The sequence below is a fragment of the Oryza brachyantha genome, chromosome 10 (genome assembly GCF_000231095.2).
Source record: "Oryza brachyantha chromosome 10, ObraRS2, whole genome shotgun sequence".
Classification (NCBI taxonomy): Eukaryota; Viridiplantae; Streptophyta; class Magnoliopsida; order Poales; family Poaceae; genus Oryza; species Oryza brachyantha.
In genome coordinates, this window is record NC_023172.2 from 15,248,192 (window position 1) to 15,386,137 (window position 137,946).

General features: G+C 42.4%; 18 protein-coding genes, 2 long non-coding RNA genes and 1 pseudogene across 28 annotated transcripts; 9 read left to right on the top strand and 12 right to left on the bottom strand.

Moving 5' to 3' along the window:
* Positions 1-912: 912 nt before the first annotated feature.
* LOC102717188 (GATA transcription factor 2-like) lies at positions 913-2,829 on the bottom strand. The gene is made up of 2 exons (XM_015841590.2): positions 2,127-2,829; positions 913-1,963 (listed from the first exon to the last, which is right to left on the bottom strand). The coding sequence occupies exons 1-2, from the start codon at positions 2,502-2,504 to the stop codon at positions 1,235-1,237; spliced, it is 1,107 nt and encodes a 368-aa protein (XP_015697076.2). The 5' UTR covers positions 2,505-2,829; the 3' UTR covers positions 913-1,234.
* A 13,242-nt stretch (positions 2,830-16,071) lies between these two features.
* On the top strand, positions 16,072-17,096 carry LOC102717468 (cyclin-dependent kinases regulatory subunit 1-like). Of its 2 annotated transcripts, none has more exons than XM_015841591.2 (4): positions 16,072-16,178; positions 16,288-16,377; positions 16,464-16,524; positions 16,604-17,095. In XM_015841591.2, the coding sequence occupies exons 2-4, from the start codon at positions 16,325-16,327 to the stop codon at positions 16,748-16,750; spliced, it is 261 nt and encodes an 86-aa protein (XP_015697077.2). In that variant the 5' UTR covers positions 16,072-16,178; positions 16,288-16,324; the 3' UTR covers positions 16,751-17,095. The 2 variants fall into 2 exon arrangements, with proteins under 2 accessions (XP_015697077.2, XP_040384340.1); XM_040528406.1 differs by having other exon boundaries at positions 16,079-16,178; positions 16,266-16,377; positions 16,604-17,096.
* Positions 17,097-17,909: 813 nt separating this feature from the next.
* On the top strand, positions 17,910-19,208 carry LOC107305113. The gene is made up of 2 exons (XR_001551205.2): positions 17,910-18,082; positions 18,573-19,208. It is a non-coding gene; the product is annotated as an uncharacterized LOC107305113 (long non-coding RNA).
* Positions 19,209-23,882: 4,674 nt separating this feature from the next.
* Positions 23,883-27,336, top strand: LOC102707806 (spermidine synthase 1). Its single transcript, XM_006661988.3, has 9 exons — positions 23,883-24,032; positions 24,439-24,515; positions 24,604-24,726; positions 25,162-25,266; positions 25,746-25,818; positions 26,217-26,288; positions 26,366-26,561; positions 26,635-26,764; positions 26,841-27,336. Exons 1-9 carry the CDS (start codon positions 23,891-23,893, stop codon positions 26,904-26,906), a joined length of 984 nt encoding a protein of 327 aa, XP_006662051.2. The 5' UTR covers positions 23,883-23,890; the 3' UTR covers positions 26,907-27,336.
* A 3,272-nt stretch (positions 27,337-30,608) lies between these two features.
* On the bottom strand, positions 30,609-32,035 carry LOC102717743 (metalloendoproteinase 1-MMP-like). The gene is given in 2 exon segments (XM_006662531.3): positions 30,609-32,003; positions 32,006-32,035. Coding segments are annotated over 2 exon segments (1,134 nt in total). The 3' UTR covers positions 30,609-30,899.
* A 5,887-nt stretch (positions 32,036-37,922) lies between these two features.
* Positions 37,923-39,050, bottom strand: LOC102718027 (metalloendoproteinase 4-MMP-like). Its single transcript, XM_006662532.3, has one exon. The coding sequence runs from the start codon at positions 39,030-39,032 to the stop codon at positions 38,265-38,267; it is 768 nt and encodes a 255-aa protein (XP_006662595.1). The 5' UTR covers positions 39,033-39,050; the 3' UTR covers positions 37,923-38,264.
* Positions 39,051-39,281: 231 nt separating this feature from the next.
* On the bottom strand, positions 39,282-40,821 carry LOC102708183 (2-oxoglutarate-dependent dioxygenase 11-like). Its single transcript, XM_015841719.2, has 4 exons — positions 40,559-40,821; positions 40,127-40,374; positions 39,617-39,941; positions 39,282-39,551 (listed from the first exon to the last, which is right to left on the bottom strand). The coding sequence occupies exons 1-4, from the start codon at positions 40,790-40,792 to the stop codon at positions 39,306-39,308; spliced, it is 1,053 nt and encodes a 350-aa protein (XP_015697205.1). The 5' UTR covers positions 40,793-40,821; the 3' UTR covers positions 39,282-39,305.
* A 2,687-nt stretch (positions 40,822-43,508) lies between these two features.
* LOC102718306 lies at positions 43,509-44,953 on the bottom strand (annotated as a pseudogene).
* A 1,082-nt stretch (positions 44,954-46,035) lies between these two features.
* On the top strand, positions 46,036-49,097 carry LOC102718589 (pentatricopeptide repeat-containing protein At3g02330, mitochondrial). Its single transcript, XM_015841765.2, has one exon. It carries the CDS (start codon positions 46,036-46,038, stop codon positions 48,718-48,720), a length of 2,685 nt encoding a protein of 894 aa, XP_015697251.2. The 3' UTR covers positions 48,721-49,097.
* Positions 49,098-49,117: 20 nt separating this feature from the next.
* LOC107305199 lies at positions 49,118-53,644 on the top strand. Of its 3 annotated transcripts, XR_005812607.1 has the most exons (7): positions 49,118-49,437; positions 49,857-49,973; positions 50,613-50,771; positions 50,848-51,736; positions 51,943-52,160; positions 52,398-52,568; positions 53,242-53,643. It is a non-coding gene; the product is annotated as an uncharacterized LOC107305199 (long non-coding RNA). The 3 variants fall into 3 exon arrangements; XR_005812606.1 differs by having other exon boundaries at positions 50,613-51,736; positions 53,242-53,644; XR_001551333.2 differs by lacking the exons at positions 50,613-50,771; positions 50,848-51,736 and having other exon boundaries at positions 53,242-53,640.
* Positions 53,645-54,194: 550 nt separating this feature from the next.
* LOC102708745 (2-oxoglutarate-dependent dioxygenase 11-like) lies at positions 54,195-57,213 on the bottom strand. The gene is made up of 4 exons (XM_015841711.2): positions 56,845-57,213; positions 56,364-56,611; positions 55,959-56,283; positions 54,195-54,702 (listed from the first exon to the last, which is right to left on the bottom strand). Exons 1-4 carry the CDS (start codon positions 57,097-57,099, stop codon positions 54,457-54,459), a joined length of 1,074 nt encoding a protein of 357 aa, XP_015697197.1. The 5' UTR covers positions 57,100-57,213; the 3' UTR covers positions 54,195-54,456.
* Positions 57,214-61,131: 3,918 nt separating this feature from the next.
* On the bottom strand, positions 61,132-64,506 carry LOC102709029 (2-oxoglutarate-dependent dioxygenase 11-like). Of its 2 annotated transcripts, none has more exons than XM_006661991.3 (5): positions 64,450-64,506; positions 63,905-64,226; positions 63,567-63,814; positions 61,842-62,172; positions 61,132-61,592 (listed from the first exon to the last, which is right to left on the bottom strand). In XM_006661991.3, the coding sequence occupies exons 2-5, from the start codon at positions 64,163-64,165 to the stop codon at positions 61,347-61,349; spliced, it is 1,086 nt and encodes a 361-aa protein (XP_006662054.1). In that variant the 5' UTR covers positions 64,166-64,226; positions 64,450-64,506; the 3' UTR covers positions 61,132-61,346. The 2 variants fall into 2 exon arrangements, with proteins under 2 accessions (XP_006662054.1, XP_015697256.1); XM_015841770.2 differs by having other exon boundaries at positions 63,567-63,820.
* Positions 64,507-68,010: 3,504 nt separating this feature from the next.
* On the bottom strand, positions 68,011-80,289 carry LOC102709312. Of its 4 annotated transcripts, XM_040528122.1 has the most exons (18): positions 79,975-80,289; positions 76,996-79,136; positions 76,694-76,873; positions 75,968-76,392; positions 75,648-75,864; positions 75,489-75,576; positions 75,358-75,410; positions 75,167-75,277; positions 74,799-75,093; positions 73,519-74,657; positions 72,983-73,089; positions 72,794-72,896; positions 72,271-72,451; positions 71,468-71,535; positions 70,942-71,054; positions 69,985-70,839; positions 68,476-68,566; positions 68,011-68,399 (listed from the first exon to the last, which is right to left on the bottom strand). In XM_040528122.1, the coding sequence occupies exons 2-18, from the start codon at positions 79,124-79,126 to the stop codon at positions 68,383-68,385; spliced, it is 6,174 nt and encodes a 2,057-aa protein (XP_040384056.1). In that variant the 5' UTR covers positions 79,127-79,136; positions 79,975-80,289; the 3' UTR covers positions 68,011-68,382. The 4 variants fall into 4 exon arrangements, with proteins under 4 accessions (XP_040384056.1, XP_015697330.1, XP_006662055.1 ...); XM_015841844.2 differs by having other exon boundaries at positions 73,519-75,093; positions 75,489-75,564; XM_006661992.3 differs by having other exon boundaries at positions 70,942-71,051; positions 73,519-75,093.
* A 4,303-nt stretch (positions 80,290-84,592) lies between these two features.
* On the bottom strand, positions 84,593-89,734 carry LOC102718872. 2 transcript variants are annotated; one of them, XM_040528321.1, is made up of 10 exons: positions 88,435-89,734; positions 88,107-88,326; positions 87,894-88,010; positions 87,157-87,534; positions 86,547-86,860; positions 86,351-86,450; positions 86,082-86,141; positions 85,888-85,974; positions 85,396-85,536; positions 84,593-85,312 (listed from the first exon to the last, which is right to left on the bottom strand). In XM_040528321.1, exons 1-10 carry the CDS (start codon positions 88,623-88,625, stop codon positions 84,971-84,973), a joined length of 1,950 nt encoding a protein of 649 aa, XP_040384255.1. In that variant the 5' UTR covers positions 88,626-89,734; the 3' UTR covers positions 84,593-84,970. The 2 variants fall into 2 exon arrangements, with proteins under 2 accessions (XP_040384255.1, XP_040384256.1); XM_040528322.1 differs by having other exon boundaries at positions 87,166-87,534; positions 88,435-89,732.
* A 1,429-nt stretch (positions 89,735-91,163) lies between these two features.
* Positions 91,164-92,839, top strand: LOC102709773. The gene is made up of 2 exons (XM_006661994.3): positions 91,164-91,330; positions 92,148-92,839. The coding sequence occupies exons 1-2, from the start codon at positions 91,220-91,222 to the stop codon at positions 92,598-92,600; spliced, it is 564 nt and encodes a 187-aa protein (XP_006662057.1). The 5' UTR covers positions 91,164-91,219; the 3' UTR covers positions 92,601-92,839.
* Positions 92,840-100,869: 8,030 nt separating this feature from the next.
* Positions 100,870-102,862, top strand: LOC102710055 (VAN3-binding protein-like). Its single transcript, XM_006661995.3, has 6 exons — positions 100,870-101,226; positions 101,380-101,764; positions 101,862-102,005; positions 102,124-102,173; positions 102,255-102,312; positions 102,414-102,862. The coding sequence occupies exons 1-6, from the start codon at positions 100,948-100,950 to the stop codon at positions 102,641-102,643; spliced, it is 1,146 nt and encodes a 381-aa protein (XP_006662058.1). The 5' UTR covers positions 100,870-100,947; the 3' UTR covers positions 102,644-102,862.
* Positions 102,863-106,045: 3,183 nt separating this feature from the next.
* LOC102719149 (probable glycerol-3-phosphate acyltransferase 2) lies at positions 106,046-107,650 on the top strand. The gene has a single exon (XM_015841593.1). It carries the CDS (start codon positions 106,046-106,048, stop codon positions 107,564-107,566), a length of 1,521 nt encoding a protein of 506 aa, XP_015697079.1. The 3' UTR covers positions 107,567-107,650.
* An 837-nt stretch (positions 107,651-108,487) lies between these two features.
* On the bottom strand, positions 108,488-112,079 carry LOC102710334 (cell number regulator 6-like). Its single transcript, XM_006661996.2, has 4 exons — positions 111,880-112,079; positions 111,652-111,766; positions 109,513-109,778; positions 108,488-108,992 (listed from the first exon to the last, which is right to left on the bottom strand). Exons 1-4 carry the CDS (start codon positions 111,997-111,999, stop codon positions 108,792-108,794), a joined length of 702 nt encoding a protein of 233 aa, XP_006662059.1. The 5' UTR covers positions 112,000-112,079; the 3' UTR covers positions 108,488-108,791.
* A 364-nt stretch (positions 112,080-112,443) lies between these two features.
* On the bottom strand, positions 112,444-116,335 carry LOC102719428 (transcription factor GHD7-like). The gene is made up of 2 exons (XM_006662535.3): positions 115,577-116,335; positions 112,444-113,231 (listed from the first exon to the last, which is right to left on the bottom strand). Exons 1-2 carry the CDS (start codon positions 116,141-116,143, stop codon positions 112,875-112,877), a joined length of 924 nt encoding a protein of 307 aa, XP_006662598.3. The 5' UTR covers positions 116,144-116,335; the 3' UTR covers positions 112,444-112,874.
* A 6,299-nt stretch (positions 116,336-122,634) lies between these two features.
* Positions 122,635-125,687, bottom strand: LOC102719708 (autophagy-related protein 3). The gene is made up of 10 exons (XM_006662536.2): positions 125,389-125,687; positions 125,208-125,278; positions 124,777-124,893; positions 124,508-124,677; positions 124,325-124,410; positions 123,858-123,909; positions 123,702-123,767; positions 123,260-123,390; positions 123,044-123,154; positions 122,635-122,855 (listed from the first exon to the last, which is right to left on the bottom strand). Exons 1-9 carry the CDS (start codon positions 125,547-125,549, stop codon positions 123,058-123,060), a joined length of 951 nt encoding a protein of 316 aa, XP_006662599.1. The 5' UTR covers positions 125,550-125,687; the 3' UTR covers positions 122,635-122,855; positions 123,044-123,057.
* A 506-nt stretch (positions 125,688-126,193) lies between these two features.
* On the top strand, positions 126,194-130,469 carry LOC102710623. Its single transcript, XM_006661997.2, has 4 exons — positions 126,194-127,765; positions 128,786-128,929; positions 129,056-129,172; positions 129,471-130,469. The coding sequence occupies exons 1-4, from the start codon at positions 126,338-126,340 to the stop codon at positions 130,065-130,067; spliced, it is 2,286 nt and encodes a 761-aa protein (XP_006662060.2). The 5' UTR covers positions 126,194-126,337; the 3' UTR covers positions 130,068-130,469.
* Positions 130,470-137,946: the final 7,477 nt, after the last annotated feature.

Sequence of the window (137,946 nt, forward strand, 5' to 3'; positions counted from 1 at the left end):
CTCCATGGCCAACACCCAGCTCTCGCTCCTTTTACCTTTTTCTAACTTTCTCATAAGCAGCAGCTCACTTTATTTTACATTGTAAAATTTTCTTTAGGTCTTGCTTATGTTTATTTATTAATATATACACACACATTAACATCCAGATGAATATATACATGACCAAAGTTGCGCTCTTTTGTCCAATAAAAAATGAATGATTATATGATTTTCTTATACTTGTATAATACTATAAATGATATAATTAACTATTATAAATTTTAAAAAATGCTATGTAAATTTAAGATAATAAACTTATATATAGAAACTTTTTAAAAAATACTGCCTAAACTTCAAAAAACAAAAAAATAATTAATCTAACTTAAATGAACGAAAACTAAAAAATCTTATACATGAATCGGAAGGAGCAGTAGGAGCAGCTTCTAGCCCCACCAAGGCAGAAAGAAAGAGAGAATAAGTGAGGAGAGAAGGACACGGCATGCATGCAGGAGGAAGGAAGGGGAAGGGGAGCACCGTCACGTGACCGGACCATTGCCCACTCTTTCCCCTGCCAAAAAGGCCATGATAGAGCCAAGTCACGTGCTGCCCCACCCACCACCACCACCATTCCCGCTTACCTCGCGTCTTTCTTTTTCACCCATTAAAATCCTTGACCTACCGCTAATATTTTTTTCTCCCTCATAATTTTCTCTTTAAGCCGCAACGAAATGGCTCAAGTACTGCTGGTTGGTACTACTACGAATAGCAAAGATCGAGAGAGAATTCATCCACCAGAAAAAAATAACGAAAAATCATGCAAAGAGATCGAGAACGAACGAACGAACGGGAGACGCAGGCGATCGTACTACGTACGTGCGACAACTAATCGCCCAGGCTAATCACAATCGTCCTTTGTTTGATTTTAAGCATGCATTGCCTTGCCTGCCTTTGTGTGTGGACGTACGGCTAATCACAATCATAGTTATACCAACAGAATTGATTGATCTCTCATGGAGGAAGAAGAACTTGCAAGGGAGGTAGTAGCAGCAGTAGGTACCAACAAATTAATTGACAAAAAGCATTGAAAATATCTGGAATAAGGAGAAAAAAAGGGAGAGGAAAATAAACAAGAGGGAGACGGGAGAATTTCGCAAAAGGATCTAAGCCCGCGAGTGCGCGTGCGTGTGTACGTGCATGCATCCATCCATGCATGCGATGTGCTGCTCCAGTCGATCGTCCGCCGCGCGCGGTTTGATCAGCACACGCCGTAGTCGCGGAACATGAGCTCCGGCCTCCCGGCCGCGGCGGCGGATCCTGCGGCGGCAGCTGCGGCGGCGGCAGCGGCGTCGCGGTGGCTGCCGCGGATGATGAGGAGCTCCTTCTGGCGACGCAGCTCCATGACCTTGCGGTGGGAGTTGGAGTGCTGGGTCAGCACGAAGGTCGGGCTAGCCGCCGGCCTGTACTCCGGCATCAGCCGACCGGACTTGAACCTCACGCCGCACGCGTTGCAGAGCGTCTTGGGGCCCAGTGGCCCCGTCCGCCACTGCGGCGTCTTCTCCGACGCGCAGTGTGTGCACCGCCGCACGCCGGCCTCCATGCCCACCTCCGCCCCCGCGGGGCCGGGGCTCTTCTTGCCGCGGCTGCCGCTGGAGCCGTTCGGCCGAGCCGGCTTGTTAGAGGACGGGAAGTCGGACGACGAGCAGGACGATGACGGCGACGACTGGGACGCCGGGCGTGGGACGAGGGAGTGCCACGCGGCGGCGGCCGCGGCCGTCGCGCGCGACCTCTTGCTACGCGCGCCGCGGCCAGGCGCCGCCGTGAGACAGCTGTCTTGACCAGCCGAGCTGCCGCCACCGTTGTTGGCCGCGGAAGCAGCCGCCGCCGCCGCCATTGCCGCATGCGCGGACGACTGGTAATTCGGCAAGTCGGAGTAGGAGTCGTCGACGAACTTGGATAGCCACTCCAGCTCGGCAGCTTCCTCCGTCTGAACCCCATGCACACACATCCATCGCCATTGTTCAGCTCAAACCATTTGATCTCACCAAGCATCAAAATTAACCACTCAAAACTATACATATGCAAAATTCACAATGCATATCTGCATGGATGCATATGCAAGTGGCGATCTCGAATTATCTGGTGCTTACGGGTATGTAGAAGTCGTCGGCGAAGGAGAGCATCGAAGTCTGGTGATCGGACGACGTGGCGCCCGACGGCTCGCCCATAGCGCCGATGTGGTGGTGGTGGTGCCCGTTGTCACCCGCCGCGGCGGAGGCTGCAGGGAAGAAGTCGTGGGCGCCGGGAGTGTTGGAGAGGTCGAGAAGCTCGTCGACGCGCATGGCGTCGCCCGTCGACGGCGGCATCCCGTAGTAATGGTGGTGGTGCGAGGCCCCATACCCGCCGCCACCGCCGCCGCCGTGGTGCCCCATCATCGGCGCGGCGGTCGTGATCCCGGACGCGTTGTGGTACGTGCTCATCCCCATGCCGAGGTCGACGCCCATGGCCATTTCCCACTCCGACGCCATCCCGAGCCGGCCACTTGCCCCGTACGAACCACGCACACACGTTCTTAAAACTGAATTGGCAAACACACCAGCAGCCCGCCCGGGCGGTGGAAACTCTCTTGAAACGGGGGCAGTGCAACTACTTACGTACTGCCCGTTTGATCGCCGATGCTGCGCGCGGTACGAGCTAACTAGCTATCTATCTATCTGCCTTTGCTAGCTAGGTGAGTGAGAGTGTGAGATTGAAGCTGGTAGTAGTGAGAGTGTGATGAAAGGAGGGAGGGAGGACGAGATGGACGCTTGGAGGAAGGAGGAGGAGAAATAGTGCTGGGCTTTGAAGAGCTCCAGTCGCTCACCAGTAACAGGAAGGGTTGCTGTGAAGTAATTAATATAGAGTGGGGGGAGGAGAGAGAAAGAGGGGAGTGGCAGTGTGTGTGTGTGTGTGAGAGAGAGAGATCAGTAGCAGTAGCAGTGGAGTGGTACGAGCAGAGTACTGCTACATGTGTGTGCACAAAAACAATGTTTGACAAAAGCTGTCCAATTAAGGGGTGGCGGAGCGATTAATTAGCAGGGAGGGGTGGGGGTGGTGGTGGTAATGCTAATGTGGTAGTAGTATAGAATTAGCGTCGTCCGTCGCAGCTGCAGAGAGAAGGAAGAGGAAGGAAGCTGCTGCAACCCACCCAGCACAGAAGCAGGCCCCCAACGTGCCCCATGCACTGCATCCATCCTCCCCACCCATATTCAGATGGATGCTCCACCAGTTGCACCTCTCTCCTCCCTCCCTCTCTCTCTCATCCATTACTTCCAGCAAAGCACTCTGCTCTGCTGCTTAATCTTTTCACCACGCATAAGTCGGGAGCATCTAAAAATTACTTAAAACCATATCGCTAGAACTACTACTACTAGTATTGTTTTCGTCCAGCAAAAGAAACAAAAGAGCGAGGGATCAGCTGCTGCTACTTGTAAAGAAATCCCCCCCCCCCCCCCGTTACTTTAACCGCAATGCATGCACACGAGCACGTGACTCCATGAGCTGTAGCCTGCGTGAGTGTCCATGGAAAAACGGACGCCGAAGCATCCTGGCCCCCCGGCCGAAATGAATGCTACACCTAGCTACAGCGTCTCGTCGCCAAGGAGGAAGAGGCCGGGTCCTGCCACGGCGGGCCGGCCCCTCGCCGGAGAAATTTGTTAACCACCCAAGTTTAATTTTGTCCCAAAACATTTCCCATCCATGATACATCCATCCATCGTTCACCGTCCGAAATGCGTGATGGTATGAGTGGCTGGCTGGCCAATTCTCCGGTGAGGAGGGCACCGGTTGAGATAGACGTACTCACTCACTCCTGCCTCATCGGTTCGCAGCGAAACGTACGTGTATGTACGTGAACGTCGTGCGTGTGGACTTGTGACACTTGTGGGTTTTGGCAGTGGGCAGTGTGGCCTGGGGGCTGGCTGGCTGGCCCTGGAGAGGGGGAATCTTTCTTTATATAGGCCACAGGCCAATTACTACGTCCCCAGCGGCTGCCTGCCTTGCCTTGCCTGTGGTTATATTCGTGCGGTGACGACTCCGCACATGCCGTGATGGGATCGATTGGTAACTAACGTAGAAGGCCTTCTAGCGCCACCACCACGTGTCTGCACGCTTATCTTTTCGGTTCTATTTATATTTATAAGCTAAATTTTTAGTTTTTCAATCTTAATTTTAGAGTTGATTTTAAGGGTTTTACACCTATATTTATTTAACAGCTTTTGTTTTTAGATCGCTAAGAGTATGTATATAAATGTTTTATTTATAAATTATTTTTATGTTTGTAAATATGTTGTTTAATTTAATTTTTTTCTATGAACAAGCTAAACAATCGCCCATTTGGTTTCCTCAAGTACATTGGTAAGCCGTACCACGTATCTATATATCTGTTCATCCTATAGTGGTATGACTGCCTTATGTCCGAGAGTGGAAGATTTTGAAAACAGTTCGATGAAGAGTACTCTGAATTCGGTTTTGCTGGTCAGTATTTTGATTTTGATGCATATAAATATAAGTGATTTTTATAGTTTGACTCGAGTAAAATTTCAGAGTGTTTGGAAGCTAGACATTATATATCAAAGTCAGCTACTAGAAACTCTCCAAACAGAGTTGAACTTGCTATGATCGTAAATGACGCATGCATGTTTTTTTGAGAACAATGACGCATGCATGTTGATCGAGGTTACACAGCACACTGCCGTAGGAGGGGCACACGTTGTAAGTGTGTACGCACGTACATGTTAGGTGTACGTACTACGTACGTACGGTAAAAGGCCTACTGGCACGTGGTGAATGCAGTAATGCATGGGAGGTTCCTACCGGAAGAAGTTAACCGAGAGGTAGCAGCAGCAGCAAGATGGAGTTGAAATGACCACCCGACATTGGACATGTTGACACATGGTGCGCCTGACACACGGAATATTGATACGTGAGCTAATGATGCGAAGCTGTCGTTTAACGCGCTGGCCCCTCTCGTGGAGTAGGGAGTGGTAGTAACCTTTAGGTGACACCAGTAACTAGTCAGCTTTTTTTTTATAACCTAACAGTAGTAATTATTAACTTTAGACACTTGTTTTAAAGTTCAACGTACCAGTTGTGCTTCCCCTCTATTGGATAGCTCCATTTTGGTCTGCCTGCCAAACCATTGGCTGGTCCTATCTATGGCGTCCTTCATTTCACGGATGACGACGATCACACTTTGCATCCCCTAACAAACATGTCAGAGACTGCTGTGTGTGCACTATCATTTGGTGAGAAGTGGTAGTGGTACCCTCCATCTCAAAATGATCCTTAACTTTTTAAATTACCGTGTTACTCATGGAACGAGAAAATAATCGACACCGATAACTTAATTATGTAGAATGCAATTGTGTTTCTATAAATTAATTAAAATTCTACCCGTAGACCCTGTTAAATATAAAAACAATTGGGATATATGTTTGTGGGAGTCAAAATCTTAGAGCTGATCACGAGTGCGTGCGTGGGTTACATACATATTCGCCCAAGAGAAAAGAAATGGTGTGCCACTACGAACGATCACACCGTAATCACATGCTTAAAGCGCTAAGGCACATTACGATTCTGTGTTAATAGATACATTATACAGCTAACTAGCGAGCAAGCGAGCTTGGAGTGAGCTGTCTCAGCTTGACCACAGCTTGCTCAATTGACACTCTAAACGGGTCTGGTCAAAACTCCAAAAGGATACCTATAGCCAGACAGCTAGCTATAGCTAGGATCCTATATGCACCCGGTACCCTTTCTAGCAGTTCTACTAGTTTTCCATGTGGAATGCGAGTATACCTAGGGTAGCTACCCACATTATACTATCAAGATGAGTCCGCATGGCCCACCTTTCAGTGACTAGCCTGCTCCTGTGAAGGAACACACATGACACATGGGTTGATAGAAGCACCGGCGATAGTCCCAAACGGTATATTTTTAAATAGAAAATAATCTATAAATAAAATTTTTATAACACATTCTAATGATTTAAAATATAAATGTTAAAAAATAAATATAGGTAAAAAAATCTGAAAATTAACTCTAAATTTAATATTAAAAATCAAAATTTGGTATATAAGTATTAGGAGCAGCGGAGAGATGGGACGAGTAACTACACAGGAGTGGAAAATGAGAGATGAGCCGATGAGTTCGCAGATAAGGGGGAGATTGCCAGATTGGTGCACAGTGTTACATGGGCAGTTGCTTTCGTGGCCTTGATCTGATCATCAGGATTCGGAGAAGTGGCGCTGTGCTGACCCGGGTTAGGGTACGTGATAAAGTTACTGCAGACCGAGCACAGCTATTTCTATACCGGAAGGCAGTCACTTTCACTTGTGAAGATGGCACTGCAACTCTGCTGCTGGGTGCTGTGGTGGTATGGTACCACTAGCACTTGACGCGCGCAGTAATCAATGATGAGGTGAGGTGAGGTGAGGTGAGGTGAGAATGTGGCGGTGGCCATTGGTGATGGGATTGGTTGGCGTGCGCTGCGGATGGGTGGCGCGTGGGGCCGGGACGGACGCCGGTTGCGGTGGTAGTTACCGCAGGTAAAGGGCGCGCGCGAGCGGGTTGACGTCAAGGCAACGTGGAGTGTCGGCGCTCATGCATGAGGGACCCCCTGCCACGCTCCCCTCCCCTCCCCTCCCCTCCCCTCCCCTGCGTTTACTTTTCTGCATTTCATCCTCTCAAATCCTTTTTTCTTTACTCTCTCTCTTCTTCACCGTTCCCCAATGGCCAATGGCCAATGCTTCTCTCTCTCTCCCCAATCCATTCACAACGACAAGGTATGCGGATTGCAGAGACAGCGTGAGGAGACGGGGAGAGAGACGCTCTCGACCATGCACGTTATCCACACAAGGCATGGTGGTGCATGGAGCGCCCATGCAGTGGAGGTACGTACAGTGGCGTTACTGCAGTAGCAGTATCAGGCCTATCCTATTTATTTATTTTTGGAGTTTCTATCCTATATCTAAATATAACTATTTTAATATTATTTTGATACCACTTATCACATAAATTATCCCATAATCAATAAATTTTTTGCTATTTTATATGAAATGGCCTGTAGCCTAGTGGTTACAAGTGTTTTAGTAACACTTTAGGTCCTGGATTTACCTTTTTATAGAAGTGAATATTTCAAGATTCTAACGGTTTTGCGCTTTCATTGATAGACTTTTTAACGACTCTGTGCTTTCAGTGGTAAGTGACGTACCTATCGACAGCGAGACGTCTGTGCTCGCCATTGTTGTAATGTGTTCTAAAAAAATTCTACTTTATGATCTCAACTAACATCCTACGCAGTTTATCTCATATTTACTAAGATATATATTATTATTTCTTTTTTAGTTAAATAACATACAAATGCATATATTTTAGGACAGATGGTATATATGCTATTTTTGCAAGACATCACCAGTGTCATTGTCTGTGTATGCTATTTTCTGTCTCGCGAAGCCGGCCGGCCACCGTACGTACTGCATGCGCGCTGACATCACGCGAGTGGCTTCGCCGCGCGGTGAAAACGTCGTGCATGCATGTTGTCCTCTTTGCCTACCATCCATCTCTCTGTCCATCGCTAGCTAGGGCATTCTACGGGAAATTAAGCCGTGCCGGCGCCACCGCGCAACCATGCGCCCTGCATGCTGCATCCCAGCCTCCGGTCCGAGACGTGGACGCCTCTTTGGCCATTCCTTACCCTTCCTCCGTACTCTCTCGCTCTTGTTGCTACCTAAATTGTTCCTAATAATCTCTTTTTAAGATGTGCCTGTACGATTTCATTTCCAAACTTGTTCCCTCAATCACAGGAAGAATATATTTACAGGTTTTAGGAAGGGGAAGGCATATATCTTGTGATTCGAAAAAATGGAAATAATTATATTAAAGTTTAAAAAGTAAATGATATTTTAGGCTCTATGGTTTTCTATTGATATGTGTGAAGTCGGTTAAAAATATTTTTTTTTGATGGAGAGAGTATATATCTGAGCTATGACTTTTTTTACCATCACCAAAAAAGTATATCAAGATACCATATTTTTTAGTGTGAAAATCTAGTATTTTAAGGTACAAGGTATCTTAAGATACTAAAATTTTACACTAATATTTTTGATACCATAAGTTACTTCAATAGTGGTAAAAAGCATCTGAGCTATCTCCACAGGATTTTTTAAAAAGAAATCCCTTTCTTTCATTTTCTCTGAATGAGCGACAACTTGGATGAGCCAGAATTGATAATGGAGTTTGACGTCGTAGTTAGTGGCTATAAAACGGGGCTTTGGGGCCGGATAAGGGCATGCCTGCACATTGCACTGTAGCAAAACATCACGATCTAACATACATTGTTCGACTGGCTCAAACAGTTAATTACTGACATGTTAAAGTAAATTATATACTTGGGTGATCAAGGATCTGTCATGACCTACTTGAGCAGTTGAGCTTGCCGAGGGTCCTTTTCCAAGTTGCTTTGTGACAAGAGAAGCAACTATTGTGGCACTCCAATTAATAACACATGTATAAGGGTGACATGTCGGATATGCCTTTTCCTTCAACTAATCTGCATGTATATATAACCAAAGGACCACTGCCCTTAATGATAAAATTTTATTTTGTCTATACACACCTTCATCAATATCGACGATTTTCCAAAATATGTTTTATTAATTTCTAAGTTATTTTCTCATTAGTCATGATTAGAACCATCCTCTTCCAAAAGCCAATGAGAATCCCAATGATGTATATATGGGCCCAAAAACATGAGACATTTGCATAATAAACGGTGGATATGGTCATATAGCTTAATTGATGATGGATGGGATGGTTGCCATTTTGTGACCACATGAAGGACCACAGGGTTGGAGGTGGAGCAGCCTGCTGTTGTCTTGTCATGGACACGGAAATGTACGATATCGTTTGCTAGCTGTACACCTCCCCTTCACTTGTGTACGACCAGAGGACCACAATTTTGAGTCCTTTTTCCCCCCGCTGCCAATTAACAACCCTCATCTACTGCAATCGAAGGAGAGAGCGACCAACAGCAGGCACACCTATAATAGCATAAGTTAAGTTGGGTTTGAGATAGATGATAGGTTATATATGGATTTTTATCAGCGTAGTTTACAAGCTGCTAAATAGTGTACTTCATGCCAAACATTTCTATATCTATGTTTCTCATCTAATTTTTTTAAAGCAATATTTTTACCACTTACTAAGTAATTCAGTTAATTATACCCTCAAATAACAATAAAAAAATCCAAATATTCGAAATCTTCTTCTCTTTCAAATGGTTAACATTGGAAGTTTATGTGATCAGTTGTCTTAGCTTCTTGACAACGGACTAGTTGCGGCGCACGTCTTTGCTCATACAAGTAATATATATGGTATGCTAATGGTGGTTACTAGATTGAATGGTTACAGTGGAGCCAAACAAAGCTGTAATAAAAATGGTAAAAGTATTCAAACATTATATCGACAGAAATGGGAGTGTGTTATTCCTCAGGAACATGCACTTCTCATATTGTATGTGCAGAGCTAAGTCGTTAGTTTGTGTTGTGGCAATAAAGGTTTGGATATGAAGTTTCACTTCATCGATCCTTGCTAGTACGTACTTGCAGACATGCAGGCAAAACACTTGGAGTGAAGCTGGATGTCGCTACCGCTGGATCCTGGGTTACTGTAAAAACAGAACCAGCAATATGCATGCCATGCAGCTCGATCGTATCGGACGTCACACCATCACGCATATATACCAGTAGTAACTGAATGTCTGGCAGCAGCAAAGCGGCAGTACATGGCACGGTATCCGAGAACCAGATAATGCACAGGCCGGCCGGCCAGCCACAGCCACTTGTCATTCAGTTGTTCTGCAGCTAGGAGAAGTCGCGTTCGATTATCATACACACCCACCGCAACCCGTTCCCGTTCGCCGCCCGTCCGTCATGTGTGAGGTCGCTGCGTGAGATGAGACAGGCAGCACCGCAGCAGCAGCGGCCAACGTAGAAGGGAGGGAGGAAGCGGTATGGAGAAGTGGTGGTGTGTGGCAACGGCATCGAATCACGTGAGGGCGACGAGGATCCCGAGGCGCGCGGGGGGGGGGGGGGGGGGTCCCCGGGGACGGAATCCCCGCGGCACGTGCCCACTCGTGCTTACGCAGTTGCGCCTGCCCCCCGCGCACCTCCATACACGTGACTCCGCCTCCGCCTCCGCCCGCTCGTCGCCGTAGCAGCAGCAGGTAGGAGTACGTGCAGCGCTAGTGCCCCGCGATTAACTAACTAATCGCGCGCATCAGCAGAGCCCACGAGGGCCGGCCATTAGTTAACTGAATCCCCCGCCGGCGCGCGGCCCGGTCTGCTCCCAAACACGACGCGCGCCAGCCTAGCTAGCCGTGGTGCGTGCGTAGCGTATCGTCCGTCGTTAGATCGCGGGCGGGGGTGTCGGTTGGAAACTTCGCAGGCGCAGCAGCGCAACGCAAACGCACCGCTCCGGAGGCTCCGTTTGATTAGGCAGGCAGGCAGGGGGAGGGAGGCCGGGATGGCGACCGGAGCGGAGTGGCGGGCGGAGCGGGGGGGCTTTCTCCTCTCTGACACAGCCCTGCTGGGCATCACGTGGCGGTTGCTTTCGCAGGGCCCCTGCCGTACCTCTGCCACGTGTCGGTTGGCGGCCGGGCACCAGCGCCAGCCAACCATATACTACTCCAGTGCACTACCCCCGCCCTGCCGACGTGAGCGCGAGCTACCCATCATTTGCCCTCTCGCCTCAAGTCCCTGTCTACTCCAGCGCCCACCACCGTACCATCTGCTCCTGCTACGAGCGCTAGCTAAACGCACCGGCTATCCTCGTTTCTGCTAATCAACTATCTATGCCTAACAAATTTTTTTGGCATCACTAGTACCTTATTTTCTTTTCTTATCGTCAGATATAGGTGTTAATGTAAAAACCTTCTATATAAAAATTCATTATCTAGTTTCTACCAAGCAATTTTTAAATTTTGTGCTAGTAGTTAATTCAGTCGTTCCAATCCTCCTAGAACTCTCGTAGATTCAGATTATCTGTAAAAATCTAAAATTATTTGAGATGAACGCCATTTAATTACCTTGCGATCACCTACATGTTTCATTTGCAGTAGTAGTGCATCTGCATACGTATAGATCACCGTCGAAAGCAAAAGGCATTAGCGAGTAGTTACAGTACTGCATAAGCAACCGTGTCAATATCGAGTGGATCAGCATCAATGGCCTGCCGACCAGACAATCTAGCTTTCGTTCACACATTCACATACATGTCGATACATATTACCATCACTTGGCTTCCAAATCCATGCATGCATGGCCATGCGAGAGACGTCGTTTTTACCAGAGAATGCACGAGAGATATCTGTGTGTTTTTGCCTGCATGTATCGCAGCCCTCAATGATTTCGGGGATGGATGGGAAAGCAGTTGTCTTCCAAAGGTGTGGGCCTGGCAATATTACTCCCCGATATATATTACAGCTAGCGTCCGTAGGGCTATCTAGCTACTTGTTCCCTTCCTTCCTCGCCGGCCCACGTCGTCACATGGCCGGCCAGCAACGTAACCCCAGGCGCGGCGAGGCGAGGCGAGACGACGAGCTCAAGCTGGTCCTCGTTTCTGCCTCGTTTCGCCATGGCTGGCTGGCTACCCTCTCTCTCTGTGCAAGCCTGCTTTGCAGCATTGCTTGCCTCCACTGAACACTGTGACAGTGTCTGCTACTCTCTGCTGTACTGGCCTAGCTCCCCTAGCTTGCGTGTGCATATACTGGAGTACTACTACTCCTACGAGAACACATGCATGAAATATGAACAGACGAGTTAAGGCTTGTTTAGTTCCCAAAAAGTTTCTCCAAAACATCATATCGAATCTTTGGACATCTAAATTAAGCATTAAACATAGATGAACCAAAAAAACTAATTACACAGTTATGGGAGAAATCACGAGACAAATTTTTTGAGACTAATTAGTCCATGATTAGCCATAATTGCTACAGTAACAAATATGTGCTAATGACGACATAATTAGGCTCAAAAGATTCGTCTCGCGGTTTCCAGCCGAGCTGTGAAATTCGTTATTTTATTCGTATCCGAAAACCCATTCCTATATCCGGTCAAACGTCCAATGTGACATCACTACCAAAAAATTTTGCCATATAAAAACCGCCTAAATTTCCCGGCCGGCCGGGCCAATGCTAACTTGACATGCTAATTTAACCGTACAGTACTTGGTGGTACATGTGCATGACGCAGCGCTGTGCTACGGCTTAGCTTTGGTCCACCCGTTGGGGATTTTTTGTCTCGCAGTTAGAACAAGCTAGCTAGCTAACCGGCGGCCGGTGTATAAATTTGTCTAGGCAGTAGCAGTAATTTTTCCAGCCGGCAGACTGACCAATTTACACTGGAGTATGCAATTAACTTGATGGGGTAAAAAATGTCTTTGGCTAAAGAAGACGGAGTGAAACTAGCTATGTGTAGCATCAAATATATGTTTAGCATACGTGTGCATGTAGATGTAGGTATCGTACTATCTAGTAGGAGTGCACTGCAAGATGCTTAATTTATTTCTTATCAACATATATACTGCAACCTGCAATATGTAGCGCTGGTTTTCATATATACAACAAGAAGCAGTTCGCCTTTAAACACGGGAATGCATGCATGCAGTAGCTTTCATGGTGGTTGCCGAGTATTGAATTGTAACGTTGTTTCCTCTAGGCCGGCTCGATTGATCACTTGTATGTGCAGTGTTGTGTCCTTCGACCAGCATATGACTATACAGGGATGAAGCCGTTGCGTTGTTAAGTTAGGTCCATGCCGTAGGCCGGAAGAATTAATTTTTCCCCACAGCCAACCCCCCCCCCCCCCCCCCCCCCCCCAAAACCAAAATCTAATACTATCTCTAACTATGAGTCTAAGTCTATGATAAGCTTTTCGATATGCTGGTGATGAGGGTTTGGTTTATCTAGGAAAAAAATTAAACCATATATTTGTAAATAAGAAAATAAATTGGGACTAAAACTATATAAATGTTCTTAACTATCTAAAAGCTAAGGCTGTAAAATGAAATATGATAAAAACCATAAAATCTACTCTAAATTTAGGAATTAAAAAATAAAATTTTGCATATGAGTAGAAACGAAGAGATGAGACTAGTTAGCTTGGTAGTATATAATGCATGTGAAAACAAGGTTTTTCGGGGAGGAAAAAACTAGTAGGTACGTGTAAAATAGAAGATATTTAGGTTAGCATGCATATTAACTTCACCCTAGTACTAATTAGCAAGCTGCACTACATGTTCTGGCCTTGATTAGTCACCCTACTTTCCGAGAACAAGATGCTAAGGTGCTATTATGCTATGCCGGCAGTACGTACACGTACCAGCTTTGCTTTGCAAGAAAAAGCTGCCAAAATGTGCTTTCAGTTGGGTGAACCTTTAAGACGGGTAGAGGGTTTATCGTGTAGGTAAAGGGATTTAATTGATGTGCAAGTACTACTTCAATACTACTGATCGATCGATCACCTTGCATTGGCGTCCCTCACACACTGCGTTGGCACATGCATGCTTGCCCTTGCAGAATTGCTTCTAGCATGGATCATGCATGCATGACTTTTCCCTGCATGTCTTCCCAGCCAGAAACCTATGGCATCCGCAGTGTTTTTTGCTGATACATATAAGATATGACCTACTCCAATGCAAGGCCGTCCAGCACTCGAGCTAGTCAATTAACAGTTATCCCCTACCATTATATTTGTGCCATCGACATAGTAGATTATAGTAGAGCATATGCATATATAAATGATCTGACCATACATATACATGTAGGCTAATTAAGGCTGGGATCACGAGAAAGACACACGCTTCTATTTTTTAAATTTATAACAATTAATAACTAATTTACCTTTCACGGACAAGATATCTTATTTTATGTGATTATGTTATTGTTATTCACCTAAAATGTTTTACAATTGCACTCGCCTAAAAGGTTAATTCCCCCCCGGGGAAAAAGATGTCAGACATATATAACTGCTTAGCTGCTTCTTAACAATGTTAATCACGTACTGTGTAATTTTATTGGTTTTATAACTTTCGTACATATTATATGAGCACATTAATTTGTCTTTACTGTCAGGTTGGTATTAGTATATTCATCCATATAAACGGCACTACATTTGATGGAAATGCTCACACAGTTGGGTAGGTTGACCTACATGCTCCCGCTTCACTCTTTCTGCTGTACGTGCCCCATTTTTCCGCGGACTGTGCCGCTACATGTCCGGACGTCAATGCAAATGCGTGCTTGAATGAATACGTTGATACTGCGCTGGGTGTTCGTCGACTGCAAACCAAGCATGCCGTCTGTCTCGTTGACAGGAAAGCAGTTAGGGATGATTAGAAATCAAGCCAAAACAGAAATATTTAATGCCCACGATTGCACGGCTCTGTACGCCCAACCCATCCCAACCGTATATACATGATTAGTACGTTGCCTGCATGCCACTTTATTGTCAGCTAAGCTATAATAGTTCTGCTAGAGCAGGTACAATAGCAGGATATAAGTCAACTATAAGAATATTTTAAAAAGATGAGAGGGGAGAGAAGAGAAGTGTGCTATTAATTTATAGCCAGCTGTACACGGACTCCAAAACAAAATATTTGTATGACATATGGGACCATGTATCGATATTTTATAGCTAACTATTGTATGCATTGACTATAAGATTGGCTATAGATGAATTGGAGCCAGTAGTTGGCTATACTATTGAACTTGCTCTAATTGTTCGATGTCTGCATCCATGAATATCTGGCTTTCAGTGTCTCCTCCATTTCAGTGCATGGCCCAATCCATGTCTCCATTAAGCTTCATCTCAACTCAATTGCTAAGCTCCTCAGTTTCATTCAAAATGATCAGCAGGCTTGAATAGTAAAGTATGATCAGCTAGTGAATGTGTTTACAGGCTGGTGGTTAAGGTGAAGCTTAATTACACTAAAGCTGTACTAGTACGAGCAGCAAAAGGGAAATTAAAGGGATTGAGAGTGGATTAAGGGTGAAGAAACAGCCACCCGGAGAGACTCTGGTTGGGGTTTTGCAACTTGCAAGCTGTTCACTACACCGTCCATTGCATCACCTGTTCATGCTCGCGAGGCGTTGACTCGAGAGCCCCCTGCGCTGCAACATCGAGGAGAGGAGAAGCGATGGTTGAAGTGCAGGCTACGTCAGTTTCCATGGTGAGCTAGCTCTAGCTGCGTGAATGCCGATGCAAATGTGAAGGTATATTCATATTAACTCGCTGTTGATTGGTTCGCGATCCTCCACAGTTGCAGTAATCCAGCAACAGTTAATTAATCGGGCGTATGTGTGTAGATATGCTAAGAATAGCTTCGTACCTAGGCGGCTACAGTAATCGTGCTGTTTAATTACTATATCTTGTTTGGTTAATTACAGTGATCGAAGCTGGGTTTAACAACCTGTCACACCACAGGATATAATGACAGTACTTTCGCTCAGTCATTGACTTGCAAGGTAAATAATCTAAACCATACCGTTTCAACGGCAGGTACGTACAAGGCACAAGCAGACCTACTGATTCTTAATCGATTTATGAACGAAATGATGTACGATATGCGATACATAGCTGCTGCTAAATACAGGGTTGAGGAGAAAAACTCATTACTGCAGTTTTGCTGACGAGAAAAATCGCGAGTTTATGTCGATCGAACATGCCCAAAATGATCTCAAAATGTTGAGCAAGCTAGAGTAGTGGAGGGATAAAATGATGTTGCCCATTTTGACACCTCAGTTCACGTTCGATTTGGTTTTCTTCTCTCCATTGTTTTTGCCTAGATCACATCATCACCACACTAAGAAAAGGCCTATTAAGGTGGAGGAAGGATAATGGGCCTTGAGTTCAATCGCTGCCTCCAATTTCAGTGGACTGTGTTGGGCCTCACCATTGCTACTACAAAACTAAAAGTCCAGTAGTAGTTGTAACAAGAACGGCCCAGTTGTAATTTCCAGCCCAACAGGCCATATCCCAACTAGTCGATCTCCCCCATTTTTTCAGCACTCCTTGTCTCCTGCGGCTGCGGCTGCGCGGCTGCGGCTGGGCGATCGATCTCCATCACCGCGACCCGCTGCTGCTTCCGCCGCGTCCTCTCCGGCGGTGAGCACCCGCGGGAAACCGGGAATCCACTTCTTTTTCTCTTTGTCTTGACCTTGTGGTCTCATTTAGACATGGATTTTTATGTAGATTTTGGGGGATTTTGTTGCAGAGAAGTTGGTTGATCAAGAAGTGGAGTGGTGGTGGACATGGGGCAGATCCAGTACTCCGACAAGTACTTCGACGACACCTACGAGTACAGGTAGATGAGAATCCCGTCTTCTTTAGTTCAATCATCTCGTGCTCTCTCTGCTGAGAAACCCTGAGTTCTGGCCCGGTGCGGCGCAGGCACGTTGTCCTTCCACCCGACGTCGCCAAGCTCCTCCCCAAGAACCGCCTCCTCTCCGAGGTAACCTCCAACCACCTCCAAACGCAAATCGCGTTTGTTTGTTTGCTCGATCATCGTCTGGTGCGGGCGTTGTTTGCAGAACGAGTGGCGTGCGATCGGCGTGCAGCAGAGCCGCGGGTGGGTGCACTACGCGATCCACCGGCCGGAGCCACACATCATGCTGTTCCGCCGCCCCCTCACGCAGGAGCAGCGGCAGGAGGCTGCCGCTGCGGCGGCAACCAAGTGACCGCCCCAGGCAGCCATGGCGGCGGCCGGGAGTCGAGGCAATTGCTAACTTCTACTCTCGTCTGTTGGCTGGAGTTGGTGTCCACCTTGTGTTCGTGGAAATGCTCGGGCAGGAACTGGCATTGCTAATAGTAGCTTACTGTCTGATTGTGATGCTGTTGTGTTACTGCTGTTAAACTGTTAGCTTGTGACAATCTGATTTTGTTTATGCTTAAGTTTGGCTTTGTATGCTTCTAGTGTCGATTCTTCTTTTTATAATCTTTGGTGCAAGGTATAACGGGTTGTTATTTTGTTAATAACCGGAGCCGGAGGGAATAAGGGCCCGTTTGTTAGACTTCGATCTATCTTCAAACTTTAACTCCAGTGAAAGCTGTTTTTTGAGAGCCGGAGAGTAGATCAAAACTGTTTGACTAGCTTAGTCTGCTTCAGAACTCCTAAAAAAGAGAATACGAAGTAGATTGACAATAATAGCCTTGCGGATTATGTGTAGTCATGATTAAACCATGATTTAATTATGTTTCTTTTCATGTAATTAAATACTGATTATTTTTCATTTGAACTTCAACAATACTACTATATGGTTATAAAATACTATATGATAGTTAACACACAATATAAATATTTACTAATAATATACAGTAGTATGAGTAGCAGATTCAAGTAATTACAATAAAATAATAAAGGGTAGTGGGTCTTTTGGCATGGAGTGGAGCTGTGGAGCGCAAAAAACCCAGCTTCACCCCTGTAGTTCATTTTTCAGCAGCAGCTCCGTCAACTCCGTTCTAAAAAAATTAAAATATGTACCGTTTGGCATAACTCCGACTCCAGTTAAGTTAGAATTGGAAGATACCCTAAATAAGGTCCGTTCAGCGGGAGCTGGAAACTTCTCTCCTAACATCCAGTAGGAAACGAACAGATTAGCGCATGATTAATTAAATAAAAACAAAAAATAGGTTGATATGTTTTCTGAAAGGAACTTTTTCATAGGAGTTTTTTCTAGAAAACATACGTTCTAGTAATTTAAGAAGCACGTAAAAACAGAAAAACCGGAAAAAGGGTGTGTGCGCGTTTGCTGCAGTGGGTCAGGAAGAGATTCTCGGGCCTTTGGCCCATTTAACTGATAAACATTAAAACCCTAAACACCTGCACAGAGTCACAGACTCGTCACCACAGTACCACACTCCATACCCCCGTCCGGTGACGCCGCCGCCACCGCCGTGCCGGCGCGCTCTCGCCTTCCCCATCGCCGTCGCCCCGGCATCGGCGCGCGGCCGCCGTCGCCGCCGCCCAGGCCCGAGCCGCGCCGCTAAACTCTTCGTCGGACAGCTCGAAGGTTTTCTCCTTTGTAACTACTACTCTTCCGTATGGACCTCTATCTGTTTGTTTGTTTATACGGTCGAGGTCCTCGAACTCTTGTGGTATCGTTCTGAGCCTGTGCTCGGTGGCTAATTAGCCAGTCACACACTGCAGCCGCCATGGCAGCAACCCTAATCCTGTGTGAATGGTCAGTAAGCTCACCTACATTGATCCGTTTTGTTGCGTCCATTGAAGGAATGGCTCTTCTGCGTGCTTCTTTCATTGATGCGTTAACGCACACTGCTATATGAGATTCGTTTGTTAGATTGCAATCAACTGTTTTACACACACTAGTAGAATTTCTATATTGTTTATATTCATGTTCTGTTTCAAAGGATATGATACTGGCACGAACAAGTGCGGTGACTTGTTAGCCAGTTGCATATCAAAGTTGTGCAGCTGGTAGTAGGCTAGTAGGTTGTCACCAAGATTTATTTTTCACGATTTGCATCTCTTGCAATGGACAGAATGTTTGAAGGAGTTGCTGTGGATGGTTCCACATCTTTGGTTGCTACTGCCGATGAGCCTATTGAGTGCAATAGCTCGGACGACGCCAATGCCGATGAGCAAGATGGCCCGTTGACCCCTCTCAACCCTGGCAACAAGAGGGCCAGCAGCACGAGCACCGCAGCTTCAAGGCCTAGCAAAAGGTCGAAGAGTAGTCCAGCAGTCAGGGCAATGAACAACATAATGGGGGAGTACAACAAAATTGCAAGGAACAAACTGTGCGTGCTGCAGAGGCTGTGGCAGGAAAGGGAAGAGCCCATCCAGCAAAAACGTAAGGCTCTTGAGGCGAAGGTTAAACTGGTGAACAGGCTGGCAAGGGAGTGTGGTGTAACTCCACGGGAACCCCCACGTTGTTCCCGGGTGTTGTGGAGATCGTCAAGAAAGAAAGTGTGATGGACTTGTTCATTGACACCGAGCCTGAAGGAAGGATGATCATCATCAAGAAATATGCCGAGGACAGCAACTAGACCTCATCTATTTTCGGTTTCTGTAGTAATGTTGTCGTTTGCTTGTAGTGTATGGTGTATGTCTGTGTGTTTGAACTATGTGTCTCATGTGTGGTTTATTAATAACATAATCATAGTAAGTTTGATGAACCTCACGTTCGTGCTGATTTGTAATATTTGGTGCATGGGTGAGAGTCACTTGCATTTCTTCTGTGATGAATGACTCATTTAATTTGCTGTTTGTTTCGACAGGACGTTCCTTCATCAGTGGAAGCTAGCAATCGACCTGATCCTTGGGATGATTTCGAAGAGTTCATCTCAGATCCTTGGGATGATGATTTCGAAGAGTTAATCTCAGATTTTATGGATGATGATGAAGACGGTTTCGTGTATTATATGTACCAATATGCCATCCACATTGACAAGCATTTGACTAAGTATAGGTAACCTGCATTGACTGGTTTGGAATGGGTTCATGGCAAGCTGGGGGATAGGAAAAAAAATGCTACAACATGTTTAGAATGAGTCCAAGTATGTTTCATCACCTGCATGATCTTTTGGTACAATCCTATGGCCTTACATCTAGTACAGAGTCTATCTCGATTGAGGCACTTGGGATGTTTCTTTGAATGGTTGGCGCCCCACAGTCTGTTAGGCAAGCGGAGGACAGATTTGAGCGGTCAATGGGGACTGTTAACACCTTGTTTAACAAAGTCTTGAGCGGTCAAGCTCACTGTTGATATCATAAAGCCTATGGACCAACAATTGTGGTGTGTATGCAACTAGCAGCAGCAGCTAGTGGTTGCTCCTGGCTGTGTATGCAAGCAACGGGGCAACATGCAAGCCCCCTGTTCGAGGTGTCGGCAGCAGCTGCAAATACATGGTTTCATGGCTATTCCTGTTGTTCACATTGTGCATTTGTTATGGTCAGTTGTGTCATATTGTTGGAGTCTTCCAAAATATTTTGCCAAATCTTTTTGCCTGTTTAGTTCACAAAACTCAAAAAGGTGCCAAACCCAAATTTTTTTTGCCTCACCTCAAAAAATTTTGGATACTAAACACGTCCTAACTAATCGCGCCAGCAGCGGCGCCCATGAGGGCCGGCCATTATAGTTTTAAATTTTTTTTTCCAAAAAACATCCCATCAAATTTTTGCACATCTAAAAAAACATTAAACATAGATAAAAAATTAATTACATAGTTAGGGGAAAAATCGCTAGACGAATCTTTTAAGTTTTTTATGTCTAATTAGTGCATGATTAGCTATAAGTGAATATTAACCCACATGTATTAATGACGGATTAATTATGCTCAAAAGATTTATCTTACGGTTTTATTTTTTTATTTAGATCTGAAAAGTTTTTTTGATATTTGGTCAAACATACCATGAAACACTAAAAAATTTTCTTTTCTTCAACCGAATGGGGCTGAATCCCTCGCGTGTGCCCAATCTGCTCCAAACACGACGCGTGCTAGCCTAGCCCTGGTTCGTGGCTTAGCGTGTCATCGTTCGATCGCAGGCGGGGTGTCGGTTGGAAACTTCGCACGCGCCGCAGCGCAAACCGCGAAACGCAACGCTCCGACTCCGTTTGATTAGACCTTGTTTAGTTTCAAAATTTTTTTCTAAAAATATCACATCGAATTTTTAGACACCTAAACAAAGCATTAAATATAGATGAACCAAAAAACTAATTACACAGTTATGTAAAAAATCTTGAGATGAATCTTTTAAGTCTAATTAGTCCATGATTAGCCATAAGTGCTACAGTAACCAACATGTGCTAATGACGGATTAATTAGGCTCTATCCGTGTCCGAAAAAAACTCTTCCAACATCTGATCAAACATTGAGGGGTTGTTTAGTTGGTAAAAATTTTTGCTAAAGGGGTCATATCGAACGTTTGACCGGATGTCGGAAGAAGTTCTCGGACACGAATGAAAAAACGAATTTCACGGCTAGCCTAAAAACCGCGAGACGAATTTTTTGAGCCTAATTAATCCGTCATTAGCACATGTTGGTTACTGTAGCACTTATGGCTAATCATGTACTAATTAGGCTCAAAAGATTCGTCTTAAGATTTCTTTCGTAATTATGCAATTAGTTTTTTAATTCATCTATGTTTAATGCTTTATTTAAGTGTCCAAAGATTCGATGTGATGTTTTTAGAAAATTTTTTAGAAAAATTAAACAAGGCCTTAACATGACATTTCTCTTAAAAATTTTCTCAATCTAAACACCACCTTAGAATGGGGGCGGGACTAGCCAACCATACTACTCCTGCCCTGCCGACGTGAGCGCGAGCTACCCATCATTTGCCCTCTCGCCTCAAGTCCCTGTCTACTCCAGCGCCCACCACCGTACCATCTGCTCCTGCTACGAGCGCTTGCTAATTAAACACACCGGCTATCCCACGCCGTCGCAGCTCCGAATCCTCCTCCCTTGCTCGACACTGCTGCTGCTAGGGCTGGATAACGAGTTAGCTCGGCTTTTTATCGTAACGAGTTAAAAACCTAGCTCGACTCAACTTGTTATAAAGCTCGAGCTGACTCGTTAGACTCGTGAGCATGCATAAAAAGTTAACCTAAATAATTTTTTAATAGGTTATATAAGCAAATTTTCATTTCAAACATGTAAATCATATGAAATTGTATTTAAATATTAAAGTTTGAATCAACAAATCACATGGTGAAACTATGAAGTACTGAACACATGTATTTCAGAGTGAAATCAATAAACGCCGATAAATCTTGTGTCTTTGGTCTAGTTCGTTAGGCTCACGAGCATACTTGAGCTGGCTCGTTATCTCTAACTAGCTACAATGCTAGCTCGGCTCGTTAGAAAAATGAAACGAACCGAGCCAAGTTTATCACGATTCAAGCGAGCTAACGAGCCACGAGATTTATATTACCTCTAGCTGCCGCCATAGATCCCCTCGACACCGACAACACACACCGCTTCAAAAGTGCTCTGGTCCCGCCCGCTGCCCGCGCTCCGCGCCACCTGCCCGCCTCGATGGCCGCACGCCGTCGCCGTCGCCGCCGCCACCTTTCCCGCAGTTCCGTCGCAATCCGCGTCCCGCCCGCCGCAAGCCCACGCAGGTCGCTGGCCACGCTCTGCCCTCCAGCTTGCCAACGTGCGCGCCCCAACCCGAGAAAGTGGAAAAAGAGAGAGGGCTGTAGAAAAGAAATGATAAAAAAAAAGAGAAAAAAAAGGAAAACCCTGATTATGTGGGACCCACCGTATATCACGTCAGTAAAAATCACGTAAAAATTGAGTGAATACCACTGAGAGATTTTTTATACGCAATTTATGTAAATTTAGGGTATATATATTTTGTTTGGGTTAAGGGACGTTGGATGTTAGATAAGTCGAGGGACTCGGTGATATTCCACATATGAAATAGTGGGCCAGCGACGCTAAAGTTCTCGGGCCTTCGGCCCATTTAACTGATAAACATTAAATAAAACCCTAAACACCCGCAGAGAGTCCCAGACTCGTCACCAAAACCCCCGTCCCGTGACGCCGCCGCCGCCGCCACCGCCACCGCCACCCCGGCGCGCGTCCGTCGTCGCCGCCGCTGCCGAGCGCGACCGCCGTCGCACACGTCGCCGCCCCGGCGCGCGCTCGCCTTCGCCGTCGCCGTCGCCGTAGCCCCCTCCTCGGCGCGCGGCCGCCGTCACGCCGCCCAGGCGCGAGCGGCGCCGCCAAACTCTTCGTCGGACAGCTCGAAGGTTTTCTCCTTGGTAACTACTACTCCGTATAGAACTCTATCTATGTTTGATTGTGATTGTTTATATGGTCGATGTCCTGGAACCCTCGACCTCGAACTCTTGTGGTATCGTTCTGAGCCTGTGCTCGGTGGCTAATTAGCCAGTCACACACTGCAGCCGCCATGGCAGCAACACTAACCCTGTGTGAATGGTCAGTAAGCTCACCTACATTGATCCGTTTTGTTGCGTCGATTGAAGGAATAGCTCTTCTGCGTGCTTCTTTCATTGATGCATCAACGCACACTAGCAGAATTTCTATATTGTTATATTCATGTTCTGTTTCAAAGGATATGATACTGGCACGAACAAGTGTGGTGACTTGTTAGCCAATTGCATATCAAAGCTGTGCAACTGGTAGTAGGTTGTCACCAAGATTTAGTTTTCGCGATTTGCATCTTGTGCATTGGGCTGATGGAGTAACCGGCAAAATCAGTCCTTCAAGCTGTCCTCGCGAACACTGCTTGCTGCTGCACTGCAATGCACTTCATGTAGAACTATTCTTGTCCATCTCTCTCTTTCTTTAATTTTCCTCTGCATCAGCCCCCCACCACATCTGATGTTGTGCATTCGTTGCGGTATTACACTATTTTCTCTCTTTCTTTAATTTTCATGTGACACGCAGCTATTACAGTTTACAAGTCCATTCTGAGTCAGGAAGGAGACCCATTCAGTTCTAGTTGTATATTCAATAGCTCAATCTGGTAGAGTGGTATCTCTATTTATAAAACTTGTCCGATCCCGTTGCAATGCACATACATTTTGCTAGTACGTATAATCTTATTTTCTCTATATAAAAAAATGATTTTCAAAGATGAGATGAATTTAGTCTAGTGTTCATTGGATTTATCTTGAAAATTAAAATCTTATTAGGAGGAAAGTATATATGCTGCATAGAAGGGATAAGGAGTAAAAAGCATCCTTCCCTCTTCTTTGTCTAATAAGCCCGATACCGTGTTTAGCTGTCTCGCCGCTGGCGTTTATGTCCGTTTGTTGTTTTTATTTTTGGTGTTGTGCTGACATGGTGATGGTCTATGTGGCTGTTTTGTGTGGGTAGGTTTTCGGATGGAGGACAATGTGGCGGCTGCAAAGAGAGCGCGGGAGAGCGGTGACACCGCAGCGGCAGCTATGGCAGGTGCCCATGAGCAGGCGGGGATCTCCGCTGTCATCCCTGGATGGTTCTCTGAGATCAGCCCCATGTGGCCTGGTTCGTTCCGCTCTTGTACCCCCCTGCTACAGTCACACTGACAGCCTCTGCTTTGTTTTGTAAATTCGCTCGATGTTGACTATAATGTTTCACTTTTAATAGTCTTTAAGTAATTTTCCAGTACTAATGCATCCAGTAGATAACCGAATCTCTGATTGGGCTTCTTGTGCTATGGGACAGAGCACATCATTAGCGATCTGATAAAATTCTATACCGTTCTTTCTTCTTCTAGCCTGGTTGTGGTTGGGTATTACACTATTACTTTTATTTTCATCCACCTGTGTGGATACCGCCCTACAATTACTAACTTTTAGCTGTGCAACTTGCAAAAGTTTTTTCTTGCCACAACACATGCTGTTTTCTACGTTTTAGCTATTTTTTGTTGATGGTTTTGAGCCAATGGTAGGTGAGGCACACTCGTTGAAGGTCGAAGAGGTGCTCTTTCAAGGAAAGTCGGGCTACCAAAATGTCATGGTGTTCAAGGTACAGACCTTTTGTTGCATCAGTGTCACTTTTTATTTGTCTCTACTCAAACTGGAGTATTTACCTGCATTGTTATTTTGCTTTGTAGTCGTCCACGTATGGCAAGGTGCTTGTCCTGGATGGAGTGATCCAGGTCACCGAGAGGGATGAGTGTGCTTACCAAGAGATGATTACTCACCTTCCCCTTTGCTCTATCAAAGATCCCAAGAAGGTAATGGCACACCATTTGCCAATGTTTATCAGTTTATTAGCTCTAGCATCTAAATTTGCAGGTTTTATGTTCTAAGTTGTAACCTTGATGGTATAATGAGATGAAGTCTTATCATTATCTATGGTTAGGACATGCATAAATTGAATTTTTTAGACACAATATCATTATCTATATGGTTAGGAGATGCATAAATTGATTTTTTTTGGCACAATATCATCTAGTTCTTGTAATGAAATATTTGCTTGGATTTTTTGGACAATTTTAGATAAAATACTTATGACATTTAACTACTCGGACAAGCTTAAATCCTTCATCCATAAGGACACACTCATAATTTCAAGTTTATCATGAATTGATTGAGGCATTCATGCTTGTAAACTGATGTTTGTATTGAGTTTTAATTAATAATATATGTCTAATCTTGTTGGTCTACAGGTGTTAGTTATTGGCGGTGGAGATGGAGGTGTTTTGCGTGAAGTTTCACGACATTCCTCAGTGGAGCAAATTGACATATGTGAAATCGATAAGATGGTGGTCGATGTAAGAATTTCTGTTTCCTCGCTTTCATTGTTTGCATGCATGTATGAATTGACTGTTGATTGATATTCATATCTTGGTGATAAGAATTTGTTGATTTCAAACAAATTCGTGTTAATAAAGTTTAGATATCTGATCCCATATCCATTACGTTTGATCACTCTCATGAATATCCTTTTCCATGCATCCTTTTCTCTCTGAGTTTATATAATTGGAAGAAATTACTTGGCAATTTGCCTGGTACTAGTCAATGTGCAATTTTTCACTCATGTTGTTATAACATGTGAATTGTGTTAGATTGGATCTAGGAACTTGGAATTAAATATTTTTTGTATTAAGTATATTGAATATTTTCGAATGTTAAATATCAGAAAATGTTTCTCACAGTATCATACATTTGCATGAGCACAAAAAAGACCTATCTTTTTTTTTCATTTGTTTTGTCTCGCTGTGGTAGCCTGTTAATCTATTCAATTATGCAGGTCTCCAAACAATTTTTTCCTCATCTGGCTGTTGGATTTGAAGACCCTCGTGTCTCATTACACATTGGAGATGGTAGCAACTTTAGAACCTGTTATACCATGTCAATTTTGATGTAACCACTCCCTCCGTTTCATGTTATAAGTTATTCTGGGTTTGTCCTAAGTCAAACTTTGAGTTTAACCCAAGTTTATAGGAAACGATGGCAACATCTACAACACCAAATTTGTTGATTGAGAAAAATTATATCCACAATTGAATATAGTATATTTGTTTTATGTTGAAAATGCTGCTATATTTCTCTATAAATTTGATCAACCTTGAAAAATTTTGACTCAGGAGAAACCCCAAAATAAAGGACTTATAATTGAAATGGAGGGAGCATGATTCAATGATTGTTTTTCGTCTAGTAGATGAATTGTTTTTGCAACATATTTGTGCTTTGATTAAAATTTTCTTGATAATTAATGTAGGTGTGGCCTTTTTGAAAAATGCTCAAGAGGGAACTTATGATGCAGTTATTGTGGATTCTTCTGATCCAATAGGTGACTGTTAATCATGTTTGAGTTTTTATGTCTTGTCTTAATTGATCTATATTATCAAAAATTTCCTGCTTATCCAGGCCCGGCTCAAGAGCTTTTCGAGAAGCCTTTCTTCCAGTCAGTTGCCAGAGCTTTGCGTCCTGGTGGTGTTGTATGTACCCAGGCAGAGAGCATATGGCTACATATGCATATCATTGAAGATATTGTAGCCAATTGTCGCCAAGTTTTTAAAGGCTCGGTGAATTATGCTTGGACAACAGTACCAACATACCCTAGGTGCCAACTGATTCTGCAGATTTGACTGAATTGATTTTTCCTTACTTTCTGAGCTAATATGCTTTCAATGCAGTGGTGTTATTGGGTTTATGCTTTGCTCCACCGAGGGCCCTACTGTTGATTTCCAGCATCCTATTTTTAACATTGAGGATGATGAGTACTCGACAAAATCAAAAGGACCACTAAAGTTCTACAATTCTGAGGTGTGTATTGATCTGACTTGGAACTGGCCTTGCATGACATTGTATTACTGTTGTCTGACCGTATATTGTTCTTCAGATCCATTCTGCATCCTTTTGTTTGCCATCCTTTGCGAAGAGAGTCATTGAATCCAAGGCCAACTAGTACATTGACCACTGGGCCCAAGGCCAAGTGGACTGGAATCCCTCGGACACAACAAAGAATTGGTTGTAGCGGAGTGAGTGATGACCCCCTTATTTAACCCTTTAAATAAGCTGGGGAGATGCAAACGGTTATTATCAAAGTGCTCTTGAATTTTTTTTTTCTCGGTATGAGAATGTTTTGTATTTGGAAGCTGATTTCCGGCATCTCCCTTATAATTTACCATAATGAAAATTGCTGAAGTTTAAATCTGAGTGATTTCGTCAATACCAAACGGGATTTTTTTTTCAAGAGAATGGCGTTAGTAAATCTTATGTCTTTTGTTCTAAAGACCAAACATTTGTTGCATCCGTCGCCCCAGGCAGTAAGACACTTCATAAATTGTGTAATATTCTAGTCATCTGAATTTTTTAGTTCCTTCAATGTACATTAAAAAAAGCCGCTGCTTTGGTTTCAGGATGTTTAAGCAACATTTTTGATGAAGTACTTCCATTACGCCAGAGCAAGCATCCAAAAATGTAGGGGGCGGAATAGCTGATGCAAGCATACACAGAACTGGTTTTCTCAGGGATTAGTCCGATTTTTCGCCGCTCTAAATAACACAAAAATATGTTTAATCCTCGTCAGCTTCTAACTATCACAGGAATACGATTTATCATTCTCGGCTACGATACCAGACATTCTTCACCCCTTAATTTTTTTAAAAAAAGAACAGATGATTTACCCCCCGAGTCCAAAAAAATGGATTTAATTCCATGAAAAGTTGATTTAGTATTGTGTGAAGATTTATTACACGTCGCAATGGGTTCCACTTGTTACCTCATTTTCATGGACCGAGCAAGGGATGAGCGTCCTCTAATCTAAGTATCTAACGACCAAACAAGCAATGACCCTTGTTACTAGAAATATGAAGTGTGCTAGTATTAGCCAATTCATTAAATTTAAAACCCCTGTTACTATAAATATGAAGCGTGTTGGCTTGCACTTACTATTAACCAATTCATCAATTTTAAATTCGTAAACGAAGGTAATAGGAGCCAAAGTCAATTCCTTAAAACACCCCTCCCCGAGGGGACATTATCGGTCACTTTCTTTTTGGGATTATGCATTTTTGCCGCTGATTTCTTTCTATATTCTGAGGATGCAACTATAATAATAATTATATACAATTTTGTAATTTTATAATGATAATTTTGACACGATATTTTCAGACGAGCTATGAAATTTACCTTGTCAATCCTGTCCAAAAATACCTTCCAATATTCGATCTGACATGACACCATATCCAAAATTTTTTGAAAACTAAGTGCATGTTTGGTTTCCCTCAGCTTTTTTAAGTCTGTCACATCGAATGTTTGAACACTAATTAAAGGTATTAAATATAGATTATTAATAAAACTCATCTCACACTCTAAACTATTTCACGAGACGAATCTATTGAGTCTAATTAGTCCATGATTAGCGAATGTGATGCTACAGTAAACATTTGCTAATCGTGGATTAATTAGACTTAAAAAATTTGTCTAATGAAATAGCCTTTATTTATGTATTTAGTTTTATTATCAATCTATATTTAATACTATAATTAATATCCAAACATCTAATATGATAAAAATAAAAAAAATCACTAGATCCAAATAGCCCCTAAACAGACCCTGAGACTAGGGTTGGCAATATCCTGATGGAGTGACGGGTCACGGGGACCTACCCCTACGGGTCAGGGCCGGGGACGAGAGCGGGGAGAAAACCACTCGCAGTCGCAGCCTCGCAGGTACCCCGGGCCCGTCACTGGCACTGAAATTCTTGGGCCTTTGGCCCATTTAACTGTAAACATTAAAACCCTAGACACCTACACAGACTCCGGCCACCAAGTCACAAAACTCCCGTCCCGTGACGCCGCCGCCACCGCCGCCCCGCGCGCCCGCCGTCGCCCACGCCACCGCCCCACCGGGCGATCTCCTTCGCCTTCGCCGCCCAGGCCCGAGCCGCCGGTCTCGACGGCGCTTCCCGCCGATCTCCTCTGCTCCAACCTCCTCCTCTCCCAGATCCAGCCACCACCGGCGCTCTCTTCCGGCGTTGTCGACATCTTCGCTAAACTATTCGTCGGACAGCTCTAAGGTTTTCTCCTTTCTAACTACTACTCCGTATAGAACTCTGGTCGAGGTCCTCGAACTCTTGTGGTATCGTGCTGAGCTTGTGCTCGGTGGCTAATTAGCCAGTCACACACTGCAGCCGCCATGGCAGCAACACTAACCCTGTGTGAATGGTCAGTAAGCTCACCTACATTGATCCGTTTTGTTGCGTCGATTGAAGGAATGACTCTTCTGCGTGCTTCTTTCATTGATGCATCAACGCACACTGCTATATGAGATTCGTTTGTTAGATCGCAATCAACTGTTTTACAAACACCAGTAGAATATCTATGTTGTTATATTCATGTTCTGTTTCAAAGGATATGATACTGGCACGAACGAGTGCGGTGATTTGTTAGCCAGTTGCATATCAAAGCTGTGCAGCTGGTAGTAGGTTGTCACCAAGATTTAGTTTTCGCGATTTGCATCTTGTGCAATGGGCTGATGGAGCAACCGGCAAAATCAGTCCTTCAAGCTGTCCTCGCGAACACTGCCTGCTGCTGCATTGCAAAACACTCCATGTATAACTATTCTTGTCCATCTCTCTTTCTTTAGTTTTCCTCTTCCTCACCCCCACCACATCTGATGTTGTGCGTTAGTTGCGGTGGCAGCGGTTTTCAGGTAACACGCAGCTATTACATTTTACAAGTCCATTCTGAGTCAGGAAGAAGACGACCATTCAGTTATAGTTGTATATTCAGTAGCTGACCTTCTGTTGCTGAGTGGCACATAGTAGTTCCCTTCATTTTGTTCCTGGTTTCCTACTATCTTACTTATCTTTGCGACAATCTGGTAGATGGGTATCTGAACTTTGTACTCAGCTAATTGCTTGTTATATATGTAATTTTACTCCTAAGAGGGAACATCCTTCTTTTTTCTTTTTTTCAACCTAAAACTATTAAGTGCTTACGGTACAACAGCCGTGTTGTCTTCTTCATGCTCATTGACTGTTAGCACCATACCATGTTTCTCCAATCCTCTAATGGTTAATGGAAATGCTCTTGTCTATATAACGTTAGCTACTGAAGCTTGATATCGAAAACAATTATATTTGTTCTGACAAGAAAAGAAGCACGATTGATTGATGATCTAATTCTTCCTGTGGTATTGGTGGTATATAACATGATGAATGAACTATATAATTTTTTCATAGGGCTCACTTGTCAAGTTTGTTTCACCTGCAGGTTCCCTTGACGATGTCTGGTGGTGCCCAACCTGAAGGTTCTAGCCAATCTGCTCCCTCGGTAAAACCTGCCTTGTCATCTTGCCGGCGGAATAAATCTGAGAACACATCATTCGTCTCAGACTTGAGAGATCACATCCAGGAGTTCATTCATGCCTCCCCGGACGAGCACAGGACCTGTTTTACAAAGACCATTCAGAGAATGTTTGGCATGTCAAAGGTCGTCGCAGAGAGACAGAGATCCGCTGAGGCTCAGGAACCTGAAGCTGAAAGCGTTTTACCTTTTCAGACCAGTGTCCAGGTAGACCCAGAGTAAGATTGATTGGTAAGTAGACCCAGAGTAAGATTGATTGGTAATAACCATCCATCCTCTATGTACAAAGGGCTACCTGCCAATGAACATTAATAATCCTAGGATAGAAAAGGCATAATTACACTTGATACAGGTAGATTATGTACAGCAGCTGGGCCATATTATGTATCAATTTGGTTGCAAAAACAATCTCAATGAGAAGAGAAGCAGTTCTTTGAATTATCTGTACCCAATGGTGCTATCGGACTAGAAGAATCACAATAGAAGAGACATTTCCTCTTCTATGGAATCACGCTACACAACGCCTTTTTTTTTCCTTCTTTCTTATCCAATCGTTAATCTTTTTCGCTATAAAAACATGTGTCTATCTACAATTGCGTCACAAGTATGACCAAGACTATACAAAGCAGCCTTGCCGATGATGATCCGGCGAGCCAGCGGCTGCTCCCCGCCGCCGGCGGCGACGACGAGCTGGTGCTGCCCTGCTCGGAGAGCGAGCTGAGGCTGAACCGTGGGTTGGAGCCGTACAACGCCTGAACGCCTTCGACGTCGTCGACGGTGAGGTGCACCTTCTTCTCCCGCGGCTTGATGCTCGGGTACATGACCGCGCGCGGCGACGCCGAGTGGCCGAGCCCCAGGACATGGCCGATCTCGTGCGTCGCCACGGACTCCAGGTCGACGGCGGAGGCCGTGGCGTCGACGTCGAAGTCCACCGCCCACCGCTCCGACGCGTCGAGGTGGAGGCGGCCGTTCTTTGGGGAGAAGGCGTGGCCGAGGATGCCGAGCGGTCCGTCGAACGGCACCCCGTCGCCGTGGTTGCCGGCGTAGAAGCCCACCTTGATGTCGGCCGACTCGTAGTCGTCCGTCTCGACGAAGCCCATGGGGATGGCCAGCGCCCACCGCGCGAACGCGCGCTGGAACACGGCCCGCACGGTGGCCGGCGGCAGGTAGTCGACGGTGGCCGTCGGGGAGACGGCGTACGTCAGCACGATCGGGTCCGACCGCGTCCACCGGGGCTCGCCCTTGAAGAACGTGAACCGGCTCACCACGCCGCTGCCGCCGCCGCCCTGTCCCGATCCCGGCGAGAGCGCGACGGGCTCCACGTCGCCGTCCCCGACGCCGCAGCGCGGCGACATGATCTGGTCGAGCGTGGCGGCGTCGAGCTGGCCGGTGACCGGCAGGCTGAGCCTCGTCTGGTACTTCCTCACGGCGACCTCGAGATGCTCATCGAAGGCGTCCGTTGTGTCACGGCCGGCCTTGCCCATGTACCCGAACCTCTCCATGTACCGCTTCAGCTCGGCGATCCCCGTCACATGGCTGCCCCGCCGCGCGTCGAGCAGCTGCTTGAACGAGTGCCACGCCACGCCGCCGTGCCCGTGCCCGTGCCCCGGCGCCGGCGCCGGCGCCGGCGCGGCCTGGTGCGCGCCGCCCACCACCTCCATGGCGGCGGCGATCAGGCACCACGCAGCAGCCCAGGCGCGCGCGCGCGGCGACATAGGAACATGAGAGCGCGACGCGACGCGACACGAGGGCGGCCGGTGGGGCCGTTATTCTCGTTATCGTGGCGGGAGGCCGCAGGCAGCGCGCGCGGCCTGAGAACTTTATGCGCACACCGCACGAGGGCTCGCGACAGAAAAAGCTGCGGATAGAGAGGGTGGCCGGCTCTGGTTGGCCACCGGCTGACCTCGTCGTCGTCTTCCTCTGTCCCTCCCCCCTGCCAGAGCCGTTCTTCCTCACGTAATCCACGGCCTCAACGACGACCAACTGTCGCTGCTCATCGTGACGCCATAATACCTAACCTCCACTTCCTAATCCTACTCACTAACTATCTCCAATTTGGGGATAAATCATCACTCACACTACAGCTCCAGCTCCTAATCTCAATTGGCTCATCGCAAAACAGCAAAACAAACAAGACTCCTGTTCTGGGTTTGCTTGACCAGAAGTTTGCAGGAATCGCAGGGAGAGTATCAGGTTCAACGCGTGTTCTGTTCAGACCCAAAGGGGGAGGAGAGGGGGTCAATTTGTCGGATTGATCACGGTGCAAAAGAAAGCTAGGATGGATTATGGATGGCATTGTCAAATGGAGCTTTCCAAGCCAAACCGGAAAGCGACGGGACCCGTTTCTGTGCCTGGACTTGGGAGGCTTACGTTTGTGGACAGACCAAGAAAGAGAAGCTGCAGTAGCCTAGCTAGAAAGGTACCTTTGCGTTGTGCCATCGAGTTGAACCTCAACCCAGCACATGCTTTTTATTTTTATTTTCTTCTTCTAGCTACTACAGTTGAATAGAGATGAAAACAGTATAAAAATTCCGAATCATATAGATATTATTTTTGCAAAAATGATATAAAAATATTATCTTTTCTGAATATTTATGTTTGTAAGATATATTTTTTATATATTTATGTTCGTTATTGAGGCTATAACTAAATAGTTATATTTATAACTATAAAAACATTTAAACCTTTTTCTAAAAGAAGAATATAAGATAGTAATGTTTTCGACTGTTTTAATCCATATTGTTAAACATCATCGTCATCATCATCCTATGGACTAATAGATTACTGAAGAGACGGCAAAAACTGAATTAGATCAATCAAACTCCGGATTGCAGAGTTGCGTGGGCTCTGTAGTATATAACCCAGTTGAGGTTGACACGGAAGATGGCAAGTATAGTATATAGTATGATATAAACATCCCAGGGAAGAAACAACGGAACAAGAATAGTATATCTTGCTTTGTGATAGGGTGTTGCACCCATCCAACCAATATGGCTAACAGGGATCGTGTGATGTCGCAACACTAGCTAGTGCAGTGCCGGTGACGTCGTCATCATCCGATGGATGGATGGATGCCGATCGATTTTGTTCGCATCGAGTGCGAGGTGGTGGGTGCTCGGCGACGGACGCAATATCTTTCATCCATATCACGCGGGCGGCCATCCGACCGCGACCCGCCCACGCTAGAAAGAGAGCCGCCCCCGCCCCCCAACCCGTACCAACGGTTTCATGTCTTTTGATTGGTTGCTTGCATAGCGAACGATTGTTTGACTTTTTATATTTATAAAATATATTTATAAATAAAATTGTTATATAAAAAATCTTAGTGATATAAAAGCCAAGGCTCCAATGGTAAAAACACCCAAATCAACTCAAACTCTAAATTTAATGTTAACAATTCAAATTTGCTTATAAGTACCAACATAAATGAAATAAATGAAATGATGGAGATGCTAGTTCAGGTCTAATTGGTGTAGCTTCAACTCTTGCCTCCCATGTTCTATATTATAAGATATTTTAGATAAGTTTACATTTAATCAAATTTATGAACAGATACTAACTTTATACTTCCTCCAGTTTGACGTCGTTGACTTTTTTTATACACGGCTGACCGTTCGTCTTATTCAAAAAATTTACATAATTATTAATTATTTTTATATCATTTCGTGTATTGTTAAATATATTTTTATGCATATATAGCTTTACATATTTGATAATTTTTTTAATAAGACGAACAGTCAAACACGTATAAAAAAGTCAACGACGTCAAATATTTAGACGGAGGTAGTAACTATTTTGTCCTATATAGTTGGGTTAAACTTAAAGTATTGAGGATGTTTAACTTGAGAAAAACTCAAATTAACTTATAAAACAACGGGAATAAACATTTTATCAATGGAGTTAAAATGTTTAATTGAAGTCTGGCTCAAAAAAGATGAATATAAAAGCTAGAGACCTGTCAAGTACTCAAGTACTATGTCCTTAATTTTCTTCTCTTTGAATAATAATCTTCTAATTGTACTTGAGATTTCGGTCATGCGATCACACACAACCCGTTGATTGCAAGCACACGCTACGTGCAGCACGGTCAGATAGCTTGCAGGGGTTTGCAAGAACAAACGCAATTTGCAGTCTCTCTCTAAGAGGAAGATGATGGAGGAGATCGACTTGTGCTTTGTTTATTCTGTCAACGAGATGACGCAGCGGTAATCTCGTGCATGCATGATTCGTTAACCTCTGACACGGGGGGGTGGGGGGGGGGGGGGGGTGGGGAGTCGGAGAGAGCAGGTGGTGGTATTGTTGATGAGTACAGCTTGGTTTAAGAACAAGATGCCACCGGTCCACCGAGCTGTGGAAGTGGAACCCATGGCGCTGCGATTGCACTTTCTGCTGCAGCCTTCCCGTTTGGTTGCTGCCGTGGAAGGAAGGAAGTACACCAACGTGTTGCTGTGCTTCCTGCCCTGATGGAATGGATGGCTCGGTGCAGATTTCGCAAGACAAAGACCCTGCTTAGTTCTAAAAAAAATTCACCGTGTCATATTGAATCTTCAACACATAAATATACTAGATAAATCTAATTAGTTCAGGATTAACCATAACTGCTACATTTACCCACATATACTAATGATAGATTAATTAGACTTAAAAATTTTATCTCGTGGTTAGTTTTTTAATTAGCCACCGAAATAGTCTTCTGATATCCTGCTAATCGTCCGATGTGACATGCAAACAAAAATTTCCGCGAAATAAACACGCAAAGAAAAAAGCCCGTGGAAATTTCTGGAGAAGGATGAGTTTCTTTTCGCTGCATGTGCTGTCACGGTCGCGGAGGAAAGGAAAGGAGTCGTGGCCATCCAGCCCAGAGAGTGCCAGCTCTCCGTCCGATGTATGTAAAGTCCACTGCATCCCTCACACAATTATGCGGTGAATTCCATTCATGTTCCTTAACCCCCAAAAAAATGATATACACCGTTCCTCAGCTATTACTACTAGCGCAACTCAAATCCCTTAACAAAAGTATATGTAGGCTAGGCTAGACCACGTCTCCAAAAAGCGTTGCTGCGACGGTCTTCTTTTGGTTCTTGTTCGAGGCTTTCCTGCATCATCTTCACGTACGTAGGATCTGAGGAGGCTGAGATATGGGTTGACCCCGTACGTGCAGCTCCTGGAAGGATGCCGACGACGTCGTCGACGGTGAGCCGCACCTCCCTGTGCCCTTGGCCGAGGTAGTAGAACATCACCGACGGCAGCGACGAACGCACAACAGACCAAAGGGGGGAATCGGTCGTCGATGGCTCGACGCGGCTCGCCAGAGAACCCCGCAGCGGTTGCTGGTCCGGCCGGTGGGTGCTGGTGTACCGCCGCCAGTGGCCCCCGTCGCGCATTGATCGCCGGCGATGGCACCATTGAGTTCCGTAGGGTTTCAGCTACCCCACTCCATGGACCAATGGACCATATAAGGATCGTGGTCTCGTGGGTTGGGCCGCATGTTTAGGCCTGGGAGAAGCCCAGGAAGCACTGGATATTTCGAACTTTTGCCCTTTTTAGAATGAGGGGAGTTGTAGAGAAAAGATTTTCTCTATTTTATGAAAGCCTTTCTCAATTTTAAAACTAATTAATATCTAATACATTCTATTTTTATATCTAGATATTTAGGCCCTGTTTGGTTTAGATGACTAATCCATTAGTCCCTCCACTTTAGTCTCCTTTAGTCCCTAAAAGCCCAAACAGAAGAGACTAAAATTGTATTAGTCTATTAGTCCCTTCCATAGATACTTATTGGGACTAAAACTTTCTTTTACACCTGCTACTTAACAAAAATTTCTATATATAATGTATTTGACTAATTTTTAGTCCTAGGACTAAAGAACCAAATACCACCTTAGTCACATTCGAAATAAATCTCTCATGTGATTATGAGTTGATGTGCTGGTCTAACTAGTGGGACAGAAGAACACCGACACATCCATTTGATTGGTCCCGTTAGAGAGTGTAGTGACCAAAATATTCATATATGAACATAAGAATGGAGTGTCTAAAGATCAGTCAACTGGTTTGCTAAACAAAAATTTAGTCGATCAATGCCAGCCGCTCAATTGATTCAGGTGACTGTTACATAGTAAAATAAAGAATTTTTCCTGCGGGTTTTTGCTAATATTATTTCTAGACATTTCAAATGCAAATTACGCTCGTACCTCCTTTATAGCTTAACGTTTTTATATTTTCTTTGCAGTCCTGGGAGAGGTAACTAGAAATAATCGAATGAATTAAACGAACAGGAGATGCCTCTCAAATGCTGTAAAAAGATCCCAATGACGAATTATTTCGACTTTTTAATCATGAAAAATAGACAAGAGAAAAAAAATTAAAGTGCATGTGTCAGAGTTAGGGCGTCCTGACAACTTTTTAGAAAAAAATACCATCTCATCTTTTCACCTATGCTTATATTTATAAGCCAAATTTAAGTTTTGAACCTTAAATTTAGAGTTGATTTTGAGGTTTTTTCATCGTAATTTATTTTCTAGCCTAGCCTTTGCATTTAGATCGTTAGAACATGCATACAAAATTATTTATAAATTATTCTTTATTTTAAATTTACAGTTTGACTTGGCTTTTTCTCGAAAAATACAATATATGACCCACTATGATTAAAATGCTTGTACGTTATGACGTCGATGTATCAATATTTTCTTTATCAACCACTGAACCTAGAGTTGTTTTTATGGGCTAATTCTTGTAACATGATGTTAGTCTCTTAGAGTAGTTTGATTGCCTAATTTTATTTATACGGAATCTGGCGGTGTTACGAGCAGTCGAGGATAAAGCCATGTACCACTTGGGATGTTTTTTCTCGATGAAAAACGAAATATTATATGATTTTTAGCTATTCAAATAATATAAACGATAAAATAACTAATATAGTAATATAAATTAAAAAAATACTCTACAAAGATAAAATGATGAACTTTTTAACAAGAAAAAATACATTGTTTAGTATCTTAGAAAAAACATGCACGTAAAAGTTAAATGATCGTATGGTTAAAAGGACACAGCCTTGATGATGCTACTTTATAGTGATTCATGTAGGGAAGATGTCGCAGCAGCATGACGCTGGCGATGAAGATCACTCTGCGGAGGTGTCAACGAAATTACCCAATTATCGTAGATATTCTTACTTTTATATGATTATATTGGCTTTTAGATTTGCTATATTTAAATTTTGTATAAATTATAAAATTATAAGACATGCTTATGATTTCTTTATAAATATATAATTTTTTAAGACATGCTCAATACGCATGACATGAGGATATGCTCACGCCATGGTACCAAGACTAAGACTAAAACGAGAAAACTCTTACACCATCGAGAGATATATTTTTTTTATATGTCATTTATATAGTTATAAAAATTTAATTTTTTATAAGATAGAATAATACTAAATATATTACTACATGAACACATAAGATCAAATTTAACATGTATAAATTACAACAAAAAATAAATACATCTCTGAATATATGTTACTATTTCTGTTACAACTTATCAAGGTCGAATTTATATATGCGTATTTTTTTAAGTGATAATCCATCTCCCTAGAACGGCGCAAGTAGGAGGTAGGCTAGACCAAGCCCCCAAAATCGAGTGGCGGGTGTTACAACTTATCAAGGTCGAATTTATATATACGTATTTTTTTAAGTGATAATCCATCTCCCTAGAACGGCGCAAGTAGGAGGTAGGCTAGACCAAGCCCCCAAAATCGAGTGGCGGGTGTTACAACTTATCAAGGTCGAATTTATATATACGTATTTTTTTAAGTGATAATCCATCTCCCTAGAACGGCGCAAGTAGGAGGTAGGCTAGACCAAGCCCCCAAAATCGAGTGGCGGGTGTTACAACTTATCAAGGTCGAATTTATATATACGTATTTTTTTAAGTGATAATCCATCTCCCTAGAACGGCGCAAGTAGGAGGTAGGCTAGACCAAGCCCCCAAAATCGAGTGGCGGGGGGCTCATGGTGCGGCTTGAAGTAGCTTGTGAAGCTGAAGTTTGGGTTGACCCCATACAACTCCTGGATGCCTTGGACGTCGTCGCCACTGAGCTGCACCTTCCTCTCCCTCAGGCTGATGTACGGGTACATGACCGAGCTCACCGACGTCGCGTGGTCGAGGCCGAGGATGTGGCCGATCTCGTGCGTCGCCACCGACTCCAGGTCGACGGCGTCCGGCGAGCTGTCCGCGCTCAGGTCCACCGCCCAGTGGTTCTGCGCGTTGAAGTGCAGGCGGCCGTCCTCCGGCTCGAAGGCGTGGGCGAACACTGTCTGCGGCCCGGTGAACGCGTCCTCGTCGTCGTGGTCGCCGGCGTAGAAGCCCACCGTGATGTCCGCCGCGCCGTAGCGCTCCGTCTCGGCGAAGCTCACCGGGATGGCCTCCGCCCACCGCGCGAACGCGCTCCGCAGCACGGCCCGCACGGCGTCCCGCGGGAGGTACCCGACGGTGGCGGTCTTGGACAGCGCGTACGTCAGCACCATTGGCCGTCGGAGCCTCACCCACCGTGGCTTGCCCGGAAAGAACGAGTACCGGCTGACGACCGCGCCGCCGTGCAGCATCGTCGTCGTCGGCGCCGGCCGCGCGGCCGCCACGCTGACGCATGAGAGGACGCAAGCTATCGCCAGCAGCAGGAGGCACGTCGTCGCGCCTCCGCGACGATACGGGAACATGGCGCGCGCGCCGCTGGACACTTTGTCGTCCACGCACGTTCACGAGATCAAGCCACGAGCTGAACACCAATTTATTACGATTAACGATTGATTTTACGACATAGTTACTCAGCTCCAATGCTGGTTTATAAAGGCCTTAATTTTCGGTCACAACTCGTACTACGTAGCATAGAACTAGTCGGACACGTTCTGACTTCTGACCAACCGATCCGAACCGGAAAACAGTAGTATCCGTGCGTGCGTGCGTTCGTGCGTTTTTGAGTTCTTGGCCGACTAAATCCTCAGGCCCTCGACGTTAGCCCTCCCGTCAAGCTTGGCCGAGAAGAAGCGCTTCATGAAATCCTCGTAGACCATCGACCTGTACACCGGCCTGCCGCCGTCCTTCGTCACGAGCTCCGGCAGAGGCCCGACCGTCGCGTTCCGGCACGCCTGGTGGAACACCGCCGCCGAGATGCGCTCCTTCTCCGGGTGCACCACGGCCCTGTGCTCGATGCTCCTGTACCTTCCATTGCTTGCAATCTGCCACGATGAACAGCAATTCAACGTCTGACAGGGCAAGAAAATATATACTCATACCTAATTACCTCAAGTGTGTCGCCGACGTTGACGACGAATGCGCCGTCGGGGGCGTCGACGGCGAGCCACCTGCCATCCTTCCTGATCTGCAGTCCCTGCACGCCGTTCACCTGGAGTAGCAGCGTCAACCCGGCCGCGTCGCAGTGCGGCGACAGGCCGAACACCTTGCCGGCTTGCCGGCACGGCGGGTAGTAGTTCACCCTCAAGGTCTGGGGCTGGCCTCTGAATATCTCCATGAGAGACTCCGGATCAACGCCCATGTCCATGGCCAGAAACTCCATCAGGCAGCGCGCCACTCTCGCTGTCTCCGACGAGTACATCTCCATGGAATTCCTGCCAACTTTTGTGTTGTCATGGATGCAGCAAAAGGTAGCATTGGAACAAGAGTAGACATCAAAGTTCAGGCTGAGCCACTACACTTTCGGAAATCGGAACAAACACTGATTTTGCTAACATTTTGGCTGAAATTTGTCAAAACTATTTGTGTCCCATAGTCACAATCAAGTGAAAAGATTAACCTGAATGATGGAGGATGAGCAGGCCAGAACCTCATGTCCCTGGACTCGACTGGGCGAAGCCGGAGGTGGAGCAGGTCTCCCCAGTCCAGCTTCTGCTTCTCCGAGACGACGAAGTGCTGGCCATAGCCTTCGTAGTCGTCTGGTGATTTGGCGTATGCCTCCTTGGCTTCCATTGGTAAACTGAAGAACTCAGTTAGGTCTCTCCTCACGTCACTGATCACATCGTCTGGCACCCCATGGTTGATGAGCTGCAGTTTAATTTGTGGAATCAACCCCACAGTTTGTGATTATTATCCTACTTAAATCAGTGTCATGCACCGTGTAATTTCCAAGAACATTATTTGATTCTCACATATAAGTTGTATCAATCTTGTGAACGAACAGCCAAAATTAAGAGATTGACTGTATATTTATCTGTGATTCTTGACGAACCTGGAAGAAGCCCCATTGCTGACATGCAGAACCCAGCTTGGCACACTCCTCCTTCGATGACTCTGGGTGGAGCAGCTTGGCAAGATCGATCACCGGAATTGCAGCGCTGACGCCATGGCCGACGATGACCTCGTCGGCACCGGCCTCCGGCCTGACATACCTGTCAGGAACCTGCTGGTCAGGTCTGTTGCAAGTCTGCGCGAGTTCCTGCACATTTGGCACGAGTAGAGACATAATTGCTGAACAGTTGAAGATAGTTTGTATTGAGCCTCACGAAGCCCGTAATAAAGGGCTACATGGCCTTCATTTTAAGAAATCCCAAAAAGATAAGATGTAAACTAATCTATCTTGTCATAACTTCTATCCAATCATATTGACATATTCTAACAATAATCCGTTTGGTTTAATTAATTTGGTTCTTAATGAAGCGTACAGCGTCACGGTTGAGGATGTCGCCAGCACGACGATAAATCTAGCCAAGGAGAGAGAAAGAAATTTTTGACTTCACCTTTACGTTTTTCCTATGATTACAAGCCAAAAGTTAAATTTTTAGCTTCAAATTTAAAGTATATTTTATGTTTTTAATCATAGTTTATTTTCAGGTTTGACTTTTAGATCGCTAAGAACATATATATCAAAGTTTATTCATAAATATTTTATTTGGCTTTCTTAATGAAAAGGACAAACAATCACCCCTTTAATCCTTGTTGGTTTTTTTTTCTTATTTTGACTCTTGTCTTTTTGCTTATGCTTATGAGACAAAATTTAAATTTTTAACCAAGTTGATTTGGGATTTTTTTATCTTAGTTTACTTTTTTTGCTTTTGCTTTTAGATCATATAAAATGTATATAAAAATTTATTTACAATTTTTTTTGAATATATCATTTTGCTTTTTGTTTCATGTGGCTAAACATTTCCACTCTTTTCCTTGATAGTATTGGCAGAGCTCTTGCTGTTTATACCTCGAAAAATAACGAATTTGGTTTCCTCAGTTTCTCTTCCTTGTTCATCACACTGTTGACTGTGGTTACCTTGATGACTCCTGCTATACATCGATGGAGTAACAGGTCACATTATTGGTCGGTGGCCATTGCTCATCATAGAACTTCCTTTCGCAAAGTTAATGCAGGCGAATGGGTGATTGCTGCCATTTCCATCCATCCTCTGTCCAAAGTCGCAGCAGACACACATAACGAAAAGACCTTGACAGTTCCTTGAAAGAGTACAGGATGACTTGGAGACAATTTTTCTTTTTTTCACTGGATACACACCCTAAGGTGACATTTTCATCAATAATATTGAGAGGACAATGGGTACCCGGATGATGTCTTGGAGATAGTGTTTCAACTAGTGCGAGATAGGGAACACGCCTTAGCTATGTAATGTTGAGTAGATGGCCAAGGGGCCTTTGTCGCCGGGTCTTTGTAAACACACCTCTTCTCCTACCCTTTAACGAATGGCAGAGCTACTGCCGATTGCCTCAAATGACAATGGGCCAATGGGTACTTGGTAAGCATGAACCCCCTGCACTAGTCCTGAATGATGCCAAACCTGCGGTTATTTGCACCACAGAAATACTAAAGCATGATCCAAACACGATTTTACAGTGATATCGCTGAAAAGGGGATTGTATTGTGCCAGGAATTTATCTTTACATGCCTGAAAGAAATCCACTCTACTTGATGTGAGATCAATGATTGGAATTTAAGCTGCTGACACTACCTTCAACCCTGATGTACCCCTCAGGTATCTGTTCATCTGATTTGATTGCTGAAACATCAATAGATGGATAAGTGAGAGACCCATGATTCAGGAGATCAGATGCGTATATATGCTAGGTCAAAGTCCCACAAATTGAGTTCAAAACTGCATATAATCAAATATAGTTACATGAATCACGTGTTAATTGTTAAACAATTGCCAATGTTATCCATCGAACTGGTTAGAGACATGTCCATATCACAAATATTCAGTTCTCATGCTTGCTTGCTGCCTCCGGTTTTTCATATATGATGGATGCTATTGACTTGTGCAAATATACAATATATAGGTATGCTTAAAATACATTTACTAATGAATCAATTCAATAAATGATAATTACGTAAGTTTTGAGATAAGATAATGATCAAACAAACAACGTGATGATTTATAAACCGGAGGGAGTATTCAGCTGGGGCCGGCAAAGGTACGCCTGTACCACAGATTTAACAGTGCCACGTCACGTTGGCTATTTGCTTAATCTTATATATACTTGATACTTCATGCTTATTTTCTTTATAGATACACGGTAAGTTAGCAACTTCTGTTACCTGGCTTTAAGAAAGCACATATCAAGCTATGACAAGCCCATGCTGCCATCGAGTCCGGTAGGGTTTCACTCGTGCTGCCAATTCCATGGACCATGGACCGTGGGTTGGCCCGCCTGCTTTAGGCCCATGAAAAGCCCAGAGGAAGCAATGGATATTTTGCATTTTTCGCGCTCCTGCATTTTTTTTCCTTTTGCAATTTTTTGCGGATATTTCAAAAGTAATTTTAAAATGTAAACCACTTTTACCTTTTTTTTCCATTACGGTCCTTGGATAAGTAACCAGACATAACCAAACGAATTTAATGAGTAAACGACATAATATGCCTCCCAAATGGTGTAGAACATTCTCTCGTGTTCTTAATAGATGATTTAACTTTTAAGCATATATTTTTTCTCGGAATCATTCATATTTTTAATAAATATATGTAATTATTATTTATTTTATTATTGTGACTTGATTTGTTACTTATATTTTTTAAGGCATAACTTATTTTTTTTATATTCATACAATTTTTTTAAACAAACAAGTGACAAAACGTGTACAAAAAAAATAATACATTATTTATTAAAAATGAAAGATAATATCTCAAATTGTTTGGCTCAAATACAGTACCATTCACAATAATCGGAGTCTGAAATCCTCAGACACTTTGAGACGGAGGTTGAATCCTCAAGCTCTCGAGGTGATTCCTCCCGTCGAGCTTCGCCGAGTAGTACCGCTTCATGAAATCCAGGTAGCCCATCGACGTGTACGGCGCATTGCCGCCGCCTTCCACGAGCAGCTCCGGCAGAGGGCCGACCACCGCGTCCTGGCACGGCCGGTGGAACACCGCCGCCGAAATGCGCTCCATGTCGGGGCGCACCACCGCACTGTGCTCCACGCTCCGGTACTTGCCGTTGCTCATGATCTGCATGCATGCACACGACGCAGCAACACATGAAGCCAAGAAAGCATCGGAGAAGATCGATGGCTGCGTCTTCGCCGCCATTGATGATGGTCAGTGGTCACCACCTCGAGCATGTCGCCGACGTTGACGATGAACGCGCCGTCGGGAGGGGTGACCAACGGAGAGCCACCCGCCGCCGAAGCCGGGCCTCCTGATCTGCAGGCCCGGCACGTCGTTCACCTGCAGGAGCAGTGTTAGGCCGGCGCCGTCGGTGTGCGGCGACAGGCCGAGCACCTTGTCGGCCTCCCGGCACGGCGGGTAGTAGTTCATCCTGATGCCCTGCGGCTGGTCTCGGAACCTCTCGAGCAGCGACTCCGGCCTGACGCCCATGTCCCTCGCCATGAACTCGAACAGACAGCCCGCCACCCTCGCCGTCTCCGACGAGTACCGATCTATCGAATTCCTGCGCACACACACAAACACAAGTGAACCAAGATGACTTCTTTGTTCAAGAACACGCAGAAAGACCAAAACTTCTAATCTGCAGATCGATCACCTGAAGGAAGGGGGATGAGCAGGCCAGAGCTTCATGTTCCTCGACTCGCCGGGGCGGAGAACGAAGTAGAACATGTCAGCCCAGTCCAGCTTCTGCTCCTCCGACACGACGAAGGCCTGGCCATATCCCTCGACGCTGTTCGGCAGCTGCGAGTACGCCTTCTTGGATTCCAGCGGCAGCCTGAAAAACTCAGCTACGTCTTCCCTCACGTCGCGGATCACATCCTCTGCCACGCCATGGTTGATAAGCTGCAGTTCACCAGGTTCAGTTCAGTTCATCGATTTCATGAGTCAACGCTTTGCTAGCTGCCACTACGTTTCAGAACTTTCTGATCAAATTCAGTCAGAAGAGACTGAAGTGCCAAGAAGTTTACATACCTGGAAGAATCCCCATTGCTGGCAGGCAGATCCCAGCTTCGCAGTCTCCTCGTCTGACGACTGTGGATCGAGCAGCTTGCCGAGATCGATGACAGGAATCGCAGCAGTGCAGTCGTCGTAGCAGCCGATGACCTCGTCGGCGTTAGCGTCTGCTCTGATATACCTCTCGGGGATCTGCTTATCTGAATCGTTGCAGGTTTCTGCGACTCTGCGAGTGCCTCAACATTTGCCACCGGCAGAGATCCAGTGGTTCTTGCATGAGCCATTATTGGGTGATTCTCCCGCTCTGTTCTTCTTCCTACCCTGCAGTAGGTGGTGGAGATGGCATCCTTGCAAATTTTTATTGAGATCAAAATTTGTACTTTTCGTTTGGAAGAACTCAAGAAGTATGAGAATTAAGAATTAATTAGCAGTGATGATGCTAGCATGTTGGAGGCTAAGCCATAGTGTTGGTCAGACACTCAGCCTCATCGGAGGAAATCACATGCTTGGTCTGTCAATGAAGTCTTAGTTATATCCAAATTGTTGCTTAACAATGTGCCATCTGAGACAAAATTGGTGATGGATCTCGTGGAATTAAAAATGGTAGAATCGTACACATCACTTTCGGAAAATTCTTTATAATAAGTATTAAAAAAGAGTAAATTGCATGGAACCCGTGTTTCATGATAAAAGTTACATAAAACTGCATATATTATGACTTATGGCACATAACCATAGATTTCACATTTAAAGGGTTTGCTAGAACTGACCTTGTTTAAATCTCACATAAATTCAACGTATCTAAAACAATATTATTCAAAATATAGAAAAAATAGATCAACCATCAATGTTAAGAAACCGACAACTAAAATTTCAAAGATATTTTATAAGATCAAAAGCTTAAGTTGATACATAATTATCATGTACATGGTGTTTTCTAAAACCTTACGACTATAATACCCGGGGTCAGGAACACGGAGGCCCGTTCGTACCCCTCTTTCTAAATCAGATTCTCTCGTTTTTCACGCGCACGCATTCCGAACTGCTAAACGGTATGCGTTTTATAAAAATTTATTCTAAAAATCATATTAATCTATTTTTCTATTTTTAAATTAATAATTAATTAATCATACACTAATCTTGTTTTCGGGTATTACGCCGAACGCAGCCAAAGTCATAAATACCTTTTTAAGCGACTTTGACCTGATGGGCCGAAAACGAGGCCCATCCAAACGAGACCGAAAGAAAAGCCCAACTAAAGCCCAGATAAGCCCATGTAGTCCGACCACCTCTATTTTTCCCCATTCGAATCGTTTCTCTTTCCTCGCCGGCGGCCACGGCCACGGCCACCGCCTCCGCGCCGCAAATGGGCCACCCCGCAGCGCGGCAGGGTCAGTGGCGGTGGCGGTGGCCGCTTCTCCACCGCTCACATGCCCTCCACCGCCTGCGTCGCGCTCTCTCTGAGCAGGCCTCGGTGGCGGCAGAGCGGCAGCCTCCGGCTCCCGCGTATGCCACGTTCTCCCGCGTCTTCCAGTGCTGCGCCCAGGCAGGCCGGGAGGGCCTTGCCGCCGGCCGCGCTGCTCACGCGCGCATGCTCGTGTCCGGGTTCGTTCCCACCACCTTCGTCTCGAACTGCCTCCTCCAGATGTACGCGCGCTGCGCGGGCGCCGCGTGCGCACGGCGGGTGTTCGACGCGATGCGCCACCGGGACACCGTGTCCTGGAACACCATCCTCACCGCGTACTCGCACGCGGGGGACATCTCCACCGCGATCGCTCTCTTCGACGACATGCCGGACCCGGACGTGGTGTCGTGGAACGCGCTCGTCTCCGGTTACTGCCAGCGCGGCATGTTCTGGGAGCCGGTTGATCTATTCATGGAGATGGTTCGCCGTGGTGTTTCCCCAGACCGGACTACTTTTGCTATCCTGCTCAAGTCGTGCAGCGCTTTGGAAGAGTTGCCACTTGGTGTTCAAGTCCATGCATTGGCAGTAAAGACGGGATTAGAGATCGATGTCAGGACCGGAAGTGCTCTGGTGGACATGTATGGCAAATGCAAGAGTTTGGAAGATGCACTTTGCTTCTTCTATGGTATGCCTGAGAGGAACTGGGTCTCGTGGGGTGCAGCTATTGCAGGATGTGTTCAAAATGAGCAGTATGTGCGTGGACTAGAACTGTTCACTGAGATGCAAAGGTTGGGGCTTGGGGTGAGCCAACCGGCTTATGCTAGTGTCTTCAGATCCTGTGCGGCAATGTCATGTCTGAACACTGGTAAGCAGTTGCATGCACATGCCATTAAGAATAAATTTAGTTCCGACCGAGTTGTTGGGACAGCCATTGTGGACGTTTATGCTAAGGCTAATAGCTTGGCAGACGCTAGAAGAGCATTCTTTGGGTTGCCCAACCATACGGTGGAGACATGCAATGCCATGATGGTTGGGCTTGTACGGGCAGGGCTAGGAGTTGAGGCAATGGAGCTGTTTCAGTTTATGGTTACGTCTAACATTGGTTTTGATGTAGTCAGCTTGTCAGGGGTATTCAGTGCTTGTGCCGAGACTAAGGGTTACTTCCAAGGGCAGCAAGTTCACTGCTTAACAATTAAATCAGGTTTTGATGTGGACATCTGTGTCAATAACGCAGTTCTCGATCTGTATGGGAAGTGCAAAGCACTGGCAGAAGCATACCTTATCTTCCAAGATATGAAGCAAAAAGATTCAGTCTCTTGGAATGCTATTATCGCAGCTCTTGAGCAAAATGGGCATTATAATGATACTATAATACATTTTAATGAGATGTTGCGCTTTGGTATGAAACCAGATGATTTCACTTATGGTAGTGTTCTTAAGGCTTGTGCAGCTTTACGGTCTTTGGAGTATGGACTGATGGTTCATGACAAAGTTATCAAGTCAGGACTTGGTTCAGATGCATTTGTAGCAAGCACTGTTGTCGACATGTACTGCAAATGCGGCATAATTGATGAGGCTCAAAAACTTCATGATAGAATCGGGAGGCAACAAGTTGTTTCATGGAATGCCATTTTATCTGGGTTTTCACTCAACAAAGAGAGTGAAGAAGCCCAGAAATTCTTCTCCAAGATGCTAGATATGGGTATAAAGCCTGATCATTTCACGCTTGCCACTGTTCTTGATACTTGTGCAAACCTTGCCACCATTGAGCTCGGGAAACAAATCCATGGTCAGATTATCAAGCAAGAAATGCTGGATGATGAATATATATCCAGCACCCTTGTAGATATGTATGCTAAATGTGGGGACATGCCAGATTCACTGCTAGTGTTTGAGAAGGCACAAAAACGGGATTTTGTATCATGGAATGCTATGATATGTGGATATGCGCTCCATGGGCTAGGAGTAGAAGCACTCAAGGTGTTTGATAGGATGCAAAAAGAGAATGTAGTGCCAAACAATGCTACTTTTGTTGCGGTACTTCGGGCATGCAGCCATGTTGGGTTGTTCAATGATGGTTGCCGCTACTTTCATCTGATGACCGCCCGTTACAAATTGGAACCACAGCTGGAGCACTTTGCTTGTATGGTGGATATACTAGGACGCTCAAAGGGCCCACGAGAAGCTGTGAAGTTTATCAGCAGCATGCCTTTTCCAGCTGATGCAGTCATATGGAAGACTCTCCTCAGCATCTGCAAGATCCATCAGGATGTTGAGATTGCTGAACTTGCTTCCAGCAATGTTCTACTATTGGATCCTGATGATTCCTCAGTTTATATCCTTCTCTCAAATGTATATGCGGAATCAGGGAAATGGGCTGATGTTTCGAGGACAAGAAGGCTGTTGAAGCAGGGGCGTCTGAAGAAGGAGCCTGGCTGTAGCTGGATTGAGGTGCAAAGCGAGATGCATGGTTTCCTTGTAGGAGATAAGGCCCATCCGAGATCGGTTGAGCTATATGAGATGTTGAATGACTTGATTGGTGAAATGAAACTCTCTGGATATGAACCTGATTCAGTTTTTGTTGAGTTTGATGAAGAGGAGAGTGCACCAGAGCACGATGACTCGCTTGGAGTTGTTGGTGGCTAATCTGTTCAGAAGATTTCACTCTGCTGTATTTTGAGTCTACAGATAAATTTGACATCCTAGCAGAGACCGTGGTACTGCAAAAGATGCTGATGCAGGAGTTCCCTAACTGTTCATCGTGGTTATGTCAGTACGAGCATGTTCTTGTTGATCTTACGGAAGCATGCAACTGGAAACGTTGGCATCAGGGCAAAAAATGGCCATGTCCCTATAGTGAGTGATGTGGAGTGATGAACACATAGCTTGTGCCTGATACAGGCTTGAATAGAGGTCCTTGACTAAAATTAGCAGAAGAGTAAGTGCACATGCTGCCCCTTTTCCTCAGTACACATATACGCAAAAGACATACAAGAAGTAACAGATCCCCCCCTCCCCCCCCCCCCCCCCCCCCCCCCCCCACACACACACAACAACGTGCACACAAAGGGGGAAATGATGCTTATAATGAGCTCCCTGATGTTGTGTGTGTACAACAGAATCTGAAGATTTGTGAGCCTGATTTTTTATGAAAAACTTTGGAAACACGGGACAAGAAGTTTGGTTCAACTGTTATCCAGAAAATATGCAAAGGTTCTTGGACCAAGAGAGGCATAATTTTGTTCAGATCATTCATACTTCTGTAGATCTGAGTTTATTTCTATTCCACAAAGCAATTACAGTTATTGGTATAAAAATTGAAGCATTATTATTACACAACATGGGCTGCAGAAGAAATACGAGGTATTGATATTTCTCTACCAAGAATTAAGATTTTATTTCCTGAGCAATCCAATCGTTTGAGCATTAACTTAGATGGGATCAGTTTATCATGCCAACCCATGGTACAAAAAATTGGACTGTATATGACATTATCGTTGCTGATACCAGTGAGGATTATTTATCCAAGGGTGCAAATTGATGTAGTGTTTTACATTTTGTAGTTTTCTTCTGTGTTTTGTCACCATTGTTTTTCCTTTGATCTTAACTATGGCTGCAATTTGTAATTTGTCTCTTTCTAGCTTTGATTTTGGCAATGTCAGTATCAGGCAGGACATTAGGTTTCATGTTAGTCTAAATTCAAGGTGTTGCTTTTACGTTCTGCTCCATGACTGTATTATCATGGCTACCAAGAGGCTAATTTTTTACAGCTGCTGTCTCAGGTTGTGTTATATTATTCACACGTCAGTATCTGTGACTATTGAACAAAGAGATTACTTCATAGGGGTGTGTGCACTGCTCAGTGATGGGGAGGGAGGAAGGCAGAGCTGCAACTACAGGTGTGTTTGATTCAGTTTGATTTTTTTCCTAGAATCATGAGCTGCCTAAAACATGAATTGGTAGTTTGGTGTAGCGTTCAAATTGATTGCTTTTTTTTTCTTAAAAAAAGAGAGACACATTGTGGTTGCCTTTTGCCTTTCCCCTCAGATGTGTGTATTAGAACGTGTAACACGCTGTTCATGTTGTTTCTATTGATTCCACATTCAATGGCTAAAATCCTTCTAGAAATTCATTTATACAGTCCATCAACGTGTTCTCTTTAACTGCTTTAGTTCAAGTGAGGGGTTCACATATGATATGCTGTGCTTGAGTTCAAGATTCCAGAAAAGTCTGAATGAAAAAGGATTAAAAAAAACAATGACGAGTGTGTCTAATTACATGTAATATATCTAATTGAAGCATGTGATGGAAGATATATGCAGCAATAGCTGTTCACACATGTTCTATATTGTTAGTTCGAACTGAAGTTGTATTATCATATACTAGTTATTTCTTCTAGGCATCAATGCTTATTTTTCATCTGTTTTGGGCGTTTGCACATAACTTGAGAACAAGCTGTTCCTGAATCCTGATACATAGTACAAGACTCAAAATATTCGGTAAGTTATCATCATAACACATGATTATTTGACTTCTAGATATAATAAGCAGCAAATCTCAAGGACACAGCCCTGGAGCAGGTTCATCTGAGTATCTCACTGTAGGCATCATGGTCATGGCTACTGTTCCAACTTTAATTTCTCTAGTCGGTTCCTTCCATCAAGCTGTTGTGTGAAGAATTGTTTCATGAAATCATGGTAACTTATTGATCTGTAGTGCACTTTACCATCTTTCACAAACTGCGGCAGAGGGCTGATCACTATATTCTCGCAGGGATAGTGGAACAGTGATGCTGAAATCCGCTCTTTATTTGGGTTTATGATAGCCCTGTGTTCAATACTTCTGAACTTCCCATTACTCAGTATCTATACATATCAATAACACATAACACACATCAGAAAAAAGGTGTAAGAGAAATAGACCATCCAACAACAATGTTCAGAATTTGAGCATCAGTCGTAGTCTCCAGAATATAAATAATTTGAAGTTAGGTCCGTTGTTTAGTGCATTGACAAGTGATAGCATAGTTTTTTCTTGGTCATTACCTCAAGGGTGTCACCAATGATAACCATGAATGCACCATTTTGAGCATCCACGGAGAACCACTTGCCATCCTTCTTGATCTGCAGGCCATGCACGTCGTTCACTTGGAGCAGCAGCGTGAGGCCAACCACATCAGTGTGCGGGGAAAGGCCCATCACCTTGTCAGCTTGCTGGCATGGTGGGTAGTAGCACATCCTTAATCCTCGCGGCTGCTCTTCAAATATGCCTAACAATGACTCTGGCTCAGCGCCCACGGCCTTAGCCATGAACTCAAACAAGCAGAGTGCTAGGCTTTTGGTCTCTGATGAGTATGCATCAATGGACTGCCTATTTACGGACATCTCCAGTTAAGAAGAGACATGCTTATCAAAAGCTAAACTGCACAGTTTTTAGGTAGTCAGGTAGATCACCTGAAAAGTGCAGGGGAGGTGGGCCAGAACCTCAAGTCCCTTGCATTGCTAGGATGGACTTGAAGGTATAGCATGTCTGCCCAGTCTAGTTTCTGGTCCTCAGAGAAAACGAAGCCGTGTCCATATCCTTCAAGGCTGTTGGGTAGCTGTGAGTACTCCTCCTTGGCATCCAGTGGCTGTCTGAAGAAATCAACAATATCGTGCTTGAGGTTTGCAATCACTTCATCTTGCACTCCATGGTTGATGAGCTGTACATGAATAATGCTTCCATTAGACTATTTGCACAGCTCAAACTGAGCTAGAGCTATTGACAGTACATGAATGGATTCATCTTCTGCCAACAACTTAATTTATTACCTGTAGTGTCTTTGATCAATTTAAACATTTTTCATATACAGTATGCATTTGCATATAGGTACCCGTTACACCTCCAAATCTGAAATGTCAAGAACATAAAGTTACATACCTGAAAGAACCCCCAATACTGGCAGGCAGATCTCAGTTTCATACACTCCTCTTTTGATGATTGTGGAGAAAGCAACTTATCGAGATCAATGATTGGAATCTCCATGTCACCTTGGTAGTTGCTGATGACCTTTTCAGAAGCAGCCTCTGTCCTGATGTACCTCTCAGGTATGTGTTCATCTGGACCATTGCAAGTTTCTGCAAGCGCCTGCACATTAGGCACTGGGAGAGAACCAAAGGCTCTTGCTTCCGCCATTGCTATCCCCAAGCTTCTGCAGCAGGTGTTTTTTTTTTTAACCTAGCAGCTGTAGCCTGTATATTTTACAGCAGAACTTGTAGAAAATGTCCTTACATATATAGGCATTCAGGACAACACTTAAGTGTACTGTTCTGTTTGCTGTTTAGGTTTTCAGGAATTTCACTAGTTTAATGATGACATAAGAGAAACACATCTATGTTGAAAGCGACATACTCCGTATATCAGAGAAGGGGAAGGCACAATGTCACCAAGGATCCAATCCACAGACAAAGATCGAGTCTCTGAGCCTGATATACTTAACTTCAAGATATCCCATGGTACGCTATCATCCATCCTTTCGTCAAAAGAGACCTTGAAATTTTGATATATCAGCGACGACTAACCGTGGAAAAAAGGAGGGTGATGTGGAAAGACCCTCTTTAGGTTTTAAAATTCTAATCAGCTTGTCTGTCTGCTTCAGTCTGGTGTGAACGGTTGTATCATTCCTCTCTAAAAAATACGCATCATGCTTAATTCTGAACAATAAGATATTCCTATTTGTGGATAGTGTCTAAATTGGTACTCAAAACTCCAGAACTATTTCATGAACCGCACAAAAAAAATTCCATTAGGAAATACTTCCTCCGTCCCAAATTATAGTGTCCACAATTTTAGAAAAAAAAAATCAACACCTGCAATCTTTAACTAATATTTGGACCAATAATGTATTAGAAATTTTATGATCTGAAGAAAGTATAGGTAGGTGATAAAATTTGCACTAGAATTTTTTCGTACTGTTAGATACATGTAGCTAGTAATACTAAATTTGGCACTAGAAAATGTGTTAACTCTCGGTACTATCACAAGGACTATAAAATATATATTATTTATTTATATTGAAATGCATGTGATATCATTATATTCATTGTTGAAATTGCTTTCATATGATAAGTTTTGTAGCCACTGATATATATGATAAAATAAACTAATGGTCGAAATTCTGTTTTGGAGAATGAGTAAACAAAACAGCCTATGTCATTGGCTAACGGCAAGAGAAGCTTCTCGACCGAAGTACAGGGCGGCTTTCGATAGCCTATGTATGCTAACGTCGTGGCTGATTTGGAAGGAAAGAAATGCACGGGTGTTCGACTCCAAATAAAAATCAGCCGACAACCTCTTTAATGATATTCGTGCTGAGGTAATCATCTGGAAGGAGGCTGGCATTTTCAGGGATGGCGAAGGATGATGATCTCGTTGCTTCATTCTTTTCTGTGTTTGTAGCCTGATCTCTGTCTGTGAGATCGGCAACTCGACAGCATACTGTCGATCTTTTGTTACTACTGTACATTCCCTACTCTTAATTCAATTCTGGTCGAGCTACTTTGGCCGACCCGGCAAAAATAATTTGGGATAGTGGGAGGAAAAATGGGAACCGACAGCGACACGTAGGCTTAGAAAAGCATGCCTAGGTTTACCAGGCCTGCTCTTCGAGAGCCTCTTCAGAACGAAAGAATTTTACAATATTTTCATAGAAAGTAGTTCAATTGCTTCAATTTTTTTTTTTAAAAAAACTCCAAACCGATAAGGCCCCAAGTTGGTTTCAGAAGATTAATCAAGTTCATGTCTCTTTCGATTATTCTTTTGTAGTCACTTTTTATCTGACACGTTTCAAACTGATGGGTGTTTAGAGAGAGTTTTTTCAGAGTCGTGAGCTTAAGGGGGGAATTGGTTGACTTTTTTTTATGAAAAAAAACCAAACGACACATTTATAAATAAATAATAATCTATGAATAAAACTTTCATATATATATATATATATATATATTCTCTTAGTAATCCAAAAATCAACACGGTAAAATAAACTATGATAAAATCCTCCTAAAATCAACTTCAAATTTAAGATTAAAAATTTAAAATTTGGTTTATAAGTATAAGTAGAAATAAAAGAATGGAGCATGTAATTAGTATTACATGGAATATAGGCTAGAGTCTCGTGTCTGTTTCATCAAATTGAACATGTTCAGCGCGGTTTACAGGCATAACTATTTTTTTAAGGGAAAGGCATAACTAATTCGTGTATTAAGCCTGAAAATGCACCATGGCTGGGAAGGAACAGTACTGTTCGTGATATCTTAGATAGTAGAGACAACAATAAGTAGGATAGTGCACACAACTCGCTAGGGTTCTTCTCAGAATCTCGTTACAGGCATCATGGTCGGTCGATGGCTACGGCTCCAACCTCAGTTTATCTAGTCGATTCCTTCCATCAAGCTCCGTTGTGAAGTATTCCGTCAGCAAATCCTGGTAACTTATTGTTCTGTAATGCACTTGACCATCTTTCACAAATTCTGGCAGAGGGTTGATCAAGAGATCCTGGCACGGATACTGGAACAGTGCTGCCGAAATCCTCTCCTTGCTTGGATGTATCACGGCCCTGTGCTCAACGCTTCTGAACTTTCCGTTACTTACTATCTGCAGATGTTAGTAATAACAAATCACTAACAAAGCATGCACTCTGCAACGTACCACTAACAAAGCTCAATTCTATAATATACCATCAAACAATCTGTTTGCTTCCTTACATGCCATCACCATTAGTCAATCGGTAGTTAAAGTTCGTTGAACGTGAGAAAATGCTCATTTTAACCCCCCCCCCACCCAAGGTATAATTTGTATTCATGGATTTTACTTTCTTCATCGACAGAATAGAATTGCTTGTTTTTATCATCCAAGATTATTTTATACGACATACCATTGTCTAAAATCTTAATTTTATCATAGGGACCATGCCCACTAACAACGTTTGACTAACAATTCTGCCCCCTCTGGGCTCACTCGATCTTTTGGTCATCAGATCACTTTGAGATTTTCACGTGCCCTCGTCTACCAACCCTAAACCCTGTTTTTTCCTCTTGACTCCCGTTGCCACTGTCTTCCTGCCATAGCTTTGCCAGCGTGGAAGTCCCCCTTTTCATCCCTCCACATCCCTTTGTACGATAGCGAGTATCCCTACTTCAACTTCTTCCCCATCTGTAGTGACCATCACCCCCCCTCTAAATAATTTTATAAAATTGAAGATATGCTATTGATATCACAATGATATGTGGGTCAGGATAACATATCTCTAATTTTACATAATTATAATGGCATCCTTGTAATTTTTTCAAAATTCTAACCACTTTAGATACCGCACATCCACCATCAACACCAGCCCACCTTTCTCTTGTCCCATTGTCGAGGAAGCACCACTACCGTCGGCTTGCCGCCCCGGCCCGGCCACCCACCACCAAGCCATCACTGCCATAGCCATCCCTCTAAACCAGGTATACCTCCTACTTCCCCGCCTGCCCCATGCTCCCCCTCCTCCTCCCCCACCTGCACTTGACCCCCAACCCAAAACCTAATATGTAGGTCATCTCCTAAAGTTTGCTAAACCTTGCTAGAGACAGAGCATGAGCATGAATCTTAGAGCAAATCGTGGGTCGGCAAATCTTGTGATCTCTTATCCAAAATCACACGCGTGATGTATAGCAAAAGAGATTTGTTTCGGTCAAACAAAAAATATCTCGAGATACTGGTACCTCATGGTACCAAATCATTTTTGATCGTTGGATCTAACAATACACATCCTACTCAGCGAGATCCAATGGTGAAAAATGATTTGGTATCTCGATATACTTTTTGTTGGATCAGAGTAAATCTCATAGCAAAAACACCTTGGTCATTACCTCAAGTGTGTCACCAATGTTAACGATGAGTGCACCATTCAAAGCGTTCACAGAGAACCACTTGCCATCCCTCTTGATATGCAGGCCCTGCACGTCGTTCACCTGGAGAAGTAGTGTCAGACCAGCCGGATCAGTGTGCGGCGACAGGCCCAGCACCTTGTCAGCTTGCCAGCACGGTGGGTAGTAGTTCATCCTCATGCCCCTGGCTTGCCCTTCAAATATGCTTAGCAGTGACTTTGGCTCGACGTCGACGGCCTTGGCCATGAATTGCAACAAGCAAAGTGCAGTTTTTTCTAACTCTGATGAGTATGCATCAATGGAATGCCTAATTTTTCAGAGATTTTCCAGTTAAGAAATGGACATAAGCTTATCAAAATCTAAGTTGCACTTGTCTTGGTAGATCACCTGAAAGATGCAGGGTAAGTTGGCCAGAATCTCAAGTCCCTCGAATCGCTAGGTTGAACTTGAAGGTACAGCATGTCTGCCCAGTCTAGTTTCTGGTCGTCAGACACGACGAAACCCTGTCCATAGCCTTCAAGACTGTTGGGTAGCTGGGAGTATTCCTTCTTGGCATCCAGTGGCTGCCTGAAGAACTCAACCAAGTCGTTCCTGAGGTTTGCAATCACCTCATCTGGCACTCCATGGTTGATGACCTGCAGTTTTGTTCCATGAACCCATATACTATTGCTACTTGCTCAGCTCAAAATGGAGCTAGAGCTACTGACACTCTGACAGTACGTACATGAATGGATCCATATTGGATGTATTTCCTGCTAAAAACTTAATTTACTGCTGCCTTTAACGTTTTTATTAATCTGCACATATTTGTTCATCACCTGCTAACAATTCCTGGAAGCCGAAACGCCAAGAACTTATTGCTACATACCTGAAAGAACCCCCAGTACTGACAGGCAGATCTCAGCTTCACACATTCCTCTTCTGATGATCGAGGAGAAAGCAACTTCTCGAGATCGATGATCGGAATCGCCATGTTACCGTGGTCGTCGATGATGACCTCCTCAGAACTAGCTTCTGGCCTGATGTACCTCTCAGGTATCTGTTCATCAGGGCCATTGCAAGTTCCTGCAAGCTCCTGCACATTAGGCACCGGGAGAGATCCAATGGTTCTTGCTTCCGCCATTGCTATCCTCGTGGCTCTCGTTTTTGGTAGCAGTTGGTGTAATATATAGTGTAATCAGCAGGGATAGCCTGTTGATCGCCTGATGCTGTCAATTGCACATCTCAGATTCACTCCAAAATAGCCAAACCAACCCCCGTATCTTAATTCACCGATTTGGGGTCCTGGATGTTGACAACCACGGCCGCTGTTTTTGCTGACCTGCACAGCTGCACTGCAACCGTTTCAGGTTGTTCTGATGGAGGAGGAACAGTGCCAAGCTGACAGATCGAGTTCATGTGAGGGGAAAGGTGTAGCATCAGCTATAGCTCCAGCGTGTGCTGGTCATTTTGTCAACAGCATCGATCACTTTTGTGATGAGCAAACAGAAGCGTGAGTACTTATCCTGGCGTTGAGGAGAAGATCGCCTACATCGGTGGCATTTTTTTTTTTGAGTTATGGCTGTGCTAACAATCCTTATGCCTTTGTTTGATGTAGTCATTTGTACAGGATCATAATAACTAGGACCTCGGAAAGACATCTTTAATTGGATGTCTTCTTGATCGAGCAACTCGTTCGTTGGGATAGACGTGGGTCGACTTACAAATAATTTAGGATCGGCTCTAATTTAAATAAATAAACTAAGTTTTATTTTTAATATGAGTGAACAAGTTAACCATAAATTATACATATGTAAAGACTTATAAGTGCTTTGCAGGGGTTGTTAACATACCTGCTTACTGTCATTGGCTATAGATAAGTAGTGTACAGTCTAAACACAAGGTAATTTTTTTGTTACTTGTAAAAGGACAGATTGAACACAAGAAATATGCTAAGAAGAAAGAATTTCGAAACACCATATTATAACTCTATCGTGTGACATACAACCTGAAGAGACCATGCAACATATTGTTCTTACCTGCCCTTTTGGCCAAGCTTGTTGGAATCAAGATAACTGGCCTTGTAGTGCAAGAATCAGACGAAGACTTGATAATCGTTTGGCTTCTAGACGGAAAAGACGAAACTATATATTTAAAAAATAATTTAAAAATAAAACTTTTATATACATGTTCTTAAAGATATAAAACCAAATGCTACAATAAAAAAACTCAAATCAACTTTAAATTTAGAGTAATTTTATCATTCTTGAGGAGGTAAGGTATCAAATTTTACACAGAAAACAGTGATATCTCATGGTATCTTCTTAAGAATGAAAAAATACTCTTAAATTTAACGTTAAAAATTCAATTTTTTATAAACATCTACCTTTTCTATGTAACTACACTTCCATAGCTCCGTACCCCCATATCCAAAGTACTCTATGTCCGTACTTACTCGATAGTCACCAATAATGTCTTCAGTACTGACATACGCCATTGATTTGGCTGTTACCATTTCTACCGTCTATACGTCTGTCCTTTCGAAGCACAGAATCATGGAACGCTGGTCATGATTTGCACCACATATTTTGTCTGCATTTTGACGGATTTGTTCAGATTATTGTTGTTGTCCTTGACGAATGCATAAGGGGTTCATAAGTCAAAGCAGTCATATTATTGTTAATGAATTTAATCCTTGGTATGTTTATCACTCGTCCTCCCTTCCAAGCATTCAGAGTCAGGAAATGCCGGTCATAATTTGCATGTTATGTTATAGCTCCATCATAAATTGATTACTTTTTTCGTCCAAAAATATTGCTAATTGGTATAGGATGTGACTCTACCTACTACTCGGAATCTAAACTGATAATATTTTAGAACAGATAGAGTATAGTAACAAACCCTAACCTACCTGCATGCATGTAAAATAAAAAAATTACAAATTGCATGGAAGTCGATTGTATGGATGCATATAAATATGTAGTGTGCGTGAATCAAAAAGTTGTTTGCATTTTAACTAAGTTATTATGAACTTTTTTCTTATATGATAATTAATTTGGAATTTATTTTTTCCTTTATATTATGATTAAATTGGGATGGAGGGAGTGTACCACTCATAATTTTTTAGATTAATATTATTGTGCCCTTAGGGGAAATTAATTTTCATCGTTACAAATAAAGACTGCAAGTGGCACGTGGGGCTCTGTTTGTGGTTGTTACTTCCAATTCTGTGAACCATGGACCATTGAATAACTTGAAAGGGACTTAGAATAAATTATAGTCATGTTTGGTATATAATGGCTTTCTTCATTGAAGAAGCTTTAGATTTTAGGAGTACTTTTAAAACACCCTGAGTCTGCTAGTGCTTTTCAAAGTTACAGTTCCCCTCTCTGCTCTCTCCAAAACTCTTTGTAAAATAAACATTTTTTTACGTTTACTCCTTCTAATATATCCCGGTAAGCCCTATGCCGTCATTTCGCCAAAAAAACCATAACCTCCTCAGAGCTAGCTTCTGGCCTGATGTACCTCTCAGGTATCTGTTCATCTGGGCCATTGCAAGTTCCTAGAAGCGTCTGAACATTAATTAGGCACTGGGAGACAGCCAATGGTTCTTGCTTCTGCCATTGCTATCCTCGAGGTTCTCGTTTTGCTAGCAGTTGATGTAATGTATAGTGTAATCAGCAGGGATAGCACTGCTGTTTAGCAAAATGCTGAAACGGTGACACAGCCAGCCTAATGATGTCCAAGTCATATCAGATTCACGCCAAAATAGCTATTGGGCAAAATTAACCCCATATCCTAACTATCTACGAGTACCGTCTTGTAGTGCAGGACGTTGACAACTATCTGCTCTGCATTTCTTCTTGACCTAACTGCAGCCATTGCCGGTCGTTGTCATGAAGGAGCAGTGTCAAGGCCAAACTGACATTGTTCATGTGAGTCGATAGGTCTAGCATAGTAGAATCAGCTAGCAGAGCGTACACATCTGGTAGGATTAGTGATACGACTAATAGATAGCCATAGAGATGATTGTATTACATACTATTTTTACATATTTATTATGTTTTGTTTGTTGATTATTATTAATTAATGAATATGTAATTCATTCATGAGACTATTTATGTTGTATGTTACTATTTCTTCAAAGGATACTAATCAAATATCACACACACAACAAATATAATTATATATATGGTCAGCACATATATTAATTGATGATCATGTATCATGTATCATGGTATGGAGATACCAAATCAATAGTGTGGATACATGTTGGAGAATATGGTGTTGGATAGATCTAACGTGAGATACTGCTAGAGCTATATGTGATATGTCATTAGTGTTCATTATGTAATAATGTTTAGTTTATTATAGTTTCCAACATATGTAATGGATTGTTTAGGGACTGCTAAACTCTATTTCGTGACTAGATAGTTATACAAGTAGTTTTTTGTAATACTATAAAATATGTAATGGATTGCTTAGGGACTGCTAAACGTTATTTCGTGACTAGATAGTTATACAAATAGTTTTTTGTAATACTATAAAACATGTAATGAGATGTAAATAATCAAGATGTTATTTGCTATTTTATTGGAGAGATATATCTAGGTCTCTCAATATTATGGATTATGGACGTGCATGGTCATGCCAAAGATGATTGAGTAGTCAATCACAAGTTAAGTAAAATCTATTACATGATCGAGTGAACAATTGAGCTATTTAAAGAGTAACACGTTCCTAGCCTTAAGCTCAATCGATATCGTGAGACAAAGGGACGGGTACAAAGAGATACTACAGGTTTAGCCGACGTGATCTTAATGTTTGCTCGGCAGGTCAATATGTTTTAGCTAGAAGTCGTTGTTAACACATGGACTAAAAAGAATTTTAGGTTGCAACTAAGTATATATAAACATATGAATTGGATGGTGATCCAATAGAGGCTCAATCTGAATAGGGATTTGAGTAGGATTTCTTTAGGTTTTGGAGGCCCAATTTCGGATACTATATATTGATCAGGGACGAGTAGGCTAATCGGTAGTGAAAAAACCTTCGTCCTCCTCCAAGCCAAATACTAGCCACAAGCGAATGCTAGCATGTTCGCGTAAGGCGTTTCTTCCCTGGACGATGTGATCACGACCCTATGCTCAACGCTTTTGAACTCATCAAATGGTCGTGCTTAACTTGCAAAGTATTTAGTGTGCATATGAAATACACAGTTTCTAGTAAATGTCATATACAAACAGTGAAATATACACTTGAGTGTATGGTCAAGGCAAATACCAGCTGAGCTCTACCATGAGAAAGTCACAGTGTCATTATCAATCCATTCACCGAAACAAAAAGGATCAAGAGCGGCAGAAAAAAAAATATATATCATCCTGGGCACAGTCACACTCCCAGCTTCAAACTCTCCAGGTATCTCCTGCCTTCCAGCTTCGCAGCAAAGTAGCCTTTGGTGAACTCAACGCCGTCAACCGTCTTGTAGCGCGGCTCGCCGTTCATCAGAAGCTCCTGGAGTGGGCCAACTGTGCAGGAAAGTGGGGCGCTTTGGAATGCAGCAATGGTGATCCTTTCCTTGTCCGGGTTTATTACCGCTCTGTGTTCAATACTTCTGTACTTGCCATTGGTGATGATCTGATGAGAAGCAAAAACTTATTATTACATATATACACAAATAGCTGAAAGATGACCAGGTTATTTCACCAACTAATTTGTGGTTCTTTTGCAAATTTCTCAAGAATTTCAGTCAGCTGTTTTTTTTCTCTTCCTATCAATGATGGCATGATGCATGACAAATTTGACAACGCAAAGCTTTTTTTTTTTTGCCAGTCATGAAAAATCATTGCCAAGGAAGAAAGTGTTAATGAACCAAGATGCATTCACCTCAAGAACGTCGCCGACGTTGACGATGAGTGCTCCAGGGAGGTTCTGCACGGCGAACCACCTGCCGTCCTTCCTGATCTGCAGCCCCTGCACGCCGTTCACCTGGAGCAGCAGCGTCATGCCGACGCCGTCCGTGTGCGGCGAGAGGCCCAGCACCCTGTCGGCGGCCTGGCGGCAGGGAGGGTAGTGGTTGATCCGCACGCTCTGATGAGGCTTCCCCTTGAACGCTCCGAGGAGCGCCTCCTCGTCGACGCCGAGGTCGATGGCCATGAACTTGAACAGCTTATCTGACACATCCGCGATCTCCTGCGAGTACTTGTCGAGCGAATCCCTGCATATGCATGCGGTGACCAGATTTCAGCGTGGGGGCTTTCTCGCACCAGCATCCATCCAGGGGAATGAGAAAAAATTTTGCAGCATTGAGCATTGGTCTCGAGCTGAACCTTTATATACATCATTTTATCATTCGAAAAATCCGGGGGAATGGTGTATGTTTTGCAAATAGGATTTATATAAGGGCTTTTTTATTATATTTAAGAAGTGCAAGTAACTCAGATTACCAAAAATTTTAATACAGTATCTCAAGATACCATGTATCTTAAGGTTCTAAACTTTCAAACTAAAAAGCATGGTAACTCGAGGTGTTTTTTTAAGTACGGTAAAAAAAACTCTTTATATAAAGGTTCATATGCTTATATTTATAAGTAGATTTTTAATTATAGTTAATTTTATTATTTATACTATTAAATAGGTATTAAAAAATAGATCATATTTCATTTTAATCTTTTAAAAAACACTTATTCCACTGTATAGATGTACACTACACTATTAATATCATCTTAGTTTCTCATAAAGCATTTTGAAACCGTGTTACAGCTAGTTATTATAGATCTGTTGTTGGTTTCTTTTCTCACTAAAACCATATTTTCTCCAAATCAATGCAAATATAGCCTGATAATTCATATAGCTTGCTTACATAACTTATTAATGCTCTCTCACAGACAGAACGTCCCTCTGCCACCACCACAGATTTGATTGACAGCATAATATTTTCATTTATGCTTATGCTTTTAAGTTAAATTTAAATTTTCAAACTTAAATTCAGAGTATATTTTGGAGGTTGTTTTTACGAGTTTATTTCTCAGGCTTAACTTTTAGATTACTAATAACATGTATATAAAATTTTTATTTACAAATCTATCGGTTGAATTTTTTCGTAAACAAGCCAATCGCCCCTAGTAGCAATGATAACAGTCCAACAAAAGTGATATTTAGAATAAATGAATAGATATGTTGATTCGTCACTGGTAGCTGCGATTTTCACGAGGCACGATAACGGTAAAACCACATCAACAGCACCAAATTTACACCGTAAGTAAAAGAGCATGTAACCTAATAATTGTACCTGAGTATCACCTAAAGTTCTAGATTTAAATTTTCAATCAAGCATGAACTTTATTTGAGAGGCTAGTTCCTCTACTTGAGCTAATTTCCTAAATTTTCCGAAATAAAAAATAGTTGTATATATCCGAGTGAATAGGCCCGATAAAAATACCCTTGTCTTTAAAAAAATTTACACCGTCAAAGTGCGGTAACCCAGCCTAGGCGATAAGTGAAACCTTTGCTTCGAGCTGACCATTCATGCTCACCAGTTCAGCATTATGCTCTAGAGTCTGGAGTTTGACAGACAGCAAGTCAACAACCATAGCAAAATCAAAGGTTTACCTGAATGTGGGAGGATTCGTTGGCCAGAAATCCATGCTCCTCTCCTCAGCTGGCCGTGTGGTGAGGAACAGCAAATCCACCCAGTCCAGCTTCTGATCCTTGGAGAAGACGAAGTGGTGGCCAAACCCCTGCAGCCCATTGGGTTGGATCGCCACGGCCATCTTCTCCTGCAGAGGCAGGCTGAAGAACTCTGCGACGTCAGCCTTGACCTGTTTCAGTGATTCTCCATCCACCCCATGGTTCACAAGCTGCAACTTTTTCACATTTCTGAAGATTACTTCGTGCAGTCTAATTGATGTGGAAAGTCTACAGTATATGTGAGGTTATAGAACACAAACTTGGAAGAATCCCCAATCCTCACAGGCAGATCCGAGCTTGGCAATCTCTTCCTCAGAGAACTCAGGATCGATCAATCTTGACATATCTATCACTGGCAGACTGTAACCATCGGCGTCGACGATGACAGGGTCGGCCTCCATCTCAGGCCTGACATACCTTTCAGGAACATCGCCGGAGCTTCCGATGGCGTCTGCAACATCCTGCACACTCTCATCTTGGTCGATGAACTCCACTTGCAGTTTGTCAAAGCGGTCTGCCATGATGATGCCTTGTGGTTTGGCTTCCAAGAGGACACGAGTGATCTGTATGATTGTGCCATGGCTGTTACATTTATACATCGAGTCAGGCAAGATTTAGTAGTGTTTTTTTAATTGTTGCAAGATAGACAGGTATTGATAATTGATTCATCCAGAAGCCGATACTGTATATGAATGATATACATAATGAGATGGTCAAATTTGACAGCGAGCTGCCATTTTCAAAGAAAGCAAGTAGCAACTCGATGAATTTTGTATGACTGGCAAGAGGAAACACATGAAGCTACCTTGCTGATGCCTGATTGTTGACTTCAATGGCTGCTATGTAGATTCATGGCAAAAGCGAACATTCACTCAAGTTTGCCAAGGTAGCTGGCCGGGCAATTTCAACGATAGCAACCTTTCAGTTTGCCTACTTGGGCTGTACAATCACAGGTCTGTATTGAAAGACGGCCTTGAGTAGTACGGACGGCTGATATTTTATAAGTGATTGCTATACCAAGTTGTTCCAAAACGGGATGATACTCGATATTTCCTCCGTTGCACGTTGTTGTAAGATTTTCTGCTCTCGTCTAAATTTATTTATATGCTAATAAATTTGGATATATATATATATAACATATTTATTAATATATAGATAAATTTAATTAAACCTAAAAATATCTTATAACATGAAACGAAGAGAGTGGGTATCATGAGGCAGTTGGTTGCCTCGACATATTTACAAATAAAAAATAATTTGTAAATAATTTTTCCTATACGTATTCTTGGGAATCTAAAAGTCAATGTTAAAAAATAAACTACGGCGAGAAAACCTTAAAATCAATTCTAAATTTAAAATTAAATTCAAATTTTAATTTATAAATACGATCTAAATTATTATCTATAATATATTTAGATTATATTACTAGTTAGTTTTCTACTATGTTTCTTCGAACCGTTATCTGTTCTACCGCGGCTTTCTTTGTCCTGCGTTTTAAATTTTGGTCGAACCGTTATCTTCGATTCTCGTCGACGGCCAGCAGCTGCAGCAGCAGTACAAACAGCATCGGACTAGTATTGTTGCCATTGCACGGTCCCCGGGGCAGGCATGAAACAACAGCAGCGAAAGCTTGTTTGTTCGTTCATGTTCAAGCGTCAAAAGGATTTTTTCGCAGAATTTTCTACGTGCACATCAGCCTTCATACCAAGGAATTTTTTTTTCTTTTGGAATCAATCATATTTTTTTATCTGTATTTTTTCTCGAAGTCTTTCACCAAATTAGATATTGAGAAGTTTAATGGCAAGATCAATTTCAGCATATGATAAGTTCAGATGAAAGTTCTCTTCTACAAGCTGATGTTTGAAAAGAAAAAATAATTCACCGAGGAGATTTTGGTTGTTCCTGTTTATCACTTTGATCAAATTTACCGAGAGATCTCAATACTTTGTTTCGTTATTTTGTTAGGTTCCCTCAATTTATACCAACAACTTTAGGATTTGATCTTACGGCGAGTTTTGAAGTATTACTCAATGCTCTTGTTTTGATCGTGTAATTTCAGATGAACTGCTATAAGCACATGACCAATTTTTCATGAGGTTATCAGGAGATTCAAGCACTTCGTTTTGGTTCGCATCTCTGTTGGGTTCTACCAATTTATACCAACGAGTTTAGGGTTTTATTACTATTGTGAGTTTAAAGTATGGTTCACTGCTCCTGTTCAAAATAAGCGAGTTTCTCGTTGTCCTCAAGTTTGGTTTATGCTTAGTATAGTCTAAAAGACTATTTGCCGCAAGGTGATTTTATCTACATGAGGTTTTTGGTGATTTATAATTTTTATGCTACAAGAGAATTCGTCTCAAGGTGGAGATTGTTAGAGATATGATCCGAATTATTATCTGTAATATATTTGGATTATATTACTAGTTTCCTACTAGGTTTCTCCTAACCGTTTCCTACTTAGAGTAGGAGTAGGATTAGTTTCCTAATATGATTCTGCAAGCCTTTTCCTATTAAGACTCCTTGATTTCCCCTTATATATATCTATCGTAAGCTGCACGGGAAGGGTGCGACGGCCCGGTGTATTCCCCTGCGTTGTAATCATCACATCATAGTGGATATTGCCGGTTGGCGCCCGTGGTTTTTTCCGTAAGGGTTTCTACGTTAAATCTGCTCTTCGATTATGCGTCAATTTTCCTAACAAACCTAATGATAAACGAAAAGATGGAGGTATATATACCTATCAGTATCAGGTGATCCATACAAAGGTATCGGATGATACCTGTGAAGTACCAGCCAATACTTATAGGTACTAGACCTAAAAACTACAGAGAAATGTGTTGGTATTCGCTAGTACTCGGATGATCGGAGCTGTGAATTCACGCAAAATTGTGTATATTTGAGAGCAAGAGCGAGACAATATGCAGAAAAGAGATAATTGAAGGGGACACCTACAAAGAAGGGGATATGCATGTGTGCCTTGTGGACCTTACTGCACGAGGGCACTCTAAACTCATGTTACTGCAATCGTGCGATAGCGATGTCATGTCATTGGTGAGATGACCAACGTGCAATAGTGATGTTGTGTCATTGGTGAGGACAGGACATCCTTCATTAGCATTTTAGTATTTTATACTCTCTATGTTTTAAAATATAAATATTCTAGATTATTTATTACTACTTTTGTTCCAAAACATAAATATTTACAAGATTTAGATAAGTATTTCTAGCAATATTTATAGCACTACTATCTCGGTCATTTCTTATTTGTTTTTTCTACTTTATCCTCACATAATCACCTACCCTTTTATATCTATATATTTCTCATTTATTAAAAGACCCATGCTTAACCTTAGTCCATACTCCATCCATATTTTAAATTTTAATGACGTCAATTTAACTTGTGTATATTAAGTTTGACCATTATCTTATACAGAAAAAAATAAAAAGAGTTGTTTATTTTGTTTTGACTAGCTTTTATCCCTATAAATACTTTAAGTACAACATATATTTGAATATTTGCATATTTTTTAATAAAATATATAGTCGAATGTCATGTATAAAAAGCTTTAAATAAAAATATGAAGGAAATATTAATAACCTAAAATACTTTATATTTTGAAACGAAGGATTAAGGCTGAGAAAGAAGGAATTCGGTGCCCCTCAATCCCTTCATCTTTGAGAACCAAAGGCAAAGACAGATATCCCATTTCGTCAACGAAGCATTTAGGTCATGTTAGTTTCCAAAATTTTTTCCTAAAAATATCGTATCTTCTAGACACCTAAATAAAACATTAAATATACATAAACAATAAAACTAATTACATATTTATGAGAAAAATCGTTTGACGAATTTTTAAACCTAATTGGGACATAATTAACTATAAGTGCTACAGTAACCAACATATGCTAATGATGGATTAATTAGACTCAAAAAATTCGTCTAGCAGAATCTAAAATTTATTTTGTAATTAGACTACGTTTAATACTTTAAATATGTGTCTACAAACTTGATGTGATGTTTTTGCAAATTTTTATGTGTCTAAAAACTTGATGTGATGTTTTTGCAAATTTTTTTGCAATCTAAACAAGAACAAGGCATTAGAGTGACGAGGTCCGTGGAGACTGCTGCAACAGCCAAGCTGCGCACATGAAGCAACAAAAAGGGAAAGAAATCGATAAAAGCTGGGAGTCCAAATTTAAGCCATTGCAGCAAGCGACCAAGCGTTAATCAAATCCAAACTCCAGCCAAAGCCATCAACCATTCCAGCTGCAAGAGCAGCAGCACAAAATTTAGTAATCACAACGATGAAGAGGTAGCGACGAAAGAAAAGTGAAATGGGGTCAAATTGTAAGCGCATTCGCTGGCAAGTTAGAACACAGATTACCAATCTACCAATTCGACACAAAAAAAAAGACAGAAGGCTAATACGTCCGTCACATGGTTTACCACCGACGATGAGTTTAAACTGTGCCCATTTTTCCTTTGCGCTGTATTCATACAGATTAAACGGGAGAGTTTTGGATGATTAATGCCTACTCTACATCACATAACACAAGTGTCCAGTACAATCCAAAAAATAAACCCCGCTAACTTAAGCTAAGCTTATATAATACACCTGAGCACATCCTTCTCCGGGAAAGTCTTTTACTCCAATCCTATCCTCTGTTGCCTTCATCGAGCTAACCAGTTATGTACAAAACGAGAGTTTTCCCAACAACAGCGCCACAAATCCATTCCTCAGCCAAGAGTTCGCCCTGTTACACCAAATGGATTTCAATGCCTTGAGGACGGGGAAAATCAAAATCTAGAAGCACCACAAAGAAGACTGACCTCTTGAGGAAGCACTTCTGTAGTTAGTCCTAGGACCCTTTTCGCCAGGAACTTTAGAAACTATAAGGGAACTTTGCAGACCCTCCAATAACTGTCACAAAACACAAAAAAGGAAAAAAAAATTAGCATAGATAGCATGCTCCATAAAACGACAATAAAATTAACTATCTGCTACTCAGTATAGACATACATGAGAATTCGCCACCCCACTTTCACTTATTAATTATTTTTCCAATAACAGATACAAGTCCATAATAAAAAAATGCCACTTTTGGTTAATTTCATTGCACCAAGATGAGGTGTGCATGGGTGCTACCGAGATGAGCCATCTCTCCCTAATCCACATGCACAATGGCGTAGAACATCTGTTATCCTCACATTGTGATCCTCCATCAGCAAAAAGAGCATATAGCTCTTTGGGGATGTACCGTTTTGGGAGGTAACAGTGCGCGGATGCCTCCCGTCATGGCAAAAATAGCGCACCCTGGAGACATAGGGTGGCAAGGTTCACAGCTAAGATATTCAGGAAAATGGATTAGAAACAGAACAACGTCCCTGACGAATGATTTTAACGTCTCAACTCTCAACAATCAAGTTGACAAAGCAGTTGGTACTGTTTGTATGGTTCCATTTTCAAGCATAGCATTATTGGCTTAACCATGTAATGCACTAAGGAACAAGCATTCTTTCCATGCCTTGATTAACAGCTCAATTGCTAAACCGTTCTTGACAAGAGAAATATTTGTGATAGAAGCTAGCAAATCAAATTCGATTGGCTCAAGGTGCCAGGATGAATTGGAGAAGGTAACATAGTAGCTAGCAAATCAAATTTGACTGGCGCAAGGTGCCAGGTTGATTTGGAGAAGGTAACGGCTGCTAATTGCTGGTCACCTGGATGGTGACGGTGCCCGACACAGGTTTCCACAAGGGGATTGAGCAAGGACAGAAGGGAGCAATTACTGAGCCAAGGAAAGAGATTAGCCTATGGCACCGGAGGAAAACAGCAGGAAGAAAAATAAGTGGGACCGGTGTTTAGGGGACAAACTGCAAACACATTGAGCAGATGGTGTTTTACTAGGAGTGTGCACCACTTGAGTGGTAATAATTAATTAGCAACTATATAATGCCAAATGCTTAAGTACATCTATATTGTGGCAAATAGTTTATGTTCCCAAAAACAGAAACGAACACATATTTCACAGCATGCTTGCACACGCACCAGTCGCGTGTGTTTACTCATGTGCAGACACAAGAAAAGAAACAAGGGGTATCTCAAACCACCCAAAGAAAGTATTGCCAAAAGTCTATGAATATTGATAAACTCATCCAAAATATGACTAATGAGACAGTCTAGACCAACCACAACGAAACTACACACATGTGTGTGTAGAGCAAACAGTCCTTTAAAGAAGGTATTACCAACATTCAGCAACATAATGGTAACAAGTCAGCACCAAAAGAAAAAACAAACATCCATTATAACTTGAGGGCACTTCTTGATTCACTTACCCGAGAAGTTGGTTGGATACGGCGGTTCGACCTTCTGGGTTCAGTAGAATCAGCACTCTTCCCTGGAATATCAGGTGCTTTGTTTGTGATCCTGTTTGAATTATCCATAGAAGGAGCATGTTTCCTTTTAGCTCGATCAGTAGTTGTTAAATTCTTTTTGGAAGTAGCAGCAGTAGATGCAGCTTGAATGTTCAGTTCAGAAACAGAAGCATCTTCAGATCTAAGGCCAATGCCATGGGCAGCACTGTTCTTTTCTACAGTGAGGTTCAAGTTGTTGGAAGAACCTGTTGTACTTCCTGCAAATGCATAACTACTCTCAAAAACACCAGTGCTTGGGACTGGCATGGATAAAGATCCTTTGCCAGGAATGATATTAGTTGCACCATCCTGAGACTTTGTAGATTTAAGTCCTCGTGATCTCATATCCCCTATCCTCTTTCCTTTCTGATCAACTTTAGAGGTACCTTCACGTGGTCTTGGCACATGTGGTACCAAATGTTTCACAGGTCTGGTAGATGCAATACCCTCAGAAATTTTGTCAACCTGATCTGCATCATAATGTTTGCTTACTTCCATAAACTTTTTCTTCTTTCCAGGTTTTGGAACACCAACCACTCTTGATCCTTCCTTCCGAAGTCCAGGTCGCTTGAAAGCAACACCATCCGTTTTACTCTCAACTACACTCTTGCCTATGTTGAAAACCATGTCCTTGTCAGATAATGCCAACGGCTTTGGCTCCTCTGGTTTTGTTACAGTGTTAACGCTCTTATCCATAGAAGGACCTGCTGCTTCTCCACCAATAGGTACATGATCACTACCCTTTGTTCTTTGTCGTTTCTCATGAGGAGAATCACCCTAAGACCATGAGACACGGTTCAATGAATATAATGTGCAAAAGTAACACATAGAGCGTTCGATTTGAAAAGGAAATATAGCAGGTCTAGAAAGTAAAATGACCTTAATACGATCAACTGTCTTCACTCGGGACCACTCTATCCACTGCCCATCCTTCCAAACAAGTGATGGACGAAGATTCCATGCATCAACAACTAAGGAATCACCACTTCCTGCTGGATATAGAATATAATTAACACAAAAGAAAGGGTTCAAGGTCCACCATCAAAGAATTCAAAATACACAAGTTGTAATGGAAACATAAGCTTTAATATAAATCACATAAATCAACATGAAAGCAGAAACAGTTTTAGATAATCAAGATCAACAGTTTTTTTCTGTTAAAGTTTCATGGCATATCAGTTTCATAGTCAATTTGACTCGATCCTATATAACTTGATTGGTTTGAGGAATGGAATAGATTGGTCAATCATCACGTCATCCCTAAAATTATGCATTGAGCCATCCCACCAAAATCATGAAATGATACCATGATGGATCAACTATTACACAAGCCAAACAGCCCAATAGTTGGCATTCATGAATAGTTGTATCATTACTGGTTAACACATTGCACTAATATGGTTACCTGAAAATTGTACAGAAAACTTTGTTTCATCACCATCACGGTTGTGAGAAATAATTCCCTCTCGCCAACTGTAGCAAACAAAAGAAATAAGCCAAATATCAATACATAATAGCAAGAAGTTACTGATGATAGAGCAAATTGGAATTAGTGGCTACTTCAGTCGCATCATAACAATTCCTCATTATGTGAACAATATGTGTAGAATAACACATTATGTGAAACCTCTCGTTAATTGGAGATAAGAGATCAAAAATACAATTCCTCACAGCTGCTTTCAATAAACTGAGAGATAATTTCTTCAATGGAAGGGTAATTGGCTAAAGTAAACTTCAACAACAAACCTCACATGCCCAAGAACCTATGTGCAAGCTGAGCCAAAGGAAACGAAGGAAAAGGAATAAAAGGAAATACTGTAGAACAAAAATACATCAAAAGAAAAAAAAGTAAGGTATCAAAATCACAACCATTAAATTACATCTCCCAACAAATTCACATTCAAAAAACACGAGTTTTGAACCTTGACTCTGTACTTCACATTTTTAACCTCCTATTGGGAATGTCTCAAACATGGGGTCAATATGACGATACAGTACCAGAAGAACCAATACATTACAGATCTCATTCCGCACTCTCAGACAAAACTAAGACATTGTTTGATCTTTTTATCTCTAGAGGTCCAAATTATAGCCCAAAATGCTGATATAGGGAACTCAGACAATTCAAGCGTAAAACTGCCGTCAGGTTGATTAAGCAAATGTACAAGCTACAAAAATAGTAGAACTAGAGAATGCTGAAAGTCATACCTATCTCCGGTCCATGCATCCACGTGTTCACCAATAGCCCAAGAATAAGTTCCTGATGTGTCCCTACGGCGCTTCCTAGTTCCTTTCAATCTAGAAACAGTAGCAGGATGGGCAAGGCGAATGTGAGGTGCCTTCTCCCCCTCCTGTTTCAATGGAACCCATTCTTTGTGAAGACCAGCTTCTGAAAACAACAGTCATCCCAAGACTCGATTAGCTCAAAACTTGAAAGTAGCTCAACATGTCAGCATCAGCATATCACTAGGGCAGATATCGTGTAGTGTATCTGATACATAGTACTCCCTTCATTTCATGTTATAAGATGTTTTGACCCTACCTAGATTGACCAGTGAATGTGTTTTATATATGTGTCCAAAGTCATTAGCACCCATATGAATCCAGGGAGGGCCAGGACATCTTATAATGTAAAACGGAGGTAATATATGTAAAAGGCACAGATACATTGTGGAAAGTAGTGTCCATCACCTCAACAATGTGGACATATGTATAGAATAAATGCACTCACCTTCAGTGCGAGAGTCATAGCTGATACATGCGCTATTGTTGTTTATATCAAGAACTTTGGCAGAAAACCAAGCTACTCCAGACTCACCCTTGTCAGCTAAAACCTGATCCAATATAATACATATGCTAAGAGGCTATCGCAGATTTGCGCTAAATATGCGTAGTCAAACATGTAGAGTTGTAAACTGACCTCCACAGAAGATCCCTTTTCAATGCCATTCCAGATTATGTTTGGTGCTGCATCATTTCTGCTCCCATTGAATGGAGCCATGGTGGGAACATCTTCACCCTTGTTTCCTACATGAGCCAAACAAAGCAAAATCAGTTGGAATTGAATGTAATTGTGGCATAACACAATGGTGATTCTCCCTATTGTTTATATTTAGAGAACATGTTGGTTATTGCATCAGGACAAAGGAATTGTCCAAAATAACCACAGTACTCAATCAATTGCTTCAAAAGTCGTTTTTATGCTGGGTAAAGAACATTGAGTTTAGTGCATATGCTGTCAATTATCTTGCTCACGTAGCAATACAAGTGCATAATTGATTACCCCCAAGTACATCCATGACATGAGTGGAAGTATGTGCAGGATATTTACAATGGATGAGGTGTAACAAGAAATAATGAGAAACATGCTTCTCAAAAAACTTAAAAAGCCATATATTGTTGGACAGGTTGAGTCATCTAAAATGCCATATATTATGAATGGATAAGTAGCTTTACCTGAATGCATTCCATCTAGCTGCAGTTCTTTGCCACTAGAAGATGGTTCCAAGTTCTGTATGGCATGGTCATATTTAGCTTTGCCACCACGCTTCCTTCCAGATTTACTAACAACAGTAGGTGCATCCAATTGTTCTGTTACCACATTATTGTTGTTTATTGCCTTCTTATTTCTCACTTGATCAGATTTCCAATAACCATCAGGACCAGCTTCCAACAGCTCACTAAGAGTAAAAGGTAGAGGCTCGCCCATACCAATGATGGTTCCTGCTTTGAACACAGCCTCTGCAGCAAGTTCTGCAGCTTTCAGAATGGCATCCATGTTTTCTGCACGTTTTGCAGCAGCCGATGCCTCTTCAACCCTCTTTCTAGCAACCTCCCGTGCCACTGAAATAATGGAACCTGAAGGATGAATGCTATCCTTAGTTTTCCAAGAGGATGTGGGTGTCAAATTTGGGAAAGTAGCCAGGTTGTTACTGACTTTAAATTCACCAGTGTCACACTTCTGCAAGGAATTTGCATATGTAGAAAGGATTTCCTCTGCCATCATTTTTGCCTGCAATGCAGCCTCTGACGCCATCTTAGCAGCTTCTGCAGCTGCTTTTGCAACAGAAACTGCTGCAGAAGCAGCAGCGGCAGTTGAAGCAAGCTTTTGTTCTACATCTGCTGGTAATTTGCCTTTTGAATTTGTCAATATGTGGCTCCAAATACCTTCAGCATGTGTACTTGCCTCCATCGCATGCACACCTGCCCCTTTTGCTTGTCCCATTGATTGCTCTATTGAACCAGAGATCTGTTCCGAAAAGATTCTTTGCTCCACATCCTTGATACTAGTAATCTGATAATTAGGCACAGATGTGATTAAGCCTGTGTTAGAAACAAGCCCACTAGCCAAAATACTACTTGGAGAATGAGTAGACAAGGTGAAGCCTGGTGGCGGTTGAACGGCAGGAGTAACAGATGCAATGTCTGCTTTGAGTGGAGGGGAAGCAACAGTAGGTGGTTGTTCTGGACTTGTTGGAGCTTTCTTTCTTTTTCTTGACTTTTGTGCTGTAGTTCCACGCTTAGAAGTAGAAGCTGATGCCTTCTGTTTTTCCTCAGGTATAACTGCTAATGGAGAAACAGTAGAAGACACCTGACTGGGAGGAAATACAACAGGTGAAACAGCTTGTGAAATGGATATATTTTTAGAGGATGCTCCCTTTGCAGTTTCATTTGCACTTGCTGACAAAGGTGGTTGCATCGATGAATCAAATATCAAATTCTGTGGTTGAACCAACCAAGGCGCAGCACGCGGACCAGGGCTCTGCGAAAACCATGATGCAACACCAGAAGTCGAAGTAGGTTGCCTCATTTGTGAGCTGTATGGGAATACTGGTGATACAGCCTGGCTAAAATCCAGATGAGTACCTCGTTGCATGCTCAAAGCAGAACTATTGAGAGGAGACATATTTAAAGTTGGCAAATGAAGGGACACAGCAGTATGTGCTGGCAACGTAGTTTTGCCACCCTTTTTGCTAGCTGGTGCAGTTTTAACCGATGTACCTTTACTGGCCTTTTCCATCACACGGCTACCTGTAAACATCTTTACTTAGGAACATAATAGTGTAGTATATGGAATACTGTGACATAATCACATAATATTTACCTAGCCGTGAGCTTGTAGGAGTCTCCAAGCCAGTTAAAGATGACCTCTGACTATTATATCTTTCAAAAGCAGCTTGCAAAAGTGTCCCCCATGGAGCCTTGCCACCACATGCTGTTCAGTAACACAAATAAATGAGAATAAAGGATGAGAAAAAGAATCACTTTCAAACTTTGTAATGGAACCACACAAACCAGGCTCTCCAAAAGCTGACACCATGTAAGGTTCTGCTGGTGGCATTCCTTGACTGAAAGAAATATGTTCCATTATTCGATAAATTTGCAACTACAAACAAACTCTAATTTAATGAGAGTTAAGAGATTACATAAGAGCTCCATAAACAAATATCTGTGCGCGTAGCTGCACGTGCTGTAGATCTGTGAAAGGCTGATGACCCAAAGCTGCAGAAGAAACTGAAGTAGCTGTGTCAGGTAATTTAGATACTTCGACCATTTTTATATAGGAGTATAGGAGATTCACGTACCAGTAACATCAGGAGTTGAATGTTGTTCCTGCTCTAGTGGTATAGTTTTGGCTTTTGTGCTACGACCAACATGTGAGCTCACAGAGGATCCCTCAGCACTTACAACCACTTTCCTTCCAGATAGCTGTTCTTTGCTGGTTTCCATAAAGACCAGTTTCTTACTTTCATCGCTACTATTCTTCGATGGATTTCCAGGTTTTGGAATTCCAGCGGTTGCCTAAAAATTTGAGTACAATAAACCATGTTAACAAGCCTCAGATAATTATAGCTATGATAAATCGATGAGTTCCAAATACTTGCAAAGAAGGCAAGAAACAGACCTCGGGGCTCTGAGCAACTTCGGATCTCGGCAGTGGGCTCCACACAGGAGCATGAGCTTTCTCAGATATATTTATTGGAGCCCCAACCTCAAACGAAAAACCTTTATCTTCGGCAGTATGGGTCGTCTCTGAAGCAAGAGTAGGTTTTACATTTATGGAAGAAGTTTCTTTTGAGCCATGGGAACTGTCAGTTGCAGCTGTATGATCTTTAGAATCCTTGGGTGGTTCAGTTTGTTTGTGATGCAGCAAAGCATTACTGCCCTGCATATCTTCTTCGGGGCAGGATTCATTGCAACTAATCACTGTTGGTGAACCACATGTAGCATCAGTGCAGCTTCCATTATCAGTCCCATGTTCTAAGCCAGTCTTGTTCGCTGATGAAACAGTACCAAGAGGATGATCTGCACCATGACTTAACACTTTGTCTGTAGAAAAAGAACGTGTCACTTTGAAACCACTTGAATTATTCCACTACTTATGGTAAATTTGTAACATAACTTAACCCATATACTTGGAATAGAAATGTGAATGGTTCAGCGCACATAATACAGCGAATTAGAAGTACATGGAAAAGCACTTCAAAGGTCTAAAAAATCAAATAAAAAAACAGGTGGACTATTATCAAATGTTGCTTTATAAAAATAATGCTTTTTTCTAAAAAAAGAATAGTGGCACACTGCTCTTCTGGAGGAAAATGGCATTAATATCTAACCACGAGCAACTAACCTTGTAACTGCACCCCCGAATCATCCATTCCATTCACGGGACTTTTTCCATTATTTTGTTCAGTCTTTTCAGGTGAGACACCCAAGGCAGATGATGGTGAAACTAAATCGTCGTGGCCCTCAGATTGCATCAAAGCCCCGGTAGTCTGGACTTTTTGTGGAGAAGCATCTGGATGATCACCTGAGTGAATCCAGGCATCATCAGTTTTAAAGACAATCTTAACTCCGATGCAATGCATATTAATAATGCATACATTATGTCAACAGGACTAAAATAATAAAAGGAAATAGAACAGAATTCACCTGGTTTACCCTGACTTTCATTTGTGGTTAAACTACCTGAAGAAGTAGCCTGTTCTTCGCATTGTTGTGTTTCTGCAATAGCATCAGTACCACTGCTACAAATAGCATCGATATTTGGATTCACTGATCCCATTGATCCCTTCAGCAAGGTCTCAGAAACAGGAGATGTGGTATTGTGTCCTCCAACTTCTAAAGTAAATTTATCATCCTCCAATTCCCCCTCACCGTTCATGGAGGAAAGCTTTTTATCAAGTAAATTAGCAGAAGAATCATTGGTTGTGATACCTTCTGAACAGTCAGGACTATCCTTTGATGTGTTTAAAGGTTTAGAAACAGAAGTAGAATCGATATTGTTTCTTGAAATGTTGAATGGTGCTGATTTTTTCTCTTGATGGCCAGAATTTGGTGGTGCAAAATATTGGTTCCCAGGATCGTCTTTTAAAGCAGGAACAGCACCTTCCTTGAATGACACCTCATGGTTAACCGAGTAGATGCTTGAATCCTTTTCATCAGGTAAACAAGCTGAAGAATTGCCAGGCACAGCATTGCCTGATGAGTCAAACTTATCATCAGCTGTACTGGTAGAAACTGTGACTTTTTCACCATGACCACTTTTCACAATATGTACAACCTTCCCTGAAACATGTGATATTTCCCCTTTGGTTGTCTTTTCTTCCATAACAGAATCTTGATGCTGCTCCAACCTTCCAAGTTTTGAGTCATCACTAGTGCTAAGATTCGCATCATCCATGCTGCCATATTTTGTTTCTTCAGAAACTCCAGTAACATGAGCAAGCTGTGTTCCTTTTGGAGATTGAACAAACTCGCTACATTTAGTTGGCAAAGGATTGACAACATGAGTATTAGAATTTTTCAAATCTGGCTCAACTTGATGAGATTTAGCAGAATTGGGTTCTTCACTTGCACCAAATTTCTTAATGGCAGGCTCACCAATCCTGTCAATTGAACCTTTTATGCCTTCTGCTGCATGCTCAACTTGTAAGAAAGATGGTTGCAGAGTGGCATTGGGTCTCTTACTAGTGTCATCATTCCTGTGCACCATCTTTACTGGATTTGTGATGGCCTCCAGCAATCCATCAGAACTTTCTGACAGTAAAGCTTCATTGCTAACTTCACTAGTTAGGTTTGAAGCACCCAAATGCTGGGTTGCACCTGACAAATTTTGCAAATCATGAAGCCCATCTTTATTTTCATTCATGTGGCATATTTCTGAACCCTGAGTGGTAACACCAACCCCCGATTCTTTGTTGTCCTGCTCAAAGTGATATGGGCTGGTCGCATATATATTTTGTAGTGGAGCCAAGTCTGAGAAGGGTTCATTATTCAACTTCCTAGAATCTACTGCATCTGAATGAATGTTGAGATTGTCCAAAGAATCGTCATCATGGACCACGTCAAAATAGCCACCAACATCTGGACAGTTTTCTGATGTATTTTTTGAAGAGGACCTCCCACTAACTATGCATCTCTCAGAAACAGATTCCAGTGTATAGTAAGATTTTCTGTCTGATAAAGTTGTACCTACTGTTTGTTCAGCTTTGTCATCCACTGAGAAAGGTGTGATATGCTCAAGATGAGGCTGAATCATTGAAGGGTCTTCCGTCATTTCCGAACGAGTGCTCTGCGACTTATCATTCTCAGCTGGTACTATAATGTTACCTGTGGGAGAAGTAATTGAGTTGGGCTGCATATTGGATGGGTCAGTTTGACTGTCCATACCACTTATCTGACGATGTGCATTATCATCCATGTTACCAGTCATCTCATTTTCACCCACTGACTTCAATAACATTTCCACAGATTCAGTGGATGTTGCCTCAGACCAAACATTATTTGTCCTGTTTATAGAGCAAGATTCAGCAGCACTAGAACTAAAATCAACAACACTACTTCCAGTGGACAAAACCTCGATCCAACTGTTGCCGTGTCCTTGTCCGCTAAAAAGTCCTTCTGAATCAATTAGATTATCAAATCTGAGATGGTTCTGTAGTTGGTCGTCGATGTCAAGTTTTGGAAGTGGAAATTGCCGCAGACCTGCTGGAAACTTACTATTGTCCTCACCCACTAACTGGAAATTTTGGCTCTGAAAATCAGTATCATCATAATCCATGGGTGTTTGCCTGCAAGACATAGTAGTAATTCAGTAGAGATAAAACTCCCAGAAACAAGAAAACATCAATAATTAAAGTGGAAGAGGTCAACTTCCGAGCAAGGCAAGCATTAGTGGACTGCACATGCGACAGTCCAAACATAAACATAACACCACAGATAAATTCATGAGCTGGATGACCAAATGCTCCAGACAATGCATTTTTCCCAATGCTAGGAGACCAACACAGAGTGCATACCAAAGAAGATTGCATTACAAGCTTATAACAGCTAATACTGGAAGATGGAGATTTAAAGCATGATGAATCGTGCTGGAATTGTTTGTTTCAAGCTCCCAAAGAAACCACTTAGAATGTGCTAAATGCTAATTCAACATGAAATTCGCCCTGGTAATGCATCCGGTATCAGTTCAATCAGGAAAAGGAAAATAAAATAGCCCAGTTTTAACCCCCACCACCCAAGAGTTGACGCGAGTCAAAGGAATAGTCTGTGCTCCTAAGAACCAGAGCAGAGCATCCCACTGTACAAACAAAGTCCCAATTCAGCCGGACTGAAATGAACTAGTTTATCCTGCTAACTTACTCACTGAAATACTGTAACTGATGACGAAGTACAGCATGCTACTACCCCAAAGCTCAAAACCCTAATTTCATCAGCAAAGGCGTGCTTCCAACCAAACCTAAAAAAAATCATCCATGCACACAGCAGCTCGACACAAGCCCCCACACCTCGCGCCAGTCTAAGCGCCCACACTGGAACAGCCGCTTGTCCCCCGAAGCCCAACCGCACGGCGCAGAGCGAGAGCAGAAGCGGGGAGAGAGCGAGCCAGAGAGCGAGGGGCGTGCTTACAGAGAGGAGGTCGCCCGCGCCTCTACCACCCTCCATCCGTGAGCGGAGTCGTCGGAACCCTAGATCCTGCGGGGCGGCGGCTGCTCATAACCCCCGGCGCCCCCGCGCCGGAAAACCCTAGCTCCCCCCGCTCCTGCGGAAGTCGGAGAGTCCCCCCCAAGGGAAGGGGAGGACGAGATAGCGGCCCCTCCCCCCTCGAGGACGCGGGTCGCGGCGGCGGTCGGCCGGCGAGGGCGAGGGCGAGGGCGAGGCGGAGTGGTGGTGGAAATGGGGGAGAGAGTGGACTGCGCGAGCGAGAGAGAGGGGAGAGGAGAGGAGGCGTTAGTGGTGGTGCGGGTGCGGCGCGTGGTGGTGGGGAGTGGGGGTTTTGTTGTTGCGGCCGGCGGCCTGTGGTTTGGTTTGGCTTGGCTTTGGCTTCGGCTTCGGCTTCGGCTTCGGCCACTCGCGCACCCGTCACCGCGCGCACCGCACAGCCGCGACCGGTTGGGCTTTGGGTTGTTGGATGGATCGGGTTTGGTTTTCTTTCCTTTTTTTTTAAGAAAAATGTATTTAGGCGTGCAAATCCTCTGGTTTTTAGACGGGTTTGGGTTTTTGGTTGCGGGTTGACGTGTTTTTCATCCTGCTTCTCAGCGGTTTTGGAGCGAATATTGCTGGTGTGAACGCAACCTGGGGTGGTGTGACTCTCTATAGATATGGGGCGTGTGACTTGTATAGTTAATTATTTGAGTGAGCGTGTATTGACTTCGGTTCGGTGTGAATGAAGGCTTCCTATCATATATTCCTATAAAAAAGAGAAAATCAATACTATCCTTTGCTTACAACGAACACGTTGTTGTGCGTGTAATGTTAATATTAATTATTATTTAATTACAAAAATGTAGGTTTTATCTTAATATTAATTATTATAAATTTAAATTTGAGCTTTAGAATTTTATTAAAAAAGTTACATGGCATCTCATTTTATTATTCTCTATTTGTAATTATCATATTGTATTTATACTTGTAATCTAAATTATACTTGTGCATAACCTCCTTTCTATATAATATGTATTTTTAGTTTAAATTTTATATACTTCTAAATTGTATTTATATGTCGACTATTTCTCTTGATATTACTTATTTCTAACTAAATTTTATATGTTTTTAAATTGTATTTATAGATGTACTCTTCACTCAATATCGATTGTTTTTTTAATTTGAAATTTGGTTTTCAAAAAACCATATTTGCGCATGGACTTTTTATTTTTCTTTATTTTTAATTTTGAAGTTTTATTTCTAATTGGATTCTATTTTTTATTAATATGATCTTTTCTAGCCTAGCTTTTTGAGAATTGCATTTACACATTGACTATTTTTTACTTTTCCTTATTTTTTATTCTAAAATTTAATTTGACTCTCGTTTGTTTTTTGGTTAGTGTGGGATTTTCTAGCCCGTGAGAGTTAATGTTGTGACTTTTTTCCTTTTAATTTGTAGTATTGTATATGTAACAGACTATCACAATAGACTGAGACAATTGTAATTTTGACCGCTAATAAATTTTTAAACGATTATACTGTGTGACATGCTTTCAAATTGTGATATTGGTGTAAATATTGAGATTATTTTCAAAAGAGACAAAGGGTAGAGGTTTAAAGCCCAATCTTTTTCTTATGTGTATGCTTATAAATTAAAGTTTGACTTTAAGACTTAAATCTGAAAGTAATTTTATGGGGTTTTTTCACCATAGTTTATTTTTAAATATTTTTTGCTCTCTAAGAACACTATATAAAAAATTTATCAATAAATAAATTTTAAATTGGTAATAAGTTATTTCGCTTATGCTTAATATAAACAAAACAATCAGGCTGATAGTGCATTGTGTGTTATCCATATATGCTTTTAAAATAAATAATCAACACCCAAACGCACATGCTACCTGCTCTCTTGTACAAACGCACCATCACACACATTTTTCTACCCTATACGAGGCATGTGAAGTATACCTAATCGTTGATAGGTATGCATCACCCGTCACTAAAACAATATAACCAGGGGAGCAATTTCGCTGTCGTTGAGCATAATGTAATCTGGTGTTCCATATATGCTCGGTACAACATATTGTTTGGTGCGAAGAGTGCTGTAATAAATTTATTTCCGTTAGTTTTAACGATAAAGCGATGTTTAACCTGTGTCGTTCCATCCAGTTGTCACAAAACCATTAAAATTCGAGCAATTTTTACCAAAAGATACTGATTCTTAGTTTGTTTTGTTCCATATATGCAGTTCACCTACTATGGACCCTATGTACTAAACAATGAGGAACCTTTTTTATGGTTACCATCTCCGACCCAAGAAATAAGAACTCATTTAGAGCTCAAGATAGGGATATTGTATGATCTTGCTTAATTCCTCTAAAGAAAACATTTTGAAAGAAGCCTAAAATTTATATATTCCTCGTATTAAATAATGGAGTGGTTGTATAAGTGAATCCCCACCACGTATAGTCATATTGTAGTTTTAATAATTACTCCATCTTAAAATAGTTTTATTTATGTAATTTTTATGATAATGTGAGGTTTGGATGATAAATGGTTGTGATTGGTTGAAAAGATAAAGTAGGTGTAGAAATTAAATTGAAAAAATCACTATCCGTTTCTAATAGAAAAAATCATTCTTGTTTCCGAGACAATTTTTAAAAAATCATCCTGATTTCAGAAACTATCCGAACCAATTTTATCTCTGCATAAAATGGATATGGCCGCGTTCGTTAAATTATCCAGCGCGGAAAACGTATGAATAAATTAGTACATGATTAATTAATTATTAATTATTAGAGAAATATGAAATAGACTAATATGATTTTTTAAAGCAACTTTTCTATAGAAAATTTTTACAAAAAATACACCGTTTAGCAGTTTGGAAAGCGTGCGCACGGAAAACGAGGGATATAAGATAACTTATTGCCCGCCGAACACGACCTCAGTACCAATGCATAGGTAGGGGTGTTTAGTTGGGGAATTGAAAATTTTTGGATGTCACGTCAGACGTTTGACCGGATGTTGGAAGCGGTTTTCGAACACGAATGACAAAACGAATTTCATGTCTCGCTTGGAAACCGTGAGACGAACCTTTTGAGTCTGATTAATCCATCATTAAGCATGCATGTTACAGTAGCACTTATGGCTAATCATAGACTAATTAGACTCAAAAGATTCGTCACACGATTTCTTATATAATTGTACAATTAGTTTTTCACTTCATCTATATTTAATACTCTATTTAAGTGTCTAAAGATTCGATTCTATATCTGTACGGAAAAATTTTTGGGAACTAAGGGGTGCTTAGATGGAGCTAAACTTTTTAGCCCTATGTCACATCGGATGTTTGAACATTAATTTGAAGTATTAAATATAGACTAATAAAAAAACTAATTTTATAAATGAGAGCTAATCGGCGAGACGAATTTTTTAAGCCTAATTAATCCATAATTAGCAAATGTTTACTGTAGCATCGCATAGGCTAATCATAGATTAATTAGGTTCAATAGATTCGTCTCGCGAATTAGTCCAAAGTTATGAAATGAGTTTTATAATTAGTCTATATTTAATACTTCAAATTAGGGTTCAAATATCCGATGTGACAGAGACTAAAAATAAATCTCCTTTCTAAACAGCACCTAAATAGGGCCTCAGTGTGGTGGACGGGCGGGGGTCAGCGTACGTACCATCTGCTGCTGAATTCTGGGCCTCTTTCTCGTCTTCCAACGAAACGAATCGTCTCATTCTCCCAAAATCGCCATTTCTGACCTTAAAGCCTTTCCCTCCGCTATTTAGGGGGTGTTTGGGAGAAGGAACTAAAGTAAACGTAGATTATTAATAAAATTCATTCATAATTTTGAACTAATTCGCGAGACGAATTGCCTAATTAATCTATGATTAGTCTAAGTGATGCTATAGTAAACATGCTCTAATTATGGATTAATTAGGCTTAAAAAATTCGTCCCACGGATTACCACTCATTTATAAAATTAGTTTTTTTATTAGTTTATATTTAATACTTCAAATTAGTGTCCAAACATCTGATGTGACATGAAGCTAAAAAATTTAGCCCCATCTAAACAACCCCTCCGCTATCCTCTTCCTCGTGTTCCCCGCGGCTAACGGTCCGTGGATATCCCCCACGTATTTCTAGCTGTGAGAACTCTCTGTTCATGCTTTGCCCTCCAACTATTTTCATTAGCAGTGATCCATTCATCAGTCTCAAACACAGAAATACTCCTAATCCATTGCTCATTACCAACAGAGACAATTCTGTACACAGCACAACAGGATTTGGACATCAGATAGGCTACTAAGGCGTCAATGGCCAAACAGGAATGCCCCATCACGAAGGAAGTTTGGCGCTGCATCGCGCAGGACATAGGCTACAACAGGATGGAAGAGGACTTCCGAGAAGGACAAACCACGCTGGAATGGTGGGACACGTGTGCTCAGCAGCAAAACAAGACACTCTCCGAGGCGGTCAGATCAACGCACATCCTAATAGCGTGGGAACTATGGAGTGAACGGAATAGAAGAGTTTTTCAGGGAGAGTTTCGAGAAGTGCAGCAATTAGTTCGAGCAATCAAGGACGAAATGGGCCTATGGTCAATGTGTGGAGCTAATCTCTTAAGCGAGATAAACACTTAGTCGTGTAGCTCTTCCTTTTCTTTATTTTCCTTTTTTTTATTTTCCCCGGGGAGTTCCTCTCCCCTTGTAATTACTGCTTCCCCTTCTTATTATAAAATCCAGCGCTTGCAGGCCCCGTTCAAAAAAAAATTCTGTACACAGCACAGGAGGAAGAGAAACAGATGTAGCACTGCTGCACTTTGTTGCTGGGATCATCTCATCCTCATGATTTCCATCTCAAGATCACAAAAATTAACAACGCAGGGCGAAACACTGGAGTGATCTACAGCATCATCAGCATTGCATTTTGTTCCTGCAGCTAAGAGAAGAGCGTGTGGCTGGGCAGGTTTCAGAAGAGTGGCTTGTCGACCATGCTCCTGGGGAAGGCGTAGCGGAACCTGGCGTTGTACGGCAGCCACTCCACCGCCTGCGCCGCCTTCCTCCGGCCGCCGCCGCCGCCGCCGACGCACCGCTGGATGGCGTCCTGGGTGGCGGGGGAGGCGTCGGCGTTGTCGCGCGCCCACGTGAGGAGCTCGTCGGCGCCGGCGAGGCCGGCCTCACGGGCGTACCGCTCCACGAGCCGCGGCAGGAACACCTTCTTGGACTTCCTCACCACCACGCTCGCCTGCAGGAACTCCCGCTTCGCCCGCTCCAGCTCCTCCGCGATGTTCTTCGCCGTGTACACCTTCAGCTGCAGCAACATTTTTTTGGCCATTTTCTTCAGAGTTCAGAGCAAGCAGTGGTGGTGGCGTGCAATGGCGAATCGGCAGTTACCATGGGATCAGATGAAGCTCCGGTGCACAGGGCGAACAGGGCAAGAGGCTGGCAGTCCGGCAGGCCGAATTTGAGCTGGACGAGCTGCTTCTCATCGGCGCATTTCTTCCGCATCGCCGTCGACAGTATGGATTCGAACCACTGCAAGCAAGTAGGGTGAATCCTCAGACTGTGCACTCTCTGCTAACTTAGTACTAGTAGTACATTGCAGTAAAATTCATTCCGGTGATCATTGGCTACGTTCTTTCATTTGTTTCATTAATATGATGAGGTGACCAGTACAGCAGCCAGACATGATAAATTTAGGATCTTGGTTATGAACTCAGAAACATGGAGTAAATGGTACTTCAAATGTACTACTACGACATGCTCTTTTAAGAGAGGATTTCAAAGGTTTTCATTTTAGAATTCCAGCCTGGAGTTCTCTACTTCTGAACAATCTGAAGCACAACTTAAATTAAAATTCAGCATGAAAGTGCAAGCCATACATACACGACCAATCCGTGGGGATCTACAGCATAGCAGGGCGTGTTCGATGGAGTTAGCGGTGACAGCATGGCCTCCAATATTGTAGGCAGCCTGCATTATGGAGAGTTATTTGTTAATGACGCATAAACTCAATAATTCAGTAGCAAGCACAGTATGCTAAGTTGCAGGAACAAGTGTAACTAGAATATCATTATCACCTTGTGAAACAGGGCCATTCTTTTCAGAGAGCTGTTCGGAATCCCATATGCTAGATATGCCTACAAGCAAATTATATGCTGATTAACATAAGCGGTAAGGGCATAAAAGGTACAAATATAAAGAAAATGGTTTTTCTATAATCCTTGAGAAGTAACTTGAGGTACACAAAATTTTAGTGCAAAATTCCGGTAACTTGAGATACTTTTTCAAAGATGATAAAAAAACTCCAAATAAAAAGGGTGAGCACTGTAGAGTATCCAGCAATTACATGCATGACAAGAGAATTATACACATTGATCCAAAACGCCAATTTAATATTGGTATCCGACATACTCAGATCAACCCTTTCAAGCTGCTCCACAAGCAACCTGCGCTCAAAACAACACATTGAAATTTGTTATTCAATTGTCAGGAGCATATGCTATTTTTCATGACATGGCAGATATATATTCTTTTGGACTAACCTGTAGTGCGTAATTGCATAAGAGACATCAGGCATGTGATTCTTATCAGCTGATATTGAAGATACTTCCACTGTACATTTCGTGTTTGATAAATTGGTGTCCTCTCCGTTTCCCCTCCGAGGAAGAATGACATTTGTTGATGACCTCGACAAGAACGGGGAACGGATCTTTTCGGAGTTTTCTGGAGACTCGGTGCGCAGAAGACAGTATATGGAGGCCATGCATCTAACCATTTCTTCAGATATTTTGCTTGGACACTGGTAGAGGTGATCTTTCAGAGTGCGAGTCAAAGAACTACTTCCTGAATAAGGCAGCTTTTTTAAAGGAAGAAAAAACAGTCATAAGTCAAATATGTGATTTCCTGATTTTAAGTTATACATGTTAACATCTTGTGAATTAGAGCCAACAGACTCTGAAATAAATAATGGACATGAAATGTGCACCCTAAAACAGATCTGATAGTGATGATTGACTAGCAGCTATGCTTCCTCGAAAGGGCATAGAAAAGGCTTGGTTAAAGATTAGCAATATAAGAAACACCCAGAAATAAATATGACAATGATTTGATGGTTTTGCTAAATGCTTGTAATAAAGTTAATTTTCTTCTCACATGTTTTACCTTCCTTGGATCCGGTGGGAAGGTAGCAGGATGAACATCCAATGTTTCACTTGAGAACGATTCATGCTTAATCTTGGTTTTCAGCATACTCTTCGATTTCCCTGCCTCTGATACCGATGTCATGATTTGGAAAGGTTGGAGCGGGAGCTTCTTAGATGAGCAAAATGCACTCGATATTATGCTTGGATGCCGTCTTGTTCTAGAGCTGATACTCTTGGTATGTGCCGGGGAAGAAAGACCAGAACTCTGCCCTGAGGATGGTCCAGAGACAGATTGATCAAATATGCTTCTGTACAGGGTAAGAACATGCTGTTCACGGTTTGCGATTTCCTCTTCAAGCAATTCAATCTCTGCAATCAGTTCCTTTGTCTGCAGGAGAACAACAAATATCACTCTTCAGAATGCGGATGAACATTACGTAGCACTGTTCCTTTTGTCACCTCTTAATTTGGAAATTGTTTTAGTGCACAGAATCATAAGCAAAAGCATATCTGTATGTCGTCTACTAATATAATTGAATTATCAAGAGATTTTCATGGGAAAAATGTTTTTTAATTAACCATTAGGAGGTTTACTCAGTTAATCCACGGAGATACAAACAATTAAGCTTGCAACGGCATTGGTGATCACTGATACTAAAGCTCTCAAATTATCTGGTCAGTGCAGCACACGAGTCATCAATTGCAAGGGGAAATTTTGCAGAGGCAGGAGAGGCAGAGCCATCATACCTGAGCAGGGAAATGCATGTGTCCAGGAGACAGGGTGCTGGATGCCCGGCCAATCGCCCTGTCAAGCATGATCCTGATGGACCTCTCCTGATGCAGGTTGAGCTGCAGCTGTCTGATCTGCCAGAATTCAGCAACGGAGACACCCATCAAACCATCATCCAGAAACGGCACGGAAATCGCCATGGCTGCTTTGCATGCATGGTCGTCACTCACATCGTTCTCCAGCGAGACGCGGTGGTTCGGCGACGCGCTCGCCCTGCTGTGGTCTCGCGTCAGCCCATGGTGGCCGGAGCCCTGCTCGGCGGCGTGGGATTTCCTCGTCGCCGCGTCCGGTTGGTGGTGCGAATTCGGCGTCGCCTGCGCTGTCTGGGCGCAGCGTTGATCGTGCAGGGCCGCGTGCTTGCATGGCTCCAGGCTCCGATCCGAAGAAGCACTGGAGAAGAAGAACCACAAATCTATCGAGTCCCAAACTCTGCACTGCAAATGTGAAGCGCGACGAGAGAGAGAGAGAGAGAGAGAGAGAGAGAGAGAGAGAGATCACCTCTTGGATCGCCGGTGACGCGGCACGGCGGCGGCGGCCTGCAAACCGGCGGCGTGCTTGCGCGGGGACTTGCCGCCGTCGTGCACGCAAGGTTCTTGCGTTCTGGCCACCACCGCCGCCGCCACCGCCCCTCCTCCTCCCTGCTCCATCCTCCCTGCTTCCCCTGCGGATTCCATGGCGGGTTGAGCCATCACTACGAGCAGCTGTCCTCCTACATGTCATCGAATCGCGAAGCATGGGAAGTGCCTCATGGCCGGCGCGGTACACAAGGCGACGACGGCTCGTCGTCGCGGGGGGCAAAGAGCATCGTTTGGCGGCCGACGAATTAATAGCACCACGTCGCCGTGTCGATGCTGCTGCTGGTGGTGTTGGTGCACTGCACTTGCAGTGACGAGACGGCGAGGAGGAGATGGAATCCGGAGGTGTGGGAGGGTGGCGATGGGAGGAGCAGGAGGAGGAAGCGGGGGAGTTATTACATGGCGAATCAAGTTTGGTGAGGAGGAGTAAATGCTGGCACTGCACTACTGCACGCCTGCACTGCACTGAGGCAAGAGTAATGGAGATCGACCAGAGGAGAAGAACTCGCCATCCCCTCATGCCATCATCGCCATCGCCATAGTCACCAGCCTTCTTCTTCTCTCTCTGTGTGTGAATGTGGCTAGAGTGATGTTCTTCTTCTTCCGTGATTCAGTTGACCTCGACTGTGGAACAGTGGCAGCCAGTTAGCTCTGCCCCTGCTGCAAGTCAAAGATCAGCAATTTTCTATGGTGAGTGGCACTGCTCCTAACATTCTTTGTCCAAGGGTCTTTGCTGTGGATCAAAGTTTGGTCGGCCTCCAAAACAAATCACAGGTTCAGCAGAACAGAAGAAAGAATCGAACTTTACAGTTCCTGGAGTTGCTACTTGCTAGCTGAAAGTCAGAAACACAGCTGCTAGTCCATTAGCTAATTAAGCACAGGATAATAGACGCTGCTGTGCTTACTGCAACTGCCCCACATGCCTAACTCCCTCTGAATTTCGTGGACACCAAATCACTCTACGAGATATGCAGGCCCAAGAAAGAGCATAGCCGGCATAGTATTCTCTACCCCATGGCAGTGGGCAGTGGGCGTGGGCCGTGGAATCGACATGATCAGATGATCAGTTCATGCTGCCGGCACAGTCTCACGAGGTAGGTAGGTAATGGCATCAATGCCGTTGTTAATGCGCCCCTTTGTCCCAGAAAGCAGTGTGTGTTTGGTGATTTGCTTTCCTCTTGACTGCAGCACGACGCGCACACAGTAACATACTCCTCCTGACGATGATCATCTTTGCATTTGTGAGCTGTGAGCCTGTGACTGACGGCTGAAACATCTAAAGCTCTTATCAGAAATCACATCTGAGTTGTGTGCTTGATGGTACCAGAGACCAATTGCACAAATGCATGCTTTGCATGGCAGCATTGCAGTGCAGCAAGCTCTGGACTCTGGTAGCTTCAGAATGAGCTAGAGAGAAGGAGAAGCTACCTGTAGGCAGTGAGTGGGTGTAGTAATGCTCACATCACACAGGCAGCAGCAGCAGCAGCAGGGTCGTCAGGGTTCTCAGAAGATGTGTACGAGTGACACAGTGCAGTGAGTGGCTTGATCCATCTAACGCATTGATTCTTGGTTTGGTTGGATTCCTCCTCTTGCAACTACATGGCGAGCAGGGATTTGCCTTGGATCATTCATTCATTCATTGGCGGTCCACGTTTTGGTTGTGGTGAGGGAGATGCAGGAACAGTTGGCTGAACTGTGTTCATCAGTGTTTGACAATTTGTTTGGCATAGTTAGGCTGGGTTATCATCATCATCATTCATCAGCCGCTGGCCATGGTGTTCTTGTTACAGTATGCTAGTACCATGCTTAGGACAAGTTTGGCAATGTTGAGTAGCATTCATGGTACACAGCTTTGTGTACATTGTTTGATCTAATATCTAATCAGTAATCATCACACTAGCTGGATTGGTTTGGTACAGCACAAGAATTGAAAGCACATGAAAAACAAAAGGAATCGGTGTGTGATGATTGATGAATAGTAGCTTAAGTAGACTAGTTAGAACGTTTAGAATTTCGTGGAAAGTTTTACAAGGAAAATGGAGGAGAGAGGAGGAGTTGCAATCCAACGAAATTTCATACTAAATCACCATATAGTCAAAATAAGCCCTAAAGAACAGTAATAACTAAAAGAATGATAGATGCATTTATCACTTGGACTACCTCGCGCTAGCCATGGGCCCATGGCCATGCGGTGGCCGGCGCTGGTGGGCTCCGTTCCCCGCGCTCACCGGCGGCGGGCGGCGGCGATGAGGGAGACGAGTGGGCGGCGAGATGGGAGGGAGGAGGCGCTCGCTCAGACGCCACGTCGGCGAACTATACCAACAGATGGGCTTGTCAAGGCCGGCCCATTAGGGAGTTCACATGGGCCGCACAGGTCGGCCCATCATGGAGTTTATGTGGGCCGGACAGTTCGGCCCGTTAGGTCCCAGTATTCAGGCCTCGTCTGCGGTGCGCGACGTGCCAGTGTCACCCTCCGCCGCCGCCGCCGCCGCCGGAGTCCACCGCTCCGCCCCGCCACCGTCGCCGCGCCCTGCTCCCTCCTACCGAAGGATCCCCCCAACCAGATACCTCACTGACCACCTCCCACCGCCGCCTTCCCCGTCTCCGGCAGCTCCCGCCACCCGCCGCCGACCGACCAGCGGCGACACCGCCCCCCCCCCCCCTCCAGCTCCCAGGCTAAGCCCGAATCCCGAGCAGCCCCCCTACAGATGCTGAAGAACATCGTGAGCCAGTCGTGGAGGAGAGGGGCTTGCGCTCTTCAAGAAGGGAATCATGCTGGGGCACTCCATGCTTGCTGGAGGCAATTTCACAGCGGGCAGGTAACACAACTTTCTGCTCTGGTTCTCTGCCTGCTACTGTTAGTACTGAAATTGAACCCTTCCTAGTTTTAAGCTGCTGTTACATTGTTCAATTTGTCCTGAACAAGATATTTTTGAGTGATGTGAAGTTTCAAATATTGGTGTACTGGACAACATAAGTTTAGTCGTTGCAGTGTAAATTCTGACGATGAACAGATGGAAGGCCCTGGTCACATATCTGCTGTTTACTTCCTAGCACCAAAAGATGGCCTATTGGCCTTCCATTCCTGGATTGTGTGTGGACTGTATGAACTTTGCTGGATGAGCATGTGAAAGATCTTGACACCTGGAAACCCAGTAGTCTGGTTTGTAACCAGTTTTGACAAATGAGATGTCGGTGCTAATAGCTATATACATCTGTCGTAGCTCCAATGGTAGTAAACATTTATGCTGTGAGATCATCACAATAGCTTGGTCTAGAGCTCATGCGCAAGAAATGATGTGATTATCATGTTTTATGATGAGCATTTAGTATTTGGAGTTAGCTTTAGTCCCCATTGCTTTAAATTCTTTCACAAATACATATTCATAAATTCTAACCCTGCACTTCTCAGGGCTAAGGCCTGTCTAGCCTTTTCCAGTTATTCCACAATGGAACACAGGTCCTGCTCATATAACCAAATGCAGAATACAGTGACACCAATTTTCAGCTATTCAGAATAAGATGTCACCAGAAGACAGGACATTTTGATATTTAGTTACCCTTAGTGCACTAGCTGGTCCCTTATTCAGCTTCACTCATTGATAGTTTATGATTGCGCTCTTTATTCTTCTCCAGATGTTAAGATCTTCCAGGAGCTTCTTTGGTGTGGAGGACTTCATGGATGAAGACAACAGCAGACCGTACACATACAAGAAGGAGAAGAGATCAAAGAACCCGCACAAGCACATCTCCTTCAAGCAGCGCACCATCGCCTACATGGAGCCCTTCACACTCGACGTCTTCATCTCCAAGCGCTTCGTCTCGGCGTCCCTCACCCACCGCACGACATGCAGGCAGGTCGCGGTGGCAGGGACCAACTCGAAGGACATCAAGGCGGCCCTCCAGTCGAGGTCAGACATACCGGCCTGCCTTGCCGTGGGTCGCTTCCTGGCAGAGAGGGCCAAGGAGGCTGATGTCTACACCTGCACATACACGCCGAGGGAGCGGGACAAGTTTGAGGGGAAGATAAGGGCGGTTGTTCAGTCGCTGATTGACAATGGGATCAATGTGAAAGTTTACCTCGATTGAGTTCCCTGCTGTATGAGAATGTCTGCAGGACCTTCAAAAGATTGATGTATTACTACTACTACATGCTGATATCTGTTCTGAAAAATGAAAATCATCATCAGTTCATCACCATCATCATAACAGCTGTGCTCTCATGTTGTGTTTTGCCACTTTCCTGGGCTTTGGCTGATCTTGATCAGCAGCTGCTGTGATTCTGGGATAGATTTGTTTGTGTGACAGTGGAGTCAGGCCCAAATTGGCTTTATGGGCTTTGTGGTTCGTATCCCGTTCCGGCCCAATATGACTACCTATATATAATATACCCCCATTGTGATTCTAGAAATTTTTTTACTAAAATCGCACGAATGCATATAGTACAATTATAATAGAACTAGTACCTTATGCATTTTAATAGGTAACTCTATTGATTTTTTCTATTGATTTTTTTACATTTTTTGATCATTTGTTTTATTCAAAAACTTATGTAATCGTTTTTGTTGTGGTAGGATTAATTACTAAATGCATTTTAATCACAATTTATAGTTTTATCTGTTTACACAAAATTTTGTATAAGACAAATGGTCAAATATGAGCTAAAAAGTAAATTATGTTGACTATTAAAATACAGAGGAATTATATAGTTACAAATATAACTAGTATGCAAATCTCGTCGTAACTAAACAATACTCCCAGCTTAGTGCTATTTGTATTATATACTAGTTATTTTGTAATTATATGTTAGTTATATTATAAGTTATATTCGTCTGATTTTAGCCGTGAAGCAAAACCGTTCGAGGTTTCGAGCTGCTCGTCTTTCCTTCTCGTCGACGTAATCAACTCTATACGGTTCAACAAGTTCCCCAGCAAAGTTTTCTTGGCTTCAAAAGCGTCACGACGCCTTCTTTAATCCTTCCTTTTCTCCCGTGATATAAGTACAAAGGCTTGTTTTTTCTAATGGCGAAAGAAAAAGGTGGGAGTCTGGGAGGGCAAGTCAAGTCGTCCATGTGACTGCCTGTCAGAGGATGTCACATCGGATATTTAGACACTTATTATAAATGATAAACGTAGATTATTAATAAAACTCATATATAATCTTAGACTAATTTGTAAGACAAATGAGCCTAATTAATTCATGATTAGCCTACGTGATGCTACAGTAAACATTTACTAATTATGGATTAATTAAGCTCAAAACATTCGTCTCGTGGATTAACTTTCATTTATAAAATTAGTTTTTTTATTAGTCTACGTTTAATACTTCAAATTAGTATCCAAACATCCGATATGACATGGGGCTAAAAAGTTAGCCCCATCTAAACAACCCTGAGTTCCTAGGTTTGGTGCAACGCCTCTGACCAAACATCTCATGATAACAGCGAAGCAGTCGAAAAATCGGTCCTGATCACGCACACGCGAGGACTCATCACCCATCACCTTCCATCTCCACTTTAACTGATGTATTCTTTTTTTAAAATTATATGTTTTTAATAGCTATTTAATTATTTAGTAGTATAAACAATAAAATTAACTTAAATTCCACCTACACAGATGAGATGATAAATTTCTACCTATAATTTTTTTTTAAAAAAATATCCAGTTTAGTGACGCATTGTTTAGCCTCGTTCTCGTGCAAAGCTTTTTTTTTTTTTCACTGCTCCGTTTGCAGTGCACGGCAGCATATTATACTGTCATGTCGATGCAGCTCTAACTCGATCTGTCCATGGATTAAGCGAGTGCTAGCTGCTACTCGCTCAGTCACACACACAGCGGCAAAAGGGCATCCAGAAAGGGAGCGAAGCAGAGTTCATCATGCATCGCATCATTGTGTTCTCACACCACCTCCATTGCATGTGCCTCACACTCTCACCTCATCAGACAACGACAACAACAGCATCATCAAGCTCTGCCTTCCTGCAGTATAAATTCCCGGTTAATTAGACCTTGTTTAGTTTGCAAAATTTTTTTACAAAAACATCACATCAAGTTTTTGGACATATTTAAAGTATTAAACGTAGTCTAATTATAAAACAAATTTTAGATTTTGACTATAAACCGCGAGACGAATCTTTTGAGTCTAATTAATCTGCCATTAGTACATGTTGGTTACTGTAGCATTTATGGCTAATCATGTCCTAATTAGACTCAAAAGATTTATCTCACGATTTCCCCCATAACTATATAATTAGTTTTAATATTCATGTATATTTAATTTATGTGTCCAAAGATTTGATCTGATGTTTTTAGGAAAAATTTGAACTAAACGGGGCCTTACTCACAGAACAGCACCTGTACAACTAGGAGTAGTTCTTTAGATAATGCACGCAGTAATTTACTAGTTTTACAGGACAGGGATCAGTAAGGATGATGATGCCATCTGCAGTTCAGTTTTGTGAAACGAGGGGCCGTCGATCGAGTCGACAAGAAGCATCGGCAAGGTCACGTCCCAGACAGTCACAGGCGCAAAACAACATCATTGTCACCTGATGAGCGTAAGCGCCCGTAGTACGCACGCGTGACAGCATCTCAACTGATGATGATCCAAGCACACATGAAAACAACATTCCCCCCTTTTCACAAGAAAAACTTATTTCTCTTCCCCTTTTCACATGTATTAATACAAAATAAAAAAAAACTAAAGTATCCTTTGTTTTAGCAAAATCAAATGTATTTGCCTTCCACTTTAGAGAACCCCAATGTATTTATGTCTCACATTAGGAAACTCAAATATAATGAATGCTACAAAGATGAAATTTTTATGAAACAATAAAATGAGAGAAAGATGATGTCTTTGTAGGATGGATGGAGTAAAAAAGCACCAAAAACCATGCAAGGGACATGAAGATGTTATATTGTTATGCTGTCTCTCCTGTGCGACACAGATATTTTGTTCTCTCGATCACAGCCAACCACACACGAAAAATGGCTGAAAATGTATACTGTGTTGTACATGATGTTATTGAATTATGTATATAATATTTGATTATTTATCTTATTAAGAAATTTAGCGTAAATATACAAAATCTAAGTCACACTTAAAGTATTGATAAAATAAACCATAATAAAATAAAATAATAATGACATACTCCATCTATTTCATATTGGTAGACTTTTTAACCATGTCAGTATTTATCCGTTGATCAATATATTTCTTTTGCATATATCTAGATTTGTTAGCATCTATATAAATACTTAGAAAATCTTATATTGTGAAACATATGTACTAGTTTTAATCAAGAAGAATAGTTAAATATTGTATCTTAAAATCAATATGAAACATGGATGTAAACAGAGGATAGCAGGTCTCTGAGTATCCCTGTTTTAGGAATGCAAAGTAGGAAAACGGACGGAAGTGGAGCCAGGATCCGTCGCTTCCACAGGAAGCAAAGCCGAAAGAGAAAGAAAGCGAAGCTTTAGCCCAGACGAGAAAGAGACGTAATGCTTATCCCATGGAACGCTAGCTTAACTAGCTAATACTACTAGTTACTAGATATCATAAGAGTAGTTAATTAGCCGTGCGATGAGAAAATGCATGCATGAAACGCAGAAGATGACATATGCAGTGAAACTGTGTGTAAGCAAGCATCCAAGCATGGCAAAACCCACAAGACTGCAAGAATAACCTACGACCAGCTATCGCAACAATACATGGTGCCAGTATGGTGCGCTTACTGCTCACTGCTTTTACCGTGCAGCTGCGAACACTAGCAAAAGCAGAGTTGATGAGAATTAGGCTGTGTTCTTTTCTCCCTCCTACTAGGCCAGATATCTTTGTTTTTCACATGTATATTTTCTAAACTGCTAAACGATTATTTTTACCACAACTTTTCTATGGAAAAGTTCCTTTAAAAAATCATATCAATCTATTTTTTAAATTTTTATATAGGAAAAATCTGAACTACTAAATGATGTATTTCTCAATAGCTAAACGATGTATTTTTACATAAACGCTTTCCGAGATACTAAACGGTATTTTTTGCGAAACTTCTATATAGGAAAGTTGCTTTAAAAAGCATATTAATCTATTTTCAAATTTTTATAACTAGTAGTTAATTAATCATGTACTAATCGATTACTACGTTTTCCGCTCTGAATATCTATTACACTACCGAACGCAGTCTTAGTCACAATGCGGGTCACTTTTCTGGCTAATCGGTGGTTGATCTAGAAGAAAATAATACCTTTATTTTAATTTTTATATCAAACTTCAGTCACTCTTTCTATAAACCTATTACAGAAAATTTAAGAAAAGGGTTAAGAGGGGCTCAATAAACCTAGAGCCGATGGCGGAGGTCTCCCCCTAAATAGATGGGCCACTTTGGGTAGGCAGCAATGGATTTGGTAGTTGCACTGTGGCAGAGAGCCGGCTTGAGACTCGAATCACGCGCACAAAGAGACGATGGACCAGGCAGAAAGAAGGAGATGAGAGTGGGATCGAATACGGGTAGGGAGGTGAGAAACAAAGGGAGGGTAAAAATGAGTGATGCCCGCATGTATCCAAAATCTTTGGATTTGGAAATTAGACTATAATGCTTTGTTGTTCCACTTACACTTATGTTCATCTGTACGATCTATTAGCAAATGGTACAAACTAACTACAATGAGAAAAAACATAAAATCAATTTAAAATTAAGTTTTAAAATTTTAAATTTTGGCATACAGAAGGATAAGCAGAAGAAGATTCCTTTGAAAAACTGTACGTTGTCTTAAGGAGGTAACCAACGTGTATCGAGGTAAAATGACGTGGCAAAATTTACCAGAGAAAAGAATGATACTTCCACAGCTGACACCTCTAAAAAGAACCATAAAAAATAACTCTTTTACTTTTGCTAACTGGAACCCCAAGTGACCCATCTTTTCGCCATGCTATACGCTGGATCGTCCTTTACCAGCAACAGGTCCTCCTCCTCCTTTCGTTTACGGCGCAGGATTCCTATCCTCCTCCGTTGATGGCAGCTAGCCATCGCGAGCAAAAGGCGACGGGCATGCAAAGATGGATGAGAGTATTTGGTTGGTGGTCAAGGTGGTATGAGATATGGTCATTTATATTTTTAAGATATATGGTGATACAGTTTTATGTTTGGTTAGATGGATGAGATGATTTAATTTTTTGTTTAGTTGGATGGACGAGGATAGATGGGATGAACATATTGAATTACTAATAAATAATAATATAAATTAATTATCATAGATCTTATCGTAATTAATATAAATTATTAATAAAATATATCTATCATCGTTAATTAAAACTAATTTAAACTTTGTTAATTACTAATGAATGACAAAATAAGCTAATTGCCACTAAATAATCACTAATGATCACGGTTAGTGAGGTTGGATGATCTCATCCGGCCAATTTGGCCAGATACATCTATTCAGCATTTTCGTAGAATATTCTCCTTTTGGACCATCCTATTCAGTTTCGCCCACGAACCAAACACATCAAAAACCTAGACGGCCATCTCACATCCAGACATATCCCATCAAACAAACATACCCGAATGTTAGAGACACATGATGATTGATTCTACTGTCACTCTAACCACCACTCGGGCCGTCTATCACAGTGCTGCCTGCCGGCTCTGCACAATTCTGCATTTCTGCTACGTGCGATATGATTATCGATCGGGCAATTATACAGGCCAGGCCGCCCGGTCGGTCGCACGTAAAAGCAGCGGCGACGAGAGGGCGTGAGATTCCATGGATCATTGGGCGCCAATTCGTCCCACTCGGCCGGCGACATGGACACGAGGTATCATCTTCAGCTCAGCAGAGTGTGCCTGTGGATGCAGCGTGGGACAAACCTGACACCAAACAGCCCATTGTGCTCTCTCTGCTCATGAGCTTATGGTTATATTTTGGGTTTTTAAAAGAAAAAAAAGCAAACGATATATTTATAAATAAAAAATAATTTACAGATAAAATCTTTATATATGTGTTTATAGCGATTTAAAACCTAAAGAGGAAAATAAAATATAATGAAAAAACCTCAACATAAATTTAAAGTTCAAAATTTAAATTTTGATTTATAAGCCTAAGCAAAAACCAAAAGATGAGGGTGTACAACTACGCGTTCGGCATAGGTTAGATAATCTGTGCGGAAAACTTAGCGATGAATTAATACATGATTAATTAATTAATTATTAGTTATAAAAACTTATAAAATAGATCAATATGATTTTGAAAGTAATTTTTCTGTAGAAATTTTTTTTTAAAAATAAACCGTTTAACAATTTTAAAAGCGTGTACATGAAAAAAAATCTGACTTAATACTACTACTGCGAAACACGGCCTTAGCATCTACCAGCACATAATCAGTAGTGCTCTTTCTATCCTTGGCTTCTTTCTCGTCACTTCATCAATTTCTTATGGAATGCTTGACTCACCCACTATAGCCTTCTTTAAAAGATATCTTTTTTTATTATTTTGAAGAGAAGTTTGAATAGCTCTACATGATTTGCCACATCCTAATTCTAGTGGACAATTGGACCCTCCCTCAGGCAAAATTGGCATGGCAAAGGTATTAATTATATTGTAGTCGTAGTATTATACATCAAAACTAACACAATGAGTATGGGTGCTAAGGCATGCGTACACGACACCGTAGGGTTACAAAAAATGACAACGACTGCTGTAAGCGTGCTTAGCTCTGATACTGTAGCCATGCGTGATGATGATGCATCGGCCCTTTTTTTCAGCTAAGCTACAGCGACGTGAAAGGACCAGTATAAATTGTATAATAGATGTTTGGTTGCTTTCATCGATGCAGGCGGTATTTTTTTGGTGTTTTTTTTAAAAAAATTAACGCCGTTAATTTTTATACACTTTTTAGCTATTCGTCTTATTCAAAAAATATACGTAATTATTAATTATTTTTATATATTTCATTTATTGCTAAATATACTTTTAATATATAACTTTACATATTTTATAAAAAATTAAATAAGATGAATAGTCAAACATGTATAAATAAATTAACGACTTCAACAGAGGAAGTATTTTCAAACAAAAAATAACTCACAAATAAAAAATGTACATACGTGTTCATAAAGATCAAAAGCCAAAACTGAAAAACAACTACAATAAAAAACCTCAAAATCAACTCTAAATTTAAAATTTAAAATTTAGCTTATAAGTATAAACAAAAGCTAAAAACGGAGGTGCTAGACTGCCCGTACGAGTCATTCAGGATAGAATTGCTCATGAACGGTTTAGTTGCATGATGAATAACAGCGTGGTCTAAAAATCCCTTTTTTTAACCACGTTAGAGGCGTAAATTACTGCATGGTAAGTATTGTAACTTTGTAAGCACTTGACACAAGGTGATTTTTGTGAGGCTCAATCGATCGGTAGAGGCCTAGCTCCCCTTGGATCCAAACAAAAGCGATGGCTCCTTCTCATAACCCTACAGGCCTACATAAAAACAAACACATGAAGAAGCATCAAGCCCCACACCTGAAAAAGAAATAAAATGAAGCATAAAATAGCATAAACACATCTACAAAATGGATGAGTAGAGTACAGACAAGGGGACCAAGACCGAGATGGAAGCAGCGTTCAAAACTCCTTGTCCTGCTGATCCTAAAGAAACAGATGTGTCCCCTGGAGAATCGTGCATCAACGGACGAACGAACGAGACCACTGTCCAGCTCACAAGGGTCTCCTCCCAAACTGGATTGATGCTGCAAATGCAACCATGGCATGTATGTACATTTCTGAATCATCACTACTTCAAATTTGATTTCAGACAGAAATTTGATTTAGGAGACTGAACATGGTTCATGGACAAGGATGCGTCAATCCACCCGCGAAAACAGGAGTTCCTCGCATAAAAGTAATGATGCAAGTGCAAACAATTTCTGATGACGGGATTGCTTGAATGCAGGAAGAATATATACAATACAATTATACAAAGTTACAATACATACAGGTGATGTACCTTCCATCTCCAACAACCATAATAGACATGCATGCCAAAGTCCAAACCCCTTAATTAGTTTCTTCCAAAGCCAGCCATGTCATCTAGCTCTCCAAGGTCTGAGATAGCTCAACTGCCAGGAACAAATAGCTAGAGAACAGCAACAAAAACTTGTATATTATACTGCTGTTGCTACACTACCACCCCACAGGTAGTGGAAAAAAAAGACTTGGAGACATGGTAGAAAGGAAAGGCAGGGACCTGTCAGCCTTGTGTCCCCTTTGTTCTTTCTGCCTGCCACAGCATGGCGGCTCCACACCCTTCTCCTTGTGCTCTGTGTGTGCCTCCTTCACTATAAGTACCATCACCTGCAGCCATCAAGGATGCAAGACCGTAGCAGCAGTGCAACAACCTGTCCCAGTAGAGAGGAATACCTTCTAGTAGCCAGGAAGGATGGCCATGGAGAGAGCTTGGAGGCCAAGGGAAATCGCCGATGCTTTCTGCATTGAGATGGATGAGGAGGAGGCTGTGGTGGCAATACCGCCGCCACAGACGCCATTGGAGCCCATGGAGTACCTGTCGAGGTCATGGAGCGTGTCTGCGTCAGAGATATCCAAGATTCTGTTCAACGGAGGCAAGAAGAGTTTTGCTGCAGCAAAGCGTCTGCCGGAGATGGCCATACCGGAGAACTCCGTGGTTGCTGCCTCCATTGTTCCAACCCATCTGCAACATGTATGTAATCAACAGCTCACTCCATCCTTGTTTTTTCCTTCTGTTAGATCTCCTCATCTTCAAGACAATTGAAGCTAGAAAAAGAAGCAGAACAGAATTTATGAACAGCATAGTCTAATCATTTCTGCCTCATTTCTGCAATTCTTTCTACAGATAGACACAAGAAGGAATTCCATCAGCAGCCACCACCATCAGTCAATTGGCAAGTGGTTCCTCCAGCACAGGGAGGCAGGTCGGGTCAAGCAGAGCAGCAAGGAGAAGCTGCGTGCAGAGAAGGCGCATGTACACGCCATGGTTTCAGTGGCACGGGTTGCTGCTGCAGTTGCTGCGGTTACTGCGGCAACCACAAGTTCAGATGCCCAGACCTCCAAGATGGCCGCGGCCATGGCGTCGGCCACCGAGCTGCTGACTTCACACTGCGTCGAGATAGCGCAGCAGGAAGGGGCGCGCCATGAGCAGGTGGCCTGTGCCATCCAGTCTGCCGTTGGTGTTAGAAGTTCTGGCGATCTGATGACGCTCACAGCAGCAGCAGCTACTGGTAAGGAATTAATGATGATCTCTTACTGAAAATCTGAAATCTTTGTATGATTTTTCATACGATAAATTGAGTTCACATGAACTGTTTGATGCTTCAGCTCTTCGAGGCGCTGCAACGATGAAGCAGAGGGTGCAGCGAGAGATGAGAAGCAATGCAAGTGTTCTTCCTTACGAGAAGAGCCATTCATGGAGTCCTGACATCTGGTGCAAGGAGGGGGAGTTACTAAAACGCACAAGAAAAGGTAAAAAAAAGAACACCATTTACAGCACTGGGATACAAACAAAAAAAAGATAATAATTAACATATGGACTTAAGCATGATCAACATAACTAAGGTGCAAAATTTCATTCTTGATGCAGGAGATTTACACAAGACACGAGTCTCTATATACATCAACAAGAGGTCACAGGTAGGAACATTTCATCTACCAAATGCTTAAGCTACTAGACAGAAGTGAGCAATTACTAACAACACAGCCAAATGACAACAGGTCATATTGAAGTTGAAGAGCAAACACATAGGAGGAGCACTATCAAAGAACAACAAGAGTAAGTTTCAGTACCAACAAAAGCTTACCTGCTTTCTGACTCAAACAGAGTAGAGTCCATGAAATTTCAGTGCTGAAAATTGTAGCTGTAATTGGGTGCAGGTGTGGTTTATGGTGTGTACAATGAGCTTCCCACCTGGGTTGAGCAAGCGAAACATTTCACAGAGGAGACTTGCTGCTTTGGCCTGAGCACGGCACAGGGTCTGGTAGAGTTTGAGTGCGAGAATAGCACGAGCAAACAGAAGTGGGTCGATGATGTGAAGAATCTGCTTCGACAAGTAGCTGCAGATGTGCAAGTTGAAAATAAGCTGGGATCAGTGAAGCTCAGTTAATGTAGTTCATACAAGTGTACACTATTTTCATGTTGGCAGGTAGTGCATTATAGAAGGTGCCATTTGATGCCAGGCGTATATATTGATGTACTCTTTATGTTGTCAGGTAATTTTGTACTGCATCACACACAAAATGGTGAAATACAAAATAGATTAGTATATTTTAGTCTACTGTCTACTCTGGTCTGTTGTAAGACATTCCAACAGCTTGCCTAAATGAACAGGTTTATAACTTAAAGATCTACTGTTAAAATCAATGGCCATTGCCACTGAAGAAGGTTCTCACCAAATTGGAGATGCTAGAAATATCACCTCTCAAAAGGGAAATGTCTGACAAATATTCCTCATGAACTTGCAATAGCATGAGTATTAATAGGATGAAACATGCCAAATAAAGGATGAACATTCCAAAGACTGGGGCTTAATATATGACAGATAATCAATGGCAGACGGTACTAGTAGCTCATATCTGTATTTCGCCGGAATGACCGAATGAGGTCATTTTTAAATCAATGGCAGGAGGGATTATTTCTCAAAATAAATTTATTTTTAGTTTTTAGATATAATGTTTGAGTTTTATCTAATTTAAGAAAAAATATGATTAATAATTTTGTTGTTATTAGATGATAAAACATAAATAGTACTATATGTGTGACTAACTTTTTTGATTTTTTTAATAAATTTTTGAAATAATACGGATGATCAAACATCGAGGACACATAAACGAAGAAAAACGAAGAAGATAAAATTCTTTTTGGATGGAGAGAGTACGCATAAGTGTGAGTGTGAGACTGTACATGGTGGATTGTTGGAGATAGGAGCAGAAGAGGTCGAGTGCACGGTGGACACGCGTGTGTGCGTCCTGCAGTGGGAGGAGTCCTATTGGATCTTCAGCTAATGCTGTGTTTAGTTTGCAAAATGATTTTGCAAAAAACATTATATCATACGTACGATCACATATTTGATCATATATTTAAAATATTAAACGTAGTCTAATTATAAAATAAAAATTTAGATTCCGTCTAGAAACTACGAGATGAATCTTTTGAATCTAATTAGTCCATCATTAGCGCATGTTGGTTACTGTAGCACTTATGGCAAATTACGTACCAATTAGGCTCAAAAGATTCGTCTCGCGATTTTCCCCATAACTATATAATTAGTTTTAATATTCATGTATATTTAATGCTTTATTTAAGTATTCAAAGATTTGATGTGATGTTTTTGGGAAAAATGTTTAGAAACTAAACAGAGGCTAAGGGTTGATGTTTCTTTTGGAAGAAAGGAAATGACAATTTAATTTTTTAACAAGTCACCTGGGGAGAGGTTTCCTACATAAATTTCATTTTAAAAAAGGAACGGAGAGGTACAAAATATTTGTTAAAGCCCATTAAAAACTTAAAAATTTTCACAACAAAATAGGTTTTCTTATACATCTGTTGGCGCTGAAAATAACAATCAACGATCACACACGTAGGCCTGGGAATCAATCTTAGACCATTCCAGTGCGGGACCTAATTCTTAGATATACCGGGTGTGCCAGTCAGTTTGATCCTGTAACTGACAAGATACGACATGGAAACAGTTAATCCTGAAATCGCTATCGGCCGGATAGCCGATACCATCATAGGACCCTAGCCGATAGACTAGACGATCGACTTTACAGGAATTTCGTGATAACATGTATAAACATACTCAATCGATTAAGTTAGAAGTAGGATAAATACCAGATAAGTCAACCAGCAAATCAATCTCAAAAGATCAGACCCAACCGAGACAGTTTTAAGATTAATCAGCCGATCGGACCGCTCCAACATTTATCACCCGCTAAATTACTAACCGATATGAGACTGAACATGGAATTTATACGATAAACTGACATGCTATACTAATCATTCGCGTAAAACAATATTAACCAACAACATGTATGCCATAGCAGATCTAGAAGATCAAAACTAATCGAGACAGTACAGATCTAAGCATAACCACGCACGGCATCAGATAAATATCATGGCATGTGAATAACGAGATAGCAAAGTAGTGTAATCCATCAATCAATCTATTAAACTCAGCCGACCGGACAGACTTTTATGAACAGATCATACCAAACATAAATAGATCAGACTTAACCGAGACAGTATGTAGTTTCGCTTGATATAACCACAGAAACATGAAGATCATCATGTTTAACCGGCTAATCAATGAATTACTCAAGATAACGCTGGCTAGAACTCCAGCAGTAAGCCCCCGCAAGCCTCTAATCCAATCTAATAACATGAACCAAGCAAATCTAATTGATCGGACTGAACCGAGACAGAATTAGATCGGCAAGACTCACACGAACAGATCGGACAGAAGAACTTACGAAGACTTGATCGAGAACTAGCATTACCTCAAGCCAAAACATATTAAAATAACGATAGAACTCAGCCCACCGATCAACTAAACGGAGGATCAGATATGACCAAGACAGCTCTGTCTTAGTTGATCGACGGGTTTCTGACGAACTCGAACTTATATTGCGAAGCTGACAAACCCCGCGCCGAAAGCTCAAGCAAGTCGAAGATCTGAGGCGATGCGCCAAGTTCAATTGATTGAGAGATAATTTACAAAGACCCCGGGCACTTATATTTATAGCCCCGGGAAATAACTAACCGGATAAAAATCCGCTACTACCTAACTTTACATTATTCGGACTCTAATTAAATAACAGAATTCTAAACAAACTTTGAGTTAAATCCTAATTAATCTACACGGACTCACCATTAACTACCAAACTTATCTCCAGACTCTGAGCCTAATCGGACTCCCATTCTTATCCGATTCGAACTCTATCGGCTGCAATCTCTTTACGTCCAACTTCATGTTCCCAGCTGATTCAAGCCTCCTTGTCCGATTCGGTCTTTAACCATGTTTTAATCCAATAACACTTATTTGCCAAAATCTGAGTTAACAACATCCCACATCCCACATGGTACGATGATGGTACGATCGTTAGACTCACGCGAATGCTATGGTATTAACAAATCGAGTTTATAATGTAGCCCTAAAAAGCTTTTATACCATAGTTGCCGTTGCTTTAGTTTATATCCAATATATGTTTACCAGACAAGATCTGGTTACTTTGATAAATGATCTTTGGTTAAATTTATTATCTTTTCTATTGCAACATACAGGCACCAACTAGTATTTTTTTCAAAAGAAAAAAAAATAAAAAGAAAGAAACAAGGAAACGCATGAAGGCAAGTCGACAACGTGGCAGCTCCCCACATATTCGCTCCGATTCCGATACGGAATTCGTGCTCGCTGATCAATGTCGGATTCGGCCCCCGCTCGCGTTCCGGGCTATAAATCCATGGCCTCCCTCGCATGCTGCTGCACCTGCACTGCTCGTACGTTTACATGGACATGGAGATGGAGGTATACAGGGTGATGGCGACGAGGAATCGGTTCGCCTCTCGAATTCGCAGCGTCCACCGATTTGTCAAGACCAGTGTCGTCGCCGCCGCCGGGCTACTCGGCCGCCGCCATCCGAGCGACGCCGACGGTTCACCGCCGCTGCAGACGTGCGTCCTCGATGGCAACAAAATGGCTATGGTGGTCGACGTCGACCGCCTGCTCACGATGAGACCGTCTTCGTCGGCGTCCACCGCGCTGTTCCCGCCCTTCTTCCTCCTCGCCGTCGAGGCAGGCGGCTTCGTCAGGGGCCTCGTCCTCCTCGCCCTCTACCCGGTGATGCGCCTTATGACGGAGGCGGTTCGCCTGAAGGCCATGGTCATGGTCTGCTTCCTTGGGCTGCGCCGCGCCGACGCGGCCCGGGCTGGTAGGGTCGTGCTCCCCAAGTATTTCTCCCGGGAGGCGGCGGCCATGGAGGCGCTGATCAAGGCGGTGGCTTCTTTGCCCAAGGAGGTGACGGTGGCGGCGGTGAGCCGGTCGTTCCCCACGGTGATGGTGGAGACTTTCTTGAGAGAGTACGTGGGGTTCGACGCGGTGGTCGGGAGGGAGGTCAAGTCTGGTCGAGGACACTTCGCCGGAGTCATGGACGGCGACGACAACATGGAGAGGTTTAGGGATGTCGTGAGCAAGACACCGAAGAATGCTGGGCCGCGGCCACTGATCTTCCACGACGGCAGGCTGGCGTTCACGCCGACGCCCGCGGCGGCACTCGCCATGTACGTCTACCTCCCCCTGGGCATCGCCCTCTCCGTCGTCCGCATCGCCATTTCCACCCTGCTTCCGAGGAGCGTGTCGGGGGCCTTCGCCGCGCTCGCCGGCGTGAGGCTACGCGTCACCGGCACGCCCCCAACGGCGGTGGCCGAGGACGGCGGCGAGACCGAACGCCACGCCGCCGGCCGGCTCTACGCCTGCAACCACCGCACGCTCCTCGACGCGATCGCTGTCTCGGGCGCGCTCGGGAGGCCCGTCTCCTCCGTGTGCTACAGCCTGGGCCGCCTGTCGGAGCTGCTCTCGCCGATCCGGCTGCTCCGGCTGACGCGCGAGCGCGAGGAGGACCGGCGCCGCATGGCGTCTCTGCTGTCGCGCGGCGACGTCGTGGTGTGCCCCGAGGGGACGACGTGCCGGGAGCCGTACCTGCTCCGCTTCAGCCCGCTGTTCGCCGAGCTCGCCGACGAGGTGAACCCCGTGGCCGTGCACGCCGCCGCGGGCATGTTCTACGCCACGTCGACGTCGCCGCTCGCCAAGTGCTTCGACTCGGTGTTCTTCATGATGAACCCATCGCCGGAGTACAGCGTGAGCTTCCTGGAGCCGGTGGCCACGGCCGGCGCCGGCGGCAGCATCGAGGTGGCGAACCGGGTGCAGCGCGTGATCGCCGACAAGCTCGGGTACGAGGCGACGGCTCTGACGAGGAAGGCCAAGTACTTGCTGCTCGCTGGCAACGAAGGGGTCGTGGCAAAGAAGAACTAATCGTGGGAATAAATCTGTTTTAGTGTACAAGAAAATTGATTTGTAGTTCTTTTTTATTGGTTCTGTGCAGGATAATCTGTACAATTCTGCCATTTTATTTGATAGAAGAAATCTAAAGTATGTTTGTATTTGAGTGATTCAATCTCTTCACCTTGTACTCTAAAATCTTTTCTGAGATTTTTATGAGTAAAGTCATCTTTAGTATCACGAGATGTGCCGGTTCATTATATGTATATTAAGAAATCTAAACACATCGAACATATTCGTTTTTATTAAACAAAGAGAGTACGAAGCTCTTTTATTTTACAAGAAATAGGTAAAAGGGCTCATAATGGGTCACGGTACAAACTAGAAACTACTAAAGTCCCCATAACATTTGCAAGCTCTTGCAGTGGTAAAAATGGGTAAAAGGCTCCTTGGTATATTCGTAAGGGACACACGCACCGTCATTAACCATGAGTCCATGATCAGTCAAATCAACATCTCTAACAGCTCATCTAAATTTAGTCATCCATATCTTTATTTAAATGATCATCTAAACTAGTTTCATCCTTCATATCTCTATATACTTGACTAGATCATTTATATATGATATCCTCTCTATCTCTTGGAGGATAGAGAGATCATATAAATATAAAGATTTTTTCTGCTAATATGGATGGATCTCAATTTGTAGTCTTCGTCCTGTAGGATGGGATAGATGGGCTGTTGAGGATGCTCTAAGCAAAGAGCAACGTTTTATCCCAGATAAATGTTCCAAGTGTTCAACCAATTAAGAGCATCTCTAAGAGAATGATAATATTTTGCTATCCAAAAATTTGTATTGGGTTCATCTAAAAAATTATTGGACATAAAAATTACACATTCCTCCAACAGAAATCTAAAAATGAATAACTTGTATTAGAAACTCATATTTTTGACTCAAATTTAGGATATAATTGAGATAATTTCAGGCATGAGTAAATATTAGGAATGCATTTGGTAATCTGTTGGAGATATATTTTCTAGTCTAATTTCTAAAATTTGGTTTTAGAGATAAACTTTAGACATCTCTTTGGAGATGCTCTAACAAACTCTCTTTGTGCCGATACTGAGAAACGTTTTATCAGTAGGCACACGGGTTACAAAGGTCAGTTTCTTTTCTCACTCTGTTATTCATATATATTCCTATGCTTGTATTGTATCTCTACTATTGGTATGTCCTCGACATCGCCATGCCCAGCGACTACAGTCTTGCTGCTCCATTCTCTGCTGTAGTGCTGGGATGATTCCCGGCCACGCTCATTTCTTGCACTGGTGGGGGGTTGACGATGGTGATCCGATCAGCATTGTTTTCTGCAAGGCGGCCCTTCCTTTCTCGATGCTCCTGACAGTTCGCGCACAAGTGCAGGCAGCAATGGACCAGGCAAGGATCACATGGTGAATCCTGGTGGAAAGAGAGAAACAGTATGACATGTGAAACAGAGCTCTGCACGTCTAGGTGGTAATGCAGGAATGGTGAAAAAAAAAAACATTGTACTAATCCTAAGATCATGAAAACATCGAACATGCATCCTAACACGAGATAGTCATCAAAAGTGAACTATTCATAGAAGAATTATATATGGAAAGTGACTGAACCCCCTGCAATACAGAAAAACTTGTGACAGTTCTATCTTAAATTCAACTCTTGCCAAGAGTGTTCTAAACAAAATCATCATGCTGAAGCCAGATTTAAATGGAGTTACCACACAACTGAGCTATCCAGTTCTATCTACATAGCTTAACCATCAAAAGCTGAAATATTCTTATTAGTTCGTAAAATGATTATCTCATAAGACAAATGCAACTGCTAGTGTTATTTTCTAGAAACAACAGTTGCTCATTGATGTCAATCTGAACATAATATTAAACGCAGAACTGAATGGTATGATGTAAAAAAGGAAAGTCATGGAGGGTAAAAAAACCTTGAGATGATATTTCCTCTGGAGTTGTTGACGAAAAATACCGGTATAGGTAGCAAATAACCACCAACTAAACATCAGTCCTTCACCAATCAGGACTGATGTGCTTGGATCAATACAAGGAAAAATCACTGTTAGGATTGCTAATGCAATGCCACCTTCAACACAGACAGCATGGCAAGTGCAAGGTGTGGTCCATGGGATATCTTCTCTTAGGGCCTCAACATTACGTCCAAACAACACACAAGGGCAAAACAATCCAGTTCGGCCTAAAAACAGAGAATGCAAGAAGTTCAGGATAAAAAAAATAAGAAGTATTCTCGGAATATGGATGATCAACCCTGAAATGATAAGAGAAGAATGATTCTTCTCCAACAAATAAACTATCAACCTCCAAAAAATTGTTCATACTAATGAATACAGAGTGGAATGATGAGACAATATATACCCATTAGAATTAATTAAGTGTCAGAAGTGGGTTTGTCTGGGCAGCATAATCTACAACAAATTTGGTGGTGATTAGGCATGAAAACGGCACGGAAACCACATTTACCATTTCCATTTCCATATCTTTTTCGAAATCGGAAACATCAGATACGAAAACGGAATCGAATATTATCGAATGCGAAATCGGAGCGGATACGGTAACGGAAATTTATCGCACTATAAAAACTCTCAAACCAAGGTTTCAATTTTTTTCTAAAACAGTAGATCAAAAATTTCAAACATTAGCAACTAACCATACCACTTTTTATCATTACGACCAAGTTCATAGGTCACTTTGTTAATGATAGTCTAAATACCAAATTAAGGTTGTAATTTACAATTTATTATAATAAAGTGCAATTCACACAGATTATTATAAAAATTCACATACCATATTACAAAATAAAACGTGCATCATACAAGTTGCTACAAGGTAAAGTGTTTGTATATATGTTTTGATTAAGGACTTAAGGCTAATTTGCTGAAGTGGGCTGGGTCATTTAGGTTGATATCATGAATTTATTTCATATAGGCCTGCAGAAAAGTTCCGAGAAAAATTCCGGAAAGTCTCCGACCGGTTCCGATTTCTGACGGATAGTGCCCTTACCGTATCCGTTTTTGTTTCCGAGAAAAAAATTCGAATCTGTTTCCGTTTCCGAGAAATTCCGAAAAAATTCCGACCGACGATTTCCGTTTCCTATAACTAGTCCGGGATCCAGAAAGATTCCGAACCGTTTTCATCCCAAGTGGTGATCCCTCTAAAGCTTCATCACGCCAAATTGCCAATATGGGCAATAAAAAAGGGAGTACATCGAAATATATGACTGACAAAATCAAGAGTTCGAGCACACAGCACTACCCTGTAGAAGTAGAAAAAAACTAGGGCCAAAACCACAGCTACCATTATATATGAAGAAACACTACCCTGTAGAAGCACACATGACAAAACACTACCCTTGTACATTTTGGTCATCTATCTGCTCAATGATTTATCACAACAAATGTATTATGCTGGGAAGGTGTAGATATTTCAGATAAAGATTTAAGAAAACATCCTCCATATTGAGAACATTGAGTAACATAAAAAAGAAACCTGCATTACATCAAACACTGGTGGAAAGTTCGATGGTATATTTTTTCGAACAAACCAGTTAATGGGTATCAAACCGCAAACTTTTGATGGTATATTTCTAAACTTGCACTCTTTAGATGGGTACAGAACCAACTTAAATGCCAAACCCACTCTCAGGTCTCAACCCATTCCAGTTTCCAGGAGTTAAATCTGAAACACCTATTTCCCCTGAAATTATAGGCGTTTCAGTCTCCATTTAACACATGGAAACCAGATAATATGTGTGACCACGGTAACTCATTTGCACAATAAGGGTGTACGACAGTATGACCTCTGAATCCAGATCTATCAATTGAAATCAAATCCAAACCCTACACAGATTTTCACATAGGAATTCGTGACTGGCATATCAAAGCATCAAGAGAACTGGAGGCACACTTTCCTCCGGCGATTCCTCAAAATTAAAACAGGCAAGACCGTCCGCACGAATCATGATCAGGGAGCGGGGAAAACTACCATGATTAGAGTCAGACATTTCCAAGGCGGAAATGGAAAGGGCGAGGGAGAAATGGTACGAGACGTACAGCTCTCGGCGTCCTCGGCGCACCCGCAGATGCCGGTGGTCCACGGCTCGTCCGCCGGCGCCTGGTAGCTCTCCGGCAGCGCCTGCCCGCACTCCCCGCACCTCCTCTGCTCCAGCTACGCGAACACGACGCACGCACCCACCTCGAACCAGTCAGATCGGACCTCACCAGCCGGAGACACACCCCCACAAACGAAAATCGCGTGAGGGATGGTTATGGCGCGGAGACCTGCGGGACGGCGACCGGCTGGTTGAGCTCGCCGGGGCGGATGTCCTCCGCGGCGGGGGCGTCCTGCAGGTCCCTCGTCAGCTTCACGTACCGCGACGGGTGGCCGGCCTCCTCGGCCATCGCTCCCCCTCGGGGCAGAGCGCTTGCGATCGCCGAGGATTTGTTGGGTTTTGGGGGGCTGCGTCGCGTCGCGTCGAGGTGGCGCGACGACGACGAAAGCGCCGGCTGCGCGGCGGGGGGGTCGGTGCGAGGGCGATCCGACCGCCGAGGCTTCGTGGGCCTAGGCCTGCGAAACATTGGAGGCTTAGTGGGCCGTTAGGCCGCTAATGTCGGAGCCTTGTAGGCCTTAGGAAAAAGTCCAACAGAGAGTCCCTATACTTCAAGATAGTTTGTTTTTCGTACGTTAGCTGTAATATTAGAAACATATATCTCTAAACTCATAGAATCTGTTTATAAAGATCTCTCGGCAATATTGATTTTTTTTTACCGCTTCTGCTGACATGGCGATCGGTGGGTCCCACATGTCAGACTTAAAGGCCAAAATAATCAAACATTATTTAATATTATTACAATGGTTTCCATGAGTAGTAATATAATAATACCTAAGGCCTCGGTGTTTTCTAGGCTAACCACCAATTTTAAAATCATTTTCTTGTTTCTTCTCGCACATTTGTAATGTAATATATATGCGCATGCATTTTAACAACATCTTGCACGCAATGATCTCTCCGTCTCTCCGAGACAGTGGGAAAAATGTGCCATGTTTCAGCTAGCGATCACATTAGCAATATATATAGTACACCACTAGTATCATTAAGGATGAACTTAAAAATGAATTCTTCAGTGATCACATAGTACTCGTCGTATATCTACCTTAATTAAATCCTTGATTAAACTTAATTTTTTCAACCAATGCATGCTTGGCCTAGCTATGTACGTACGTACGTATATATATACGAAGATATCGAACTAAATCAATTGCTGGTGATCGATGGCTATGACCGGAACCATCCGAGGTCGAGCCGCCCGGGCTCGTAGCCGCCGGCGGCGGCGGCGGCGGAAGACGGCGGCGGCGTGGCGCCCTCCTCGCCGTCGGGCACCTTGGCGAAGCGGCCCTTCACGCGCGGCCGCATCTCGGCGTAGGCCTTGCGCGAGGCGTACCGGATCTGCTTCTCGTACCGCCTCCGCTTCCTCTTCTCCTTGTACCGCATCACCTTCGCCTCCCGGTCCATGGCCGGGTCGCCGGCGACGGCGCCGCCGCTGCTCAGGACACCGTTGCCGACGACCGCCGCCGCGTCTTTTGCGACGACGGAGCTCGCCGCGTCAGTGAACGTGCTCCCACCGAAGGACATCTGAAAAGGAAAAAAAATGCCGTCACTTAAATTAGTTATACAGGTTATATGGTTAATTACCTGCAGGTAGTTGACAGTTTCTGAAAGGAATTAACGGTAAAGGTGTGCCAACCCCATTTTTTTCTTACGCTTATAAACCAAAATTTAAATTTTAATATTAAATTTTAAGATTTTTACTGAAATTTATTTTCCAGTCTAAACTTTCAGATCCCTAAGAATACATATATAAAAATTTTATTAATAGATAATTTTTCGTTTACAAATCACCCCATGACAGTTGACCCAACCGTTAAATTAATGCTCCTGCTACTTGATTTCAACAGTACAAGTAGTTAGAGTCATAGAGTTGTATGCATGGATACCTGCACTATTGCACTTGAATTAGTAACTGCTACTGTACACGATTGAGTATATATGCTTGTATATACGTACGTACATATACATGCATGATACATATACATGCATGATGTTATACACACTGTAAGCATATGGTATCTTTAATTTTCCTCGGATATACAGGGGTTGTTTAGATGGGGCTAAACTTTTAGCCCCACGTCACATCGATGTTTGAACACTAATTTAAAGTATTAAATATAGACTAATCAAAAAATTAATTTCATAAATGAGAGCTAATTCGTGAGACGAATTTTTTGAGCCTATTTAATCTATAATTAGGAAATGTTTACTGTAGCATCACATAGGCTAATCATAGATTAATTAGGTTCATTAGATTCGTCTCATAAATTAGTCCAAGATTATACATGGGTTTTATTTTATAGACCACGTTTAAGTGCCAAAACATCCGATATGACTAGGGACTAAAGTTTAGCCCCTAAAAACAAATACCACCGTACTATTCTTAAATGGAGTCGTACATATGAGGTGCACGTGCACCTGTCCCATTTGAGCTATATACATGCCAGCTGATCTACAAATTGCACGCCGATAGTCGCAATTCAAGCCCCTAATCGGTAGACAGTTGTTCAGAGTTAATTGAATAATGCAGCCTAATGCAAAACCGACTAATCTAATTATGAGTGCACCTTGTGTTTTAAACTGATTTTTGACCGGAAATGAAGCCGATAGATTTACAGGTGTCAACCTGCGGCATCAATCAAATTAAGATGAACTACGGGTTGTCCAACAAGGCAACAATGATACAGAAATTAGCAGTAGCACGACAGCATTAGATGAGATGTTGAGAACCCAAATGAGTAGTCTTGGCTGGTAGCTAGCTACCTGGGTTAGGGAATGAAACGTAATTAAGTGTGTAAGAAATCGTAATGCAATATTGATCTTTCAAAAGAGAGGCAGCTTGCAAGTACGGTAATTTTACAGAACAGGTCTTTTTTATGAAAAGGAAGGGGTCATTGTTCGACTATTTCAGGAAAAATATTCAAACGTTATATTTACAAACAATAAATAATTTATTCATAAAATTCTTATATGCATGCTCTTGGCGGTAAAAAATGAAAAAAAAACTTTAATAAAAAATTTTAAAATTAACTCTAAATTTAATATTAAAAAATTCAAATTTTAACTTACAAGCATGAACAGAGAAAAATATGAGGAAAAATATGAGGGGGAAGCATCTTATACTCTAAAAATGCACCGATATATACCATCCCCGCATGATTGATGAACTCCATATGCCATAGTAATTTTCATATACAACCGGCTAAATACACGTGTTTTACTACGGAGAAATATAAATTGTACGCATATTAGTATGGCTCGAAACTTGTATTTTGAGGATAAAAAATAGAACAACATATAGGGTTATTTTAAAATATTTTATATACACAAAGAAATAGTTGGTAAGAAAAATATATAACATAGTTGGTGGATAGTTGGTGGATGACATATTTATTGCCACCACCGATATCTTCCTCTCTTTTCTTTTAGAGTAGAATAGATTATACGGAACTTTCCATCAGTCACACATATGCCCTTTGCTACATTTCCCAAACCGAAGAGATTTAGCTTAGAACTGTCACATCATTTCAGAACATAGACCTTTTAAGGCAATTATCAGTTTCTTACTTTTTTTAAAAAAAGGCAGTTATTTTCTTTTGCCACTAGCTGAATGTGACATGTTATCTCTGAAAAAGACGAGTTAAAAGCAAGGGTACACATGGTGCACTGTTATGGATCGGCTTAGCTCTCCTAATTAGCTGGAGTCTCGGACCGGAAAATTGACACCGTTTGACATTTTGGGCAACTCATTATTAATTTGCATGTGCAGCTATAATCTGTAGCATATATGCATATTAAAACAAGGTTTAAATTAATTAATGGGAAAATTGAGGGGGCAAGAGAGATCGAGCCGAATTCGAACCACTCACGATTGTGCTGCTCGACGTCGCCGGGTTGCCGCCGGCGCCGCCGAGCCCGAGGCTGGCCTCGAGCACCGCCGCGGCGGCCTCGCCCCGGGTGAGCGGCACGTCGAACGTGAGCCCGTGCCCCGGCTGGTACTGCGCGTACGCGTCGAACGCCTGCGGCCGATGCTGCGCTGTCGCCGTCGCGCCGTTGCCGACAGCCATGGCGACCGCGGCCGCCGGCCGGTGCAGCTGGTGGTCCGTGCCGCCGGGCGGCGCTGGGTCGTTGAACAGCCACGCGACGCTCTCGTGGTCGTCGTGGCCGAAGAACTGGAACTCCTGCAGCCCAGCCGCCGCGCCTCCCCCTCCCCCTCCATCCCCTTCCACCACCGCCATCTCCTCTTCCCCCACCACCCCCTGATGCTGGAACATCGCCGGAAACCCCCGGTTCAGGTCCGCCGCTATCCCGCACCTCACCCCTCCTCCTCCACCACCACCGCCGCCGCCGCCGCCCCGCCTCTGCAGCATCTGGCACCCGCACTCCCCCATCCCTCCCCCACACGCCCCGCACGCGGCGCTCGACGCTGCCGACATGCCGCCTCCCCTTAGCTACTCCTACTCCCACTCCTAGCTGCCACTACCACAGCTTCCACTGCACCACCACCACACCTCGCTGTGTGGTCGCGCGCCGCTTGTTTGCTTGTGCAAGTAGCAAACGAGGGGAGGTGAGGTCGGTCATGTAGTGGTCGTCGGGGCCGCGCGGCGGCGTGTGTGTGGCGGAGAAGAAGCAAGCTAGGGCAGCGAGGCTCAGGCGCGGGGGGGAATAAGTACGGGGGGTGGGGGCGCCGCCGCGGGCCAATCGGAGGGGAGGAAGAGATGTGAGGCGACGCGGGGATTTCCGACGTGGAGGATCCGGAGCCACCTTTGCGCCGGGATCACTTGGCGCCTCCCCATTGGCCGCCGGCACATGCACATCTCTGCCCGGATTCTCTGCGGCCGCCCGTGCTGTGTGTGATCTGCTGCCACTAGCATTTCTACTAGCTAGCACCTTTATTGTCGATGGAACACTTGAACTGGATGGATGGATGGATGGTGCGTGATACTGTTCAAAGTGTAAAGTAAGATTTTGTGGTGGTTAGCGCATCGCGAATCACGGTGATTTTAGTCTCAAGTCTTTGATATTGACTAATGGGTTATGGGTACTGGTGTCGAGACGATTATTGGGTAGAACGTTGGCTGGTGATTGTGCCGTTATGGTCAATTGATTCACTAAATTGACACTAGAAAAAAGACACATCAAACAATATTTCTTCTGTAGAAGAGACTGTGTGGACTCAACCGCAAGTCTATATAGTATCAAGTAAATAGTTATGGATACCTATGACGAAATGACTATCGGCTAAGACAACAGTGCAGTAGTCAGTGATTAGGGATGGCCGAATTGCTAAATCGGTGCTCGAGAAGAAAAATTCATTTGTACGAAAATCATCGACGAGTTTTTAGGAACCGCTGATAGGTAGTATTGCGCTGATACTTCGATTTGGGTCTCTATCTTGAATGTTCCACAAAAGGCTTGAATGGGGGAATTCGAGTCCATATCATCCACTCATGGCGAAAATGGCGAAAAGGCTTGGCCACAGGCGATCCACGTTTTTGACAAGCGGGATATGGGGGTTGATGTGTGGATATCGCCATTCCTCATCTAAGACTGTATGTACTAAACCATCGCATATGGGTCGCTAACAAACATAATTAGCTTACACGTGACAGTCCATAATACTCAACTATCAACTAAGCTCACGACAAAGATACTCCCTCCGTTTCATAAGGTAAGATGTTTGATTTTTTCTTGTAATGTTTGACCATTTGTCTTATTCAACAAATTATGGAAATATCATTTATTTTGCTTGTGACTTATTTTATTATTAAAAGAACTTTATGCACGATTGTTATTTTTTTATATTTGTACTAAATTTTTGAATAAGATGAATGATCAAATATTGCAATAAAAAAATCAAACATCTTACATTATGAAATGGAGGTAGTACTTCTTAATTATGTGCACGTCATGGCTGGATTGATTTAGCACTAGCACAGCAATATTAGATGTGATAACAAATGAAAAATAATTTATGAATAAAAACTTTATGTATGTGAAGAATTCTCAAAATGTAGGATTAAAATTTCAATTTTGACTTATGCTTAAAATATTGGTATGCATGATTGATTTAGCGTCAAACTGAACCTGGCAAAACTCTGAACTTCTTTAATCAGATCTAGCATACGTACAGTTACCGATATGCTTGCATGCAAAATATATTATGATGTGTTTAGATGACTAGTCAATTTGACTAGCTAGCTTAAGCTTAGCAAGCTTGCTAGTGATCAAGCAGATTTGTGTGGCTGAGACGTGCCGCATACTATGTTGTGCACTAAGGACAGTGACTGCGGCGAATGCCAGCGTGGGTATGATAGACATGCATAGCACGGAAAGATGTGTACGTAATGTTCAGTGGCTGTAAATTGGTCAATGAGTGTAGATCATGCATATGCTTGCTTGTATAGGGGCATGGTAGTTAAAAGAACGGTTTATACGTTTGCTGTATATAAAGCAGAGCTAGTGTACTTCTCAGATTCTCAGAGTACACAAATACTTATTTGGTTTCATATTATAAGATTTTCTAATTATGGCTATATTTATATTTATATGAAGTTAATAAATTTAGACATATATATACAAACCCCATATATATATATGGATAAATAGATAAATCTGGATAATTACAATATAAAATGGATGGAGTAAACATTTAATCTATTTATCCATGATATGCTAGACATTGGTTGATGGCAAATAAGAAGTATATACTGTACGAACGTAGCCGGAACTACTCATTAGGTAGGGTGGGGCAACCGACACAGCTACAACCCGCGTCACCCCAACCCCCTACGAAGCTATGGCCAATCTAGGAACAATCTGAAGGAAGGCAAGCAGTCATTCACCACAAGTGCGTCATAGCAGACGAGCAATGACACCGGTGCCCTAACTCCCTCTCGTATTGTTCTCGATTGATCAAGCGAATCCCCAATGCGACACACGATAGCCATCACCGGATCGCCTGAACAACGTCCGACCGCTCCGTCGCCCATCAAGTTGCCACAGCCTGCAGTGTTGCCACCCGCCGGCACTCGACGCCTACCCCTGATGGCCGTGGTGTTTTCTGCACTGTGTGTACAGGCTAGACTACTACTCTGGTGTCTTTTTTTCTTGGTATTTTCTTGGTATGCCCTTATACACTGTCTTCTTAACATGTATACTTGATTAGTTAACTATTAAATTTGAGTTATATTTTAGAAATTGACATGTCTTCTGCTATCTTTTAATGTATTGTGAATTATATATTTACAAGTATCTTTATTTCAAAATAAAATATATATCTATGCTATTTTACGCATTAATTCATCGAGTATAGTATTATGTATAGTACTCCCTCCATCTCATAATATAAGATATTTAATTTTTTAGTTGCAATGTTTGATCATTTATCTTATTAAAAAAATGAAAATATCATTTATTTTGCTTGTGATTTACTTTATTATCAAAAGAATTTTAAACACGGCTTGTCATTTTTAAATTTGTACTAAACTTTTGAATAAAACGAACAATCAAACATTGCAATAAAAAAAATCAAACATTTTATATTCCGAAACGGATTTAGTATATGTTTATTTGTCTTTATCGAGTACGCCCATCTGTTTTTTTTTCGTGGTTCCTCCACTAATCTGCTGAAAACAAATGACACATGTGCTCTCGGATGTCACTGTACGTGTACAGGCAGGCATCCAGGTTACACACGCATAATATATCATGTTTATTTAATGCTCTTGTACACTTTTTGTTGCTTGCATAGGTACTAGAAAACACGCACGTGTAACAGTTCTAGCCATACAACAAATTGGGGTTCATGAGGAAACGAGGATTTGTTGTATGGCATTAAAAAGAAAATAAAAAGGTAAGGTGGAACAAGTAGCTCCTTTGGGATTGTGGTAAGAAGCTACTCTGTACCACGGCCGACTTATTTTCTACGGCTTACCTTCGTATTTCTTGAACCGTTAATCTCTATATTTTTAAAATCCAGTTTATTAGATTTTTAATTTTATAATAATTAATTTTATTGTCTATATAATAAAATAGTAAATAACTATCATAAAATTAGATAATATTTTATCTTTTATCTTTCGTCTAGCCAGGAACGCAGCCCACTAGACTTAGCTGGATGGAGATCCCATATGCAACTACGACGTCAGTGGCTGTGAATTCTCCAATGTTAACGTCGGTCAATTAGCCGATGCCTTCGGCGATTCTGTGGCGAGCAATGATTCACAACTTAGCTACCGCAGTTCGTTAGTTTCGTTTTATTTCCTTCCTTACACCATAAATAAGCTAATATATCACTTTTTTACACATGTGGTTATGTAAAGAATTGAGAAAAATTACAAAGTGCCTCATAAGTGTTATTCGAGTGACATCGTTACAAAATAGAAAAAAACAATGTTAAATTTACAAATGTCTATAGCTCTAAGCCTACTCTTACATAGGGTTATAGGGGTAATTGTTGGTATTTTAGGGAAAATGATAAACAACGTATTTACAAATAAAAAATATTTTATTAATAAAAAATATCTATACATGTTCTTGCGATCTAAAGCCAAGACTAAAAAATAAAGCATAATGAAAGAGACATAAGTCAACTCTAAATTTAAGGTTGAAAATTTATAACTTTTTACTTATAAACATAAACAGAAGTATGAAGTGAAACGGTGAGGGTGATAAAGTTGTAGTTAGTTCTTATTATTAAACTTGGTCTAAAGAAAGATAAACATTTCTAATTACTCCAAGCTTAATTCTAATGCTACATCTTTGTGAATAAGAATTAATCCGGTTACTAATTTTTTTTTTGGATTTTGTCCAAGCATAGGGGAAGAAAGAATTTATTTTTTGGATCAAGATTTGTCAATGCGTTAATCTGTCCTGGTTGGCGCGATGGGTAGTTGTCTGACCGGCCGCAATGCTGCATCCACAAATCTTGATCCAGCCCTAGCTGTCTAGGCTATCTATGGCTGCATATGTAGGAGAGTCGTTTTCGCATCATCGTGTGAACCATATGGATAGAAGCAAAGCAGAGGGCAATGGAAAGGGATGGTTGATCCATCCAACTTTATTTACCACACCATTATTAATGGCTTTTGCTCCACTTCTTCAGCACAGAAACCCTCCCATTAGTAGAAATAGATAATTAACAATGCAAAAACACATGAGTTTTAGAGGATTTATGGCCCCTTTGAAACAAAGAAATGAACAATATTGAATCCTATGAAATTCCTATGAAATTTTACTGTGTTTTCCTATTGTTAATATGTTTTGCACCTACTTTCATGTTAAAATCATGTTTTTTTATTGTTCCACTATATTTTTTTTCAATCCCATGTTTCAAAGGAGACCTTAAAACACACCTCCCTACCTACTCCCAACCAAAAAAAAACAAAAAAAAACGATGTATCGCAAACTCGTGTTCTGAATTTTATAGCCTCTGAATGGAAATCCACTTTCCAGGAGAGCAAACAATGGATGGATACTTAATTTAATTTGTTGCTAGATTACATGATATCCTTGCCTGTTTTTGCTATAATGAAGTGCTTAGTATTAGGAGGCAATCCACTGCATTGCTTCATTTCTCCCCCAACTCCTGCGTCCCTCTTTATTCTCGCTTGGTCCTCCACCTTATGAATAGCCTCATCTTATCAGCTTCTCCAAAGACTACCATCATGGTGTTGCAATTGTCATCAGCTTCAATTCCAACGAACTATTGTTGTTCACAGCAGTGGCGAAGCTAGCTAAAAATATCGTCGGTGTCAGCTTCATTAAATAATATAATCATGCTTAGAGATGAACAATGTTTTATAAAAAGATTATATATTTTGTAGCTCCGCCCCTGCTTCATAGAAGGAATGCTTTCCTCGTCTTCATGGTGTATATATGGGTTTGTTTGGTTCTCTTCCTTTGCTGTCCTTGCCAATTTTTCGGCAATGGCGAGATTTGATGAGCCAAATATATTATAATAACAAACACCTCTTCAAACAAATTTTGGTAGGGTTAATGCCAAAATTAGCCAAATAAAAAAGTTGGACACTGGCTACAAACCAAATGAGTTACATAATTTTTAGCAAAGACAATTATTTGATAATGTTGAGGCTAATTATTTGGTAATGTTGAACTTGGCGTAGAACCAAACAGCTTATATACAGAAGGTTGTCATATAGTTTCTATCATTTATTTTACACAAAGCAGTGCAGATGCACTCCCACAGAAATTAAGATGACATCATATATATATATTCCTTATTGCATTTCCCCAGTAAAACTAAACGTAGGTGAAGTGGGTATTTGCAACAATGAAATGAATCACAAGCCTACATTTAGTAAATTTCACCTAAAAGATAAGACTAAAAAATAAACTTCGATAAAAAAACCCCAAAAACAACTTTAAATTTAAAGTTAAAAATTTAAAACTTGCATAATAGAAACGAAAAAACAATCATTCAATACCTTAAAGTCTCGTGTCCTCGTCAATACTTAAGCATCATGCACGTGTGAATGATCATCGACGACGCGACCACATCACTCCCTATTAGATAACAGGTACTTACTAGCTAACACACCTCCGAGGCGATCCGAGATCGATAAAAGAACAGCACGCTAATAAGCGTTGCTGTACCTTGAATGCTTTGCTTGAGCCGTAATCCAATTAATTAGAGAATGTAATATTTAGAAACTAGAAAACTATTTAGGCCCCCGAAATATCTGCATGCTGCTTTGCGCCGGTCCCATGTGCAATTGCATACATGCATGCGACGGGACATGTGCAACCACAGTAACAGTGAGTGAGGACCATGAGACGTGGGCACCTTGTAGCCCATCCATTTGAATCAGAGCTACCAATGTGCATCTAGCTCATGAAGCCAAATTGCACAAGACAAGGGCAACACTTGCAATGTTGCCTACTCGGTTATCTAAGAACAGATGGATTCAATCTGGAGGCAAACGAATTGAAGTGACACCAGTGCATATAGTGTTACATGTACATGGCGGATCAGCCTTGAGGTTTCTGCAGAGTTTTACAGTTACTTTCCAAACGAATAAGCACGCATGGATGCACATCTTGCATGTACAAATCTTCCCAACAAGCAATTGATTATTTGGCATCATGGTCAGCCTTGTTAGGCCTTCTACAGGATCTTTCACATTCCTGTACAACATCAATAGTATGTTGTTATCCATGTCAGTATACAAATAACTGGTGGGCATGTTATAAATTTTTTAAATGATTTGGTCAAGATATGTAAGAATCCCTTCAACTCTTTGTGCAAGCCCGAGCAGATCCATTGTTCAATATAAAGTAGAATACATGTCAGATTATAAGAGGTTTGTGCATACCTTGAATTAACAAATCATCTGCTTGTACTGCCCAGATCGAAGTCCATAGTGTAGTCATATTCAATGGTGGGTATGACTGAGGCCATGAATTTCAAAAATATGAAAAGGTACCTGTACAAAACAGAAACACAAGTTACAAACTAGCCAACGAAGAAATGTATACTGCTTTTGATCATCCAAGCAGTTAACAAAAGGTATTTTCATAGTTGTTTTTACTTGTCGACTTCAGGTTCAACTCCTCGAGACATTAGAACATCAATGATCTTTTTCATTACAGCGGAATGTTTGCATGGATGCACTGAAGCATGCTTGCCTGCCGACAAGTGAGGATGGTCTTCAATGGTAACCTGTGCCAACACAATCCGCCATAATGTCATTAACAGTTGAATACATGGGAGACAACTTCACTAGCTCGCGGTCACTGGTCTGCTTACAATTCACAGATGACCTACCACTGAACCATGAAATTTATCGAATTGTGTGACAAGATGTATAAGGCTTAAAATACATGAGCCAGCACTATAGGCATGCACATCTAAGTTCTAGTAATGATGGTGAAAGGATACTAAGATAGAGAGGAGCCAAGAACTCTTTGGCCATTTATGTTCCATTTAATGCCTCAAATAATAATAGAAAATAACAAAATAAATGAAATTACCGTCTTCCGCGCATGGTCTTGGCTGATATCTTCAAACACAAGTTCAGGCTTTAGTGGCATTCTTGACTACAATAGCGAACAAATTAAACAAATCAACTTCAATCAAAACAATGTGGCTACATCAAAGGATTACTTTCTAAGGTTAAAATAACTTACCTCATCATATCCAGTAAGCCATACACGTGGAGTTTGGTAATATTTGTCATATCTGAAATAAGAGAACAACTTGTTACTTTCCAACAGAAGATCGATGGAACAAGAATGCTATGACAAATCAAATAGAGCCAGTTGGGCCACCTACTCACAAGTGACAAGGGAGAACTTTTCGAGGCAACAGAAATAAATTTCTTGCATCTGTTCCTTATATTTTTATACGAAGAGAGTACATGCAATCTTTATGAATTCATGTGAGATATAACTCATTGTGTACATCAGTACATTATGTGTTAAATTTAAGTGTCAAGGTGCAGATAGGCAAGATATAAGTTCTATGTAAACAAATATGCAGATCCTGGAAGAGGCGGAAGATAATATAGAAACCAATGGCACATAATCAGGCAACTAATATTGACCAACTAACAAAAGACTAAACCAAAGCATGCAGATAAAATAGAGGAGCTTACGTGATGCTAACGTCATATGTCCTAGTACGAAGGATGTTGTCATCTTCAGGCTCTTCTGCGACAAAATATGAAGGTTGAGCAGTAGCCTAAATAAGATGATGAAGGCAAAGCAGAAATCAGTAATGATTATGAACATCATGAGCGTTTCTGAACCACATCAAAGATAAGATCAGTCTGTCTTACTACTGGATCATTCCCTGTGTCTTCATAAGTGTCCATGTCGGGTATCTCCTCCTCCTCTTCAGCCTTATTACCAGCATTGAAGTATGAGGGGATAGGCTTTATCCCTTCAGTTTTCCCTATATCCAATGTATCCATCGAGGGTATGTCTTCCTCCTCTTCTGGCTTTGATGCTATACATTACCAACAGAAACAACAAAAAAAGTTTAGAGTTTAGCATATATAAAAGAGATGGTCGAAAACAATAACACCAGGCATTCTGAAAGGTTAACCTTGCACTCCATGTGTGGCAAGCCAGCCTTCACCGTCCTCATCATCACCAAGAACTACCTCGGCTCCTGCAGCGTCATACTCTTCTTCAAGGGAGACAGCGCGCCTGAGGCAAGGCACTGACAGCAGAAACAGATTTCAATTGCAACGGGGAATATCAAATCCAACCCAACTTCAGTTGCGATGTTAAGTATCAAATCCACACCGTTTCAACTAAATGTGGAAACTAAACTTTACAGGTTCTATCCTACAACACAGCATTCCAAAACAGGATGGTTTATAACCAAACTTCGCCTAATCACCAATGTTTAATACATGTTGGAGAACTACCAAATATGTCATCCAATGACAGATGAAATAGGAACCACAATTATGTCATCCAATGCAAGATGAATTAGGAAGCGCGCATTTAAGCAATTCGGATGCGGCATACCGTTCCGGGTGACGAGGAATTGCTTGTCGGGAGGGAGATACGGCTTCCTCTTGCTCGGATCGCCCGCTTCCCTGCAAAGGTAAGCACCCACCCACCGGATCGATCGATCAGGCACATCACAATCCAAGGAACCGGGTAACGAGACCTACACGAGGGCGGCGGATGGGAGAGAGGGGCGCACCATGACCAGGTGGGGCACTTGGAGACGAGGTTGTCGCCGGCGAGGATGAACTCGGGGACGGAGAGGACGCCCTTCTCGAGGAACGCCGACACGGTGCGCGGGCCCGTGACCCGCTCCACCGTCCCCTTGTAGAGCTCGTACACCTTCTGCTTGACCTGCATCCTGCTCGCCTGCCCCCACTGGCCTATCCCCCGGGCTCGCTGCTGCTCGTCGGAGAACGGAAGCCCCGGTTGCTTCGGCTCGTCGGAGACGGTGGGGAAAGCGAGGCGAAGACGACAGTACAAGGGTTTGCCCCCGAGCGGAAGGCACCGGCGCTGCGGGTTCGTGAAAAATACGCCTCCCAAGTTGAGAGGCGCACGGCATTGACTCCTCGGGCCCCGTTTCGGCCCACTAGAGCCGAAGCGAGTAAATAGACTTTTTCCTTTACAAAATTTCGTCCACTCAAGCCCAGTGAGAAGACAAAACGTTTGAGGCCCAATATAGCCTATATGCATTTTCGGCCCACCCGGACTTTCCACATCACGCGCTTTCCCGAACCGTCTGCACAAGTGGACAGCCGCGAGAGCCACGTGTCACTTGCAACATGGCCCCATCGTCCGGGACCCCACCGTTCAGTGACCTGTTACCTCGGTTGGTTCCACGGTTCCGGCGTACCATACCGACCAACTCAGCTCGACGCGTGGAGCCGTGGGACCCGGTTGTCAGTGGGACAACTCATGGCGTCATCCGGAAGCATGAGGAGAGGGAGGAGGAGCGCCATTTCCGAAATCCACGAGAGCTCCTTCGCCATTTTGCGTCTCGGGTTTCAAAATTTCTTCCTCTCGACGAGGAGAGAGGCGAGGGTTCCAAAGGGGAAAGCGCCTTCCTCGACACGCCTCCCCTCCCCCAACCCAAAACCCTACTTACTGCTCCGCGCCGCCGCCGCGCCGAGGAGGAGGAGGAGGAGGAGATGCCGCCGGAGGCCGAGACGGCCTCCCTGAGGGAGGCCATCCTCGCCGCGTCGAAGCCGGCCGCGGCGGCGAGGGCGGTCTCGTCGGTCGCGGACTTCCTCCGCCGCCACGCCGGCGACCACCCGCGGGCCTTCTTCGCTGACGCGCTGCCCTCGCTGCTCTTCCGCGCGTTCGTCGCCTCCCCCGAGTCGCCGTGCTTCGTCGACCTCGCCGCCGGGGACCCCGCGCTCGCCGAGCTGCTCGCATCGCTGTTCTCCCCGTCCGGGCCGCTCCTCGCCGCCGTCTCCGCCGCGGATCGTTACGCCCTCCTCCGATTCGTGTTTCCGCCCGAGCGGTTACCCGATTGGCTCCGCCTTGCGCTGTCGCACCCCGCCGTCTCCTCCTTTGACGAGGTGATCTCCCCTCTCCTCGCTGGCCGCGTCGACTCCGAGCTTCACCTGTCGGTATTCGAATACTACCTCTTCTGGTTCGCGTACCACCCCATCTCAGCTGCCACGGCCATGGGAACCACCGCCGCCCGCGCCCAAAAAACATTGCCCTCCATTTCAGAACCTTCGCATAAGTCGATCGGCCGCATTGAGAGCTGGATGTCCACCCTAGCTTCCTCAGCCGGACGGAAACCGGGTCAGAAGCCAGAAAGCTCACTATATCTGAAGCTTCTGTACTCCTACCTTAAAGAGTTCGTGCCCAGCGCATGTGTACCGCCGTGTAGCAGCGGAGGCACTCTGCTACATCGAACTGTCAGTAATGGTATGGACGCTGTTGAATCCTTCAAGAGAGCTGAGTTCTTCGTGCACACACTCATTCAGTTCTGGCTTGTTGGAGATGACTTCTCACCGCTGCCTGTGCAGACATGCCGTGCATATGGGCTGCCTTTACTGCCTCTTCAGTCCCATGCAAATGCCACATTGGTTGAGCGGCCACCAGCACCAGGACTCGGGGATGCAGTGAAACTGTTTGTGATGTATATGAACAAGATCAATGCTTGTGTGGATATAGATGCGCCAAATGTCTTTGAGGGGATATCTGCATGGAAGGAGACATTCAGTGGCCCTGTTGGGTACTGGAATCCATTGATACAGAGACCACTGTATCGATTTTTGCTCAGGACATTCTTGTTCTGTCCCATGGGTGCAGAAATAAAAAATGTGTCACAGGTTTTCTCTGCATGGATAGTCTATATGGAACCGTGGAAGGCTCAGAAGGAAGATTTGGATGTGTTTGATCTGCCTCCTCCAGGTGGGCGCAGTTTGCATCGAGTTACTGAGGGGAAGAGCAAGGCATGTGAGGCAGTGTACACCCCAGAATGGGAGAGTTATGTGTTGTCCAACTACTTGTTCTACAGTTCTTTGGTTGTTCACTTCCTAGGGTTTGCACATAAATTTATCCATTCTGATGTTTCCTCCGTGTTGTTGATGGTATCAAAGGTAAGTCAATAACTGCTATGTCCTTACAGGTTACCCTTTGTAGTCATTATTGTTTTAAATATTAAGTAGCTGAACATGCAAGCATTTACTAAATTAGGTTCTGCTTACTGCACCATTTGTGTTTGAGAATTGTCGTATCTGTGTTTTCAAACTTTAGCTATGACGATGGTCTGGAATTATACTGCACTCCATAATTTATTTAGCAGCATGGGGTTTCCCTTAGTGGAAGTTATAGAGATATCAAATACTAAGCTTAGGTATGAGGTGTGGCTGGTATCATTTGATTTTACAAAACTCAGTAGCAAGCTTACAAGGCATTATTACCATTGAGGGATATTCTTGAACTCAAAGTTTGATTTTACAAGGAATTATTTTAGGTCCATCCAGTTTGTGTTTGGAATTAAACTGACTTCAGCCATAGTAACGTGCCTGCTATGCAAGAACATAGTGGCAAGAGGCATTTTCTGTAGAAGGTTTATCCACAGCTGCATGTGTTGTGTATCCACATTTCAAACTCTATGATTGAGGTTATTAACGTAATTATACCACATGTGGAGGGATCAGCTATGAAAGAAGACATATTGTTTGTGCTCCTGGAACATATATCTTGCATGCTACAAGTAATTTAAACTTACTCTATCTTGCATATTAACAAATGCCTGTTCCTATTGCTTGGTAGATATTTGGGAAATAAAGTATGATCAATTTTGGAACATTTTTCTATTACTGTTTTGTTTATGGTGCCATGTTTATGTTGTGCTTAATGTGGCCTTATCCTCTATTCCACGTCATGTATTTTCTACAATTGACGAGGATGCTTTTTGCAGGCCTTTCAGAAACTGCCCTAGGCAGGCTATTGTTTTACCCAACAAAAAAAAGCCTAACACTTTGTGTTCTGCTTATTCTTTATAGTCTAGAATTTTTGTGTCCATATATAACTTGGCCTTTCAGTACTTAATATCTATTGGACTGCGGTCAGTTTCTCTCTAACTGACTGTACCATTTATTTGGATTATTCAGGTTTTGGAGGTTTTAACTTCTACAGAATTATCGGGGCTCATCTACAATGTTGATGCTGCATATCATTCTAGAGTTTTAGGTTCCTCGTCATGTTATTTGGATCGTGCGCTTAAGCATGTGCCATCAATCCGAGAACAGCTACAGGTAAGAAATGACTAACCTAATGCCTGGAACATCCAATGCATTGCAGCACTGAATTTATTTAACACTATCAATAATGTGGAGGACTTTCTGATATAACTTTTGATCATCCTATGTGATCTATTTCAGGACTGGGAGGATGGTTTATCAGAAACTGACGCTGATGGGTCTTTCCTGCATGAGCGCAGGAATTTTAATCTAAGGCTTTTCAGCACTGATGAGGAAGGGGCTTACAACTTGCTTCAGGTGTATATTACTATGCAATTTGTGTTAATCTATATGTTATGCTTGCCTTTATTTGGTAGTTCAATAGATTGGTGGAAACTGCCTGTTTATTTGGTAGTTCAATAGATTGGTGGTATATATCTCTTAAGATTCAACTTTCCATTCTTGGTCTACTCTTAGAGGTTGTTGTTCTGGTAGCTGCCCAAGTATCCTTTGATCTGTTACAGGAACCAGCATAAGTTGCCTATTTGATTTTTAATTCTTTGCTTATTACTAATTTGATGAATACTGACTCATTCTTACTATCCTTTTTCTCTAGTTGTTGTTGCTGCGGGCAGAGTCAGAGATTCAACGTTTTCCAGGTGATGTTATGCAAAGAATTCAGACTGTGGATTTAATTGAATCCCAGATGAAGAAAATTTTCCATGAACACATTGAAAGCTCCCAACCTATGAACTTGCCAAAGAAAGAATGCAGTCGGCACCATGGGCGTGGTGAGGTATTCACACCTATGCATCCAAGGCCATGGAAACACTCACTGTCTAATGTGAACTGGATGACAAGGCCCATCTCAGACTCTGAAGTGGCCTGGCTCGCAAGGTTGCTGATCCGTTTTTCTGCTTGGCTAAATGAGACCCTTCAACTTGACCGTGATGATTCAGATGCTATCCCCACTGGCCCAACCAATATCAAGTTTGATGGAAATGAACTTAGTGGGGTTGGGGGCCCAAAGGATGCTGCCAGAATGGTGTTTATTGGTGCCTGTTCATTGCTTGTGCTGGTGGGACAATCAATTCTGCACTTCTTGAGGACACACAGGATTAGGATCAATCTGAGAATTCTTGCATCCAAGAAACTTCTCACAGCTGTTATGTTATATGCTTTGTTTAGTGTGGCAAGAAATGCGTTGTCGTAACACTGTTATGCTTTGCATAACCTCTTCTCGTTCCTGGTGTTGCTGCTGCTTGGTCAGATTGTCCAACCTTCAAGTTTTGCCTTTACTAGACTGATACATATGCTGTACAGGAACTCATAGGAGAAATGAAATTACAGTGAAACTTCAGGAACTCTTTCAGACTTGTGTTTTGTGCATATTGACAGCTCAGCGAAAAGTTTGTTTGGTTCTCCATATGCTCTTGGAACACTATTTCGTAGTCATATACAGGACCTGGGTACAATAAAATGTTGTGGGGGTCTGCAATTGCTTAATGTAACTAACCACCACTTTGCTGTAGGCTTTGCAATGCCATGTTTCGTAGAGTTGTTTTGATGACCAATCATCATTGTCAGTCATTGTATTACCAGAGAAGTCGACGCAGAAGCAACTTATCTGCTTTCTTTTCTGCATGACAGTTTACAGTATGTGGCCCCTGTCGAAGACAATCTACTGATTGTATTCTCATATCCTACATGGCTGGAATCAATCTTAGGTATGGTTCTTAGCCTCTACTGGCACACCTTTCTCTTCTACAAACCTATCACCATGACACCAATTGTTTTGTGTTCAAGGGATGATCACATAATTAAATTGCCTGAATGCTGCCTTTTGCATAATTATGCATAGCACTAGAAGTTAATAATAGCATCAATTTTGTTGGATACAATTTCAACATGAAAAGAAAGAGCAATAATTGAGCCAACGCGCTGTGGGCATGAGCTTTCTGTTCCATCAGAGTCGCATTTAGAATGTGCGTCTCATTCAAATACAATACTTGTTTCCTTGAGGCGCACAGAATAATTTGGTGAAGAATTTTTTTTTGATGTTTTGTTTTTATTTTTGTGGGCGGCAAATGTCTTTTGAGTTATGATGACATGTTTGAATGACTTTACACATCTGACAAAAAAAACGAGGAGATATTGTGATGGCCAATGAGAAAGGCACTCCTACTTGAGCGCTAAACATGACACGATGTTGATATCTTTATCATACAGTAAGTAAACAATTCCATTTTATTAGGTTTGGTGATGCATTCCTTTCACTCAACACGTTCTGGACTTAATACCTTCCATAGCTACTTCCTGCAAAGCGACATGCAAGAATTAAAATAAAGAATGGATAGACCGTCCTGGGAATTGCTTCACTTATGCCACTAAAGTATTGTCCTGCCTGTAAATGATGCCAGTAAACAAAGATAAACAGATAAATCTTCCATGAATTTGGTTCTTTCTCTTCAGCAGCTGTTTCAATCTTGGTTCCTTCTTGCTTTCCAGTGATTTACATTTGCTGGTTACTGCACCCTCAAAAGGTTTCTCTTAAGATGCCCCTTCTTTTACCCTCCATAATGCCTACTCTAATGGCAGTTGCAATTCAGAAATGATCCTTTTGCAAAGCCAATAATGCAATGCAAAAGCGACTGATTCTATCTCCCTTCCTGAGCGTCCACTACTAGCTGCTACTATGCTGATCAGCTGATTGACACACCCACAGTCCACAGAGGAGACAAATTGTAGAAGCACCAGGCACACAATTCAGTCACCAACCAGCTGCTGCTGGAGATTCTCTTGGTTTTTGATCATTTAAGCCTTCATGCATGTGAACACAGGAGCTACAGTATGTGTCATGCATTAATTCATGAGAGGCAAAGTGAAGACGAATCGAGTCATGCAAATGGACTTGTGCATTCGGAGTATGGCTGGGCCGGGTCGTTCTGTCTCTGTCCTCTGCAGTACTTCTGCATCGTATCCTGCCAGTCCATGGACACACGTATATGGTAGTCTACCAGATGCCTGTAGCTACTTTCTACTATAATCATTCAAGAATAACCTTGGCAAGAATGTTCTCTCCAGTAACATTCATTCAGTAAAGGAGGTAAAGCCAGCCTCTACTGCTTTCTAGTGTGCCGTACTTCTCTGATATGTTATCTCCAGCAGTCCAGCTGGAGAAATTCTGCTGTCTAACTGTAGATCTGGTAGTTCCCCTGTCATAATATGTGCATTATCAGTTTCTTGCACATAGAAAAACAGTATATCAACACTACTGCCTGTGTGCTCTGTTTTTCTTCTTTTAATTTTGTTACATGATTGTATGATTGGTTTGGCTTTGATGACATATGTATACCTTTGTCTGCTCAAAACAAATAGTAAATAGCTACTAGAATAGAGTGTGAAACATGCATGTTGGGTTGGGTTAATTAATCCGAACTATATAATATTTTCTTTTCCTTTCTACCTGACCTAGAAGAAGACCACTAGTGTAATGCATGCTATGTGTATCTTCATGTTGCGTCCCAGCATGAATAGATGGCTAATTTTGTTGCACTAAAGGGTGATTAAGGATCGGATGCTTACGTATGTTGATCGCTTGCTTCTTTTGTCTTCTTCCCTTTTATGAAAAAGTACAACAAAGAGAATTAAGGTGGGGTAACAAGATAAAGCTTTGATGATTGAGGTTACACATTTTTAGGGTTATAATAAGAACACATGCAACACGATGGTTGGCTAGGTTGAACAATCCCTGTTGGTTGCTAGACACTAGATGGCTGTTGGCACACCATTTTCCCATATGAATGATTTTGAAATGTAACTGCAATGGAACAAAGGACAAGGAACACAGTCACACAGACAGAATACCTTGTGTTGTGTGTGTCTTTAGGCAGAGGAACGGTTTGGTGGTCTTGGTCAGAGATGTGTCCAATGCCAAATGATAAATATCATCTGTATTTGCATCTAATAATGTGAACATTCACAAAATGATACTATCTTGGAACTGGAGTGAGTAGATTGTAAATATATATGAGTGCAATGTGCTCACCAAGGGAATGGGAAGATTGATTTATCCTTCGAACTGTCCAGCCATTAGTGAAGAATAATAATTAGCTCTTCCAATGGCATGTGAGCTTTGATCATGATACGGCAATGAAAGATACATGCTTGCCTTGGGGGGCATGGTCCATGCAAATTAATTTCTGCATCGGCGATAGATCGGTCGAGACAAATTAGGTTAGTCCTCTTAATATTCAGGCTCAGCTAGCGTCCACTCATTTGGTCGGAGACGCTTCCTCACCTGCAGAATATGAAGACACCAGGTATGGTTAACCAACAGGGATATCCTGTGTTGTTGGCACTGCCCAAAAAATATATGCACACAAGAAACACAACTGGTGAGCCAATCCTAGCCGTCCATTTCATCATCTCTCAATCCTACTCGTCCATTCGTTTGCGAATCGCGCGCCTTACCTAACATCCCCTGAAGGAAGATGTAAAACATACGTGAACTCCTTGTAGAGAAATTTACACTAATTGGCGGAATGTCTACGCTCGTCTTTTTACTTATTTGTACTTATTACTTATTCTTGTGTTTATAAGCTAAAATTTAAATTTTTAACCTTAAATTTAGAGTTGATTAATTTTCTCATTGTATTTTATTTTTTCAACTATATATATATATAAATTCATATATTATTTTTGTTTGTAATATGCCATTTTGTTTGTTGAAAGATGACCTTGCACACTGCCACACAGCTTTAAGCCCTGTTCTGCTAAAAATTTGTGTGCCCATTTTTCTTCTATTTTTTAAAAAAATTCCTATCCACTTCCTTAAAAAACCCACTTAATTATATAATACATTTATCTGCAACGAAATTCATTAATTGGGACTACAGGCTACAACAGTTTTTTTTCCTCATTTTGATCCTAAGGTCTTCACCAGTTGCTTGTATGCCTGATATCCACGCTTTTCAAACATGAAAAGAGGATCCTTTTTCAAAGGCAGATTACAATTAATAAGTTGGGTCATCGTAATTGATAGACAGAATGGTCCTCGAGCTGCTATATATATGTCACGTTATCAACTAACTGCCCTTCTGTAAGTAGAAAATACCAACTAACACGACATCAAGTATTATGAATGCAGTTCGTTAGTAGTGGATAATTAACTAGATATGGATTCATAATGGCATTGCATTATAACTGGAGCAGAGGGAGAAAATAGCAGTCCTAGAACCCATTTATATTTATTGTTTCCAGAACCTCACATCATCCGGTTATTAGAATACAAGGGGCTTCTTTGGAATACAGGTTTGTCAAAACATGTGGCTAGAATTTTTTTTTAAGAATTAGAGCATCCTATCAAGCCAAATCCTATGGATTTAATAAACACAGCAAACCAAAGAATAACCGTTTAGATCGAGGGTAGGAAAAAAAATTGTAGTAGTCAGAAGAAAGAGACATACGTAAATAAGTTTACTCAAGAGGTAGGGCCTCATATTGAAAATCCTCCAAAATCCTATGATTCATTCATAAGGAATTTCAAAGGAATTTGGAAGAGGCTTTCCTGTAATTCCCCCTAAATTTCTTTGTTCAAAAGAGCCCTAAATTTTGAAACAGTTCTATAGTGGATTTTGGACTTACTGTCCGTGTTCTATATTTTTCAGCGTTACCTTTTAAATTTCTAATAAAATAGATAAAAATTTTTTACTCATAAATATTTTTAGTTGATTTGTCCATTTTTAATTACATAGCTTTATCAACCATAATTTAAATGATCAGAGTGTATGTAATAGTTCAACAAAGAGTTTTAGCTAACTTGATGTACATGATTCAAAACACCAACATAAATATTTCACGTCCCTATCCTATTTATGTTTTTGACAAGGAGAATCTGGAATCTGAAAACATAACTTGTTTGATTACTTGACAGAACTGCTTATCGGTAGCTTAATTTCGTGGAGAGATATCTGTACATGCAAGTGTTCCTAGCAATATATTATCTGTTTGCAGTACCCCAGGCTTCATTAATTCAACATTATTTTATTTGGTGGCGCTACTGCTGGTTAGCTTGTTCTTTTGCTCATAATTTCTTGGCTGGACCAGCTGTTCACAATCGCTCAATTCGCAATCAATTCATTGTGATTGTATGGCCATCGTCTGCTGCTGCTGCATGCGTGTATCGATCACGTACGGCTTGGCTGTGATGGTAGGTAGGTGCCCCAGTGCCAAGGGAACCCAAACCAACTGTCACTCTGACTATCTAATTAAGCTCTTCTTGCTAATCTTATACATAGATATATAGATAGATATCTCATCTGGAAGGAGAAATTTTGGGACGAATTGAAACTACATTCTGTAAAAATCTTGTAAAATTTCTGTGTTCCAGAAGAGCTGGTTAATGGATTCTAATATTCTCGATTGGGGTAGAGGGAATGCGTCTCAAATTTATAGTTTTTTGGTGTACAAGTAGACATATTTGGCATGTACGATATACCAGTTGAAGGGGTAGGAGACGCCTTCCAGAAACGGAACGATTAAACTCACCAGCTTTCATGGCTAACCTCTCTTTATTTTTTGAAACGACAGATTGATGTGATTTCTTACACGGGATCAGAACGATCAGGTGAGCCATCATGCAACCCATCCTAATAATAAGTGTCAGTAATTGAACTTCTTTTTCCCGGGAAGTCATTGGTGCCGGCAAGATAAAATCGTCTGAACTTTGCGTAAATATTCAGAGATCCTTGAAAGAAACTCCTATAGGGAGTTCATCGCGTGCCTTGTCTTCTTGGATAAAACTTTAGCAGATTGGGACAGTGTAGGCACAGTAACAATCATCTCATCATGCTTTGATTCAGCTGGAAACATGATAAAAAACAATCATCTTACGCTACATGTTCAATCAGACAAAAAAACATGCTAAATTTTCATCACCTAATGCAGCCTTTATATGGTCGGTTAATTATTTGCTTGTGTGAATCACCTGATGCATCGCATCCTACATCTACTAATCTAGGGGGCTAGATAGCGTTTTGGTTGAGAGAAAGCAATGAACTCTGAAGAATCATGCATAGACAGCAACAAAGGATTCAACGCTCCATCGCTTTTCGTGTTATCATCAGTATAGTTTGGTGCCACGTTCTTTTCTATACGGTGACTTGACTGCTAGCTAGCTCCTGAATATGCTGCAATGTACTTTGGTACCTGCAAATGCAAACAAGTTTGATAGTAAATGAAATGAAGCCCCTAAATTATTATTATTTGACTCGTCCTCTACATTAATTTACCATCTAACTTGGGCTGTCGTCCTCGCGTTGTCTAGAAAGGTCAGTCTGTGTATAGTTTAATGACATAGTTACCAAGATGATAAAGTAGGTAACTGAGTCAGATAAGTTTTATATATGGGATGAAACTTCTCTCTCATCTCATGAAACTTCCTCGTTTTGATGACCCTGTCAAGTAAGTAATTTTACTAATATGACACCCTATTTAATAAGCATGACATCTTATGAAACATGCGTTAAGACTGTCCTAAGGAGTTTCTCTCTCCCCATCTCTTACCAAAATGTTTTAACTCAAATTAATTACCATCCATCCATCTACCCACCTACTCCCTCCGTAAAAAATGAACACGTTTTTCGGTTTACATGTAGCATCCGTCTTATTTAAAAAAATCAATTATAATTAATTTTTTTAAATAAGACAAAAGGTCAAATATTATAAAAAACTGATTTTTTTTTATTTTGGGATGGAAGAAGTATGTCTCTATACACATATCGATTGACCAAGAAAATCTTGTTGGTTTGATGGAGCGTATTATTGTGACTATGTTGAGTAAATGCAACTGGAAATAGCATGGTCATTTAAGAATTAAAAAATTATAATCAATAAATATGATATTATATCTAGCTTGGACTCTTTACTTTAATATTCTATTAATTTAATTCTAAAATGCAAACTTAGTTATTAGCAATCTATAACTGACTACAATTTCAAAGTAGTCATATTTACAATATAATATTATAGTTTTGTTTCTAATAATATTAATAATAATAGCTTGTGCACCGTACGGTTGGAGACTTCTCCCTCCGTCCCAAAACAAATCAACCAACCTACTCCCTCCGTCCCAAAATAAATCAACATTTCAGTTTTTAGATACAATGTTTAACTCTTCGTCTTACTAAAAAAATTTACAATCAATAATTTTATTTTTATTAGATGATAAAACACGAATAATACTTTATATGTGACTAATTTTTTAAAAATTTCTTAAAATTTTTTCAAATAAGACGAATGGTCAAATGCTCGACAAAAAACCGAAATGACAAAGCTGTACTAGTATACCAAGGAGGAGGAAAATGACCAAAATGACAAAGCTGTACTAGTGGGTGGATGTGTAAGATGTATTGAAAGAACAAAATTTTCCAATTGTAAGATATGAATTGATTTATTTTGAGACAAAGTTTAAAATCTAAGAGTCGGTCGGTTTATTTTGGGAGGCACTGGGTAGTGATTTTTAATTAAGAGATAATAACACACAGCAATTTGGCTAATTCAGAAAAATAAAAACAAAGTACTACTCGCAACAACCGGTCAAAGTCACCAGTACAAGTATTGATAAAGAGGAGTACAGAAGTACCACTTCGCATTTACAACCCCGTTCGTGCTAACCAATTTATTGGACCAATCGATCGATCGATCGATCGATCGTAGCTAGTGCTAATTGCACAATCGCACATGATGCATCGAGCGGCCATTGCATGTTATCTTGTCCTGCATTTCAATGATGCCCATGTGTTCGGTTCTGAAGCTATCTTCTTCAGTACATCTGTTTTGCTGTTAATCCTGTAGCCTCACTTGGCCCAACTGAACTGAACTTGTTCATTGTTTCACTTACCATTTAGTTTAATTTAGTTTAGTTTAGTTCCAAGTGCAAGGTGCCTATCTAATCTAGCTAGAGTGCTAGACCAGTGATCATTCTGTTGATCACACTGTACCCTTGAGTGGAAGTCTCCATGATTAAACTAGCAACTTGTGTTAATTTTTTTGTCATGTTTCTTTGCATGCATGGACCGAGCCATCACTGA

Bases quoted from the DNA above. Each gene is read 5' to 3' on its own strand.
- LOC102717188 (XM_015841590.2), bottom strand. From the start codon at position 2,504: ATGGCGTCGGAGTGGGAAATGGCCATGGGCGTCGACCTCGGCATGGGG. The intron at 1,964-2,126 runs GTAAGCACCAGA...CATGGGGTTCAG, and splicing joins CCGACGACTTCTACATACCC to ACGGAGGAAGCTGCCGAGCT.
- LOC102717468 (XM_015841591.2), top strand. From the start codon at position 16,325: ATGGGGCAGATCCAGTACTCCGACAAGTACTTCGACGACACCTACGAG. The intron at 16,378-16,463 runs GTAGATGAGAAT...GGTGCGGCGCAG, and splicing joins GACGACACCTACGAGTACAG to GCACGTTGTCCTTCCACCCG. The intron at 16,525-16,603 runs GTAACCTCCAAC...CGTTGTTTGCAG, and splicing joins AGAACCGCCTCCTCTCCGAG to AACGAGTGGCGTGCGATCGG.
- LOC102707806 (XM_006661988.3), top strand. From the start codon at position 23,891: ATGGAGGACAATGTGGCGGCTGCAAAGAGAGCGCGGGAGAGCGGTGAC. The intron at 24,033-24,438 runs GTTCGTTCCGCT...AGCCAATGGTAG, and splicing joins GATCAGCCCCATGTGGCCTG to GTGAGGCACACTCGTTGAAG. The intron at 24,516-24,603 runs GTACAGACCTTT...TTTGCTTTGTAG, and splicing joins AAAATGTCATGGTGTTCAAG to TCGTCCACGTATGGCAAGGT.
- LOC102718027 (XM_006662532.3), bottom strand. From the start codon at position 39,032: ATGTTCCCGTATCGTCGCGGAGGCGCGACGACGTGCCTCCTGCTGCTG.
- LOC102708183 (XM_015841719.2), bottom strand. From the start codon at position 40,792: ATGTCTCTACTCGTGCCAAATGTGCAGGAACTCGCGCAGACTTGCAAC. The intron at 40,375-40,558 runs GTTCGTCAAGAA...ATTAAACTGCAG, and splicing joins AGCAATGGGGCTTCTTCCAG to CTCATCAACCATGGGGTGCC. The intron at 39,942-40,126 runs GTTAATCTTTTC...AAAAGTTGGCAG, and splicing joins GCTCATCCTCCATCATTCAG to GAATTCCATGGAGATGTACT.
- LOC102718589 (XM_015841765.2), top strand. From the start codon at position 46,036: ATGGGCCACCCCGCAGCGCGGCAGGGTCAGTGGCGGTGGCGGTGGCCG.
- LOC102708745 (XM_015841711.2), bottom strand. From the start codon at position 57,099: ATGGCGGAAGCAAGAACCATTGGATCTCTCCCGGTGCCTAATGTGCAG. The intron at 56,612-56,844 runs GTATGTAGCAAT...ACAAAACTGCAG, and splicing joins AGTACTGGGGGTTCTTTCAG to GTCATCAACCATGGAGTGCC. The intron at 56,284-56,363 runs GTGATCTACCAA...CTGAAAAATTAG, and splicing joins ACTTACCCTGCATCTTTCAG to GCATTCCATTGATGCATACT.
- LOC102709029 (XM_015841770.2), bottom strand. From the start codon at position 64,165: ATGGCAGACCGCTTTGACAAACTGCAAGTGGAGTTCATCGACCAAGAT. The intron at 63,821-63,904 runs GTTTGTGTTCTA...AATGTGAAAAAG, and splicing joins AGGATTGGGGATTCTTCCAA to TTGCAGCTTGTGAACCATGG. The intron at 62,173-63,566 runs GTAAACCTTTGA...ATGCATATGCAG, and splicing joins ACGAATCCTCCCACATTCAG to GGATTCGCTCGACAAGTACT.
- LOC102709312 (XM_015841843.2), bottom strand. From the start codon at position 79,126: ATGGATTATGATGATACTGATTTTCAGAGCCAAAATTTCCAGTTAGTG. The intron at 71,536-72,270 runs GTATGACTTTCA...TGTTTGCTACAG, and splicing joins GATGCATGGACCGGAGATAG to TTGGCGAGAGGGAATTATTT. The intron at 71,055-71,467 runs GTAACCATATTA...TTCTATATCCAG, and splicing joins GTTTTCTGTACAATTTTCAG to CAGGAAGTGGTGATTCCTTA.
- LOC102718872 (XM_040528321.1), bottom strand. From the start codon at position 88,625: ATGGCTCAACCCGCCATGGAATCCGCAGGGGAAGCAGGGAGGATGGAG. The intron at 87,535-87,893 runs GTATGATGGCTC...GTTCTCCTGCAG, and splicing joins ACATGCATTTCCCTGCTCAG to ACAAAGGAACTGATTGCAGA. The intron at 86,142-86,350 runs GTAATTGCTGGA...ATTTGCTTGTAG, and splicing joins ATAATTCTCTTGTCATGCAT to GCATATCTAGCATATGGGAT.
- LOC102709773 (XM_006661994.3), top strand. From the start codon at position 91,220: ATGCTGAAGAACATCGTGAGCCAGTCGTGGAGGAGAGGGGCTTGCGCT. The intron at 91,331-92,147 runs GTAACACAACTT...ATTCTTCTCCAG, and splicing joins GGCAATTTCACAGCGGGCAG to ATGTTAAGATCTTCCAGGAG.
- LOC102710055 (XM_006661995.3), top strand. From the start codon at position 100,948: ATGGCCATGGAGAGAGCTTGGAGGCCAAGGGAAATCGCCGATGCTTTC. The intron at 102,006-102,123 runs GTAAAAAAAAGA...TTCTTGATGCAG, and splicing joins ACTAAAACGCACAAGAAAAG to GAGATTTACACAAGACACGA. The intron at 102,174-102,254 runs GTAGGAACATTT...AAATGACAACAG, and splicing joins ACATCAACAAGAGGTCACAG to GTCATATTGAAGTTGAAGAG.
- LOC102719149 (XM_015841593.1), top strand. From the start codon at position 106,046: ATGGACATGGAGATGGAGGTATACAGGGTGATGGCGACGAGGAATCGG.
- LOC102710334 (XM_006661996.2), bottom strand. From the start codon at position 111,999: ATGGCCGAGGAGGCCGGCCACCCGTCGCGGTACGTGAAGCTGACGAGG. The intron at 111,767-111,879 runs GTCTCCGCGCCA...GTGTTCGCGTAG, and splicing joins AGCCGGTCGCCGTCCCGCAG to CTGGAGCAGAGGAGGTGCGG. The intron at 109,779-111,651 runs GTACGTCTCGTA...CTCTGTTTTTAG, and splicing joins CGCCGAGGACGCCGAGAGCT to GCCGAACTGGATTGTTTTGC.
- LOC102719428 (XM_006662535.3), bottom strand. From the start codon at position 116,143: ATGTCGGCAGCGTCGAGCGCCGCGTGCGGGGCGTGTGGGGGAGGGATG. The intron at 113,232-115,576 runs GTGAGTGGTTCG...TTTCCTTTTCAG, and splicing joins CGACGTCGAGCAGCACAATC to ATGTCCTTCGGTGGGAGCAC.
- LOC102719708 (XM_006662536.2), bottom strand. From the start codon at position 125,549: ATGCAGGTCAAGCAGAAGGTGTACGAGCTCTACAAGGGGACGGTGGAG. The intron at 124,678-124,776 runs GTTAACCTTTCA...GGTAATGTATAG, and splicing joins TGCCACACATGGAGTGCAAG to CATCAAAGCCAGAAGAGGAG. The intron at 123,155-123,259 runs GTAAAAACAACT...TGTTTTGTACAG, and splicing joins GTTGAACCTGAAGTCGACAA to GTACCTTTTCATATTTTTGA.
- LOC102710623 (XM_006661997.2), top strand. From the start codon at position 126,338: ATGCCGCCGGAGGCCGAGACGGCCTCCCTGAGGGAGGCCATCCTCGCC. The intron at 127,766-128,785 runs GTAAGTCAATAA...TGGATTATTCAG, and splicing joins TGTTGTTGATGGTATCAAAG to GTTTTGGAGGTTTTAACTTC. The intron at 128,930-129,055 runs GTAAGAAATGAC...GATCTATTTCAG, and splicing joins CAATCCGAGAACAGCTACAG to GACTGGGAGGATGGTTTATC.